At 37.5% G+C, this 144,179-nt stretch overlaps 1 protein-coding gene across 33 annotated transcripts; it reads left to right on the top strand.

The window, feature by feature from the left end:
* The first annotated feature begins 64,361 nt into the window (after positions 1 to 64,361).
* On the top strand, positions 64,362 to 135,798 carry NRCAM (neuronal cell adhesion molecule). 33 transcript variants are annotated; one of them, XM_074165449.1, is made up of 30 exons: positions 64,362 to 64,467; positions 66,777 to 66,794; positions 68,773 to 68,878; positions 73,475 to 73,671; positions 74,585 to 74,707; positions 75,085 to 75,255; positions 75,694 to 75,750; positions 77,860 to 77,971; positions 79,949 to 80,133; positions 81,500 to 81,631; positions 91,134 to 91,277; positions 92,268 to 92,379; positions 92,711 to 92,877; positions 92,961 to 93,108; positions 93,642 to 93,766; positions 94,649 to 94,678; positions 96,080 to 96,181; positions 99,156 to 99,353; positions 99,467 to 99,537; positions 100,421 to 100,646; positions 100,924 to 101,039; positions 104,884 to 105,088; positions 105,291 to 105,413; positions 106,433 to 106,609; positions 107,719 to 107,754; positions 116,257 to 116,382; positions 117,458 to 117,619; positions 121,874 to 122,005; positions 125,816 to 125,894; positions 135,561 to 135,798. In XM_074165449.1, the coding sequence occupies exons 1-30, from the start codon at positions 64,362 to 64,364 to the stop codon at positions 135,796 to 135,798; spliced, it is 3,924 nt and encodes a 1,307-aa protein (XP_074021550.1). The 33 variants fall into 33 exon arrangements, with proteins under 33 accessions (XP_074021550.1, XP_074021541.1, XP_074021575.1 ...); XM_074165440.1 differs by having other exon boundaries at positions 106,433 to 106,618; XM_074165474.1 differs by lacking the exon at positions 75,694 to 75,750.
* The last annotated feature ends 8,381 nt before the right edge of the window (positions 135,799 to 144,179 follow it).

Here is a 144,179-nt window from a genome sequence, read left to right as displayed (position 1 = left end):
CCTGTCTTCATTGGTTTCTGTGGCCTGGACTATTAGTTTTTAGTTAAAGTGAGCTTTTTAGACCAAGCACTTTTATGGTAGTGCCTAGTTAGTACTAATTAACTTCAGTGTAGTTGTGAAGAATATGGTGGTAAACCTCTCTGCCAAAGGTTTTCTCCACTAGTGCAGATACCTACACCCAGAATTTCGTCCTGCTTCTATTGATAGGGTAGGAGCTAGCATACTGGATCAGACCAAAGGTCTCACTGCTGTGATGTCCAGGGTCTGATGGTGGATGTCTGAGAGAACATAAGTGAGAGCCAGCAAGAATATGTAATACACTGTTTTTCATCTTGGTAGCTTTCTGAATTAGAGTGGTGTTGGTTGGTTGGTTGTTGGTTTGGTGTGTGGTAGTTGGTTTTTTGGTTTGGGGTTTTTTGTGTGTGTTTGGTTTTTTTGTTTGGTTGGTTTTTTAATATCCTTCAGTACCTTTCTTCACTGAATTTGTATTATTACTTTGTGAACCCATGCAGGCTTCTGTTGTTCACAGCATCCCGTGTTCTGGCTGGCTTATACTTTGTGTGATAAGACACTATTAATCTACAAAAAAAACCCAAAACAAAACAGTTTGGCTGGAATAAACATAACTGACAATTATATGGCCTGAGATCCATACCTGCCTATGATCCACTGGATTCTGAAACTCTGAGAACTTGCTCTTAGACTTATGGATGCATGTGTGTTAGATTTCATACCATTATCCATACTGAGTTGGAATTTACTATTTACTTCACCAGAAAATGTATTGATGTACTGAAAACATTTGATTATCAGGATATACTCTACCAATATTGATTTTGCTTGGCATTTCACTCAGAAGTCTATGATCCCCCCAATGGTGGTGATTTGGGAATGAGAAAGTAGTTTAGTGACTTATGAACACACTACCATAAGCTTCTGTGGCTTATTAAATGAGGCTTAATTTTAGTGAGACTCGGGTTTGCTTTTTTAATGCTGTGTTTTGAAATAAAATGAAATGGTTATTTTTAAGCTTTTTGTTTAATCATTAGTCTAGGAAAAAAAGTAAAACTTTATCTAGGAAAGTGCTAATCACTGGGGAAATAATTCTACTGCTCCTCATGTTCCACTGGGAAAACCTGCTCTCTGTCATTCATGATGTAAAACTAAATTATCTGTTTGGTTTTGCATGGTGAAATCTTAATACCCCATAATGACCAGAGTTTGCTACTGCCTGAAAACCTTTCACACCTTGGCATTTCTTGTTTGTAACATCACAGCAAACTGCTCTTGGAGTGGACAAGTATTTTCCTTGTCTGTATGTGCCCAGCAAGTTGACCACGTGCACGTAACCACTTGTGTGTTTTGAAATCTGTCCCAGTTACAGTGAAGTCTTCCAGCCACAAAATACTTTTTACACTAGGTCCAAGATATTGAAAGCAATACTTTCAGGTATTAAAAATACTTCAGTTTGAAGGATAGTTGGCACAGATCCTGTGGTTTGTTCAACCCTGTCTCCCTCTCTGTGCCCCAAGAAGATAGCAGCATGCTCTGGCTCCTCACAGGCCGTCCCTTCTGGATGTGCCAGCCTCTGTGCCATTGATTTAATCTACTCTCACTACTACTGTGTGCCGGTGCAATCACTCTTCCTTAGTCCGGGCAGCGGAGAGGCTGAAATGCCTGTCCGAGGTGGAAAGCTGCATGAGGTAGGTCAGAGAGGCTGGGATGGCACAAGGGGTTCCCATTCAGGCCTAGCGTTGGGCCTGCATGGATTCAAGCTGTGTCCTGCTGTCTCCAAATGGGATGTTTCTGCTCTGCGGTCCTCAGCAGGTGCCAGGAGGAGCTTGGCTTAGGTTCACTACTAGATCCAAGCCAGTCTTATGCATTCATGCATTAAATGTGCAAGCTAACAAGCTCTCTTGGAGTTCGGGGTGCTGGGTGCATCTAAACTCTTTCCAGTAAGCAGCCTGAGAACACAACGTGAGGTTCAGAGACCTAGTCTGACTGCTCACAGCTTCCCCAGGCCTGGTGGGATTCACTAGCCCAAGGCCAGCTCAGAGAACCTGAGTAGGTGTTCTATTCCTCACGGCGTATCTGAAAGGCTGATTATACACAAATTTTCATACAGAGCTGCTTTACATGACTGTAATGATGTTGAGCACACCTGTTCCACACTGCCTCTAATACTGGGAGCAGCAGCACAGACCTCAAAAGTGGCCGGTTTATGTCTGGTTGATGTGGGAGTCAATGCCTGGTCCCACACTGCCCTGGAGATGGAGGTTTCTAACACCCAAGCTTCTTCAGATGTAGCTATGCTGTGCCATGCTGTCTGTGGAGCCACATGGTCAGAAATAAAGTAGCTATTTGAGGCACTCTGAGGCTGAACGCTGCCTCAGTTTTAATATTAAGAGCAAAAGTGAGTATAGAAAGCTTGTAATGAATGGGGGTAGGGGATAAGGAATAAGAGATAACAAAGAATCATGTCAGAAGTGCGTCTTTGCTCATGGGAGAGAAGTTTCTGTAGAGAAGGAGGAGAGGATGGGAGTAGGGAGGCTTCTTCCCAGCTGTGAACACTGGACTGTTTCTCTGTCTTTCCTGTTGATAGTAGTTTGATAGAAGTGACTCAGGTGCTAAACTGTGTGGTCTGTCCTCAAAGATAAATATCTTAGCACAGCTCAATGTCCTAGGCAGGAATAAATAACACCTTCTGGACCTGCTGAATGCCCTAAGGAGGAGTATCTGACACCTTCTGTACTAATGAATGTTTGAGTAGTAAAGCATGCAATGACCCAGCTGCAAGAGCAATTTAAAGTACTGTCACAGAGTAGTGGCTTCCTATGGCTTAGACCAGTGCCCTGTGTGTGGGAACAGGAATGTGGTGGTGTTAATATGCATAAGATAATTGCAGTTCTCCACCATGTTTGGATCCCAAATGGCTATCTGCCATCCCATTGTCCAACAGCAACTCAAAACTCAAATGATAACCTCACTAGGCATGCAAAATAGGAAGACTCTTCCCCTCTTAGGGAGGTAGTTACCTGAAATCTAGGACAGAAGCTTTTTCTCTGGACTGCTTTTCAGAATCTAGGGTCTTAAATTTCGGTCAGATCAGAAGTCCTGGTTAAATGCTTGGTTAAATGCTTACCTAGATGAAATAGAGAGAGAGGAAAAAATGAAGTTGCTTTTTGTAGTTCAAAGCAAAGAATAAGGTTGTCTAGATTTACCCATTCTACTTAGCTTAAAGAGCAGTAGTTTCAATGTAATGTTTTTTTGTTCAAGCTACCAGGTCTAAGAAACTAAAGGCTCTAAGAAGGAAAGTTTTTTGCTTTAGATGGAGAAAAGCGGTTGGAACGTGTAGTAGAAAACTTCAAAATGCACGCTTGTAGTTGAAGGTTGAAGAGTGGAATACTTTTAAACTAGAGGAAAAAAGTGTGGTTTTCAGGGTGGGTGTTTTTGCCTTACAGAAATGTAAAACTTTCATGTTTATTGAAGTATCAAAACACATGGAAAGCAGAACTCGGTTTTCAGGCTCAGCAGGGATTCTAATGAATTTAATGTTTCAGTTTTACTTAATCTCTCCTCAATCAAGGGAAAAAACTTGTTATGCTTCGATATAGTGTTAGCAGTTTTGGCCATGATTAGCGTGCTTGATAGGTATCCTAATTTCTTCAGTAAATAATCATGAGCGACTAAAAATATCCTTTTTTTCTCTGCCGCTTTTCATATGTGACTTGTTAGGGAAAGCTGAATAACTGTCGCTTTCAGCCTGCTGCAATAAGTTGTCATTATTGTCCCGTATTGAATTCTACAACGTTGTATTGTCATTGTTTCAGATTCTTCCTCTTCTCTGTGCAAGACAGCCAAAGATGCACATGGATCTGAACTACCTTTGTTAAAATAATCAATGAGGTTCAAGATGATTTATAGAAAACAGTGGGTGATCCCTCTTTGTTGGAGCATCCTTTGTAATCCTAAGGATGGCGTGTCAGTGTGGTAGGGCAGTGAGTGGGCTGTAAAGAGCAAGGGTGCAGATGGGGTGATTCATAAAGTATTGAAACTGGTTGATTTCAAGTGAGGCTTTTCCAAGTTTAATTTCAGAATGCAGAGAAACAAACACTGCTGTGAGAATACATGAAATATTTGTTATTGTAAGTTTCATTTAAAGTGTTAAACCAGCATGAGACGGTTCTTGAGTTTGTCTCTGCTTTCCCTTCTCTTGGAAAGTGCATTGCCTCATTTAACTTCCTATCCCTAACAATAAAGACCTTGGAAAGACTTTTGTGTATCACCAGACAGATGATGCAAGGCATAAATACAGCCTTGGGAACATCTTTAGTATCTTTTAGTGAAACCCGAACATAAAGGTTGATATTTTTAACTGGCAGAATTTCAATAGGCTTGCATCACTGTTAGAGCCTAAGTATATTTTTTTCTTGCTGTACTCTAAGTGATGTAATATGAAATGCTGCAAATTTCTACCTTTTTTTTTTTTTTCCTTCCCTCCTGAGGCAGGGAAGAAAAGCACCCATCTGAGAGATGGCTTCAGCATTTTTTAGTGTGAAGGACAATGATGACAATAACCTCCAGTTCAGATAATGATTCCCAGTTAATCATTATTTGTGAGAATGTGCTGTATTAAAAATTCTGTGCTTTTGTGACATAATTTTCTATTGATTTAACAGTTGTCAAATTTGACTTGATATCTCTATGCCCTGCTAGCATGTCTTGCTTTGAAAGGCCTCTTTTTCCTCATTAGTTGACTGTATCTTCAATTACTATTTTTTTCTGCCTGCACAGGACTGTAATTCAGTTTATGACACTTTAGCAATCGGTGATAATCTAATCAATTATTAGATGCTGTTTGACAAACTTAAGTGAATTTCCCCAAATGACCTCTCAGGGAGCTTTGAAGCTGTGTTGCCTTCTAGCAACTGGATCCATAAATTATTTTTTGAGCAGAGTGAAAAGAAGAATTCAGTGAAGGTGTAAGGAGAAGCGTACTCAATTTCTTTGTTACATGGAATACTTGCAGAGTTCTTACTGGAGGAAATATTTTGCTTTGTCACATTTTTCTTAGGATGAATTTACACTGAGGGGTAACAGTATTTTTCAGATGTTACAAGAAAATGATAAGGCAGAAAAGTGAAAAATGCAAAAGTGATGTAGTGAGAATTTTTTTTTTACTTAAAGGTCATCTGCTTGTTCAAACCACTAATGCTTGACTAAGAAGCTTTTGCTCAAATAAGCGTTATGTGAAAAACAATAGTTACACTTCTAAAGCGCAGATTCTAAAGGAAAGCAGATCACTGTTGTCTGTTCTCAGCATTTCTATATTGCTTTTCAGTTTGGTTGTTTAAATGTCAATAAATTGTTTTGCAGTTTCTAATTGTTTAAAATTCTTAAAGGAAATAGCCTTACGTCAGCAGATAATTTGGAAACTGGATAGGACGGTGGCTAATTTGACACATGTTCGTCTACCATTAGTTTCTAAATAGGCCATAACAACCTCAAAACCTTGACTAGTTTCAGTATTTAATAAATATATTAAGAGACTTCTTCAGAGTATCTGTCTAATGATTGGATTTGAAACTTGTATGGCTTTTTTCTGTTAATGCCACTGATTTTGAGGGACCTTTTCCTTATTTTTGAGCTGTCAACAGTGTGACTTTCATCACCACAAACTAATCAAAAAGAGTTTAATTCTTTTAATGCACTAGAAGTCTTCATAATATCTCTTTAAGGAGTGGAAAAAGACAATTATTGCCAGCTATTTCAGATATAAATTATCAAATGCTTATTTTGATGTATTATTTGTTCATTTATAGGTTAGCATCTGTCAGTATTTGAGAGCTAGAAAAATTGACTTAAAAAACCCAACTCTATACTTGCTGAAAATGGTGTATATATAGGCCTTTTAAAAGGATTACCATTAAGAGTATTTTAATCCTGTGTGCTTATTAAACTGATTAAATTATAAGAGTGCATTATGTGGAATGTGTTTGCACATGCAGCAATTCACTTCGTAATGAATTACTCAAACTCTTGTCCTAGTCTCAGTTTGGGTGTGTAATCTGCAGGTGACTGACAGAGGAAAGTGTCCACACAAAATCCCTGAAAGACCTTCTTTCCCCAGTCACTTCGTTTGAAACCAACCCTTTGCGGAAGGAGTTGGTGACAGCATGGTCCATGAAGAGGTACGGAAAGGTATCTCTGCAGAGGAGGTAAGCTGGCCAGGAGGATTAGAAGGCAAAACAAACCAAGAAAATGGGAGGATCTGTGCAGGGTTGGACCTGTGACTTTTAGAACTCTTGTGCATCTAAACAAGACAACTTGAATCAGCAGTCAGTGTGTCTTGTCTTCACACTGAATGCTTTTTTAATTTTAGTTTTTTAGTTTCTTAATGTGAAAAACCTTCTGTATGCTCTATAGGAAAGCTGAAAAAAGCACCTGGTCACTTGGTGTTGTCTTTTAGGGGCTTAATGTTTTAAAGTGGAAAATAGTTATTTTTTTGGATTGAGATTTTTTTTTTTATCTAGAGTGGGTTCTTAGCCCCCACATTGGGAATTTCCTAGTGGTTTTAATTTCTTTAACTATAAACTGCTTCAGCTGGGTTAAAAAGTTTATGTAGATTTTTCTCAAAATGTAATCAAAACCAGAAATTGAGCTGGGGGTGGTGGTGGTGTGGAATTTAGCAACATATATTCAAAATGCAAATCTCAACCCACCATGCTTAAACCGCCAAATATTGAAGTGCCTTTTTTCAAGGCTTACTGCATTATTGAAAGAATCATATACTTGGGTTTCAAAGTGTCGATCTATTTCATTTAATGTGAACTGAGCGCACACAGCATGTGCACAACAGTCTGATATGTGAGGTTGTGCTGAACAGTGTGTATTGCAGAGTTCCTTATCCTTAAAAATATCATGCTGTAGGTATACAGTGGAGGTTTGCTTTTGTTAAGGTCAGCCGCTTGGGAGTTCTCAATTTGGTGAATCGTGTAGGATGGTGCAGTGATTAGATGCCAAGTCACGATCCAGCGCTTTGAGCTAATTTTACTTCCACTGTGCTGCTTTTGAATTCAGAGCTCTTGTTACTGGCACTGTTATGTTGCAGACAGGAAAGGAGATCTCCTTTAGCTGCTCAGAGTTGCCCCATGGTGCCGGGCTTCTCAGGAGGGTCTGTGCCTTGCAGTGCAGCCTGCCCAGACCTGGGGGTGCAGCTAGCGGCTTCTAAGTTCAGGCTCCAAGGATCCCAGCTGCTTCCCCAGTCGTTTAAGTGGATGACATGTATGTATATAGTAAAGGATAATCTCCTGCTTCGTGCTTATGCTTGCTGCAGTCCTGAATCAAAAGTAGGCTCCTAAGGATGTGGGAACACTGAGCTAAAAGTCAAGTATTACTCTGAGCAGAGCAGATGCTGCTGAGCCGTCTGAGTAAGTGCTCCACTGGTTCGGGATGCAGCCTTTCCTCCAGTGGGTTTTGAAACTAGTTGAGAACAACTTTTATACTTTGATACTTAAACACTTTGAAGAAAATTATACCTGAAGAAACTGTTACACAATGCTGAGCTAAAATTAGAACTCTATTCAAACCTAGAGATTAGTTTTTGTTATGAGTTCGTTCCTATTTTGAGTTATTTTAATTCATACAGGCACAGTGGTATCAAATTGCTTGAAATAAATATAACTTGTAACAGTTGATCATCTCACCCTTTTTTATTGACGGAGGGATTGTTAGTGCTATCTAGTTTTAAAGCTGACACTAGTATTTGCTGCAAGCTAAATTTATTTGAAAAACTTGAGCTAAAGTAATTCAGTCACTTCTGAAGATGATGACAGAGTAGAAGTTATTTTAAAAAAAAAGACATCTTTTTTTTTTTTTATTTAGATTGCCATATCTGTGAACATTTGCCTATTACTGGCTGAGTTAAAGAACCTTCAATAAATTTCAGCTTGTCCATTTTCAGTAGCAATGCATAAGCTGTAACAAATCCTGTGTCTACACTGAGTGTATTCCAGATCATACCTGCATGTGTCTGAGAAGGCCTTCTTTATAATTAGAGTAATAAGCTGTTGAAGCCTGGCCAGGTCTGGGTCTTGGCAGAAAAACTGGTGCTTTTTGGGGATAAGGAAGTTTTTCCTTTGGTTAATAATGTTGCTTGTCAGTAATTTAGAGAGATGAATAGCTGGTAATGTGGACGAGCAAGGAGATCTGGCAAGAAGGTAAATGGAGGCGCCCAGAGTCCAAGGAGCTGTGGAGCTGATGAAACTGGGACTGGGAATTGCTGGGCAAGAAGGAGATCCTTGGCTGGTCAGCAATCGGGGGAAAGTGCCTGACTCAGCACTGCAAAGGCTGCCTCCTCTTGTAGCCTGGCCACTTCTGCGATGTGTGGTATTTGGTGCTGCATCTCCTCCAAGTCCTTGATGGTAATCTTGTGCCTTAAATCAATTAACGGTTTTGGAGGATTAATTTCAGTGTCTGGTATAATATCAGGTCTCTGCTGCAGCTCAGCAGGATGTTCTTTTTTTTATAGTATGAACTTGCCGTTATGTATGTTGTGTGTCCTGGGGAACATACATAAGAGCATATGTATGACAGGAGCTTCCTGGGATGGTGCTGGAGAGGATAGTGTTGGAGCACTCTTGAATGAAATAAAGTAATGCTGTCTTATGGATGCTGTCCACTGCCAACAGTCCTCAAGTGAGGTATTATTTTAGAAAGCTAGCTGAGGGGACCACACAGTATAGATGGTTGAGCAGCTCAGTGCTTAAGCTCCTGCATATTCCTTTCTTGTGAGCAGTACACATCTGATGTGACAGAGACTAGGCCTGAGAAAGGCCTAGAGAAAGAGACTAGGCCTGTGAAGTTGGGGGATAGGGAGAAAAGCCTGTTCATGCACATGGATTTGGAGGATGGAAAGGATGAGTGGAAAGAGAGGAGGTGCCAAGAGAAACTCTAAGGAGCTGGAAAAGCTGAAGCCCGATAAGCGGAGAGCATGAGACAAGGTTAAGGAGTAGCAATATAAGAAGAGACGGGACAAAGATGTACAAAAAGTTCATCTAGTCTGAAATGTACTTCTGAACAGTATCCATTACACAGCTTCAAAGATTGATTCCAAGATTTTGGGGTCATCTTTCTGCTGCTGTGTAATCCACTGCAAAAGCGTAAGTTTTCTCTCCCACTGGTGGTGTTTTGCAGAAAGAAGTTCATTTTTTGATGTTTCTTCTCTTTAGATCACTTGTGCACAGGTAAGGTCAGTGTTTAGATCACTTTTAACAGACCTGAAGTTCCCAACTCTGCTTTTAAGCTGTGTCATTATTTATAATGATTTCATCTGATAGAATTTCTATCTCCAAAAACTTCTCTGAAAGTCTGGTATGAAGGTATAAAAGAAATCAGAAAACCTAAATAGAAACATTAGAATAATTTTGCAAGAGCTTTGGTCTCATAATACATGTGCATTATAATCATTACATGATAAGGCATGCTGAAGTTGATGTAATAAATCATCTGCTTATATAAGGAGCAGGGTTGAAACCACTGCTGGAAAATTTGATTTAATTATTGATATGGGTATAGAGATCAGCTTAAAGATAACAGTTCATCCTGCCATATGCTGTATGTGGAATTGGATGGTGGGGGAAGTGTGTGTAGAAGGAAGTGACAGGCACTCCCAGAGTGTTAAATATCAAAATCTTCTGGAGAAACACTTTGCAGAAACTCCTCCATTCCCTAGGACTGAATTCTCTATTGCTTCTAGCATGGATGACTCTCTGATTTTTCAGGTACCTACTTACTGATAGTCTTACGGGTCTCTTTCTCACTCCTGTCTCCCGGAGTTAGTGCTTGCAGCTTCGCTGATCCCCCAGCTTCCAGGCTTAGTGACAGCACTGTCATTGTGGTGCTGGTGGATGCTCTGTCAGCTCTTTTCCTGCCAGTCAGTAGGGGTTTGCAACACACAAAACCCCAGTTTGCGCTGCCCTTTGGGAGAGCACAGAGCTTGGCAGCCTTAATCACCTGCCAGCTCAAAAAACATGTTGCGTTTTCCAACCTTGTAGCCAAGATCGAAATAATCTCTAGTGAAAGTTTGTTTTTGTTAGTGTTCCTCGCCCCTCCTTTTGGTGAAAGCAATCCCTAGGCATTGTGAGGGGAAAAAATACGGGGTTAATTTTCTTCACTACCTTAAGTTTTGCTGCTTATTAGAGAAGCCAGGTGGTTTCTGTGGATTGCTCACCTTCTCCACAGGTGGTGAAAATTAATTTGATGCCCTGTAGCTTTGACAGGTGTTATCAATATATGTACTTGATGCAAAATGAAAATGTCTTACTGTCACTTTGTACAGACAGTGCTACAGACTGTGTTGTTATCAGTTAGTCAGTCTATCTCTCTTTCCAGTGTTTCAATACCGAAGTGCCTGGAGTAGCTGCATAAAATCCAGACGCATTTGTCGCTTTTCTCTGATATGTAAAAAGGGGAAGGGTATACTCTGCAGTGATTTCAGTGAATGCAGCAGAATTTATTTGAATGGGAGACTGATTTAGACTGTCAGATATGTTGAACAGAAAGCACTCCTAACACAGGTACGTTGCAGTGTTTGCTTAAAGAGGAGCATGACTTGCCAGCAGTGGCCAGAATCTCCATGTATATTTAAAAATAACTGCTCAGTTTGAGAAGTGGATTGAGAACTGGGGTCAGAAGAATTGGGCTGGGGAAAGAGTGTGGAGTCCTGGTCGATGCAGAGTGAGGGGGAGACAGAAAGCAGAACCAGATAAGCCTGGCAGGACCATGCAGAACAGAGTGATGAACTAGTATCTGTTATCGTGATCTTGTCATCACCCAAGTTATTTGTCTTCTGAAGCTTGTATAATTGTCATACTGGAATATATCATCTACAGCTACTCTGTAGCCCAAAGTCATTTTTTCAGCTCTGATAGGTTGTGTAAAATAAGAGCTGCTGTTTGACTGTGTCATGTTAAGTGGTGGTTTGAAGCTTGTAGAATACTCTGTAAAATAGTCTTATACTTAAATTTTCATTTTTTCAAATAAATGAAGGTGCTTGGACTTCACTTTATGTGCACATATCTGAATTTTATTAACTTGCATATTGATGCATGAGGGATGAGGGAACATACGCTTTCTTCAACTGACAGATACTGTTACTCTACTGTTTGATGTCACCTAAATTAACCCAATCAGCATCATTTATCTGGTTACACTTAGGAGGTCAGGTCTTCCTAAGGCTAGCAGAAAATAGCATGAGCTGTTTTAACCAAACTGCCCTCAGTGGTAGGTTTCAGTGTGTTAGTTCTCTTTCAGTTTAAACAGAAAACCAGAACGACATTCTGAAATTATCAAAAGCCGACGTTATTTTCTCAAGATTGATTTTGACTTATACATTTCATAAAAACAAAACCATATGTTTTCTTAATGCAGATACCTTCATTGAGTTGGTAGTGCTGTAACTGCTGTGAAGACACAATTCGTGAAACACCCTCAGGAACTGGAAGCTGAAAGTTTTCTACTGCATGCTTTAAACTTGAATCTCTATGTCAAAAAAAAGTCCAGCTATACTTTAATGGATTTTTTTTTTTATTTTGATCAGGTAGACATCTTGTCAGTGTTTAAAGTCAAAATAACATTAAACATTAATAATGCCACAGCTCTAACTTGTTGTGTGTTTTAAAATCTCTGTACTTCAAAGCGAGTTGGTAGTGCTCAGTGTTAACATCAATTGATATATGCCTATAAATCCTTTTAGGGAACTTGTGGTGGCTATTTTTTTTCTCTTACACTGTTGGTTTTTTTTTTTTCTTCCTTTAAGCTGTTCAAATGCCAGTTTCCATATTGGCTTTGTCAATGGTATACACTTCATCTCTTGCTGTTTATAGCATTTTGAGAGTAAAAGTTATTTTTAAAAATTGTTTAATACGTGTCATCCTTGCCTGGGTATTATTATTTTTATAAGGGAGAACTGTGCACGCATACCAGCACTGTGCTGATAGATTATCCTAGATAGACTACAACACTGTGGTAACGGTTGAAAAAAATACATCTAATTTGCACTTGAAAAACAGTTCCACAGCAACATTGGAATTAAATATACTTTTGACTTTATTTACTGGATTACTATAGTATGTCTTCAAGTCCCCAGAATCTGCTTTTACATAATCATCCTTTAGGTATTTATTGCTTTTGTGTTCTTCATAATAAACTTTGCTGTTCTTTAAAGAAAAATGAAATAGTAGCTAAAATAATTAATATTTAAACTGGTTAGTTTTAGATTTGTCTCTTTTTTTCAAACAACCCCCCCTAAAGCTTAGCAGAGTAAAACCAGATCTTTATCTCTGTATTTGTAGAAAAGAATTACTGAAAGCTTATTTACCAAGTCAAGAGGTGGCCTGCCTGAATAATGTCTTATTTGAGATAAAAAAAAAATGTTTTCAATTTTTTGAGGCTAACTTATTATTTGTAATAGGCTCTATTTGCTAAGGTAGTTTCCAAATAGGTTTTGCAGAATTCCAGTAAGACTTGGGATTGTCATGGCTTGGCACTTCACCCATCACAGCTCCTGAACTATCCTGAATATTCCTGCTCTGATAATAGGGTAGTTTGTCTATCTGGGTATGCTTTCAGGAAAGATGAATTATATATATTGATATCCACAGACCACAATAGTATAACTAATATAAATAGCTTTGATTAAACTTCCAAGACTGACTTTTCCAGTAAATAATGAAGTTAGAGAAAGACATGAAGGTTGTTGGGAAGAAGGGCAAGTGTAACTCATTGGAACTGGGGGCTTTATTAGTATGCTCATTAGAGATGGAAAAGTAAGTTAGGTGACCATGTGATGACATATTAAAGCTTTAACAGTGTATTCACAGATCCCTTCTGTATCATGATTTTGTGTGTCAAAATAGTGACTGATACTAGTATATTGAATAAAACAAACATCAGTTTTAGTCATGTCATTAGAAGTCCCTCAAACACAAACGCCTCACTTTCTAAGATCACATTCAATTACTATATATGTTTTAAGCTCATCAAATTTTGAGCCTTGAGGCTGCGTTTGTTAAGTGCATGTTATCTGCACTTTTGGAGGGGAACATAGCACATTTCTGTTACCTCAGCCACCTGCTGGAAATGCATTGGGTTCCTGGCCATAGCCATTTGGAATCCAGCACTGCGGGCTCTTGTACAAGCAAAACCTGTCCTAAGGTTGGAGATCTCCACCGAGTTTGTAAAACAGGTAGCTGTTTTACAATTTTATATATGGCATACAATTTGGTAAGCAAAAAGTGCTTAAAATGGATTACATTTAAATATAGAAATGATATGTAAACGATATTCCTCCTCCTCCAATTGAAAAGTAAAATAATTTGAGTCCCCCACGATAATAGCCTTGGAGTCATGTCATACAGTCTCCTCCTTTCATTAGAAGTGTTACTGCAGAGGTATTACCTGGCCTCGGGAGTTAATCCAGCAAGCTGTACTTGTTAGTGTCAGAGTTACGGCTGCACCATTTTTCCAGCTGCTCAAGCTCTGTCTCTGCAGCAGTTCTAGCTGAGGCTGATCCAAACCAGATTTGCTGTACAGAAGGCAAATAGTAAGTAACTGAACTGGACAGTTGGTAACTCCAGTCTCCTAGGTGGAGAAATGATTCCAAACCTTTTTCTTCTGAGGCAGCTAGGAAAGAAGAGAGGTGCATCTGCTGCTCATCAGCTGTTAGATACCTTTAGGTCAGGTTCTTCTAGGCCACTTTTGTTTTGGTGATGGGTTTTTTTTGTGTGTGTGATTTTGGGTTTTGTTTTGGGTGTGTGTGTGTGGTTTTTTTTTTTTTTTGTTTGTTCTTTTTTAAGCTTGTAGGAAGTCATTTGACAAACATGTGAAGTATGGAAAAAAACCACACTATAAAGGGTACAACTTCTCTGGAGGTTTTTAAGCAGCAGTAAAGCCCATTTTTGTATGTGTGTGAATATTTCATCTCTTACTGTCCGCCACACAAAATTGTGCAGTGTGTGCAAATAAAAATCTGAGCCTGCTGTGAGTTTGGATGTGTGGGAATTTGGCTATAATGAATCTGATGTTAATTAATAAAAATTCCATATTAAAATATTTTAATAATGACTTTATATGAATCACACCCTCACTTTTTCTGTCTTTTTTGTATACCTTGTATATCCTACTACTTTGTTTCTCCACCACTAGTATTTGCATACTGTATTTTCTTGCTGAAACTATTTTTTGAGTGTGTAACTTTTGTTGTTGAGTTCAGCTCTATTGCCATATAGCTTACTGTCTTTAAAGAAAATACAAATAGTTTCATGTTCTGGTTTTGAAGGGATGAAGAAGCCATTATGCTTGTGTGGCTACTACTTAACACTCAGTGGCTAAGCTAAAAATGAAATATGTATTCTATTCATGCAACACAAGTTCAGAGAAGGTATCTGCTACACTAAGTCATTCGACAACTTTCAAAATACTGATACCATGTAGCCTTTCTGCAGATGTGATGGCACATTGAGAGACAATACTTTGAAATCGGAGTGAAATCACAAAGAAAAGTACTAAATGTCCACTTTCCATAAGTAATAACAAATTATTCAAATGTATTTAAAATCACATGCAGTTCTGACTAGACTTCAGGAAGGAAGCTTTTGAATTATTTTTTTTTTTATCTCCAGATTAACAGTTGAAATTCCTTCCAGATCAGTAGTCACCAAAATTAATTTATTTATTGGATGATTGACAAAAAGACTTTTTAAAATTGAGACCTTAAAGTCCTAATCATACAGTATGGAAGGCTCTGCCATAGTGGAAAACTTGCGATTTTTTAAGAACCTAAACCTGAAGGCAGTTTCGTATGTGATGAGCATAGATGTTCATGGTTTAGCCTCAGAAATAGGAACCAGGTTTGAAGTGAAAGTTCAGGGAAGATGATGCCCAGAAATGCATTTATATGCAATGTGTAACTTTTCCCTTTAAAATCATAAAACAGTTTGGGTTGGAAGGGACCTCAAAGATTGAGTTCCAAACCCCAAAATGGGCAAATGCATCAAAATAGCAAAATGAGGGCTTTCTACGTGACAGCAACTCTGCCAAGTCTGGGTGTGTATGTGTGCACACAGGTATCATGCAGATCTGCTCAGTTTATAACACTGCCCTTTCCCACTCTGTTCTGCACCAGTTGCTAATGTAGGTGGTGCCTTGAGGGCCCTACTCTGAGGCCAGCGGTGTGTAGCTACGAAGAGCTGGGCCAGAGGAAGACCGAGACAGAATCAGGAGGTGTCTCCATCTGTTTTTCTGTTCAGACTCTGCTTTACTGCTGGATGCTGCTCTTCTGAGTGGAGCTGTTAAGTTTGAAACTTACTGCAAGAACTATTACAGATTTTTGCCTTTTCTGACAAACAGCCATGACATAGCAATACTGGAGGAGAGACTTGAGATAAAATATCCTTTTTCAAAGTAGATTCAATCACACATCTTTTATTTCTGAGGAAAATCCCTATTCATCATGTTTAAGGATCTTTGGACAGCAAGGACAAAGGGGCAGAAAAGAGAATCTTTTTTTATTTGAATATGTTCCTCAGATGTGATCTGCAGGGGGAAGAGAGTATCTTCTCTGGCTCTCTAGAGAAGCTGTGCTACTGAGGGCAAAATGCTGGGGTAAGCCATAGCCAGTCCTGCTCTGTGTAAAGGAGAAAACACTGCCATGTAGCGCTTTGCCTGTCATGTCAAAGAAAATCACAGCTCTGCCAGAGCTTTGGGGAGCCCTGTCTTGTGTGCTAGGCATGCTCTGTGTGTACCTACTGAAAACAGCCCTTCAGGAGTTTCAGGTGGGTTAAATTAGTTTCAAGTTGTCAGTCAAGATGCTGGCAAGTCTCAAGCAGAGCTGTTAAACTATTTCAAACTGTTACAGAGAAAGAATGGTAGATAGCTAGAGAGCCTGCAAGTAAAGTCTAAGATACTGATGAATTTGGGTGCTTTTAGGTGTGATGGCAGGTAAGGTTGGACAGAGGAACATTAGGAGTGAAATGAGGCCCTGGTTCCAGTCAGATCCTCTTTGGGTGGTGCAGCCTCAGGTATAGTGCATGTATCACAGGCAGAAGTTCAATCAATACATGTCATACCAAGAAGAAGAAAATTCTGGGACAGCTGAAGCATCCCAAAAGATTCTGCTAACAAAGAAGACTCACTGTATTGTATTTTCTTTTCCTCCCCTTGAGCATGAATTGAAAACTGCATATGCCAGAATCTTAATTCTGGTTTTTGTTTGCTTGTTTGGATGGTTGGGTGTTCTGGTTTTGTTTTCCTGTTTAGTTGGTTTTGGTTTTTTACCAGGATCAAGATTCTCACCCCCCTTTGTAGCTGTCATCTTCTTCCTTTTATCCTTTTCCCTTTCTCCCTCAGGCTTAATTCTGTTCAATCTCTTTTTGTGTTGTTGGTGTAAATTCATTTAGACTATTCACTAGATGTGTTTAAGTAGGTATTTAGTTTTTTCTGCAGTTATCTACAGGCAGTGCAGCATCAGCAAATCTATTTTGTTCCTGAAGCTGCAATTGGTTTTTGAGTTGATAAATCTCCTGATCCTGGGGTTAGGAAGTGTACATTTGTGTACACTTACACTGCTTCTCTTTGCCCCGTGTATTTAAACTGCTTTAGGCGTCCAGCAGTCAAGGACACTCATTGTGCACAAAGAGGGAGGGCAAAGCATTTGTTCCTTTTTGAAGAAGGCTGGAGAATAGTACTAGAGAAAACCTTAGTATAATTAAAGTTAATGCTGTGAATCTTATTATGGAACATCCTCATCAAAAAGTAACGTGAGCAGAAAGAAAGCCCATGTACTTGAATCTCTGGCAATACTAAGCTGTGCGTGCTATAGCTGGTAAAAAGTGAATGAACCTTGAGTTATTTGAAGAGAACTCTTCTCAGTCTGCCGTGCTGGAGTCACTTCTAGGAAACCTCGCTCTCCTTGACAACTTCTCTGTGTGATAAACAGCTTATACTCCTCGTGTGGGAACAAAGTCTCTCCCTGTAAGAGATTCAGAGAAATTGAATCAGTATGAGCCTGCATCCCCAAAGTGTTCAAGAAGTTATTTTCTGTAGCTGGCAGATAGCCAGCTCTGGCTGGTACAATGGACATCAAGGAAATGTAGAAAGGAGACAGAGAAGTTGAAGAATGATGATCAGGACATACATGCTACAATGATTTTAGAACAATAATAATAGACTGTTCAAGTCTAGTTTAAGATTACTTAACCTGCTTTGCCTATCATAAATGGTTGGTGACTGTAGTAAGGAATAACAGGCTATGTTCTGGTTTAGAACGTTCTTACACAAGTGTTTAGGGAAAAAAACAAAAGGAATAAATTATTACTGAGGAAGCAACAGCAATGAATTTAATTCAAGTAAGTCCATTAAATTTCAGTGCTAATGCCTAAAACTGGTAGGAGTAGTTATGCGGATGTTTTAAAGTAAATAAATCTTAAAATCCTCAGAGAATCCTGATCTCAATTTTCACTTCATAATAGCACTTACCTTATTAGCTACTCTTTAAAATTCACCTCCCAACTAAAATATTTGGAATGACTTTTTGGGAGGAGGATACACAGGTGACAGTGAACAGTCATCTCCTATATCTTGATGTATCTGTGAAGCTGTGTTTTTGAGTGTTATCTGCACTTTGAAGTCTTTTCAGAATCCTTAATCCTGAAGACGTTTTTCATAAAGAAACTGGAAACTATATGGATCTAACTTGAACACAAAATTATAATCCCAGAAAACTTTACTGTTAAAGGAAATTGAAGCTGGAAAATTAAAAAGAAAAAATTCAGTTTGCCTATGCAAAAATGCGAAAAATAATGATAGATGATTCTATCAAAACAGGTACAGGGAACAAAGCTAAATCAAGGCTATGCATTCCCTAAATTGCCATATGTATGGAAATGGAAGTATTTTCCCTCCTGCTTTTCAAACAAAGAAACAGTAGTAGTAGTAATAATAAAAAACCTCTCCAGCTGCCTAGTTAGTAGACCTACTCTTGGTCCTTGTGTGACCAAGACAAATACTGTCTCAGTCAGGTGGACATGCCAGAAGACTTAATGGAGGTAATGATATATCCAGTCGTACCTTTCAATACATAGGTCTTTACTCTAAAAATAATATTTATGTGACTTCAGTTGTAGTTGTTAGGCGTATAGAAACTTTTAAAACATTCAGTGTCCAAAATAACAGGTGAAACAACCAGCTCATTTTATTATAGTACTATGATAGTAAGTCTTCTGTCCTCTTCACTGCCCTGACCTAACTGCACAAACACCTTTCATCTTGAGTTTGTGTCTTCCTGTGCCCCGTCCCTGGGTACTTGTGAACCACGCTGTCTTGCTCAAGTTACAGATCCCATACCTGTTTGCCCAGACTGACCTACCATAGTCAGAGGCCAGCGTCTGGGGTTAAACTCTACGACGAGGTTAGCTGTTGAGCTGCTTGAAGATCTCAGCTGAGTATTACATTTGCTAAATTTTGCTGGGAGTATGACTTTGACCTTAGAAAGCATAAATGATTTGTGGCTTTTCCTGAGTATTGTTGTATGTCTGGAAGGAGTTGAGGATATTTGGAAAGGAAAGCCAGAAAACATGTGAAAAGAGATGGATGAATAATCAGTATTACCAGGCAATTGCTAGATATTTTTCAGAATCTGTTTTTCATCTTTTCTAACAAGCAGATCTCAAAGTAAGGAATTGTGTGCTACACGTGCACATCACAGTTATTTTCTGCTTAAACAGTTCAATAGGTTAAAAAGTAGTTTTGTTAATATGTAAATTGTGCAGTAAGACATTACTAATGGTTATATTAGTTTAAAGGCTTCCTGAGGCTAAAATGGTAATAAGATGTAAAACAAGATGCCACGGGTAATATTATGATTACAAAAAAATGTGCGTATCTCAGTGAACATTTTCAGAGGCAGACATGATTATTTCTGTTGAGGAAAAAATAGCTGCTATGACTGAAAACCTTCTAATAAAAATGTATTGAGAGGTAAGAGAACCAGTTCAAAGGCTTCTTTTTAAGGCTCAATCTCAAAGAGTCTGTTTCATTGTGATAGCTGCCATCCTGACAGTCAAGTGACAGATTTTGCTATGGGTTTTGAGCTGTCCATTAAATATAGCACCTCCATTTTTTGAATGTTTTGAGTAGCCCACTGAGTAGCTACCGGCTGAAAAGTAGGAGTCACAGTGGGAAGCTGAAGGGAAACAGGCCTCTGGAGCATTTAGTGCTTAATGGATCTACAGCTGTAGTGAAGCAGTGTGCAGAAATAATTCTAATTAGGCTTGGTCAATCAGATGACAAAATGAGCCCTGCCCCTCTGTCATTCAGCTACAAAATTCAGAAAACAATTCTGCTCAAACCCAGTTAAAAAACCAAACCTCATTTCAATTGGTTATATTTTAGCTAATTTTTTGATACAGCGTGCTGCCAAAGGCAGAGGGGGGCAAAAAGCTAAGCCACTGTACAAAATTGCCTTTTTCATCTGGGACTTCATTTTGGAAGGACTCATCAAACCCATGAAAATAGCGATTTTGAGAGTTGAGCTTTTAGAAGAATTAGATGTTACTAAATAAAAATAATAGATTAATATTGTGCCACGTTTGTGGCATGGTAAGTAGCTTATTTACACTTTCATGTCAGCTGTTGTCATTAGAATATACAGTTGTAAATGTGCAATTAAAGAGCAATAGCTTTGAATGGCAGAGGTTTTTCCTAATCAACGCTATTATTTGATGATAAATCTTCACATCAAAAATAAATTGTCTGTAATTGTAGCTGAGAAGGCTAAAAATCTTAAAGAAATAGAAATTAAGTCCTTTGCAGCTCGAAAAGCATGGTACATGTGTGAAGTGGGAGCTCAGTTAAGATACTCTTGTTCTGGTTTGGCAAGTTTAAGAGTTCAGGTGGATGCAGTCATTACTGAACCTTACTAGGAATCTGCTTTGAAGTAGATTCTTATGTAGAGATTGTGCTTTTGTGAAGAAAAGCATTGTTCTAATAAGCCCGGAGAACAGAACAGGTTTCAAAGGAGCAGATGAGGTTATTGTTCTGAACCAATACTGGTGCTAACAAATGCTGACAGAATTCTTACTGCTACCTATAAAAAGATGCAAGCCCCCTAAAGTTAGAAGCGTTTCAACTGGACTTCAAAAAAAAAAAAAAAAAAAAAAAGTCCAAACGTGTGGTAGAACAGAAATGAAAAGTTTACAATAGGGTTGCTTTCTTTTAGGAGTTGAAAAAAAAACTACTGTGCTGTACCAGTGTTGCTTCGAGGTAGTTTCTTGGAAACCCAGGTGGTCCAGATGTTCACGTGCCGTGTGTGAAATCAGTGGCTTTAATGCTGTGGGCAAGCACGTTCATCTCTTCTAAAATGTTTTCATTTATTTCTCGGTATGTTTAAATTTTCTTTCTTGTACTGGAATGTCACCACTCAGCACAAATAGTAGCTTTTGCAGTGATTTGCCTCTTAGACACTATGTCAGTGGAGACCAGAGGATTGCCCCACTGGCAAGTCATCAAGTAGAATGAATATAAAGGAAAAATGAAACTAGACCTCCAAGAGTCACAGGTAGTTGCTTAGGGAGAAATTGTGGATAAGGCAAGATCTGGATAAAAATCTTTGATTTTGCTGCTGCTGTTTGTGCAATGTGTGTAATAAAAAGGAACTATGTATTTTTCTTTCCTTTTGTTGATAGAAACCAATTACTCTTAAACAAACAAACAAATGGAAAAATACCCTAATACAATGAGCATCATTTTACTAAAAGGTTCGTGCAGCTAAGCAGATTTAGCTCTGCTTTTAAATAAATACAGGGAAATGTTTAACCCCTATTGTATGGCCACAAAGCCTATGCTGACCACACAGAAGCTTGGGAGGGCAGAAGACAAAGCAATGGGCTTCTGGAAACGGCTCCTCTTGTACGTGCTTCTCCATACAGTCCAACAGCAGGGCTTAACAGCAAAGTTTTGTCAAGATTACAACATGAAGGGGAGCATGTTACAAATTCTTACCTCTCACTAACAAAAGGAAATGAGGGGAAAAAAAACCACAACAAAACCAAAACAAAAAACAACACCAAACCAAAAAGGGAAGAGGACTGTATAGCTATATGTACAAGGTAATGGCTGATTTCCCTTTTCTATTCTGATTCTTCTCAATCCCTTGCATAATTGATCTTTGTGTACCTTAGTATTAGTTAGTTTGATTTACTGGAATGAAGTAACATGAGGAAATGTAGTTTATACCTCTGAAGAGGAGAATAAACCTATTCTATGTAACTTCCTGAAATATTTGACTTTGCTTAACAGTCTAGGAATTGAAATCAATGCAGTTATAATTTATATCCATGAAGGAAGGGCATGACTTTGCAACATGTTAAAGATCAGATGAAATGTATATTCTGTTTTGATTATTATAATATGTGTAAAATTAAGCTATTGTTCTTACAGATATTAATATAATCTAGGCTGGACTACTTGTCTTAGGAGATGCCTTCATGAGGATGTGTATAAGAGAAGTGAAAAAATGAAGAGTTATTCTTGGTATATTTCCAGGATATTTTTTTCCATTATTACTTTGTCAGAATCATCTGGGGTTGAGCACCACCAGAAATAAGATAGATATGACAGAAAGATGGATCACTGCACTCACCATCCAACAGGGTAGTTTCTCTTTTTCCAAGGGCTCATCACTCCTTCGTTCTGAAAGAAGAAATGACATGAGGGTGAATAATGGAGCTCTGCAGTACTTGATTGCATAAAACTGCACTTAAATACTCTAAATAAATTCTATATGTCACAAAGCAAATATTTTTCCAGGTACCGTGAAAATATTTTGCATTAATTAACTTTCTGCAGTATTGTAAAGTAAAAGAAAACTGAATTATATATATGTATGTATATAGTTATATTATTAGTTTTAGGAGAAAGCTGCATATTGTCTCATTCTACTGCTTTTTAAGGTTACATTAAGATTATTAAAGTGTCTTAACTTTTTAATGAATATTTTGAGTACATATTATATGAAACCATTTGGCCAATCAGATTCTAAAATAAAAATGGAAATTTTGTATTTTGAATTTTTTACATATTTATGTATTATAATCTATGTATTTTTCATTCAAAATTTTTCTTCTCTGAAGTCTGTCAATGATATTAGTAGAAAAGCTTCTAAAACAAAAGTACTATGTAAATTCTAGTTCTTTCACAAATTTTTAAATTATTAAGTACATAGTAAGCATAATGCCAGGTGCGGAAAAGTAAAAAGTGTGCTTTACGTTTCCAAGACATGCTAGCAGCCAAACTCATGTACAGAAAATCAGAAATTCCATAACCTAAATACATCTAATAGATTAAATGAAACATGGCTTAAAATTTATAATAGACTTTTTTAAACCATCTTTTTCCATCTTTTTTTGCCCTCCCCCTTGATTTTTTTTTTTTTAATAAATTTATGCTGTCTCACTCACAATTTTCCTGTAAAGGTAAAAATGCTCCTCTTGCTTTGGAAACCAGACATCTGGTTATTAATTTACATTTTTGCACATGATGGTTTCCTGGCTAGAATGAAATATATGGAGCTTTACCAGTTGACTCTTATAAGGTCATGCTGCCAAGCTATTCAAAGGATCCTCTTCATGCACTTAACATCGTGAATAAGTATGCAAACTTAAAAAAACCCTGAGATTGCTTCTTTACTTCTTTGTTGGATCTAAGTTGATTTTTGGATGTACAGGTGCTCTTCTGTATACGATTTACAGCTCTCCTCATTATGATTTCCTTGGAGTTTTGAGCTTTTGTTAAGCTCCTTTCTAAGAGACTATCGGAGAAAATAAATAACATCACAGCAAAAGAATCTGATCATGAATTTAACAGGTTAAAGCCACAGATGTCAAGAAGAACTATGGCAAATATTTATTTTTGGAGCAGCATGTGTGTAGCCCAGGCATCCAAAGAGATTGATATTCTGACCATTTCTTACCCAGCAATTGAAAACAGTTTGACTGTAGTACAGACTCTCTTTTCCCAATAAAACACTGAAAATTGTAATTCGTTATAGTATATCCCAAACCATATATATAATTACATAACCATGTTTACTTCAAAAAAGTAAGAGGAGTCAAGTGGTGAGGTATTTTTTTCCCCTTTTTAATGAGTTTTAGAAGCCTGGGAAGGATCATCCTCAGTGTCAAAAGAGCTATGGTTTGTCTGCTGTATGTGAGGTCTTACACGAGCCATCTCTGGGTTTAAGATCACACCTAACTTTTAGACATAGCCCTTGAGGCTACAGCTGTTGTTACTGGTAATAACAGCAATACAGGGACAAATGCCTGTCATCAAGGAAGGCTAACTGATAAGGTTTGGTCTGCCTCTACATCTTAATGCTGAGAGTGTTGGGATTTTTCAGCCTGGAGAAGAGAAGGCTCCAGGGAGACCTTTATAGCGGCCTTCCAGTACCTAAAAGTGGCCTACAGGAAAGATGGGGAAGGGACTCTTTTCACGGAGTGTAGCGATAGGACGAGGGGTTTTAAACTGAAAGAGGGTAGGTTTAGATAGATGTTAGGAAAAAATTCCTTACTGTGAGAGTGATGAGGTGCTAGAACAGATTGCCCAGGGAAGTTGTGGAGGCCCCGTCCCTGGAAGTGTTCAAGGCCAGGCTGGATGAGGCTTTGAGCAATCTGATCTAGTGGCAGGTGCCCCTTCCAACCCCCAGGGGGGTGGGAACTCGATGATCTTTAAGGTCCCTTCCAACCCAAACCGTCCTATGATCTCAGGTGTGCCCTGGTTTTGTCTTGGAGACAGTGAGTTGGTGGACTGAAGCAGTGTGAATAGCAGGGTAGGTGTAGCCACTACCTTTATATAAAAGAATACATGTGATGATTGTTATTCTCAAGTGATTTGATCAATTAGGAGTTGCATTCAGAACTGCTACATGCATGCAAGTTCTATGTTGACTTTGGCTCATCAAGGTCTTGTTGGTTTGCAGGCAGCTGTTCCAGCTGAATTTAGAGACGGGTATTAGGAAGGGATTTGAGTGCCTGAATAAAGATGAAGGCAATGAAGTGAATTACCAAAGTGGATTTCACCCCAGTGAAATAAATTATATGTACGACACTCCCAAAGTTATAAAGATAATGTATTCTTTCTGGTGCTTTATTATGTAAGGCCAACAAGTTGATTTGAAAGTGCATGAAAAAGAGCAATTTATGAGAATTGCTGTTTGTTACTGGAAGAAACAGCTACAAGAGAGTTCTGATCAACAGTTAGGGTTTTGCCAATTAGCAGACCAGTTGAACAATAATAAAAAGGCATTTTAAAGTATACTGAAAGAAATTGTATGGTTGTGTTATTGGTGGGAAATTAAACCAATCTTACCGTATCACTGTTGTAAGTTGAGATTTTGCAGTCTCACCTGTTTTACCTTACAAAATAGTGCTAATTTGCAGTTATAAGTAAGTGGTGAACTTCAATTACTTTTCTACAGATGAAATATATACTTTTATGTACAGTATATAAAATAACAGGTGCTGCAGTGATGTGAATTTGTTGCAATTAGCTTCACTTCATCACAAGTTCACTGAAATAAGGACTACATATAGCGGCAAGCATAGCTGAGCTTGTAGATGAGCAACATGTACTGTAAAATTAAAAGACTGTAAGGGAAATCCTTAGAAATTTTTTGAAGCTGACTTGGCATGATCCTACTTGAACCTGGCTTGCTTGAAAGTAAACTCTACACATGCATTACCATGGAAAAAAAACATCAAATATGTTTAAAATGGGATAAAAGAAGAGGGGAACTGGGTGCATAGTTCTTGTGAATGAATGAAGAAGGTAGTAGCTGAATTCAAAACAAAACCTCTCCTGTTTCCTCTTTCTTTGTATTGTGCTTTCAATTTGGGGGCATTGTGTGAGGGAGGGGGGTTGTCTGTCCCATCCATCAACTAGAATTTAGGATATTCTCCTAGAAAGTGAGAGATCAGGCAGTTTACAAATTGACTATGAACCCAGTTCTCTCTCTTTCTGGGCAAGTGCGGTGACCAAAGGCTTTACCTGCACTAGGGGCTTGCTGTCAGCAGCTGTGACTTCTTCCAGCAGATGTCTGTTTAGAAGCATGGACATCAGTATCCCAAAGAGCACTGGAGTGTTCGGTCCTGAGGAGAGAGATATACCTGGTGGGTCTTAAGTTACTGAACGTTAGAAATATGTGGTTAGGCTTTCCTGTTGGCTTGTTCAAGCTTTGCAAAGCACCGACTGTTTTTCACCGACGATACAGCAAACCTGAGTAATATTATGGGTGGTCTGGTCTGATATGATGTGACCAGCTATATTATTTTGGAGACCTAAATGCAAAACCTGATTTTGAAACCTAGGGAACTTCTTTTTTTCATAATGCTTCTTATTTTTTCTTCAGCCTAACACATATAAATTAGTTCCTATTAAAATGCTATTTCACTTGACAACTGGATTTAGTATTGCAGCTATATCAAGACATATCTGATGTATTTGTTGTAGTTTAACAGTGAATGGAATTATTAGCCTCTATAAATATTTCAGGTTGTATATTATTTTTCCAGGCAAGGCAGTAAGACAAAGACCTGTGATACAGAGGATAAGAAAAAAGGAAAATTAAAGAGATAGACCATCTTGCTCTGAAGCTATTTGTACAAAGGTAAGATAATTTGTTTTCCTTTAAATTTTAATTTCCCATGCTTACTGGGGAAAAAAGCTACTGGCATTAAGTTTCTATCTGTTAAGTTTCCCCTTTTCTATTCAGTTTCTATTGAGTTCTATCAAAGTAGTCATATAACATGTTCTGTGTTTACCTGCATTTCCATGTTTGTTTGAGTTAACAGTTTGTGAATAATATAATATTTAAAGTGTCAGCTCAGCTTTTAACTGAAGGGCTCATATCAAATATGTTAACTATAAAAGCAGCTAAAAGTATCTCATAGCTTCATATAATTGAAGGTAGGCTTAATCATTTCTGATGTTCCTTACTGGAGAGAACAGGAGGACAAGTCAACTAGTAAAAAAGTGAGTCTGGAAAAACAGACTTAGAAGGAACTTGAGATATTTTTGCAGCAAAAAACTGGATTTTTTTTTTTTTTTATCCTGGTGTAGATCACAGATTTAGTGATGGGGACATTCTGAATTATTCATTCTCATGGTTTAGGTCCTAAGGTTAAAATGCCTGTTTTGGAAATTTTGAAGCAAGCTTTGATTTTTTTCTTTTTTCAATCCTTCTTCAACCCCTCCCTATTCTTGTATTTGAACTGCATAAATCTTTCAGCATAAGAATAGAGATAGCCTTACTTGAAGTCAGTAGTAGCTGCTGAATAGTTATCTGTGTTTTAATGCCTGATTTTGTTTTGTTTTTTTTTTTTTTGGAATGAAAAATCTGATTTGGGGGTCTTGAATACAGTATTGTGCACAGTCTACTAGAACAGACCTTATCTATCTTTTATAGTGTGTAGGCGTGTATAACTGCACAGTGTTTTATCCCTTATTTACGTATTTAAGCAAACAGAGCATCTGAAAGCACCAATAATATGTTTTAAATAGAAGGGACAAGATGCAAGATGGACACTGAAACATTATGAACGATATGCTGGTGGTGTTACTAAAAGTAACATTTAGTGCATCCTTTCCCTGCAAAGAAGATTATTTTTTTTTTTTAATTTTTCCAGGATCTCTTCTGAAATGGTTCCAATGTTAGTCACTCAAGAGTTAAATGTAGCTTTGGATAAAGAGAACTGTTACTGTAAGGTTTTTAAACTAGACTGCTCTGAAAAAAAGATAACCATTGAAGACTCTGAAAGACTTCTTGGATGGTAACCAAGTTAAGGAAGCTCTGAAGTTCTTTGGCTCTGCTGCTGGCTGCTCTCGCTCACCAGGATTCTGGCACCCTATCACTGTGCCCTCATTGCCTCCGTAGCTCCAGTTCTCCTGTCAGGGAATGCCACCATACAATAGGTCCCCTGGGGCTACTTGGATGAGTGACAACCAACCAGCTCTAAAGTGACAAGTGTTTGAATGTCTAATTGGGTCAGTGCACAGGTGCCTGCTCCTCATGAGTGAGATGTTCTAGCTTTTCTCTGTGACGTTCTCTTGGTTCCTCTCATTTTTCCTGCAGTTGTAAAACAAAACTGTCAATATGTTGATGTGAGAGAACAGGCATTATGAAAGAAGGAGAAAGTTTTCCCATTAGCCCGTTTTGGTTAAACTAGCTGTACTGCTTGAGTACTGACTGGAGGGGAGGCAAAGAAGTGGGGATGCAATTAAAGTGATGGATGTTTGCAGATACAAATGGACATTGTAATAGACAATAAAGTGTTTTATTTGACTGGTGAAAACAAATACATTGTCTTAATCTCTGTTAGGTGGTTCTCATACTGGTTAGGCCTAGAGTCTTGGGCATCAGGAAACGTATGGGAGAGAAAATGAACTTGTTTTCTTGTATCTGTACCATGAGGCTTTTCCTAAGTCTAATAAACAACTTGCCTTCATAGAATGCAATCAAATATAGGCAATTGATGTGCAAAGGAGCTGTTTCATCTTATTTAAGCCTTGGTCTGTGCAGAGAAAACAACTGACATTAAGTCCATAGCCCATGTTACTCAGACGTAGTTGCTCTCCTTTTGCCTCTTCCTGAAAGAACCATGGAATACCTGGGATTGGAAAGAAAGAAGTCTGGAGTTCATCTAGTCCCAACACCCTCCCCTCCTTAAAGCAGAGTCAGCTAGTGCAGCTGGTGTTTGGACAAGTGATTCAATTGCTTGGCCACCCTTAGAGTAGAAAAGTGCTTTCTTTTGTTCAGATGGAATTTATTCTGTTTTGATTTGTGCCTGTTGCCTCTTGCGTTGTTGTGGGGCACCACTGAGAAGTGTTGTTTACTCCTACCCCCATCAGGTATTTATACACATTGATAAGATCTCCCTGAGCCTTCTCTTCTCCAGGCTAGAGTCCCAGCTCTTTCAGTCTCACCACATATGTCAGATGCTCCAATCCCTTAATCATCTTTGCAGTCCTTCACTGGCTCACTCCAGGATGCTTATATTTTGCTTGTACTGGGGAGCCCACAAGTGCACACAGCACTCCAGACATGTCTCATCAGTGCTGAGTAGAGGAGAAGTATCATCTCCCTTGACCCACTGGCAACATTTTTCCTAATGCAGCCCAAGATGCTGTAGGCCTTCCTTGCTGCACGGGTGCACTCCTGGCTCATGGTCTACTTGGAATCCACCAGGACCCCCAGGTGCCTCTTTGCAGAGCTGCTTTCCAGCTGTCATTCCCCATCTGTACTGGTGCCTAGGGTTGTTCCTCCCCAGGTGAAGGACTTTGCATTTCCTTTTGTTAAACTTCACGAGATTCCTGTTGGCTTATTACTAAGCTTTTCGAGGTCCCTCTGACTGCCAGTGCAACCAGCTGGTATATCAGCCACTCCTCACACTTTGTGTCATCAGCAAAGTTGCTGAGGTTGTATTCTGTACCATAATCCAGGTCATTAATGAAGTGGTTAAGCGGTACTGGCCTCAGTATTGATCCCTGGGATATACTAGCAGTGACTTTCCTCCTCCAGCTGGACTTCATGCTGGTCACAACCCTTTGAGCCTTGCAGCTCAGCCAGATTCCAGCCCATCTCTCTGTCCATTTGTCTAGTCTGTACTTCATCAGTTTGTCTATGGGGATTTTATAGGAGACAGTGTCAGAAGTCTTGCAACAGTCAAGATAAACAACATCTGCTGCTCTCCTGTCATCCACTGATCCAGCCATCAGCTGGTCTGTTCTGCTCAGAGTGTCTCAGTCCCAGCAGGTGCTGCTGGCAGGGTGCTCCATGAAATCAGTTTCTCTCCAGTTCAAGGTTTGTTTAAAACAATATTGTCAGTTTTGCTTTGGCGGACTTGCACGTGTGCTTCTAAAGTAATGCTTTTTTCAGTGGTGTATATTTAAAAGTGTGAAGAGTAGTCATTTAAACATTATCAGATTTGAAAGTGTTCTAAGTGGTGTGAAATCAACAACATAGCTATTGTCAGCATTATTTATATAGCAACTGTTTATGTTTCTACCTTGCTGTCCTTACTAACAAGAAGACCTGCTGACAGAGGTGAAAAATAAAGACTAAAAGGTTTGACACAGTGTTGTACGGCTGTTTGCTATAAGGTAAACAGACTGAAGAGAGGAAACTTTTAATGGATAGGAATCAGAGGAATTATTTGTAGTAATAATAGTAACAGAAGTACAATTTTTCAAATTTTCATTATTCCTTGAAAAATTTCGACTGTGAAAAATGTCCTCATTCTAACAGGACTAGCATATCATCTAGTTAAATTTAGGAAACTTGACAGGAGAAATCATCTGGAAAAGAGAAGCATATTTTAGTAATGTATAGTTTCTTAATATCAGCAAAGAGAGAATGAAAAGGGTTTCTTATTCAAGAGAGTAAATGTAAGTATTTTTAGGTGACAGAAATTCCCTCTAGAAATCAGAGACCTTTTTAATGGATTGGAAAATGAAAGGGGGAACACTGCTAGTTTCTTTTCTGGAAAACCATGAATTTATTTGCGTTAAAAATATCTCCCAAAGCTTTTATTTAGTGATAATAAAATTATGTGTTTCATAAATTAATTTACAGCTGAATAGTCTTAAACAGAAGTGGTTGTAATTTACTTAGGGATCATAACCACTCTAGTTCTACTAAAGCCTGCCCAAATGTAGTGAGTATATGGTTTCTAGGATAATTGTTGTGTTTATATGAAATGTTAGGGTTTGCCCAGCTTTTTTTCTCACTTTACAATCTCTGATTTCCTCATATGTAAATTGGTTAATTAAGTGGACCTCTTCAGATACTCTTTTTTTAGCTCTCTTGCAATGTGTTTTTTTGATATGCTAAAAACAAGGACAGCATGGAAGGAAAATATATAATCTGCAGTTGCTCGGTTACTGATGCATAGAGTCTTTTCACAAGAACTTTTGGTGGTGATTTAGGAGTATCACTTTTATGCCATGTGCATTATTGCAAATTTGAGTTAGTTCCTGTAGTAATCATGAATACAACCAAAGGTGCTAAAAATAAAAATCTTATAACTTTTTAAACATAATATTACAAGAGATGGGGAGGTAAGGAAGGAAAGGAAAAGAAACATTAAACCAGTCTATTCTATTTTTTTTCTGTCTTTGAAAGCTTTCTGAGCTTTCAACCTCCTGAAAGAGAAGCAATTTGATCTGAGAATTCAAGAGAAGCAATGTGAAAGATCTTGGGGAAATATTTGAGTGCCATATTTTTATTCCTTGCTGCTTATGCGTGCCCTAATCTCAACTGACTCTGAAACACAGAAGGCAGCAACTACAAATATTAAGACATGGATTTATTCCACTTCATTATAGGTGCTTGGATACCTCAGTTAAACTAAAAGCATAGTTGTTTAATAAATGGGAATTGATCCCGTTAAAGAGGAACACAGTTTTTGACAGACTATTTTAATTCTTTTTTAACTTACCTCATCTACTTACCTGTATGTCCACTCAAATATGTGCAAGCACAGAAAATAGTTGGTGCCTAAGTGTCAACAAGGAGCAGGGAAGGCCATAGCAAGTAGAAATAAGGGAAAATAGGAGGTCAGGAAGCTGCTGCAGAAGCATGTTTGTGGAACTTCATCCTATGAATTTTACTGCTTCTTTCAGCTGTTCTTTTTCTCCAGTTCTCTTAATCAAGTTAGAATTATTATTCCTCCTTTGAAAATGTTGTTGCATGCATTTTCATGTTGTCCATTTTTAAATATACTGTTGCTAGCATAAAGTGGACTGAATTAGGAGAAATATTTTGTTTATGTTGCCTCTTGAGATTGAAACTCTTGAGAAAAGCTAAAACTCTTTGAAAATGGGGTTAACATACCTTGGTGTTACCATACAGGATTCTTATATCAGAATAAAGTATTTATATGCACTGTTAAAATAGCTTTTTGGTTAGCTATGGTTATTTCCAAATGTTTTGACTCTTGTAACAAAATGCATGGTTACAGGATCATAGAATGGTTGAGGTTGGAAGGCACCTCTAGAGGTCATCTCGTCCAGTCCCCCAGCTCAAGTAGGACTACCCTTGCTGGTTGGTTGCCCAGGACCATGTCCAGATGGCTTTTGAATTTCTCCAAGGATGGAGACTCTACAACCTCCCTGGACAACCTGTGCCAGTGCTTGGTCGCCCTCACATTAAACAAGTGTCTCCTGGCATTCAGAGGGAACCGCCTGTGGTTCAGTTTGTTTGTGCCTGACTGACCTCAGTATGTCCAAATGATTTCAAAGCTTTGCTTTCCAGAGATCAATGACTGCACCTTTTTTTATCTTTCAAATCTAACTTCTAGGAATGTTTGTAGTCCAAGCATTTTATTTAAAAGTATTATACTGTTGAGTGTACAAACTGGGAAAGAAAACCACATACCAGATGTTCTTCTTAAGTACATGTGCCGGGTCCAATAGTAAGAAAGCCTTCCAGACACTTCACCACTCAAAATTTATTTATCGGAAACTTGGGAAGTATTCTTTTACGGGATCAGTAAGAGGAGCAATTTAAAGCATTTTAAATGGTGAAGTCAGCTGCATACTTTCAAATTGGTACAATCAAGCATCATCTCTTACGAGTATGTCACTAGATAGAAACAGAAACAAAAGCCAAGATAAGGCACTCTCTTTAACACAAATGCTATTTCCTTTTTTTAGTTGAAAGTTCCCAGTGGTTGACTGAAGTTGACCCTGCTTTAATTACAGAACAACTACTAGATTCCATCTAGTTTTCTCTCAATTAATACATTAGCACCAGCTTGTGCATATCTTTGTTTTATAAAGAAACATGGAGGGTGCAATAGGGGAGAGGTAATGAAACAGTAAATGTCACCATAAACTATTTTTTATGAATCTGACAGAATAAAGCAAATGCCTAAGTTAATCAATATTAAACAGAACTTTTAAGCTCCAACTGAGGAACTTTTTTCACTTTTTCAGTTGTGACTTAGGTCCTCCTGAAATTTGGAAGATGGTGAGGTTTATATAGTTTTGTTAATAACTTTTCTCCCCATAAAATAATGATTCCTCAGTGGAAGGTTAGATGAAATTAATACACATGCTTTTACTTATGGTGGCTACTCTCTATGGCAAATACATATAATTTGGTCTTTAAAAATTCTTCAATTTATGCAGTTAGTAAAATAATAAAATCATTTAGTTTTTGAGGTCTTCGGGGCCTGGAAGTCATCCAGTACAACCTCGTGTTAAAAACAAGGCAAACTTTAGAGTCAGAGTAGATTGTTCAGGGCTTTGTCCCATTCAGTTTTAAAAATCTCCAAGGATGGAGATTCTACAGCCTACTCAGGCGACTTAGTATTGTACTTAACAGCTCTCCTTGGAAAACTTTTTAATTTAAGTCTGACTGAACTTTTCCTTGCTATAACTTTTGACTACCGCCTCTTGGCTTTTTGTAGTGTACCGTGAAGGAGCAGCCTGGCTGTGTGTTTTCTGCAAATCCCCCTTCCACTGTGACTTTAGGGATTGGTATTGGGAATGTATAAAAGCCTTGGCACCACCCTGACTCAATACTTCGTAAATTACTGTTGGGAAGCATTACACTTGTGCTTGTTTTAAATCTAATTTTACTAAATACGTTATGCAGCGTATTAACATCAGAAATGGGCAAATAAACGTAGTACTGAAAAAGACAACAGCATTGTACCAAGACCTTTTGTAACGAAGTCGCAGAATACATCTTTTTTTCCTGGTTCTGTCATGGGGAAGGCTTGGAAAGGCTGAATTTCTTACTGAATGGTTTACTAGCATGTAAGCTGATGCTCACATTTTCAGGAGTGTGTGGTAATAAACAAAGAAGCTGAAATAAAGGACATAATCGAGATTTCGGAAAAACTTGTGATACTGTATGACACAAAAGATGAGCTTACAAAATCAGTTAGGAAATGACCACTGGAATGGATTACGGCAGGGTATAAAGGACAAAGGATAACAGTTCATCATGGAGAGGGACAAATTGGGTCACTAAATATTGGGTCACAAAAAATGGGGTCACTACTTTTTATTACTGTCTATAATAATAGAAGAAAAGAAGATGCGGTTTCTTGGTTTTATTGTAAATTTATAAAAGGGTTAGTAAATATAATGAATAGACATAATATTACTGGATGATCTGGACAGATTTATGCATCAATAAAATATAATGGATGTAATAAAGATTGCAAATGTGGTGCATTTTAATGTCTGGAGGGCTTCAGCCTTTGTTGAAGGCCAGTGTCCTTTTGCAGAGGAATATAGATAACCCTTAATTATCTGAATATTTTTCTAGTGTTTTGCAACAGGATTGTATTAAGTCTAAATGCTTATGATTATTCAAGTGACTGATACAATGTAAAACTTCATTTTAATTTTGTGCTATTTATTTCAAGGAAATCATATTCTAAAAGCTTTAAGACTTCAGAGTCATTTTTGCCTTATTGATTGAGCTACATGTTCATCTTTGAAACAAGATGTTCATGTTATCAGTGTTACAAATTGGTAGTACATGAAGAGGTATCTATAAAGTAAAGATTTATTTCTAAGACACCGGGGATGTAATGGGCTAACAAATTTAGATCTGTGCTTAAGATAGAAAGAATAAAGGCATGTAGTGGGTTGTAAGTAACTTCCCTCTTCTCCTTTACTCCTCAGAAATACCTATGTCAGTTAGTTCCCATGTATCAGAATCATATAGTAACACCAGACGAAGGCACAGAATGGATATAAGGTCATTTACTGCTGAAAATGATAGTAATTGCTCCTTTGAATTGGCTTTAATCATGACTTTGCTGCAGTCTTTAAATCTTGAGCAATATTTTGTTACGCTCTCTCTAGGAAAAAATCTTAGTCCATTTACTAGGGTCTGAATTGCTTATGTTATCTGAGCCTGATATGCTCCTGAGTAAACTGAAGATAACCTTCTGAAGCTTACACAAGTGTTAAGAGTAAAAAAAGGTGGAAGTTGTATTTATTCCTCATGCCTTGTACTGCTCCCAACATGATGCTTTATCTCCATCACCCAGAATTAATTACTCACCCTATCCCTATTGTCTTCAGAGGAGGATGAGGCTGGTGCCTGATCTCAAGACAGTTGTCCATGTGGCTCTTCTCTTCAGTAACAAATCTGGCCTGTTTGCAATTAAGAGGCTCAGTGGAGAGACAGGAGAAGCAGCTTTAGAATGTCTTGCTCCTTTTTGTGATCAGAGGGAGCGCTATTGGTGTACACCAGCTCCTTTTCAGCTGCCTGTGTCACAGGTGCCTCTAGAAGCAGGTCAGATCAAACTTTAACTTAATAATTTAGCTTCACTAGGGTTCTCATAACTTAATCTACTTTCTGAAATATGATCTGCAAAACAAAATGAGAATTTTAGTTCCACCAACACAGATACTGCCTGTGGGTGGAAGGATGGATAGATAACTAATGTTCAGCTTTTTGCTGCAAGCATGTATAGGAGCTGTTCAGGCATTGTTTTGTGTGACCAGTAATCCAAAGCCTTTCCTTGGCCTCTTCTGGTAGAAAGCTGACTTTTCTATTTCCAGATTTTTACTTCATTTTTTTCTAGCAAGAGTTCCTTTCTGAAGCACCCTTCCTTTCTGCTCAAGGGTGGAGCACCTCTCCTATGAAAGTAGGCTGGGAGAGTTTCTCCTTATATTTAAATCACAGAATTCTCAGAGTTGGAAGGGACCTCTAGAGATCATCTAGTCCAACTCCCCTGCTGAAGCAGGATTGCCTAGAGCATATTACTCAGGACTGCATCCAGGCGGGTCTTGAAAATCTCCAGAGTAGGGGACTCCACGACCTCCCTGGGCAGCCTGTTCCAGTGCTCTGTCACCCTCACCGTCAAGAAGTTTCTCCTCATAGTTGAATGGAACTTCCTGTGTTGCAGCTTGTGCCTGTTGCCCCTTGTCCTGTTACTGGAAACCACTGAAAAAAGTCTGGCTCCCTCCTCCTTCAACCCACCCTTTAGGTACTTGTAAACATAGATAAGGTCTCCCCTCAGCCTTCTCTTCTCCAGGCTAAAGAGCCCCAACTCTTTGAGCCTTTCTTCATAAGGGAGATGCTCCAATCCCTTAATCATCTTAGTTGCCCTACGTTGGACTCTCTCCAGTAGTTCCCTGTCTCTCTTGAACTGGGGAGCCCAGAGCTGGACACAGTATTCCAGTTGTGGTCTCACCAGTGCAGAGTAGAGGGGGAGAATGACCTCCCTCGACCTACTGGCCACGCTCTTCCCTATGCAGCCCAGGATCCCATTTGGCCCTCTTGGCAACAAGGGCACATTGCAGGCTCATGGAAAGTTTGATATCCACCAGGACTCCCAGATCCTTCTCCTCAGTAGTGCTTTCCAGAAGATCCATCCCTAACCTATATTGATGCCTGGGGTTCTTCCTCCCCAGGTGCAGGACCCTACATTTGCCCTTGTTGAACCGTTCAAGACAAATCTAATACAGGAATTCTTCTTATGCTGCAAGGGAGGGATAGATGCCAAAGGTTTTTCCAGCAAGAAAAGTTGCAGATTATTAAATCTCTTTGCTGTGAACAGCACACATTTCACTGTGCGTGTGTGTGTGTGAAAGAGCAAGAGATGTAATCTTGAAACCACAGGATTTCTGTGAATATGAAATAGTTTCTCCCTTCTTGATACCAGTGGAGGATTGAAAACCCAATCAGTAATGGATCAGAGGACCTCCCTGACTTTCACGTTCTTTCTGTGTATCTCTTCCTGTCTTTTTTCCTTCCGACTGTCTTTATCAGACACAAGAGGTGCTTCTTGCTTTTGCAGGCCTACAAAGTGCCCTTTGGGTCAATGCGTGCTGTACGCGTTTGATAATTCTCAGCATATACCAGTCTGTCCTGTTCCTGAAATGAGCTATCTTTTAATCCTGTTTGACCTTGGATGTGTACCTCCCAATCGCATTGATTTCTCATCATCAAACATAATAAAAAGCTTACCGAAGCTTTCACCCTCTCACCCTTAATATTCAGTAACTGTTTTACTCAAGTGTTTCTTTCAGGCTGGTTCAACAGGACACAAGAGACCTCACCAGCTTTGTAGGCGATACTGTGACTCTGGCATTAAGGTACTTATGGTGACCAGAAAAAATCTTGGTAGTGCCTTAAAAAAAGAAAAAGTACGTGCTATGTTAGGAAATTGTGAGAGAAGTACAGAATAAATTGAGAGAAGACAAGAAATGCCAGAGATGGTAATGAAGAAAGGGTCTATGTTTTCTTGCACAAAGAATGGGTTTCTATTTTTTCAGAGATGTTAACTGAGGTTAAAATATAGAAACTCAATAAGAAAAACAGTTCTTTAAATTAACACTTCTCAGAGGATAATTTAAAAACATGACTTCCAAACTTAAGTTGCAATGCTTAGTTTTACTCTCAAGAAACCCAAGCAGACACTCCACAGACTCCCAGGATTAAAAGCGCATGTGTCCTAATGGGCCATCAGGTCTTGTAACTATGACATTAGAGTGAGTCCACTTGTGGGTGGAAGACTAAGTGAGAATTTGGTAACAATTTGAACTTTTATATTAAGTTAAAATACAATTTAATTTGGGTTGTCTTTTCTTTTTTTTTTTTTTAGAAATGCAGTTTTCAATATTGTCATAACTTTTAAGGTAAATAATACTGGTTTTCCATCTGTGATGTAGGAGACCCCTTCTTGATCTCTGTTCTCCTTGTTTATTCTACAAGCGTATATATATTTCAGTATTTTAGAACATGATAGAGAATTGAAATCCAAAGCTCTTGGGAATATAGAGGTACACAGGTTGGAGCTTCCAAAATATTTTTCATTTCCATTGTTTTCCTAAATAATTTACACTCATTATAAATCTTTTAATGTTTGCTGCTCATCTGCCGCTCTATTTTTTCTGTGCTTTTCTAGCTGCTGTGTTGCTAGGACATACTCAAGTAGATGAAAAGATTATGAAGCACTGAAGGAGAAGCTTCTCAATGAAGCGGGAAAAGCAGTAGAAAATAAATTGTATGAAGATCCTGAAATAAAATATAAGAATTAATAGTTGACCTATTGAAGTAATCTCTTTAGTATGAATTTGCATGCGAAAAACTCATCTTTAATTAAAAATGAAATAATGCAGTTAAGGTTAGCCCTTTGTGATAATGTATTCCAACACTCTTAACAGGCCTGAGTATCTAGTGTTTACAAATCTTGATTTTTCTGAATTGACAACTTAAAAAGTATTCACTAAAATATTCACAATAAAATGTGTCATGAGTGATTAACAGCCTGTATTCTAGTTTAAGTATTTTTTTTAAACAGTTGTTTCCAAACAACAAAAAATAAATAGATTATTCATACCACACTAGACATTACTGCAATTCAGTGTTACCTCAATTTACATTTTCTAGACAGATAACAGATTTTCCAGAGCTACATGAGGTACATAGTTTACAGTATTGTGAAATGATGTCAGCATTTCTAGGTTTTTTACCAGTTACTTGGAATTTTCTTTAAAAAGAAATTACCCTGTTTTAATCTTCATATTTCCTATCTTGCAAGAATTTTGAGTCTTTTTGCTTTATTATGGAAAATTATTTAAGAAGGTTTGATACTGAGAATCTGAAATTGTTTCAATTACTAAAAAGATATTTTAGTAACGTAAGGCTCCTCTCCAATGCATTTTTTATGTTGTGTCATCATTCAGACCTTGCCAACTTGAAATATATGGTAAGTAGTCAATTTGGAAGACCTGCCAGAAATCAAAGGACTGTGTAAGACATTTAAACTTCTACAGTTATTTAGCCTAAGAAACGCATTTTCAAATATGAAACATTTTTGAGTTGTAGTGCTTATGTAGCTAGATCCACTAATATGAAAAAATATCCCAGTTCTCAAAAATGTTGCTTCAACATAACTTCTGATTGTGTTTGGTGGCAAACACAGAATTACCTCCTGTATGTGGCTCTGTTTAGCTCAGTGAACTTCGTCCAGTCAAAAACTGATTTTTATGGCTGGAGGCTTGTAGAGTAACTGCCCTCCTCACTGGCTGGGAAAGATGAATTAAGTATTACAGGCTGTTCGCTCTGGAGTCTGTCAGGGCTGGTCTACAACTTGAAAGTTTTGTTGGCAATTTACTGTGCAATTAAATTCGCAGGAAGTACTTCAAAGGAAAATGGATGTTTGGCTGGCAGGAATGGATGTTTTCCAGCCAGAGAAAAGCAAAAAATGTTGCAAGGAAGATTTAAGCCCTGTAGGTATTTTTTAAATGACCTACCACTGACTGTCATATCTTCTTACTAGTTTAAGTTTGCTCAGACAAGTTTCTCCAGTCCTCTCTGTGGAATGGTAGCTCTCAGGCCACACAGGCTTTGAAGGTATCAAAGCTCCTTCAGATCTAGAACAGCAGACTGCAGAAGGACTGCATGCTTCCACCCGTTAATGTCTTTCAAGCAGTTCTAAGACTCATGAGATAGAGCTGTATCTTGAAAGGTGATATGGAGTAACATACAGCAGCCATTCTTCCAAGTTGGTCGCATACTTAAAGGACAGTATTAGTTACCTTAGACTGTTTGCAGAACCCTGGAGAATGAGAGACCACTTCATGCAAAGTAAGTGGATTAAGTTTCTTACAGTATATTTTAACATTTTTTCCACTGTACTTCTCCAGGTCTCATTGATTCAGGCAGCAGAGTATTTGCTGTTGAAAGAGTAAAGATAGTATTTTATTCTTTTGGGGACTTTAGGATATTTACCAGAACAATGAGGTGGTTGAGGAATGTGGAGAAGTATAAGCATTTTAGATGCAGCACTTCGGATCTTTGGTTAGTGAAATGTTGATGAATTCAATTAGTTGATATAAAACGCTGGAAAGACACAAAATATTCCTGCAGATGTTAAAAGTGGTTGTGGGATTTAATGGGAACCACAAAAGAGTTATTTTTCTACTTGAACAATTGAATCTTGTTTCTTTCTTTACACAGTTCACCCAAAACAGTATCTGGTGTGAAATACAATTGTGATTCTCAATGTTTGCATATGTATGCTGCTATCAGTTTTTAACTTACTTTATAAATAAGCTTTTTAAGCTGAAGCTTTTCTAAAATCACTTTGCTCACTACAAAAATATGCTTTCCTTAGTCAGTTGAAAATTAACACAAGTTTAGAAAAGCTGATGGGCATTTTGTTTGACTCATTTTTTGGCACTGGTGTAGAAATGTGATTAGTAAGTCATGCTTAAATTGTAAGGAAACTGGATCCACACCTGTTCTTTTTAAAACCAAAGTAGTCCTTTCAAGGTGTTTGATGCTTGTTCACTGCTGTCCCAAAAGTAAGTAATGAAAAGGATTTTTGAGAGCTTGATTCTTCATAATGCTTTCACAAAAATCATGCGAGTAGCCTGTGTGAAGTTGCAGGAGTACTGATAAGTAGGAAGTAAAACTGGGATGGGTGTTTGGCCCATATATTCTATTGAAACAATCATATTATTACCACAAATGTATTATAGTGTCTGAAACAGCCATCACCATCCTCATGTTTTCCCAGCATTACTGCAACACTTAAATAATGCATTTTCAAACTGAAATAAGGTCCAGTTATTAATTTAAAGCCATATCTTTGGAGGGGCTGGGAGAAATGGTGACGTTGGAGAGGATTTAAGTTATTACTTAAATACAACATCATTTTGATATGAAGAACTTTACTTTAGTACTTCAAAGGGGAAGAGCAAGAAAAAAAGCTTCCTTAAACCTCTGAATGTTTATTGTGCCATGTCAAGCTGATTAAAGATACTTTTCATTGATTTAACTGCTTGTTATACTTAAAGGTCCAAGGAGAATGCTTCGTTTTATTCTTCTCACAAACACACTATAGCAGGGTCTAGTCTTTACCAAGTGGGTCTGTGCACTCCTAAGGATCAGAAATAACTTCCACAAAACAGCAACCAGTTGTTACCAAATGCAGGCCTCTGCTTTGGTTATAACCATATCCTAACTGAAATGAGTTAATTACTGAGCTTCTTACTGTGTGGGAAAATAGTTGGTCACCGAGCTGATAGTGATAAGGATGGGATAACAAGAAGTAGTTCATCACTTCAGGGTTCTCTCATATGTCAAAATATGTACTCCTATGCCAATTAGGACAGACCTGTGGCTACTTCAAAGAACATCCTTATCCTCAAGAAGCTGGCAAACTTAGAGTAAACTTTTACTGTCCTGAGATAACTCCATACCTTAGAAGGATAATGTGAGGAAGGGTATCCCTACCCAAATGACCACCAAGGAACTCACACCTGCGCAGAAGTGTTTTGCAGATGCTGCAAAACTTAATACGCATGTGCAGAAGGGCTGTTTGGTCATCCTCATGAATTTGTAAGCCTAGGTGGAGTTATGTATTAGGTAGGCAGAATAATGAGAATCTTTTGTGTATAAATAATGGGTGAATGTTCCCAGTAAGGGGTGCTAGAATTGTGGATTTCCACCTAGCAACCGACGTCAGATAAAGTAGTATCTCTAACTGCTTCTGGTTTCAAGAGCTTTTGTTTCAGGTAACAGAGTGTATCAGAGTATGGAGTTCCTATTAGAGGGCACCCTACACAAGAACATACCTCGATTTTGGAAGACAGCATACTGCTATTACTTCTTTGCTGTATGTACCCCACAGAAGCAGTCACTTACGTTTTCTTGATTGCACAATGGCCCGGCTTTGGGAGAAATTTAAACCTTTTGGGAGAAATTTATAACCTTTTATGACATTTATGACTGAATATGATCTTCTGGTAGCTTAGACCTGAACTGGAAAAAGCCTAGCTTACAGGGTTCCTCCTATGCCATAGCTGCATTACCACACTACTGTGCAAAGCGTTGCTGCATCCTTCTTCCGTACTCAAAGTCATGGCATAATCTCACGACTGCACAACAGGTTTTCAGCTCTGATTTTTGGATTCATGCTGAGAAATAGTACTTTGAGCTCTCAGGAGAAAGACAGAATTTAACATTTTTCAGTAGTTTCTGATGGCTGTGATAGGCATTTCCTCACTGAGATTGGTAGTTGTTGTGAATGCTGTGCACGCACATCTCTTTTCTGTGTTCAGTGTAATAGGGAATGTAGTTGCCTAAACCAACGATGTGAGCTCTTCTCTGGAGCTAGGTGTTTATGTCCTTACAGTGTTCAGTGCTGGGAAGCTAGTGTCTGTTGTTTCTGGTTTTGATCCAAGATGTTCAAGTAGGATCTTGTGGCTTGCGTGTACAGTATTTGATACTCTCAGGTTGTTCATCATGGAGCTATTGAATATCCCCAAGTTGCATAGCATCCAGCGATGAATGACCTAACTAGTCAAGAACAAGGTTTTTTCTTCCCTGGGAAAATACAAATAAGCAAAGACTACAAACACTGAGTTGCAGATTGTAACAACAAACGTTCCTGCACCCATGATTCTTTGTGCAGCGGCAACACGTTATCTCCTCTTCTTACAAAGCTTCAGCTCTCCTACACCTGTTGTTCAGTGGAGGTCTCTGCTGTAGGCTATAGATCTTGCCTTCAGGGCTGCAGGGAACCTTCAAGAAGAGATGTTGCACAGCCAAGTGACCATATGAGAGAAAGGTTACAGAGCGAACACGGGCTTAGGACGCAGACAGACTGTAAGGGCAATATATGGTATGTGCATTTTATACCCTGACAGATGTCAGCATTTATCTCCGTTATGCATGCAGTGGCCTTCCTTGTCTGTTTGGGACAATAACTGCCTGTGACATGTTGTGTCTGACAGTAGCTTGTGGAGCCTGTGAGATGTGGTTTGCGCAGCACCTTTGCTCTCGGGCACTCTGTTGCACCCTGCTCTCGTCTCACAGACCTCATGAAAGCAGATTACTTGACCTGTTCTCCCCTCCTGAATTTCAAGCACATTAGTTAAGTGTAACCTTCGTTTTGTTTCCAGGAGGTACCTGCTTTGTGGAGCTCCTTTGGTACTCGTACTCAGCCAGTTAGTAACTTTATTTGATTTGAGGAACATGTTTGGGTGCACTTGTGTCTAATTGAACTTAGCAGCAGAATCCCTATTGACATTACTAAGTTAGGATGTGATTCATTTTCATTAGGTATGTGTGATGAGATTGCATTCATAGTGGTATATGAAAACTGATGGAATTAGGTTCAGGTTATTTAATTTACTTTTCCAGTTGATTTTTATCAAGATCTTTTCATCTGTACTAGTTTACACAGGGAGGGAAGATCCATACAAAGATGTATATGCTTTTTTCAACATAATTAATTTGAAAGGAGAGTGGCCATGACAGGATATGAAAAGCTTTCTGTGACATTTCGTACAGCAAATGCACTTGGCCACTATTTGGACGTTATCACTAAACATCAGTTATGAAGCCATTGCTTTTCATGGTACCATAATTCTTCACCACTCATTCACAATAGGAAATGGCTGAAGGAGCACACCATCCCATGTCAACATAATTTGCTTTCTAACATGGTGTCTTCTCAACTTAGCATGTAGACAGATGGGTGTTCTTCAAACAGCTGAACCAGCAAAAGATCTTACAACCAATCAGCCTGCATACTTTCTCCCTGCTGATGGGTATTGCCTTCCTACGAGAACCAGCTAAATCACTCATTTGGTTTTTTACCTGTTTAAATCCATTTAATTCCTTTGTTAATTGAGCCAGCTGAAAGAAGACATTTGTCTGTAACCTTACAGATCCCACAGTTCGCTAGTGATGAAATTAAATTGGGCAAGGACATGTATTCATGGACCGGAAGCTAGTATAATTTTATGAAGAGTTAGGGATAGTGGCTAGTCCAGCATGTATAAGCCTAAGGATAGAGAACTAAAAGTTTTGGCCCTAAACTTATTAGGTGGAGGCAGGAAGAATAATCTCAGTTTTGAACAGACCTGAGCTAAAATCTCACTGACCCTGTAACATGATCAGTAATTTACTAGATTGGGCTGTGTGCACACTGTCATCAGAGGGGAAAAATGCTTACAGTATCACTTTGCATTCAGTTGAGATCAGAAAAATCTAGCAGGTGATTTTAGACTTCTAATTAAATACTAGGGATTGCATTCATTCTGTTCCAAAACATGAAATCGAAAATTCGTGACATGAAAATTTTCCATTTATGCCTTTTTTGCAACTATGGAGCATTCATATTTTCAAGCTTTTATTAAAAGATTAATCTATATAGGATTTGTGGAATCCAAAGAAGAAACGTTGTTAAATAACACGTGACGAAGAATATGTAATCTCATATTTATTCCACAGAGGCTTTTGGTTTTATTTTGGGATTTGTGAACTCTCATGGGTCTTCTAAAAATTAGCAGATGTGAGTACTGTAATAGCTCAATAATGTCTGGCATCCGTCTGGCATCAGGAGCCCTCTTTTGCAGTAGCTAAGTGTCTTTTGATATGTGATGTGGTCCGGTAATGTTGTAAAGCTTTCTGGCTTCACTAAAGAGTAAATGACTGAGTATCAGCAGTTTGTAAAGCCTTTTAATACTGCTGAAAGAACAGATAATGACAGTGTACAGTGCTAGAACAAAACAACAAAGACTGGATATACAAATGTTGATGGCCACTTAGTTTCTAAAATATTACAGTTCATGTGGGTTTGGCTTTTACAACTTTGGAGTGTAAATCCTTTTTGTTGAATTTCTATAAAGTGTTATTTGGGAAAAACATTTCTGCAAGAAAACTGTCAAATGTTTAGCCACAGAAAGTAAAAACGTTTCTTTGAAACCTGTCATCCAGTCATCTGTCAGTATATTCATTAGTTTTTGAAATACCACCAGAGCAGACATGAATTAAAAAGGAAAAAAATGTTTTGAAAGAGGATATATCCTTCTCGTGTTAAAATTTATACTCGAGTTTTGTAAGTAAATCACTGACCTAATTTAGTAGCAAAATCACAGAAGAAATTAAATATTGTGCCTGGCAAAATACAATAAAAATTGAATCTGTGGATTATTCACAAAATGCGTTTATCTCTGCCTTGTTTTGTAATTCCTTTCAAGCAAGTCATGACAGCGAGGCAAAAGGATAGTCAGGCTCTCTGGGAACAGTAGAAAGTCCCTTTTGTGTCTCCCTGCTGCGGCACTCGATCTCAGTCAAGTGGCAAAAGGAGAGGCTCTACCTACTCTCACTGCCAGAGCAGTGCATTCGCCTCTGTTCAAAAAGTATACTTTCTTTCATCAAGAAAGGTTAATGTGTTTTTCATTGCATTCTGTATTCAGTAAGATTGCGTCTGATTTAATTATGAAATTCTGAGTTGAACATCTTTAAAACTACAACTAGTTTAGTAGAAAACTTCCTGTGAAAGTTCTTGTGCCTATCAACATCCTTCCACGATTGTTAGTACCTCAGTTGGTACTTTTGTGTTTAAAGTACCTGCCTACCTTTAGAGTACAAAATAAATGGTCATTTATTGCCATCAGATAAAGCTTCTTGGGACTGATAGACTTAGTTACTGCCATTTGTCATGACAAAGCTAAACAGAGCTAAATGCCTTCCCGCTCAAAACTATCTTTCCACTCAGAAAACTCCAAACAAATACAGGATTCCTACAGATTTGAAAAAAGGATAGTTTGCACATGTGTGCTCACTCACACTGGTAAGAGTGCAATCTGTTGAAGACAACAGGATGCTGAAAGGGAGGGAGAAGCTTCAACACAGCCTAAAAAGTGTTGGTACGTGGCCTGGGCACAAGCAGAGGCAGTGAGCTGCTCAGTCAGGGTGCTGCCTGAAAAGGCCGTGAAGCTTTGAGAAAAAAACAGCATCTGATTTACTTTTGAAAAAAATGTCATGTTAGACTCTCATAGATGAATGAAATGAGTTTTTAAAATCTCCTTTTTGGAATAACCTACGCACCGAGATGCCTCTTGGCCAGTATTCCTGTCAAAAGCGGTATTTCTCATATTTTACTGTATTGACAGTGCTTTGAGAATTTTTTTTTCTTCCTAAAAGTATACCAACAGTTGAAATGAAGTTAGTAACCAGAAACTCTCACAAATCTTTATTCCATAAGATCTTTTCTTTAACATGGCGCACGGTTTAACTGATTATTTAGCAAAAAAAAGATTTAAAATTCTGATATAACTTGGTGAGTTTTGATGGTGAATCTTGGGTTAATTCTCCCTCTGTGTCATATTCCAGAGTATTACATTAACCTAACAAACGTTCTGTCAAGTACCTGTCTTTGTCTGCACCCCTTTTCCTTAAATACCTTAAAAAGACTTTTCAGTTTCCTTTTTAATAGTGTTTGACTTTTAGATAATTTAATAATTTCTGTATCATTTGCAAACTGGTGTGCAAAGGGAAAAGCTCTGTTGTGCCAGACATGTATTTGAGATGCAAGTGAGCACAGGAATTGTGCGGTCAGGGTGCTTTTTTAGAGGAGAGCACTCATCAAAGCAACAGGTTCTGATTAAGTTGAGAAATACAGTTCTAATTTATCACAGGGCAGCCTAAAGGATGTTTTCATATTTGTGTGTGTATATATATACACACATGTATATTGCTAATTATATAACTATCTAATTTAAGTAATTATATAACTTATTTATACAACTAATTTTCCCATCTTTAGAAATAAAAGCCTCCAAATCTAGAACCTACACTATATATAAAATGCATCCTGGTAACTGCATGTGAAGGATGGTACTGTGCTAGAACTGATTTGCAGGAGACTGTATACATTTATGTATGGTACTTGCCTACACTTTTTTAAACTATTCTATTCCTGATAAATCAAATAAATGTTATTTGAATAAATTACTGTAAAAGGTTGGTGGATATAAAACTCAGTCAGCAAAATCCAATAAAGGTTTGACATTCCTTTTTACATGACAAGGAGTTTGCAGAATATAGCGCTTCAGAATTAAAGATTCACATATCTAACAGATTATGTGAGGAACAATGCTACAACTCATTAGGAAGAAATACAAGGACATGTTTTGAATCATAAAGATAGTAAAAATGAAATGTCAGTGCCAGTTTTTTTACTGGAAATGTGCAGTGAAATTTATGAATGCATCTGCCATCTTGTGAAATGTGTCTGGGACATGGTGAAAAAGCAGTTTATATGGGCTTTATAGGCTGCTGTGTTCTTGCAATACAGATGTGTCACAGGAAAGTGTAGGAGGGCAAGAGACACAGTTCTGTTCTCTTCTTCCCCGTATGCATCAGGAGTGATTCCGCTGAGGTTAGTGGAGTTCTATGCAGGTAAAGTGATGGAAGTAAAGTAGAACTTAGTTCAAGTTAGTGTTCTTGTTAGCCAGATCATTACATCTGGAATCATTTTTCTATGAGGTAGAAATTTTAGTGCAGGATTTTCAATGGTAGGGGGACCAATAGGATTGCGTTCTTATTGCATCCTGCAGTTGAGTGTACTTAAACCTGAAAGTGTTACCATCTAGAAGGATAAGAGTTATGTCCAAAGAGCTTCCCTTTATGAAGGAAAGGAGTGAACTGCCCCAAAGCCTTTGAATGTTGAGGCCACGTCTCCATTGCTGTTCATGAAAGAAGGCAAGAGGAATTCGAAGATGAGATGAGGTTTAAGATTAAGTAGACAATTCTGAATTTTTACTTACATGAGCTGAAGGTATTAAAGCCTATTCTGGACCTAATTAAACGTCTAGTAGGTAGGGAGTTTAACATCCCTTCCCATTGTTAAGTTCATCTGTTGGTAGACTGCTGCTTACAGTCTATCCCTATGTCATGTTTCATCCAACATCTTGTCCTGAACACGTGAAAAAATGTTAAAGACTGTTTGTGCTCTGTGTGTATTTTAAAGTTGCTGAACGAGACAAGAATTCCAACCAGCTACCTAAAAATAAAATGCATCTCTTGTTTTTCCACAACTATAAGCATTAAATGATTGAATGGTACAAGATTCTGTTAAAGTGAGTAAGTGGGATGCTAAAGTGAAAAGTAGTTGAAAAAGGAAGTATGGATGTGAATCACGAGGACATGAAGAAACTGGGTCCTCGCTGAAGGCCATGCCAAAGAATGGTCATATTAAGTAAATGACTACTCTGAATGAAAGAACAAAATAGAAATTGAATTTGAAGTCTGTGTCAGCAGCAGGACAGAATTCCTTGGGAAATGCAGTAATTCTGTGATTCTGAGAAGGTAATACTTTCCCACAGCAAAGAAGGTGAAGATAAAGCCTGTTTGGGAGGCTGTCTTTGAATAACATGTATTTTAACTTTTATGGACTTCGCAGAGATTTGAAAAATCATGTTGTTGGATGTTGTTGCCTTTTTGTTTATTGAGCCAAATGGAGTAAGTCAGTAAGTCAGAGATAATAGGATCTTTCTTGATTTTTTAAAAAAATCACTTTTGGAAGAAAAACAACTGAGCATAAATACATGTTTCCAGATGTTTGATTCTGCTCTGAACTAATTTTTTTTGGCTTTGCAGAGTCTTCCTCACCAGTGCTTTAGTAGGGAAGAAGAGAGTCAACTTAGAGAGAAGGGAGTAATTCAGCATAGCATTGACCCAGCTCAGATCCATGAAGACTCAGGCTGGGGGTGTAGTTTCACATGTTGCTTCACTGTTTTTGATTTCAGGCTGTCATCCAAAAGAGATAGTTCCTTTTGGGAAATCTCTGTCATGTCAGAGCCTAATCCTTTGTTGCATAGGATTGTTTTCTCTTGGATCAATGAACTGTTGTAGCTCACTGGGGATTCTACGATTCTTAAGGGCAAGGTGAGAGGGCAGGAACTTGCAGTGAGGAACAGAAGAGCTTAGGACCTCTCCATATCTCCTTGACAGCTACTTGACATTAGATCAGAGCAAGCCTAATATGAAAATCCACCCCTAAATAAAGTAACTTTTTCACTCAAGTGAAAGGCAATGTTGGAGAGAACCGTAACGACCGGTCTTGAAAAAAAGGGAATATGGCCAGTGAATGGATAGCCTTAATTCCAGCCTTCCACCCCACCTCGGCCAGGTTCTATTTTAATTTGTGAAAATTAGTTAGCTGCATCTGTATTAGTTAGCTGCATTCTGTGACTAACCAGCAAACCAAAGAAGAAAAGGGGTTGTTCCAGTCTCCATGAACCTCCTTTTCAATCCCTGCAGTTGTTTAGGATATATGGAAGATTAAGTACTGAAGTGTACCTTCTTATAAAGTACTTTGATGATCAAGAGACTACAATGATTGCTGGCAAAAATGAGGAAACTCCGTTTCTTACCTAGCCCTTAATGCTTTTATAGTAGCAAAGGCAATTGTACAGCAAACTTCATTTTTCCTCAGCAGTCAAGTTAGTTCAGGTTTAGTTGTATTTGTTTTCTCAACTCAGATTTCACTGTGGTTTTTTTTTGGTGCAGATGCCTTGACCCAAATACATTGGAAGTAGTCTGTTTTGTTTAAAATGGCATTTTAACTATCCTTCTGTCCATTTTAAATTTTTGAGTCTTTGCTTCCTCTTTCTGTTTTCCCCATGTCATTCAGTATCTCTGCAAAACCAGTGCAGTGACTTAGGTAAGCTTTCTCTGATTAAACATGTGAGAAACCATATGTGAAGTTCAGAACATCACAGTTGTGCCAACTGTTGGCTTTATGTCTGGAAATTCTGGGGTTTGATATTAAGCAAAAGGAAAGTCACACTTTTCCCAGTGTATACTGATGTGAATGCATCTTGCTCTGTTAAAAATAGCCAAGATCATCAGCCGTTGTGGAAGAAAGGAATGTGGTTTAATTAAGCAGAAATTTTATTATCTTACCTGGCAACTACCCAGCAGCAAGCATTGTATGTCGAAATGCATGTAATTTGTTGGACCCAGCCTAATGCTGGGAACCCACTATCAAGATTAAAGACTGAGAAAAGGTCTTACTTCATCTTTACCTCCTCCGCAGTTTCATGGAGGATGCTTCCAGGCAACTCCTTTTTACAGCAGCCAGCTCTTGTTACAGAATGAATTATGAAGTTAAAAACCAGACATGAGTGTGAATGCAGAGATCCCTATGATGCACTGTGAAAACCAGTAACATTTTAAGATAAATAATAAAGGGTGCAAACAGGTCAGTTGCCTTTGTGTTGTACTCTTGGTTCAAATATAGAAGACAAAACACCTTAACATGTGAAACTTCAATGAGAGACAGGCTCTTTCTCTTTTCTGTATTCAGGGTTATAAGAAAAGTATCCCTATGTCCTACTGACAAGCCCTAAATATGTTGATTCCAGTTTTCTGCTTTTCTTCTGGAAGAGGAAGTTTGCAGGGGTTTGCTTGGTCATTGTTGGCTGGTGACTGCTGCACAGGCAACCAACGTGACGTAACCCCTTTCATGAACTTGATCCAATTACATCTGAAAGAAAATAGTGCAAAAAGTTTGCTCCAGGATCTCAAATGACCAAAAAAAACCCAAAACAAACCAACAGAAACTAAAAAAATAAAAAACCAAACAAAAACAAAAAATCCATTCTTGAGACTTTCAACATCTGTCTTGATATGAAAAACATTGTCTTTGTGCACTTAGAGATGAAAGTTGATTTGCTACTTTAAATTTTATTCTGACAGAGTGAAGCTATTAGTTTCAGTTTAAAAGTTGTCTGGAAAAATTGAACCTAACTTAATTGTGGAATATAGTTAGGAATTTAATTTGTAGTTTAGGTTAGAAAATGGTGAGCTAAGCTACTTACCAAATCTTCTCAGTGAAACAGCTTGGGTAAAGTTCCTGCTAAGGAAGGAAGGAATCAGAGCTGGGAGAGGGCTGCTCTAATTTTGCTGGCTGGTATTATCAGCCACTCTCAGCACTTGTAACTGCCCTCTGTGAGAAGGTATTATTAATTTAGTATTTTATTGTTTTGACAGTAAGGAAAGCTGTATCTCAAACCCTCTACTTCAATATGAGGTAGATTGATGTTTTCTTTCCTTGGTGGACTTTATTTCCCCCTCTTTCTTCATAGATAGCTAATCTCAGCAGTATGGAGAACAGCTCTTCCACCAGTCTTTAGGGTGGAAGAGAAGGCAGCATCTGTCTGTCTTCAAGAGGGAAGGATGCTTAGGGGACATCAGGGTAGGGGAGGGAGAGATGTAGTACATTCACAACTGGTTGTCTAAGGTCCTGCCTTGGTTTCTTACTCCTTTTTGTAAGGAGGCACTCTTACTTCTGTAGTGTATACACACAGTGCCAACCCTCATAGACATCATGAAACTACATGGTGGGTAGCGTTGCCTTTTCCTTTTGTTCTGTCCATGTGCGCGGTGAAGCGTTTCCCGGGAGCCCTACTTTAGGCTTCAACTTCTTCCATGGACCATATGGAAAATTTGGTAAGACATCCCTTTTCCACAAGTGTTGCTTTCCAGAAGTACTGCTTTGAGATACATTATTTGTCTGAGCAAATATGAATTGGGAATTGAAGCTGCAGAACCCTAGGGAATAACGCCTGAAGGGAAGTTAAAGGTGAGACTGAAAACCAGGCTGGTTTCGGAGATGTAAGAACAGGAGATCAAAAATTAGTTTCTTCCCAGTGGTGCAGTAGTTTCTGCATGTCCTTACAGACCCAATTAAAATAACATTTGATTAAAATGAATACAACAAAGCACAGTTTTAAGTGGTACTAAGTCTCTGGATAAATTGAAAAACCAGCAAAATTTAATTTTATATTAAAGATTAAAGAGTACTTTCTGGTCTTAGTTATGTTATGGTTTCTCTGGTGTATAAGTAGTAAGGCAATTTAATGTAAAATTAAAAATCCTTGGACAACGGCATCTCTCAATTCAAATTAGCATGGCTGAGAAAATGGTTTTAGCCTTTAATGTTGATTTATAGCAATTTTGCATTCTTTACATGTTGAAATCCAGAACAGTATTACGCTAATAAGGCTGCATCACCTGCAGGTGTTGCTTGAGAGTCAAGTGAGCAGTTCTTTGTATTGTCTTTGAAGGATCAATATTTCAAGATGTGCAAAGGAGAGGGGTCTGACTGACAAGCTGCCTTGATACACTGTTATTGTAACTAGGACTGGATTGACTGAAGATTGCCTCAAAGAGTAAGATAATTTATAAAAACTACAAAGCATAGCCGAGTGTTTGAAGTAATCAAAGCTAATTAGGAATATTATTTATTTTCACTTTTTAAATGTCTTGCTTTCCTTTTTATAGTTTCTTGAAGTTTTTCCTTCTGAAATGTTTGTATTTTATACTGCATTTGCATGAAAAATAGGCATTAGATATTAAAACTGTGCAAAAATTAGAACTGGCAGAATTTACTGAAATAATTTCTAGTAATTGTGCTGCAAGAAATTACTGTTGAGTGTACCCATAATTGGAGAGAAATTTGTTTTTCATTTTTTGTGCATGCCTAGAAATTTAGCAAATAACCTGACTTAAGAAAAAAAATGGTGGTTTGGAAATAAGATAAATGCATAATTATAAAACAGTGTCCTTTAATGAGAATAGGAATTCAGTTGTGGGGTGAAATCATGCTGCCTTGTTTCTGTGCCTAAATGTATTGTCTTAAAAAGTAGATGTTTCTTTGGATGCCTCATAGCGTGATACAAATATTATATATGTATATATTTCAATAAGCTATTTTAATTTTTGAATGATTAAATGTTGTCATTCTCTAGTGTGGATAAAATAATAACATTTATCAGTCTGCTAGTACCAACATACAGTTTGGATTACAATTTATGTAGTAAAGTGCTTTTGCAGTATTATCAGCAGAATTTCAGAAAGTGAAATTCTGCTGAAATTGGAATTATTTTGGGATTTTGTAATATGTTGTCCTCTTACAAAGATATTTTTTTCCCTTACCTTGAAGAATCATTCTTTAATTCAGAATTTATTATTAATTATGTGGCAAGATATAATACGTGCTTAGAATAGTATTCATATAATGAGAAAACAGACTATTTGAAAGAGTATATTGAATGGAAAAAAGTTTTCCTCATCCGTTTGTGCAACTATGCAGAACTGCACTGAGCTTAATTTAAAAAGCAAAAAAAAATTACTATTCCTGCAGTGTCTGCTGTTTGCATTTGAGATCTTGAGTTAGAGGATAAATTAGTTGTAACAAGCCAAAGAAAACAGTAGTAAACATGGCAGTATGAAAGAAATTTCTTTTATCTCCTCGGTGGTAATGTGAAATTCAAATGAAGCTGTGAACAATGTAAATTTTTACATCAAAGTGTAATGTTTACTTACATAATAGATATGAAATCCTGGGTAAGATTTTTTTTTGTTTGTTTCATTAATGAATAGCATACACAGACAAAAAAAAAAAAGCAGGGAAAGCTACTTCCCATTTAGGGAACAAACTGGATTAACTTCTTGATGAATAAATGAGCTCTTTTTACCCTAAAGGTTTGAATTAATGATTTGTATAAAAAAGCTCACTCAAGCTCTAGTTACTGGCTTTGTCCTATTGTTACTTGCTTAAATTGCAACTAAGACTATGTTATTTTAGTGGTGTTAAGTGCCTTCTCTGATTCTTTTAAAAGGAAAATTGAAAATATTTTTAATGTATAAAATATATTTCAAATGCAAGGGCAACAGCATAGGAATGCTGGTTTGCACATCTCATTTAGAAGGTTTCAGTTTGATAATGGTGTTTTAAAACTCTATTAGAAGTACAAGATTTATTGTGAAAATTAAGCTGCAGGGTTTTATTTTTGATACATTAAAAAGTACATTCAATTAAAAAGCCATATTAATCCTTTAACATCGTAACAGTGGAGAAATTTTCCACACTTACATAAATATGAAATGCATAAAAATAAGCCCTTCATTTATATTTTTGAATTACTTTTTTTTTTTGGTCTTTGATAATGCAGATACAAGGAAATGGCTGGGGAACAGAGAAACAGATTTAACTGAATCAGCTGCAATAAAGCTTATAGAACAAATCTTAAGTGTTTTAATCAAGCCAAGTTCAGATGAAGCCAGGGGCAGATTTGGTTGAATAACACCAGCAAAATGAGGGATTAATCCTAAAAATATGAATTTTAGTACACTGTATCTGTTATTTGAAGTTGTCCCACTAAAGTAACATAACAACATTGGGTGTATCCATTTGTGTATTTAGACAGTTGAGGTTTCATTGTCTATGGCTGTAAAACTGGCTAAAATTGCATAGTTTATTTAAACTAAGAAGGAAAATATAGTAATAAATGGAGTGAACATGGTAGTAGTGGATAACAATGGACTCCAGGGAGAAGTAATAACAGGCGAAATGCTGGTTCATCCCAAGGGTCATCTTTGCTTCCGGCAGTTTCATCCAAGGCACTTTTTCTGCTCTGAAACTAAAAATTTTCATTTTTATGTCCACCTGGCAATGGAATTGACTAAAACAAGAGCTGTTTGAGGAGGAGGATACCATGATTTGTGCTTCAGAGTGAGAGGCCGGGGTGGTGACATAGCCACAGTGGTCTGTGCTGTGACCTGTCTCTGTGCTTCAGACTTTCTGGAGTTTGCCTTACGATGGATCTGCAGTGGATCCACAATCTGTCTGAAGCCTTCAGGCCTTAGTGCTTTCAAATATTCTCTAATTACTGCAACCTTGTTTGTTCACCTTTCCCTTGTTTTTTCTTGTGAAATACCTGAAATGCTCTTGTAGCCCTTGTTTAAAGGTGAAATCTATGCTGAAATAATCGGTCACTGTGAATTCACTGAAGAGGGCAGAGCTATAGCAAATATTGATGTGCAAACCACTAGGCTGTTACAGGATCTGTTTTTCTGGTTTTTTCCCCATCATCTTCCAGAGTGTGGCTTTCAACGCTGCTGGGAAATTATTTTTCTGTTTTCATGTTAATATTATAGAATCATAGAATCATAGAATTGACTAGGTTGGAAGGGACCTTTAAGATCATCTAGTCCAACCGTAAACCTAACTCTGACAAAAACAAAAAAACCACATCACTAAACCAAGTCACTAAGCACTATGTCAACCCGTCTTTTGAATACGTCCAGGGATGGTGCCTCAACCACTTCCCTGGCAGCCCATTCCAATGGTTAATAACCCTTTCAGTGTAAAAATTTTTCCTAATATCCAGTCTGAACCTTCCCTGGTGCAACTTGAGGGCATTTCCTCTTGTCCTATCGCCTGTGACTTGGGAGAAGAGACCATTATTTTGAATCCTTTCAATTCCTTTACATCTGACTTTATGTATATAAAACTTTAACATGTAATTCCAACATTAATGCTTTAAAATAAGTGCACAGTTTCTTTCCTTCTTGCCTTTCCCCTCCGTCTAGCAGAACCTGGAAGGTACTCTTTATCTGGTATCTTCTCATTCCCATTGGAGTGTTTTGCTCCAACAGCTCCACATCTTCACTTTCTTCTCCCCCCAACTCCAAGCTAAGAGAAGGTTCTTCCCTATCCTCTCCCTGGGTTCATCTGCCACCTAATGGAGGAGTGACATTATTGTTGATAGTTGGAGGCAGAAGACAGCACATCCAGACCACTCTGTGCCCTACCTGTTGACAGGCGGAGAAACCCTGGCAGAATTTACTGGTGGTACTGGTGGTGAGAGGCAGATACCAGGTCTTCTTTGCTTTCTCAAGTGCCAACCAAGTAAGTCAGCTCTTACTGGACAGCCTGACTGGGGCAGGCATTGGGGTTGTGTCACTGTTCACTATTGTGTGCCATGTTGTGCAGGCGTAGTGCATGTTCTGTCAGGCCTTGCCCTGTTGTGTGCTCCCACTTAACAGCTTCCACAATGTCCACAGGAGTCTATGTATCCGGGGAGCTGGAAGCTCTACAAGTTAATATTAAAAAAAAAAGCACATGCAGCAGAAAAAAAAAGGAAACTTGAATGCCAACCTTCCCTGCTTTACTTTATCGATAGAACTGAGTGGCCAGCTGCAGCAGGCAGGTTTTATGAAGGTGAGAAAGTACTTTGTATTTTGTTATGAATTATTTGAGAGTGAGGGTGAACAAGAGATGCTCATGTAGAGAAGTGATAAAGTCAGAAAATCTTAAAATTGGCAAGTTCTTCCTGACCATTGTCAGGGCGCTAGTCATCCCTGCACATATGATCCCCCATAGCATATCTGAGCATGGTGACCTGGTTGAGAAATGTAGCACAACACTGGTGATACCTGCAAACAAATTTTAAGGAGTTGGTTCATTTGCTGAAGTCTCACATCATTCCGTTGCAAGCAGCGGCAGCATGAGTTAGTGTTATTTAAAGGAGGAACAGACCTGATTTGCACAGCTGTAGCCATCGTGAACATTGTCAGCTGTTTTAGAGAGAAAGGCAGGGGTATATCTTAAGTGTGGAAATGTTTGTATCCGAGCTCCTGGTGCATTTCAAATTTTAATGGTGGGCAGAGATTCCAAGCTAACAGATGTAATTCTAACTCCTTTAACAGAATTAATTAAAATTAAACCAGCAAACATGCTAACTTTTGTCTGTTAAATAAATGTTACACATAGGTGGCCAGCCCCAACCCCCATCTCCAGAAAATCTCTCCAAGGCAGCTAGCTGGAGTTTGTACAGTTTGTTCCCTTGGCAGTGTTTATCCTCCTTTGTTCATGTACTTGTTAGGGTTTTATATCTGACAGAATGCCTTAGTCCTCAGCTTCTGGCACTGTCCCTATTCTGAGCGACCTCCTCCCTAGCATAACTATTCTGGCATTTCATGCTAATATTAGTGGTTTCTGCTCTACTTCCCAAAAGGAGGAGTTTCCCTGCCTTTGAATCAGATTCTGCTCTTTTGCACAGTATGTTTTTCCAAAGAATATCTCCAGGATTGCAGGAATACTTCTGGGCAGATAGTGCTTTTGGGGTTAGCTGTAGGGATGTAAAGAAGGTAATTAACCAGAGTAATACAGAATGTATTACCTTCTACAGGAGCTCTCTGAAGCCCTTGCTCTGAATTCTGGTGGGTTAAACAAAATAAAAATAAGGGGGAGGGGAAAGGGAAAAAATCCCTTCATCATATCGCCTGGGTAAAGAAATTAACATTTCAGGAAGCATTTCAGCTGAGCATCCTTTTTGCATATTTACAAGGAACTAACTGTAGTCATTGAATTGGGAGTCTTCACTCAGGATGATGGTGCATTTTTCTTCTGCCCACTCTGCAGTTTGCCTTCTGGTTCTGTCTGCACAGTACGGTATGGCTGTAATAGCAGTCTGGTGATTCATAGATATTTTTCTCAGAAGTACTTTTTTTCTCTATTGCAAAACCTTTCAGAGGGAAAGAGATGGGCTACCTGAAAATCTTTGTCTTGTTGAAGTTCAGTCTGAATTAGATCTTCTGAACATGGACTTAATGAGCAACTACATCATTTGCATGCTTCTCAAAATGTCAAAGCATAGCCTGAAGAGCTATCCTAACGATACCATCATTTGGGTACCTGTTTTTAACATGCGGGTGCTGTAAAAATGTGTTTTCTTAATTTGTTTTCTCTCAGTCACTCTGAATGATTTCTATATCACTGAGAAATTTAATAATCAAGCTGAATTCTTTCCTCTCCTTGATCGCCATATTTTGTGATGTGTTTCAAGTCAAGCTATACCTCTCCAAACCTATGCAAGTTATGTTTTTACTTCCTCCTGTGTAAACCCATAGTGTTCAGCCAATTTGCAAAGTTGCGCTCAATTCAAGCATTTCAACTAAGTCTTTGAAAGACAGCAAAGTATGCATACATGCATAAGAGATGAAGCATATTTGCTCAGGCTGTAATGACTCTAAAGGACTACTGAAATAAATTGTGCTAAGCCATTATTTTTATGCCGCATTCCATCTTCTGTTTTAAGTGAGGAGGTAAAAAAGGTGAAAAAGACTGAATCCAGTCAGGAATTTAGCACACAAAGCACTCAAGCAAGATTGAGACATCTTGAGTTTAAATTTGCAATCCAAAAGTGCTGTTCAACTGCTGATTTGACGCTGGAAGCATCTGAACTTGCCAGGCTTACCTCCCTGTTTGAGGGCTGTCCACAGCTTTGCTGTGCCATGTGTGTAATCGCCCCAGCCAAAGCAGCTTATGATTTAATCTGAGCAGGATCTAGAAAGTAAGTGCTCCTCTGTTTAAATCCTCAGAAGGGCCAAATCCAGTATAGGTCCTCAGGGAACATGCAAGACAGCTGTAAAAGGACAGATGAGCCCTGCTCCAGTCTTTTAAAAATTAACTCTAAGTGGCTTCTCTCAAGAGAAGATTCAAGCCAGTGGATCATGACTGAATTTACAGGTTTACCTGCAGCCCTTAATTCGACATTTGAACTCTGCTTAGTTGGCTTTTTAACCCTGCAGTTTTGGGCGCTCCTAGGATGTGGCACTTGTAGTTCTAGAGCAGGCAGCTGAAATAAGACTTTGCTGAGTGGAATTGTTAAGGACCTATATCCTTGCTATCGCTGGGACCTGCATCCCAGTGCTCATAGTGATTTACCAACGAGCTGTATTTAGTAGCTGTAAAATTTTGTAGTGTTCAGAGAAGAACAGCACTAAAGGCTCCCAAAAGAAAAAAGGAAAATACTTGGAGAGAAAATTTTTTGTAAAAAAACCCACAAAAACCCAGAAACAAACAAACGAGACAAGATCCAGATTGCCTATGCCTTATCAATGTGAAAAAGATCAAAGCTAACCTGGAACCCAGGGGTTTCCTCCTATCTCCTATTCAATGGGTGAGTGTCTGCTGGAGGGAGGATGTCTTACAGAATTACCCGAAGAGGCATATTTTCATTTATACCCCCACCTGCCCTAATAGAACACTGTTAAAGGACCGATCTGGTGTTGACTGCGCTTAGGTAGACCATGAGCATTCATGCCCTTGTAAGACCCTGCTCAGTCCTGGCTGGGCCAGAGGAGTCAACCTGGTGCAAGGCTGCATCAGCTGGGTGGGTGTCAGATGGCCTGGTACAAGTGCAGTTCATTAGCGATGCAGAAAGGGTGGATAATGAAACTGTTATACAGTGCAAGGTCAGTACTTGATATTGAAGTTACACTAAAAGCGATTGACTCTCGTTGTGCCGGGGCTGTGCAGATGCGCAGCCAGTACTGATACTTGTGTGAATGAGCTTCTATTCTCGTTGCAGATGTGTTGGCTATTGCCAGGGAGGAGACAAGCAGAGAAATATTTAGTTTATTTTTATAGGACCAAGTCTTAAGAACAGAAACAGGATTAGCACTGTTTCGTGACCTACTTCACAACCATTCTCTTGCTGTTGATTTATTATTGCAAGTAACGTGATGAATTGGAAGAAAAAGTATGATGCATCGTGTTAAGCTGGAGAGCTTTTTTAGTCATAGTAACCATAAATAGATATTAAATAGTATGTGTTGAAGATACATATTTTTAGTCAGCGGGTCTAGGTGCGATGGGTCTACCTGTGAGTTCTAGGAGAGCAGGTGGGAGAGATTTCTGCTTCATGGGTTTTCATTTTTAATACATTCCTTAAGACTGGGAGAAAGCTGGTGTTCTGCCCAGGTTCACAGCAGACAAGCAGATTGAGCAGGGTAAATATAGCCTGATATAAATCACAGCGAACATATGGAAAAAGCTGATTGGGGATTCAGCTGATAGGGAATTAAAGGCCATGAGTAAAATTAATTCTACTCAACATAGTTTTATGGAAAGTAGGGCTTGTAAAACAAATGATTGACAAAAAGTTGGTTTTAATCTTTTAATATTTGATAAAATTACAAGTTTGATAATATGATGCAGTCGATGTAGTAGACTTTGAAAAGCATTTGACTTACTGCCATGTGAAACCAATTAATAAAAACATAGGTTGAACTATATAATGAAACAGACCAGACTTGAATGAATAACAAACCAGCTAGCAGGTCTTAATATAGGATTGTCAATAAAGGAGCTTCAAGGACTAAGTGGTTTTCTCATAGATTTCTCATAAAAAGCAATTTAAAGGCCAATGATATTTAACATTTTCTTTGCTGACTTTATCAGCTCTAATTTTACACTTTGAAATTAGCAGGTGCTCTGCAGATTGACGGGACAGCAATAACCCTAGAGACAAGGCAATCGTTAAGAGAGGTTGAAATGACTGAGCAAGCCAAATCTTTATTTTTTAATATGGAAAGATGCAAATAATCCATCTAGGAAGAAGGGAGCTAGCAGGCCATGCTTGGAAAATAGAGGATGAGAGTTGAGAGACTGGAAATTGTGTCTGGGTGGTGGGAAGGGATGAGACCAGTGTGAGTGCTGAAGTACGGTGTTGGAGCCAAAAGAGTAATGCTATGTGTAGGGGGAGTCCAGGAGCTGATGATTTTATGCTGTATATAGAACTGCTAAGAACATTCAGAGTGCGGCGCACAGCTTTGCCGTCTGCCTTCATCAAAAAGCTTAAAAATGGCTAAAGTACATATAACCATCTAACACTAATAAGTACCTGCAGCATCTGAATTAGTGCTGAGGAGTTCTTTGTTGAATTCACGAATTCTGTCTGCATAGTTTATTCTTGATCCAGTCTTCTTTACATGGATGTCCCCGTAGCACGTACAAAGTAGCCAAAACCAAAGCAATAGGCTTAAGCTTCATAAACAGGAGGTCAGAGAAGACGACTTAGTATTTCCTGATGACTTTAAATGTCATATCTATAGTGGACTGTGACAAATGAATAATTTGGAGCAAAGCAGTGCGGTGTGTTCCAGAGTTCTAGAGGATTAGAAATCATTCTAATTTGGTATATTTTGGAAAGTTTTAAAAATAATTTCTTTTTATGTTCACCTGTATTGAGCCACCCCAGAGCTATGTGTCATGTGGCAATTAGATTAAGATCACCTACCTGTAAACAGACCAATAGCTAAAAAAGAAGTATGAAATTTGAAACCAGTTGTTAAAAAATATTTTAAGTCATCATATTGATACTTGCATAGTTAGCATAGTTGTATAAAATACATAAACCCTGTAAAGATCTGTCATTAAGTGGTAAGAGTATTGCAGATGGCCTCAGATGCAAACATTTTGTGCTTTTTATCTGTTAAAAATACACACATTTTATTTTATATTATCAGCACTTTTTTATGTACAAGTCACTAAGACCATTTACCTAATTTGAAATTGCCTTTCATGTTTCTGTGGAGCTCTATATAAGGTTGCTTTGAAACAAATTTCCTTGAAAACTGTTTATTTTTCCTATATTTTAATTACATCTGTCTTTTACTGTGAGAAAAAAATACAGGTATTAGACAAATGAAGCAGAGGAAGTTTTTTGCTCAGTAGTAATTTTCTTCTCGTTTGCAGTGTCAAAGTTGTTCCCCATTAATTTAATCATGACTATATATGAGAATGCTGTTTTTTCCTAATGTGCATGAAATATCCCAGTTGTTCTTTCTTGCAGTTTTATGACCCTTTCACATTTCTAACATTCACCTTGATTTGAATTCACATTCACAGAGACCTTTTTGTCTTAAAATAATATGATTCAGTAGAAATGCATAATCAGTTGATGCACCTAAACTCTGTGGAACAATATTACGCTTAGAAAATACATTCTTCTACTTTGCACTAGACTGAATTTCAGTAAATACACTCCCTTGCACCTCTTACATCCTATTAGAGAAATATTGCAGCTGCACTTACAAGAAAATCAGAGATGCCAGGTGCTTATGTTGAAGACAGCTAGAGGAAAAGTGTCTTCCCTTTGTCAACTGGAGCCTTAATTAAACTTGGAAATGTTCATTGAGAGTGTATCTGTCTGTATTAATACCTCAATTAGGAATTGGTGATACTCAGTATTACTATAGTAAAATATACCATACTGTGTGTTCCACAGTCTTGTATACTGTTCAGTTGTTAACACTCTCCCTGGCTGTTTTTGACCTGAGCCAACCATAATTCTCCCAGACGGTGCCTGGACATAATGCAGGGAGTAGCACAGTGCATAGGTAGCATGGAGACTTCCTTCAGAAGGAAAGGATATAAGCCATGATCTGTCGGTGTCTTCTCCCAAGCAGCAAGTGACAGGGCAAGAGGAAATGGCCTCAAGTTGTGACAGGGGAGGTTTAGATTGGATATTAGGAAAAAATTCTTTACCGAAAGGGTTATCAGGCATTGTAACAGGCTGCCCAGGGAAGTGGTTGAGTCGCCATCCTTGGATGTATTTAAAAGATGTGTATATGTGATACTTAGGAACACAGTTTAGTGGTGGACTTGGCACTGTTAGATTTACAGTTGGACTCAATGATCTCAAAGGTCTTTTCCAACCTTAATGATTCTATGGTTCATTTGCTCCTAAGCTCCTAAAATCAAGGAAAAGGTCTTTGTCCCATTTGATTTATAGTATGAAAAGGAGTCTTGGATTCTGCCTCCCAACTGATTCCTTCCATATGCATGGTGTTTTTCCTACCTCCTTCAGTGTTTTCAAATGATCTGGTTTTGTTGTTTGTGGCCAAAAGCATCCAGACACGTGAGTCACAGCGAAGAGATCACTGGCACCAAACTGTGTTTTGTGCTGCTGCCACACATTCTACCTGAGGCTCACTGGTGCTTTCATTCTTCCAGTTGTGTCTTTCTGTAACTCACCTGCAAAAAGTAATAATATCTTTTAAAATAAAAAAGAAGTGGATGTCTCTTACTTCATCCTTGTTCTTTTGTCATACATAAGTCCTCCCTTTGAATTCTGATTATACTATGTGGTAAATATTATTATACTTTGCTTATGCATTCATATTTACCTTGACTCTTGTTTGCTACACCATACCTTTGGCCTTTAGTCTATGTTTTTACTCACAATCGGCACCTCAGCAAGAAGCACAGAAGATATAACAAGTGACATTTATGTACATAAGAAATGTAGGTATAGAGAATTTTATTTTATACAAATCAGTGAACAGACTTCTGGAATGAGCTGTCAAAATAAATGTGTTTTTCTATGAAATGGGTAGGACAAAGTGTCTTAGTTACAAGAGATTAAATAAATTATCTGGAGGAAAAGGCAATCTGCTGTATAAATATTTGAAGTTTTGAAACTGAAGCCTTTACATTGATCTGCACTTAGAGGCCTGGCCTTATTTTGTAGCAGATAATATTATGTCAAAGCAATGTTTAGTTCTACTCAACAGCTGTTGTAGTCATAATAAATTGTGTCAGATTTAATCTTGAATATATTCAACAAGAGCACCCAGTTGTGCTGACAAACCTAAAATCATTTTCAGTTAAATATGTTCTATCACAAATCATTTGGGCACATTGCCTCTCTGAAGAATCACAAAGTCAGTGTGCAAGCTCAGATTTATAATTCCCGTTGCCTGTTGAATTCCTGTATAATATCCAAACATGCCAGCAGTAGGCTCAATAGGTTTCCTACTGGAACGTTGCAGTAGCAGAGGTAGGCAATTTGAAACATTTTCTCAAGGGTATTACTTTCACAATCATTTTAATTGCTCATGCCTGATCCACTGCTTGCGTATTCATTTGTATTTGTTCAAAAGGAATGCAATTTAATTTTTAAATACCCTCAAATCACTGCAGTACTCATTTTACACGGTGAAAGAACAGGACAATAAAGTGAATAATCAAGTTCTTGGAGTTTCGTAAGGAAAACTGAAATTTTGCTTGGAGAAGAAACAATAAAAGTAAAGGTTCAGTTGTAGAATACTTCAAAGAGTGTCCTATAAATCCCAGGTCAAACACAATGTACAGAAAGGCCACTGTGTTAATTGCAGTAATGCTGTAATGAGTAGATGACATAAAGATCGGGAGAGCAGGGTGTGAGAACCTAGTTTAACTGGAGAAGAGTAGACAGCTGTAGTCAGTGCAACAAAATCAGCTCTTCTGGAGAGCACTTAATCACAGGAAACACGCTGGAATGCTCTCAGGTACTCTCAAGAGAAGCCTTTCTCCTTCCCCTTACTCATAGGAAGCTATATGTGCCAAAAAGTGGGATGGAAGAAACACTTCTCCCTTTTTCCAACTAAACCCCTAGCGCTTAAGGTGCTCATTTAAAATGTAGGAAAGTTCAGTTTATTTTTCTAAGAAAGTCTGAGTACTTGTCATGCTTCCCTGCTATATGCCTTAACCACTTTCTGGGTAGTTTGGAGTTAGTTTGTATAAATAATTATGCAAAAGCAATTCTTCTGTAACCTGATGATTGAGGAAAATTCTTAGCATAGACTGGTTTAAGTAACTTCAAGAAGCATTTGTAAGGCAGCTGCTGCTTTACAGCCTTAACTCCTTGTGGACTTGATAACATTGTGTTTCACATGGGTAGGCATAGCTGAGGAAGTGCTCTTTTCAAGGTAATTTAATGCTGATCACTGTGAACTTTTTGATCAGTCTGGCATCTGGGAAGTACTTTCTCAGCTGATGTCCATTTACTGAGATGCTTTGTGTAAGCACCATTTGGATTTCTAAGGCTGTATTCTTACAGCTCTTTGTAGGTCACTGGTGATGACAATGGGGCTTGCAGGCAGCTAGTTTTTACTCCTTCAAGATTCTTCTCAGTTAGAGCCTGGTCCTGAATGCGGTAAAAATAAGGAGGGAGCCAGAATCATTCTGCTGTGGTTAATATGATCTCTCATGTTTGCTTGAGGGGGACAATCTAGCACATTTCAAGGAACAGATTTTCCTTAAGTTTCATTTCTGCCACCTCTTCACAAAGGAAAGGAGAAGAGAGTTTGATAGCGTGCTGCCAGTTAATTAAATTTTGGGCATTCAGGCTAGAAATGACACAGTACTTTGTTACGTATTTTGAGTGAAATCAGAAATCCAGGAGTAGGAGCCTCGGTTCCTATACAGTACATAAACTCAGCATGGCAATCCATGAAGTCTTCTGTATGCAGTCTACAGCTGTCTATTAGAAAGAGTTCCAAAGCAGGGAGAAGCTAAGATATCGAACTCAAAGCTACAGGAAGATCCCACAGGTTACTTAGCAAATTTGTGGCCAGGTATGTTCTCGTTGGGTTAGATGCCTAGCATAACTCTTTCCAAGAATTGTACAGGGTATTTGAGAGAAACTAGGTGAGCATTCAGAGCTTTCATCTCCTAAATCTGCTTCAAAGGACTATTATGTTTATTATAAACTGTTTTTTAACTAGTTGGACTGATGCTTTAGCCTTCTTAGGAGAGGCATTTGTATTTCCATTCAACAAGGTTATCGGAATGGTTCACTAGCTTCCTTAGGAAAGTGCTATGTTTAAGTGTCCTAAGAAGTTCAGCATCTCTGGATTTCATAAGAGCACATGGTGTAACTATTATCCGGGTGTAGACTACTGGTATTTCATAATAAATTATTAAGGTGTCATCACTCAACTCTACATAGTACCCATATTGTTATTCTCTTGTTTTTATTTACCAGGTTTCTTGTCTATATCTACATAACTATTCCAAGCTACCTAATCTGATGAAGTTGAACTTCATTCTTCAAGTGTGATTTACTCAATGCAGCCTAAAGTCATGATGAAAAAGAAGAACATATCTGCAAGCAAAGCTTCCTTGATCCTCTTTCTGTGCCAAATAGTTTCTGCATTGGATGTACCTCTTGACTGTAAGTATTAATATGCTAAATAAGTGCAGAATGACAGAAGATTAGTTAAATAATATCTGTATAGGAAGATGAAGATAACTCCAACATGGAGTGTGTTTAATCGCTTAAATCAGGACATTGTGATTATGAATATTTACACTAATTTAGTGAAGATTTTCAAAAACTGTGCATATAAAATGACTTGCATTTTTCACTAGAGAAGGGTTAGCATAGGATTCTCACAAATATTCACACTTCAGTGTGCCTTTATTAAACACTTGATGAAAATGAAGAAGGGCAGAGAAGCCCCAGTTTAATGCTAATTAAGAACATATTGACAATATGCTGAAAACCCTAGTTCAATTCCTAGTTGCTGTAAACAGTCACCCTTATCTTCATAATAGAAGTTTCCAGGAGCTGATATGAGGTCTAGTAAAAGATTCATATATCTAAAATTCAGACACTGGAAGCATCTTACTTTTTGATCTAGAAGAGTAAGTTAGGCTCTTAGATTTCCTAAGCAGTGCCTAAAAACAGTTAAGTGCCTAACTTTAAGTTAAAAGCATGTGTGCTGAGCCGGGAACTCTAGCATTAACCAGTGAGGAAACATCTAGAAGAGGGGAAACCCCAAGACTGTGTTAGTGAGGAACCTTGAAGGTAACGCTCCATGCTGAAAGGGAAGCAGTGGTAGCTGCTGCATTTTATAGCCTTAATAGTTAGTTATGAATTTATTCATGCTTCAGGTTGTTATTTTCTTAAGATAAGCATGATCACATTTTCAGAATTCAGTGAACTGTGTTGCACTCACAGTGACTATTCATTTGTTAAACTAATTGCCAGAGAAGAGAACATTAGGGCTGGTGTTAAATTGATGGATTAGTACATGAGTAAATTTGCCTATGATTCTAATCTGCATGGCTTTCTTAACCCGCATGTTTTTGTTACCTTCCTACCTTCCGTAAATGCATGTTTTTCTTTAAAAACTATTGACATAAATTGCAACTGCTTTGATGGTTTTTACCCCGTGCATATTTACAAGCCTCTCAAACCAATGACCTGTATTTCTGTAACAAGATCAATATATCTGAATCACATCAGGCGTTTTGTGCTGTGAGTGCCTTTAGAGCAATAAACTGTGGCTTAAACAGCACTTTAAAAATTTGATGAATGAATGTCTTATCTTCTAAACTTGATTTTTCTTCCTAAATATTCTTGCAGGCTAGAAATAGTGTTTTAAACCCATCTTGTAGTTTAGAAACTAATGTAAATTGTGCATCACTTTAATATTTTTCGTGTAGAGCAACACTTTAGGTTAAGTTAACCAAAAACACATCAATAGACAAAAATTAATAGCTCTTTTAGACGTATCATGTTAACTCTTCATTATCATATTCCCTATTACATAATGTTTAATAACATTGTTAGGTCTGATAAAGTAACATACTTGAATTTTTAGCCAAAAATCGTATTAACCAAAATTACGTATAATGATGTTATTGCTTTCATAAATAATGGTTAGAGTGGGCTCTGGGAGAGCACCACAAGGGAAGGACTTACATTTTCTGTGGGTCTTCCCTACATACCCACCACAGAGACCTGATGGTGAGAACGTACTTGGTTAATTGAACCTTGAAATTTCATGCAGATTAGCAATTCTATGCTCGTCAGTGTCTCAAAGTAGGTAAGGGATGACTGACAGCGTAGCTGACCAAAAGTAGCTGACTTTCTCTAAAACATTATTGATGAGGAGACATGTATGCAAAATACTTGAAGCAAGTAATGAAGATGTGACAACGAAGGTGATTTTTTTTGTTTAGTTATTTTTCAAACCAAAAGCGATTGCAAATCTGTTGAGTAGAATTAGGTGCTTTCGTCTTTGTAAGAGTAATTTTAGCCTGAAGCATTCTCTTTGTTCTTCCATATGATCGTATGGGTGGATTGATTTTGACTGCAGCATGAGGGGAATGCACTCCATTAATTCTGATTTGCTGTCTCCTCAGTATTAGTGTTTTGCGTCCTTGCAAGGCCAAAATCATGTACCACGGTTGCCCTTAAAAAGTCAACACTTCAGAAAAGTTTTTTGTACCATTAACTTTCAGATAAATGTAGTTATATCTGACACAGTGGAAATCACGGCTGGAATTTCAGGCGTCGCTGCATGGGTTACAGTGCTACGTGTTTTAAATATTTTCTTTTTAATGGTGACCAATGTCCTTGTCAGAGATACTTATCTTCCCTCTCAAAAAGTCTAATTTTCTTTTAACTAACAAATGTTTCTCTTTAATCTTCATTTGTCCATTCCACTGCTGATTCTGATGGGGGAATAAAAGCAAAACTTCTAGAAGAATGTAAGTTCCTGTCCACAAAAATTAGGCTGTGTGCTGCTGAAAATTAATACTGATTGTGTTGCTAATGGAATTTGCAGTCCAAAAATGTGTGATTCTGACATTTTGTTGATAATTTGTTTTGCTGTAGCTAGTTGTTTTGTGCATGCAGTGTTCAAGAAAATACTACTATATGTAAATCAGTGTTCTGAAACTTTGAACAAATTAATTGTTTGATTTTTGATTGTGTGCTATCTGAACATTAAAATCGTTACTCAATATCAGCATGAGCAATATTTCACTACTACTTTCAGGAGTAAATATATTTGATTAAAAAAAAAAATCATTGGTATATATGTACTTAGGTACTATTTTACACATCCAAGTTGGAGATAACTTTTGTATCCTTAAAAACCAGTAGATACAGTTATTTAAGTAGACCTAATTTTTTATGGGATCTCGTAAGTCAGCTGTAATGTTAAGTGCAGTGCATAGCAGAGGACTGGAGACTTCAGGTCTTTGATGTGCATCAGATGGAATATCCTGTATGTTGGGCAGTGTCCCTTTTCAGAGCATGCTTGCTTTTCCCAAGTATGCATCTGACATGTACTGACCCCAAAGAGCTGCCTCTGAGATGGAGGGCTCTATTCAACGCACCTTCCTAAAGAAATACGCAAAAAGTCATCATCATGTAAAAGTGTCACCTTCCTCTTTTAAGCACTCTACTCTCTGCAGTGAGGAAGAGGACCAAAACCTAGCTCTACATGGCCTATTCTGTTCTGCTTAGCTGCTATATTTCATTATGATTCCATGATCTGATTTTTTTTCCGATTTCTTGTGGGTACGGCTTTACAGATGGCTACCTCTTTCTGTGCAAGAGAACTTCGTGTATAATGGTAGGGAAGACTTAAAATAAAAATCCCAGTTTTACAATTTTAACTGTCTGGAGTGAGGCATGAGAACACAGCTAACTCTAATGATTGAAGTATTTTGCTTAAGTGGCTAGAAATGACCCCAAAGTACAAGCAAAGTGTATTGCTGGACAGACAATTTACAGCATTTAGGTAAGGATGTTCATGGGCATGTTATTAAACTGGTTCCTTTAGGTGACACTAAATTACAAACAGATGAACAGTGTTGAGGAAGACACCTTTCTCGCTATCTTAATACCATAAACAGGATTTTTTAAATGCAAAAATGGGGATAGGTAATGGTAACAGAATATAAATTACTTTAAATAGGTAGGCATCAACTACTTAAATTCTGGTTTGTGCTACTCGTTCTAGAGTACTTGATAAATCATGAATGTTAAGTGTTTGTTTCTCCTGGGGCTATTCACAAGATTAACTGTATTTTTGTTGGGTTTTTAAAGGAGAATCAGTACTAGACTTTTCCTACATGTTTACTCTATTTGGAAATGAATTACTTTTTTGGTCATTTTTTACAGTGTTTTACATCCAACGCATTTTTTACTCCTGAAAAGTAGCTCTTAAAAGCATGCTTTATAGATTAATTCAATATTGTGAGCACAATAAATGTGTGATAAGTTTACACCCATAGAGAAACTGGAAATACATAGAATGTTTAAAAATACAAAACAATGTATTTTTTTTTTTCCTTCTGTGTGGTGAAAAACATGTTGTGTGGGTCTGTGTCTCGCAATTCTTCATTCAGGATATGTTGGACTTAGAATTCAAGTGTCCTTTGGTTTTGTGAAAATGTGTTGAAATCTGATGTATAGAAACTATGTCCATTAAACTTTTTGGCCAAGATCTTAATCTGCTGTAAATCGGCATAGCTCAGTTGGAAGTTAGTATAGCTGCACTGATTTACAAGAATAGAGGGCTTCAGCCTCCTAATACAAAGAATACTTTAATCTCACTCTTCTCACAGTTATTTGATTGCTAATTGCAATTCTGCTTTCTCTGCTTACAAAACAGTTTCACTGATGATTTGAAAATATTGTTAAATTCCTCTCTGTTTCTTATATTCCATAATGAAGTATTGCAACCTCCTACAATAACTCAGCAATCTCCAAAAGATTACATTGTTGACCCTCGAGAGAATATTGTAATACAGTGTGAAGCAAAAGGAAAACCACCTCCTAGGTTAGTAGCATTTTGTTTTGCTTTTGTTGGCCTAACAACATAAGAAAACTATGAGAAAAAAAATGTAACTTTTGTAAATTAATGATTTATATGCATATGTTTGTGGTTCCACACGCAGAAACATGCACGCACTCCTGCCTTTGTAGTTTAAATAGCTACCAGATAGTGGCATAAATTTGACTCTTCTTATCCTTGACACTTAAAATTCTCTATAGTCATCAAGTAACTATATTCTTTTTTCTCCTCGGAGCTCTAACAATAAAATAATACTCAATTATTACAGGAGCAGATAGGCAGATGCCAATGGAAAGCATTTAATGCACGCCATAATATGAACTGGATCACATTCCAGATTTAGGCCTAGGGTCTAAGAAGAACAGATATTGAATAATTCAGAGTACACTAATAAATTCAAATTTAATGTTTTGTAAATCATTCCATTTTATAAGGCTCATCCTGAAGCATTTTGTTGGAAGTTCTATAATGTGTATCAGTTTTAACAATCAGTAGCCTTGATTTACCAAGCGTAGTTAATAGCCTTAAGTTTTGGTTTTGGCAGAAATATATATATATCGCTGTGTATATAGATCAGATTCCTGATCATCTTCCATTTTACGGCTCTGTTTCAGTACCTTGAAATATTTGAAAACAAACTCATTTCAAGATACTGAGTTACCTGCACTGGAAACAGCAGTAGCCATGATGCATTCTGGCATTACAGTAACTGCTTCTGATTTCAGAGACTATAAAGAGAAACGTGTATGTTTCTCTTCTCAGTAGTGTTATGCTATAGCTTACTGCAAGATCAGTATATAATTGCTCATTCAGACACACACAGAGCTCATTAAATGTACTTCTTCCGAGTAATTAGAGTTTTTTCTACATTATTCCTTCTGGTTGCCTTGGGATCATGGTCATTATCATGCCAGGCAGCAGAATGGAGAAGATGGAGATTATCTGTGATACTGTCACCCTTTCATAGAATCATAGAATCATTCAGATTGGAAAAGACCCTTCGGATCATCGAGTCCAACCATCAACCCTACTCTACAAAGTTCTCCCCTACACCATATCCCCCAGCACCATGTCTAAATGACTCTTAAACACATTCAGGGACGGTGACTCAACCACCTCCCTGGACAGCCTATTCCAGTGTCTGACCACTCTTACTGTGAAGAATTTCTTCCTAATGTCTAGTCTAAACCTACCCTGTTGCAGCTTGAAGCCATTCCCTCTTGTTCTATTGCTTCAGTCACAACAACCCCAGGCAACGCTACAGGCTTGGGGCAGAGTGGCTGGAAAGCTGCCCAGCAGAAAAGGACCTGGGAGTGTTGGTGGACAGCCGGCTTAACATGAGCCAGCAGTGTGCCCAGGTGGCCAAGAAGGCCAATGGCATCCTGGCTTGTATAAGCAATAGCGTGGCCAGCAGGAGTAGGGAAGTCATCGTGCCTCTGTACTCAGCACTGGTGAGGCCTCACCTCGAGTACTGTGTTCAGTTCTGGGCCCCTCACTACAGGAAGGACACTGAGCTGCTGGAGCATGTCCAGAGGAGAGCCACCAAGCTGGTGAGGGGTCTAGAGAGCAAGTCATATGAGGAGAGGCTGAGGGAACTGGGCATGATTAGTTTGGAGAAGAGGAGGCTGAGGGGGGACCTCATTGCCCTCTACAACTACCTGAAAGGAGGTTGTAGAGAGGTGGGTGTTGGACTCTTCTCCCAAGGGAATAATGACAGGACCAGAGGACATGGTCTGAAGTTGCGGCAGGGGAGGTTTAGATTAGGTATTAGGAAGAATTACTTTACTGAGAGAGTGGTCAGGCACTGGAACAGTGTGCCCAGGGAGGTGGTGGAGTCGCCATCCCTGGAGGTATTTAAGAAACGTGTAGACATGGCACTTCAGGGCATGCTCTAGTGCCCGAGATTGTTGGTTTGTGTCTGTTTGTGGATGGGTGTGGTGTGTGGTGTGTTGTGGTGGGTTTTTTTTTTGTTGTTTTTTTTTTTTGTGGTTGGCCTCGATGATCTCAAAGGTCCCTTCCAACCAAGAAGATTCTGTGATTCTGTAATTACCTGTGAGAAGAGACCAGCACCAACCTCTCTACAACGTCCTTTGAAGCAGTTGTAGAGAGTGATGAGGTCTCCCCTCAGTCTCTTCTTCCTCAAACTAAACAGCCCCAGCTCCCTCAATTGCTCTTCATAAGATCTATTCTCCAGGCCCTTCACCAGCTTCATTGCCCTTCTCTGCACTTGCTCCAGCACCTCGATATCTCTCTTGAATTGAGGTGCCCAAAACTGGACACAATACTCGAGGTGTGGCCTCACCAGTGCTGAGTACAGGGGCACAATCACCTCCCTACTTCTGCTGGTCACGCTATTTCTAATACAAGCCAGGATGCTGTTTGCTTTCTTGGCCACCTGGGCACACTGCCGGCTCATATTCAGCCACTTGTCAATTAGAACCCGCAGGTCCTTTTCTGCCAGGCAGCTTTCCAGCCACACTTCCCCAAGCCTGTAGTGATGCATGGGGTTGTTGTGGCCCAAGTGCAGGACCTGGCACTTGACCTTGTTGAACCTCATACCATTAACGTTGGCCCATCGATCCAATCTATCTAAGTCTCTCTGTAGAGCCTCGCTATCCTCATGCAGATCAACACTGTGTTCTGTTAATGGTAGGAGTGCTGTAAAGCTGCTGTGTTTACCAACATTTTAATTTAGGAGGCACAATGCCGTTCTCAAGAGTCTGGGTGTTGACCCAGAGGATCAGATGATTACTGTGGACTTTGGGACAACTATGCTGCTTCTGCAAATGTTTCTCTTGAAAACCTTTTTTGGGCTGGATAGACCTGAGAGACTTAAGAGCACTGTCTGTGAGACTGACGTATCTGAGTCATGTGTCAGGGCTTTGCTGTATGGCCTCACCTTTCCCATCAAACCATTGTCTCACTTTGTTCCCCTGCTACAGAAAAAGTGACAGGATTTAAGTGCAGAATTTTCTAATGAATTTTATAAGCTTGTGTTTAGTTTTGCTTATTTTTAAAGATACGATGTCCAAATAATTTATTTCAATAATTAGTCTGGTCCATCAGTTTTGATGACCTGCAAATGCATATTGGAGCTTGAGCTGCTTCACAGCTCTGAAATTGAAGATGAACTTTGTCAGCCTGGCATGTGAATTGTTGTTAAAACAGGGTAACTTCTTATTGGTGAGAGCAGGTAGCATAAAGTTTTATGGATGTGCTGCTACCTATAGCTTGAGTAGCAAAGATTGTGACTATAACGTATGTCAAATTCAGGGTGTTGTACCACATTTGTCACCTCTCATTTGAAGCTACGTTACAGTTCCCTGCATCCTTCAATGTTACTGGTAGCAGAGGACTACAGGGACCCCGTATTCTCCAGGTTCACCTGCAGGGTCATAAGAAAGATGTTCAGTATTGGTTCACTATGCACACTAGTCCTCCCAAAACCACTGCAGTGTGGTGGAGTGCTGCTGGTCAAGTCCACTTCTGCTGTGCCCCACCACAAAGTGCAAATAGCGTGTCCAGTCTTTCCTGCAGAAGGTCAGCACACGATTGACACCTACTCGACTGCAGAAGGTCGTCACACAATTTTGAGTCACTTAAAATTTGAGCTTTTCTAGTAGCATATATGTTTATATTTTGAGGAAGCATTCTAAACAGTAAGTATATATAGTGTTTGTGTTTAATATTAGGAAGCTGAAATGTAACGGTTAGGGAAACTGCTGTTCACAGCATTTGAACCTGTGAGTGCTCAGCACTTCACAGGCATTGGTCTAGCTCTCTGTAACTATATTTTGGCCATTAACAAAGCATAAGTAAGAAACTGGTGTTTATGGCAGTATAAGTGGCAGACTGTGAATCTCTGCTTTTTTACCTTATTTCGCATGAGTGCTAATAGTCTTAGTTTTTAGCAACTGCTTTTCAAAACATCTATTGCTTTGACCAACACCAGTATAAATTTACTAATTATGGGCTATCAGACTGCAAAATTTCATTTAAAGGATCATGGTTGTTTGCGTTAAAGTAGTGAAAAGAAATCAAACTCACCACATGGTCTTTAATTCACTTGCACAACTTTAAAATGGCCAAACCAATTAAAAGAAATAGTCTCCTACTGGGACCTGAGATGACACATTTCAGCCCAGAGCAAGTTTTTAAAGGCAGGTTTATAAACCCTTTCAACAATAGGTTTTGTAATGGAAATGCTAATGCAGCTTTAGCAATATCAGTTCTTGCAGATGTTACTGTATCATTTTAAGTAAAAAGAAAATAATTTCTTTTCCATATAAGATTAACTTCAGAATCTTTTAATGGTTTTCTTTTTTTTACAATATTGACTTTGAAATGGCTCCTGTTAACAATTTCAGCCAAGCTTTTTATCTTAAAGTATTGCCAGATTTCTTACATTAAAAAGTGCTCTATTACTTTATTAGTTAATTTACTTTGGGAACAAGTCTTACTTATCTGCTAAAGAAAAAATGCCACGTATTATTGAAAATTACTTTTTAATTTTTTTTTCTCCATACAATCTACAAAAGGCAACTGAAGAAGAAACTATTTTTTTTGGTTTTATTATTTTAGCTTCTCCTGGACACGCAATGGAACTCATTTTGATATAGATAAAGATGCACTGGTAACAATGAAACCAAATTCAGGGACCCTTGTTATAAATATTATGAATGGTGGGAAGGCAGAAGCATATGAAGGCGTATACCAGTGTACAGCAAGGAATGAACGAGGAGCAGCCATTTCCAACAATATTGTTATAAGGCCTTCTAGTAAGTGAAGCTCTTAATGTTCATAAAATGTGAAACACTTCAGTTCGTTTATTATTTTATGAATGTTTAGCTTTTTTTTTTTTTCCTGTCTTAAAAATGTAATCATCAAAGCGATCATGTTAGAAGGTATTATATAGTTTCTGATCTTCAGATTTAATAATGTAACTTTTGTTCTCTCCAATATTCCTTAGAAAATTTATCAACCAAAATGCTTTCCTGATATTTTTTGGTACCTCTGGATAACGTGTTTAAAATTGGGTTGTATATATGACACTACAATTAGAACAAAATGTTCAAATCCTTAATTCACATCATTGTTGAGGACAATTTTTACTCTCTTTCTGATGCATGTGTTCCATAGTTTTTATAATATCTTCAATACAGAGCAGACTGGGACCAAAAAGAAGGTAACAGTAAAAAATTTTGATTAATAGCTGGCTGTTTCTATGGCTTTTTATGTGGTATTTGTCTCAGATCAGTTTTTCAGGCTTCTCACCTTAAATGTTCTGTTCTCACATGTTGTAATAAAACCATGTGTGTTTAATACTATTTCAGGAAGGTCTACCTTTTTTCTAATTTAGTGCATCACTTTCTCTTTTTTTGCATTATCTTAGTTAAAACCTTCCAAGACACTGTTATAGAACCTTTAGTGAGTAGCCACAATAATTTGAATCACTTGATTATACTTTCAGTAAATCATTGCTATAAAAAAAGATTTAAAGAAAACCTACTTTTCTCCTAAGAAAACATAAAAAGAAGAGCAAAAATTAACATGTAGTAAACATGTTAGAACTTAACATTCTGAGGCATGTATTTCTTCTGGTTTTCTGGAATGTTATGGACATTTCTTCCTTAAATTCTGGAATTTTTGTCAATCCATAATTTGTGTGTGCGTTAAAATTGCTTTCTGTAGGATCCCCTTTGTGGACGAAAGAAAAACTAGAACCAAATCAGGTTCGAGAAGGTGATTCACTAGTACTACACTGCAGACCTCCTGTTGGCTTACCACCACCTATAATATTTTGGATGGATAATGGTGAGTTTGGTGTTTATGCAGAATTAGTTTTCTTTTTGCAGTTTTTCTACATAGTTGATCATTGCTTACCAAGATCACAGATGGTGGTTTCCCTCTGTGTTAAAATTCAAAGAATTTCCATTTCTGTAGGAACAAACAAAAAGCAGACATGCAGTACGAAAGCATGAAGCCAAAAGCAGCTGGAGATCTTAATGTAAGTTGTAGATTAACACACTGGGAAAGAATGGGAAGGTGAGGGAGCTCAAGAGGAAACTTAGAAAAGTCTATTTATTTACAAATCTGCGAACAGTGTAATAGAATGAATGGGGAGGCTGCAGATCATAATAATGGAGTGTGTATTATAACTGCGATATAAATGTTTTCTTGTTTTCCCTTAGCTTTCCAAAGGCTGCCTCAAAGTGAAAGAGTTTCCCAAGGTCTAAATGGAGACCTTTATTTTTCTAATGTACAACCAGAAGATACCCGGGAGGACTATATCTGCTATGCAAGATTTAATCATACGCAAACTATACAGCAGAAACAACCCATTTCTGTAAAGGTCTTTTCAAGTAGGTATTGCATTACCTAATTACATACTTACGTAGTATTTATCCAGAATTCTCAAGTTATTTGCCAAAGTTAAGTAGTGTTACGCTAGGGAATTTTGTCATTTTAATTCTGAGTAAGAAATGGCAGTACTGTATAAACTTAAACTGTAATCCTCAGTATTCCTGACATACAATTCATCTTAAAAGCTCTCATTTTTTCCCTTTATCAGGCTTTGTCTTTTGAAAAAATGTTGTGAAGCTTTGAAATATTGAAAAAATAACAGTTTTCAAATGGTTTTCATGACCAAGAATATCAAGTTATTATGATTACTGTAACTATTGAAACAAATTAATCAATCATTTGATTAACTCACCGCGGCCATATCATCACCTTTTGATTCCCAGTACTTTGATTTATCCCTCTTGTATGCATTCTTCATGATATTCTGTTTATTTCAGTGGATTCATTGAATGACACTATAGCTGCTAATTTGAGTGACACTGATATTTATGGTGGTGAGTTACACTGGTTCCCACTGATACTCCCTGTTGCACAGTAGCATTTAGTTAACTAACTTCACCTCCATGGCTACTTAACCTTTTGCTTCCTTTTCAGTTTCTAATAAAGGTATCTACTAGTGCTGGTGATAATACATGCTTTAGAGAGGACTGCACAGTGTGATCTTTTCAAATATTTAATGTTTCAATGTTATTGTAACATATGGCTCATAAAAAATACAAACTCTTAGAATAAATGAGTCCTTTCACACTGGGACAGATTTTAAAAATTGTCTATTTGATTTCTTCTATACTGTATTGCTTGTTTATATTTTTCCTCCAATTTAACTAGTAGTTTGATATTTTCATTATCACTAGGACTATTCAGTATCACATGCTGCGTAATAAGTAACAACAATTAAGCATTTAACAGCGGCACTTCACATTTAATAGTTTCCTCAATGTACCATGCATTTTTAACATATTTAATATAAAACTGGAATTACTTAAAAACTAAACACTTTAATACTATCTGTTTAAATAACTTTGTAGGGGAAAGATGAGTTTTGTTTGTCGGTGTTTAAGCTGATCTTTACATTAATCTGTGTTGAATGGTCTTTTGTATATTGTGAATTAATACTCCCGTACAGGTATATGTGTGTTTAGCGAGGCTGACTTTGGAGCAACACTGATACCATAACACTTGAAGTTCTAGACTCTCCACACTTCAGGTTCTAGACTCTCCACTTGATGTTGTATGAGATAGAAAATATATGATATTTCTTCTAGTTTTGTCTTTTTCCTTGTCAAATGAGGCTTTGTACATACTAAACTGTAACTTATGGGAAGATAAAATAACAAAAGAGCACAGAATATTTTAATTCTCTGCATAAAAATAAGATGCCATTCAGAAGCAAACAAGAAATATGTACCTGAACACAGAATGATATATTAGCTACAGTTAGTGAGGAAAACTCCATTTGGTTGGCTCACAACTCAGAAATACCAGAGGTAATTTTTCTGAATTTTCATAGTCTAGGAAAATGAGTCGGCAGTCCTTAGCAGCACCTAAACTGGGTAGATTGGTTATTGCCTGTGACTATCAGCTGCGTTGTTGACTCTAGACCACCCTTTTCTCCCACCTTTAGTGGTTTTTAGGGAATTCATAGCACATACTGTAGTAAAATGAAGTGTTCTGTTTATGTTAATCTATCAGTAAATCCTGTACCCTAATAAACAAGAGTTCATTATGTTTCTGCTCACATTTTTAAAAAATACTGTAATTTACTGGTTCAGACTGCTACTGCACTTTAGAGCAATTCAATCCTATATTTTAAAATTGCTAGAAAACAACATTAGAGTATTTACAGAAAGCACTCTATTATTACAGAAAGCACTCTTATTCTGACTTCCATGAAGGCACATGAAATACCATAATACTTCAAAAGCCAACAGAATATAATGTCAGAAATGGGTCTTACATTTATAGCTGTCTGTTTACTGTTGTTATTTCTTGTGGGTTAATCAATGGTTCTTTATTACCAGACTGGGAAACAGCTTGAATTAAAGTTAAATATATAGTAAGAAGAGAATGCAAGGCTTCTAGACGTCTCACATTGTCTAGAAAATATTGAACAAAGCATATTGCAAAGTGGAGTGTACCTTTTATCCCCTTGGTTTATAATTCTGAATACAATAACTTTGCTTTATTTGTGTTTTGATGGAAGCCCAGAAATTTTTGCTAACTTTCAGTCTTGCACTATGACTCACATCAGTGACTTCTGACTCCCCATAATAGTTCTGCTGAAGTAAGTAGGATTAAGGCTTAACAAACATCTATCAGGCTGCATCGTTGCCTATGTTAAAACTATGTATCGATTGCTCCCATCTTTAATAATAACACTTTTCATGTATGTGTTTAAAATTACAGCATTTAACAAGTTGAGATATGTTATGTCTGTCCAAAACCTAATTTGTTGAGCTGTGTAGTTGTGTAACGCAATGATTTTTAATTAGATGGCCAATGTGGAGCAAAATCTCTGTCCAGACTGTGAGAATGGATGTATGTATTTGATCAGTATTAAAGTAAAACTTAGAAATGAATTATTTTATTTTTTCTTGTTCCAGCAAAGCCAGTTACAGAGAGGCAGCCAGTTCTTCTAACACCAACAGGTAGCACAAGTACCAAAGTGGAACTCAGAGGAAATGTGCTTTTGTTGGAGTGCATTGCAGCAGGATTGTGAGTTACTTTTTAGACAGTGTTTTTCTAAATAAAAATACAGAAACAGAGAGAAACATTTCAAGATGCTTAAAATGTTGCCACTGTATAAGCTTAGGTATTTCAAAGAAACAGAAATGTAAAACAAAAAGAGCTCTTTTACAGAAGTCAGCCATTTCCTTGGGCATCAGCAGATTTTAAAACTGACTATGAACATAAATATGGCCTCTGCCTTCTCATGTCCCCAAACCCTACACAAAGGATTTGTGTTGTACCATTGGGTTTTTTTAAAGGACAGAAGGAAGAAGTGCCATAGGGTAATCTCGGACACACATCTGCGGAATTGCACTCAGGAATCAAGCCTCTGTTTTTTCCTAAATTTACAATCAGGTTTTCAAGTTATATAAAAATAGATAAGAATCTGCTGGTCTAATCTCAAAAAGCTGCTTGCATATGCTAATACTTAGTAAATCAGCTAGGTGGGAGTTGTTAGAACATACCTTCAGCTCCTTACATCCAATTTCTCATTGTAATTGAGTTTAATTGGTACTTGTTTCTTGGATGTAATGCACGTTTGCTTCTGCTGGTTATTGTGCAAGTGGAAAATGACTAAAGAGCAATTTAACTTCATTAACTAGTTTGATCTTAAATCAATTTCATTATCAGGAAGAAATCTGAGAATAGATTGGTTAATGCAGGAGTGGAAAATCTTTAGTACCTGTTTCAGGAACTGTAAACATGTTTACAGTGCACGAAAGTGTATAATGCAGAGTGCTCTGAGGTAGCTGTGAGGAAAGCCAATAACTGCAAATGATGCAGCACAGCATCATGCATATGTATTCACTTGCATAAGCTCTATAGGGCACGCTCATGCTCAGCTTGACGCAGCTTGAGACAAGCCTTAGTGCTGTGTTTCTGTCTCAGCTGTGGTCTGCTCCGGTCTTCGCATCAGCACCACCAGCAAAACCACACCTCTGAGTGGGAGTAGCATCAGCTCCAGGAATCTTCATCTGCAATATAGTTACATGCTTTTATGATAACCCTGCAACAGAAGTATTCAGCGATCCAAACTCCAGTAAAATGGCTGGATAAAAATGAGCAAAAAATTAGAATATTATACATTATCTGACTTTGTGTCTTTAGCCTTTTTAAAGGCTAACTTTTTAAAAAAATAATTCAATGAGGGAAGCTATGTAATTGTCCACAAAGGGCCAGATTCAGATTTTCTTTAAAACAACTATTCCTAATTATTAATACCATAAATAAAGTCAACTTTGCTAAGTGTCGCTGTTATAAAATAAGTTATATTAGACTGCTAAGGGAATATTTGCCTTGAGTCATTACTATTTGAGAGAGGACATTCTACTCAGTAAGCAACACCTTGTAATATCTTGTAATTTTAAAAATATATCTCCCTGTGTTTGGACAACTTTCAACTTCAGTGGACAACATGTGACATAGCCAAGATTTAGACATGGTGCAGTGACAAGTAGCTATACTTGACTCAGCACTGACAGTTTTTTCTTGATTTCTCACAGGAAATGTTTCTGTCTCCTTACAGCTCTGCTGTAAAATCTATGACGTTCATGAAGCATTAGGATATTGCTCATGTGAAAGACAATTATAAACCTGGCATTATATAGAAGCTACCTTTTAAAGCACCATGAGCATCAATTTAATAGTATAAGTGCAATAAGATTTGAAATACACTTGTATTCGTTTATTAACCATGAGGGGTTTTAGATTAATCAGCAGACAAATGTATTCCATAATTATTAAGCCTACGAACAGATGGCCGTTGACAGTGTTAGTGAGGCTTGTCATTTCCTAGAAACAAGTGCTGGCATATTTTGCACGTTTGCTGGATGTGCCCCAGAATCTGGGTAATGGCTCTTAAAATAATTAGTTGTAAAATATATGTTCAAAAAATTAGTGTACTGAACTCTTGTCTTCCTTTTCTCCAGTCCGTAAATCCGATCTCTCCTTTTGCTTCTCCAGACCCACACCAGTAATCCGCTGGATTAAAGAGGGTGGGGAACTGCCAGCCAACAGAACATTTTTTGAAAACTTTAAGAAAACTCTCAAGATTATAGATGTTTCTGAAGCTGACTCTGGGAACTACAAATGCATAGCAAGAAATACATTAGGTTCTGCTCATCATGTCATTTCAGTAACTGTAAAAGGTAATACTAAAATAATCCCTAATGTAATATTGTCAGTGTTCAGAATGAAGATTGAAGTAAACTTTCTAGGGTAAAATACAGCTGAAAGGATAATGGTAAAAAAAAAATCCCCGAGGAAATTATTCTACCACTGGTAGGACTTAACTATCTCTAATCTCTTTTTATTTTTTTAATATGTTATTTTGTAAAGCATTGGGCTAAATTGAGATAGTACTTTAACAGTAAAATAATTTCTTAGTTTGTACCAGTGCTACATTTATTTTAGATCCTTTGATTATCTGTCATTAGACTGCTTCTTTCCCTTGTTTCTGTATTTTTCTCCCTATCTCTCTTCTTCATCTCTTCCTTATTTTCTCCATTTTTTCTTCTATCCATTCATGTAGCCCAAATTCTGTCTTCTCTGTTTTATTGTTGTCTTACAGTCTTATACTCTCCTTCCTTTTTCTCTCTTAATTGACATTTCTAGTTTTCTATCTTCTTCATGTGCTTTACCCAAGATGATGTCTTACTAATTCTAAAAACGCTTACAGTCTGTTTGTCCAAATAGGAATTGTAAGTATGTTTTGAATACCGTGAAACAAAAAAACTGGAATGACAGCTCATTAGTCATTGAAATAATCAACTGCAGTGCTTATTTTGCATGCTAAATAGCTATTTATTTTATTGTAGACCAGCATCATTTTATGATCACATTCAACCTCCTTTTTAACAGCAGCAGTTTAATTTTCTGTTTGCATCTGTTCATCAATCCAAAATCAGAAATTTAATTGCAATATGTGATAGCATGTGCTATTTGTGGTTATTTAATGTAAAAGAGATGGAGACACAGATGAATATCTTTAAGTAAGGACAGTGTTCCATCCATTTTGATCTCTCTGTGTTTTCAGCTGTCTCAGGTAAAGATCTGGCCCCATTGCAATCCCCATTGAATTCAGCAAGACCGAGGATTTTGCCATTTCTAAATTTCAATGAAATATTTTTATGTAATCAAACCTAAATTAATTTCTAACAGCCTAACTATTGTGAACATGGATATCTCTGAAATTAATCAAAAAGATCACTCTAGTCTCTCCAGATGCCATCCTCAGATAAATTTTGCTTTCTTTAGGAAAGGAAATAGAGATTCAAAGCAGGCAACCCTAAATGAAACAAAGAACCTCATGTTGCTTATCTCAGAATTTTAATGCAGTGGGTAGCCAGTAGCTCAGTTTAGTCAAAGTATAATCTGCCAGTTTATCATTGAGTATGAGATATATATATATATCATACCTTGTTTGAATTATCTTTTGGTTACCATGACTGTGCTTTATGATTTTCTGTACGTAATTTTGGAAAACAATTCCTGTGTTTCTGTTCCTAACCCCAGCTGCCCCATACTGGATAACAGCACCCAGAAACTTGGTCTTATCTCCTGGAGAAGATGGGATGTTGATCTGCAGAGCTAACGGCAACCCAAAGCCTGATATAAGCTGGTTAGCAAATGGTGTTCCCATAGCAAGTAAGATTCTTAGTTACCTTATGGGAGGATAAGTAAGAATATGAGGAATATTAGGGTCGATTTTTTCAAATATAAATGAAAAGTGTGTATTTGAATAGTTTTTCCCTGACAGGTAAAAGTAAGTTATAAATGAGGTGATAAAAATTATGTTTCATAAAAGTGAAACAAAAAAATATTCCTCTAATGTGCTTGAGAGCAGTAAAATTTGTGACTGTGCTCCTGGTTATTCTGTCTGGTGTTCTGCTGAATTCACTGAATTTCACTGAATTTTTTTAGAGTTGGAAGGGACCATATAGATCATCTAGTCCAACTCCCCTGCTGAAGCAGGATTGCTTAGAGAATGCTACTCAGGACTGCATCCAGGCGGGTCTTGAAAATCTCCAAAGAAGGGGACTCCACGACCTCCCTGGGCAGCCTGTTCCAGGGCTCTGTCACCCTCACCGTGAAGAAATTCTTTCTCATATTCGAGTGGAACCTCCTATGTTCCAACTTGTGCCCATTGCCCCTCGTCCTGTCACTGGGAACCACTGAAAAGAGTCTGGCTCCCTCCTCCTTCAACCCACCCTTGAGATACTTATAGGCATTAATAAGGTCTCCCCTCAACCTTCTCTTCTCCATGCTGGTAGTATCTTTTTGGAGATGGGGCCATAGCAACAAAGCTGTGCCATACTTGCCTCTTTGACAGGGATAATGCTGGGGTGTAACTTTTACCATTGTGTTGCCATGACAGTCATGTTTGCTAGTTTTCTCCTTTGCCGCTCCACTGCAACACTAATTTTGTCTAGGAATCGTAAAGATGACATAAAAAGTCAAGTCCTCATGTCTGTGGATGTACAGAGCGCTGCTGCAGGATTTGCAGCTATGAGTATGTTTGAGCCTTCCGGGCTTCAGTGCTAAAAAGCAGCAGCAGCAAAAGTGACTGAATGCGTCAGCAAGTGCCTGGCAAACAGCTTGTGCCAAGTAGGTGTCAAAGAAAAGGAACCCCTAAGGCAAGGAAACAGCTGTTTCTGTGTGCATTGGTAAGAAAAGCAACCCTGAATTGGTGATTGAGTCACTTAATTGTTGCAGTGTTATGACTGGCAATGCTGTGTGACAGACACAAGATAGCTGCTATATATAGCACAACTTTACTTGGGAAGAACTTGCTGGAGGACACTCAGTGTGTTTTCAGTTGGGTGTGTACTCGGCATAGCCTGTACTGTAAAATCACGCTCGGTTCTTCTACCTTTATCCTTCCTCTTTCACAAATCAGTGTTACAAAAACAGTCTACGCTGTTGACTCATGAGAGATAATGTGCTCTAAAATATTGTGCTGACCTATTGAAAGTGTGACAGTGTAACTTTCAGGAGTTTCAGGAGATGTTTAAGCCTGTTGATTAAGTAAATGTCACAGAGTTTGGGACATAGAGGAGGATTCTCTATGGTGAGAATCTAGGAAAGAGCAACAGGTAAATGAGAACTCTCATTAGATATATTCAAAATATTTGGGATACAAGAGAGATCAAACTGAACTGGAGGGAAAGATATGCAACTTTGGGAGGAAAAGTAATGGTGTATGTTGAAACAAATAAGAAATATTTAACAAATAACCTGTTTCAGGAATCCTAATTAGATGTAAGTTGAGCTCTCTAGCCTGGGATTTAGAATGAGAAGTTTCCGTTGGTTAAATAAGTTATTGTGAGAACCCAACAGAACCAGGTACAGAACTGTTAGGACTGGGACCTAACAGTTATGTAAGCTGACATTAACCACCTCATCAAAGAATAGTATGACAGGAAAACATGAAAATTTCAATGTAATTTTGTTGTATATATTGTAGGTAAATATATCATAGTGCATGCCTTATAATCAAATTTAGGTACCTGTCCTGCTTTTTTCTTTCTGTGTTTAGGGTGGTCTCATCTTCCATACTATTTTCTATATAGTTACCATTAACTTTTTTGTTGTTTGTTTCAAGGAGACTTTTATCCTGCTGTCCTGATAATTTAACTCTTCCTTTCAGGCCTCCTGACTAGTAAAATGTTTTTTTGCCTGGTGACAAGATTCGCCTTTGCCTCGCACTGCTTCCTTCTCAAAGCTGTAGGACATGCTGTTCAAATGACAGACAAGTACATTTTCCAGAGAAGCAATGATGTGTTCTGCGTTCTTGCAGGAGAGTAGTAAATCATTAAGAAACAGAGAGTTTTCAGAAGCAGTTGCAGGATGCCACTGAATCTCCCAAATAAGAGGGCATCATATATTGGCTGGCTGGCCTTGAGGAATCAGTACACAGAGTCTTATTGAAAGGAACTCAATAAAAAATAAGAGAATTTAATTAAATTACCCACTCAACCTCAGTAGGAAAAAAAAAAAGAAAAAGAAAAGAACATAGGAAATAAGTAAATGGGTAGCCCAGCCTGAGTTTAAAGGTCACTTTCACTGCTGAGAAAAGCTGAAGTTTTATCCAACTTAAATATTTAAGTGCAAGTTGATTGGATGCTCCAGTACACTGGGTCGGTCAGGACATCTAAGAAAGAGAGTCATCGCCATCCCAGAAAGTGCAGTTCTTAAGGTTCTTATGATTTTGTATTATTCTGAGTCATCAAAAGCTGGTCTGGAAACTATCAAGTACAGTGTGCCTTTTTGTTCACTTGTTACTAAATTATAGAATTGAGCCCCTCTTCTTCCAACTGACTGATTAGTGAATCACTGTAAAAGGAAACGAAAGCAGCTGTTTCAGCTTCAGGGCAGTGCTGAGAGAGATACACCCATGGCAGGATTTCAAAGAAAAAGAGCTACATTTGAATTTCAAAACCCTGCTGTCATCATATATCCCACAATGTGCCTCCTGTGGCCCAGTAATCTGTTTGCAATACTTTAATTTTCTATTGGAAAGCACAACTGGGAGATGCTTAATTCTTCCGGTTTTGTTTTTCCATAATAGAGTCAGACAAGGAAGGGGGAATGTTGAAGAAAGAACCGTTCGTCCATATCTCAGTCAAAGGGTGAGGCTTAAAAACCAAAAGGGAGAAGGGAAGAATAAAGCAAAATATACTGTGTTCTTAAGCACCTATGAAAAAAAAAAAATTGCGATGGTGTAAATTTTGTTCCAGATTATAGTAATCAGAGTAAAAAGATATTTTTAAAGGAAGATGTTAGGTTTCTTTGAAATATTTTAATTCATTTTCTTCAACAATAACGCTTAAAAGAAAAAACCCAGCATGTCTGAAAAGAAAGCTGCTTCAGACGTGCTGGAGTGATAAGGACCTAACCTCCTAATATTTACTCACAGGAGTAATTTGAACTCACACGCACAGTCCCGTTGAGGTCAATTAGAATTAGTTTGGCAAGTAGCAATTGAAAGTTCAGGCCATGACTCTGCTTCGCCTTGTGCTTCAATTAACACTCAAGATCTGCATTATTTATACCACTGCATAATCCGTTGTGTTTTACTGCTTAGATATTCAGTGTGGTTTTACAAAAGGGAAACCATGCATAAAGTATCTCAACTTTTAAGAAAGTAACAACCCAGATTAATTGGGAAGGGGAAGCACCTTCATAATTGGACTTCAGAAAGGCATTGCAAATACTGCACAAAAGACTAATTTGTTGGTTCAGTGGTTTATAGTTCATGATGAGCTATTAAATATTAAATACACACACTTGGACTTATACAAAGTAGTGCACTGAAAGGCGCTGTTTATCTTCTTTCAACATGTTCTTCACTTGTTTATATCACATTTCACATTGAACCTTAGGTTTTAGTTAGTCTCCATCAGTAATTACATTGAATTTAAGGGAGAAACATTAGCCCTTAGGTTTCCTTCATGAAAGGCCTTGATAATCCTTGGCTCAGAGATCTGTCATCCATCATGTTCTCTGTGAGTAGACACATAAGCTGTTCACCACAGCCATGGGAGGGCAGGGAGAAATCTGCTGGACTCGGATGCCCTGAGGTGTTCAGTCTTGGAGAGGAGAGGACTACCAGGGCAGACATTTATCCACTGCTTCTGCTGTCATTGTGTTGGAATTGTGCATCTGGCTTAGGAACTGCAGCAGATATGAAAACCTTTGATAATCAGGTTTCTTTATTATGCAGAAGATAGTCAAAGGGTAGTCATGGCTAGTGCAGGTAATAACCTTTGGAGTCCTTTGGAGGTGATAGTACTATCAGAATCAGAAACTTGGAAACAAGGATTTCAGTGATCACAAGAAAATATTTTCTGAGGAGCAAGTGAGATTAATAAGAAAAGGAAAAGGGCATCTTCTTCCATGTCCCATCTCTTCCAGAATTAAGTCTTTGTCAGTTCAATGTAAGGGGTAGAGTAAGGCAAAACTGGATTAGTTAAGTTTCTTGGTTTTCTTGCTTAGGTTCACTCTTGGTTTGGCGCTGTAGGTTCCCAAGTGACTGATGAACTATACTGCTCAGCCTTGCTATTTCACTACCAGTTTTGTGTTCGACCATATGGTTTATGATCGTAGACCGTATGGTTTATGGTCTACAGAAAACCAGGAGGTCTCTCCATAAGGAACATACCTTCTTATGAAACCAACTCAATGACTATGCATTGGATGTTCCTCCCAATTTTTTTGGCTGGTTGGTTGATAATGTTAAGTCCTGGTTCTGTCACATTCTCTTGTTGTCATAGCTGATCTATCTGAAAACAAATGTCCAAAATTATACAAATAATTCTTTTAAAATCTCATTTCAGTCATTCAATTGTAGTTAGTTTTACCCACAGAAAGATTTTTCTATTTTTGAAAATGGTTACTATATACATAAATTACTCATGAATGTGAGTTTCTGGAAGAAGATGCAGGTCAAGAAGAATGATAGGATACTTCTAGCAAAAGTTATTATAGTACAAATGGTCCTGTGATACTGTAAGAACTTGAAAAGCATACATGAGCATCACTATACAAGGACCATATGTTTCTATATTCATATCGTAAAAAAGCACCTAACCTTTGCTTTCTTTGTATTTTTCCACAATAACAGGGTCTTCAAAGCTACCTCTGAAGTTAGAATTGTTGAAAAATTGTGTCTTAAGAGCCAGTACTGATGTGCTCCCATTTACATTCACTATTATTTGTGCATAAACTTAAGGACAGAATTATAGTAATAGTAGAACTACAACAACCAATATTCAGTATAAAAATCTAAGTCAAATAATTGTCTCAGCTTCTCTGAGAAACTAATATTCTGCAAAATGATAGCTCAGCTTTACTAAGGAAATTAGTTACTAAGCCCTATAACACTTAAATAACAGACTTTGTGTTATTACATTCATTATCCAACAGTCATATATAATGACTGTGAATGCATAGCAGGACTGATTACTTTTGATTCATAACTTTGATTTGCTAAAGAAGAATCAAGCATCTTAAAACAGTAATGAATATTTCTGTTCTTTTCTAAAGAGAAATTGTTCTCTGCTTTTACGGTGTTTTTCTGTGATATTTTACTGATCTAGGTAAGACTAGCTCTTACACATGCCAAAGAAGTATGTGTTCTCATCAGTACAGGGAAAAGGAGTCAAGTAATTTTGTCCTTTCCTTTTCCATCTTGTTTTCAGCTAGAGGGAATCTCTAGTACAACATCTGAGGATGACATCGGCATTTTCAGTATAGAATAGAAACAGTTAGTACTCACATATCCTACAAACTATGATTGTAATCCACAACATGCTTCTGGAAAAAAAAATATGCTACCTTAGGTTACATCATACTTCTTCAGCAACAAAAAACACCCTATTTCAGCACCCTTTGGGACCTGGAGTCTTAAGTTATCAGAGCTGTGAACTTCTGATGTCAGCTGGATCTCATACTCACTTTGTTGTATTTCAGAATGTGATAACAATATAAGGAATTATTTTTATATAAGGAATATAATATTGTATATAATAATATTTCCTTCCAGTCCTAAGCATAATAATGGGTTTTTAACTGCTTCTGTTCAGAAAGCACATCTCGTTCTGCCTTTTTTTCCAGGAAAAAAGGAAGAATGGTGCCACAGTGGTTATTTAAACATACTAAAAAAAGTAATTGCTTGGGCTATCTAAAGTTTATGAAACAGATGGAAGTGTGTATTTAGATAAACAGAAGGTATTCAGGGTGCTGATGACTAGCTATGGCAAAATTATCTGATGGAGGCTATACCTTCTCTTTACGGGAATATGCTGCACATAGCTGTAGAGTCAAGAAGGTGTCTTATTATACAAAGTGATGGAAAAAACAGGTGAAACCAGGCAATCAGGTGTCTTAGTCCAGAAAGGACATAACCATGTTCATAAGCTGAGGCTCTGTGTTATTTGGAATAAATGTTGGCTGTTGCAGAGCACACATTCAACTACCTGTAACAGCAGCAGAACTCTTAAAACAAATACTCATTACTCATTGTCCCAATTGTATAAAAACATTTTAAGTATTATGTAATTCTATGCTACCTTGCCCGTTGGTTCCAAATTCCAATTTGTTAAATATGTCAAAAGCATTTTCCCCTTTTTGTGCAGCGATCCTGTAATGTGACCAGTATCCTGGTAAAGGCAAACAGGCGGTGCTTGAGTGGCCCTGCCATCTCTCTCTTTCCCCAGAAAAAGAAAAAAAGGGATATGGCAAGGGCTGAAGTACTGCGAGCCTTCAGTCTTTATTAGGAAGACCAGCTTTCAGGAATCCTGGGTCCCAGAGGGGATCAGCAGGAAAGGCTGGAATAAGGTGCACCCTTGGTGGAAGAGGATCAGGTCAAGGAATACATAAGCAAATTTGGACATACGTAAGTCCGGGTGCACCCACAAGTGAGGGAGCTGGCAGATGACGTTGCAAGGCCACTCTCGATAATCTTTGATCGATCATGGTAGTGAAGTGCCCAAAGACTGGAGAAAAGCAAATGTTACTCCTATCTTCAAGAAGAGCAAGAAGGAGAACCCAAGAAACTACAAGCTGGTCAGCCTCACCTTGATCCCTGGGAAGGTAGTGGAGCAGCTGATCCTGGAAACTATTTTCAGGGCACATTAAGGACAAAAAACTACCAGGAGGAGTTAGCGTGGCTTCACCAAGGGAAAGTCATGCTTGACCACCTTGATAAATTTCTATGATTAAATTACTAGCCTGGTAGATGAGGGAACAGTAGTGGATGTTGTCTGCCTGGACTTCAGTGAGGGCTTTTACACTGTCTCCCCTAAGATCCTTGTAGACAAGCGGTTGAGGTATGGGCTGGATAAGCAGACAGTGAGGTGGATAGAAAAATAGCTGAACAGCCAGGCCCAGAGAGTGGTCATCAGTGACACAGTCTAGTTGACGGCCAGTAGCTTGCAGTGTACCCCAGGGTTCAGTCCTGTTCAATATCTTCGCTAATTATCTGGATGATGGGGCAGAGTGTACCCTCAAAAAGTTTGCTGATGACGCAAAACTGGGAGGAGTGGCTGATGTGCATGATGGTCATGCTACCATCCAGAGGGATCTCGACAGGCTAGAGAAGAGCAAAGTCTGCACCTGGGGAGGAACAACCCCAGGCAGCAGGACATGCCGGCGGGCCACCCAGCTGAAAAGCAGCTTAGCAGAAAAGGACTTGGGTGTCCTGGTGCTCTCTTCTCTGAGAACAGGCACCTGCCTCCTTTCCTTCAGTTAACTGAAGAAGGATGTATTCCTTAAATACATCAGCAGGAAGCAAAGATTCCTTTTTTTTTTTTATATGGTAATTTAATGGTTAGATCATTCTTTTAAAATCTAGTTCCTTCTTCAGATAGAGAGTATTGAACTAATGGCTTCCATTTCTCTGAAGGTTCCCTGCCATCAGTCTGTAAGATATTATGTATGGGAGTGTGTGTGAAGGAGGGAAGTCTGTGCACCCATTAAAGATCTGTCTGTGTGCAGGATTCAGAGGGCATGAGTGGAGGGAAGCCCAGAGCCTGCGGCAGGGAGTAGCTGTGATTGGAACAGCCGTGGGCAGATCTCCTACCTCCTGGGAGGGTGGGTGTGCTTATTTTCCATTTAGCGGTGATTTGTATGCAGAAACAGACCACTTCTCACAGCTGACTGGCCTGCCTGCTGGGCTACTCACCTGCTCCGTCTATTTTCAGCCCATGAATCTTTTAATGAAAATGACATTTACATAGAACAGGAGGCAATGGGGAGCATGGAATACAATAGGAAGCAAAGCAAATGAGGAGAAAAATAAGTGCCAGCAATCCAGATGCATAGAGAATAAGCATTTAAAATTCCAGTAGTACCTTTTCATTCCTTTCTGAAATTTTTGAATTTGTGTTACTGATTTGAACTCAGAGTGATGGAAGATACAAGTTAAAAATGGAGTCATAAACCATCCTTGAGGCATCTGTTTGGAAATTGGTGTAATGCAAAATAGCCTGAAGAGTTGACCTGAGATGGAAATACCCTTAAGCAGGAGCACAGAACTGTGGTCGCCTTCATCTGTCCGCTTTCATTCTTGTCTCTTAGAGAATTCAGTAGTGGAATCTTTTCTATGAATCCAAAGAAATAAGAAATTATTTTATATTAAAATGTCTTCCACAAATATACTTATTTTCTCAGGTTCCAATAATATATACAGGTGTCAATGATACAACCAAACTACAATGCATTTATTCATGTGTATGTGCATTTATTTTTAATATTAAATAATTCATCATTAAATTTAAATATTAATAACACAATGGTGTGTTTTCATTTAATATTTACTTAAAATATTAAGCTATAGTTTGTGCATTTTTATGTAGTGCGCTGTTACAAGTTTTTTCTCTGTTGTACCTCTCTAAATCCATCCAGTTGTGTCATAACTGGCAGCTATTATTATTCAATAATATTTCAGAATTTTGTTTTCAGTTAAATTCTCGATTCTTCTGGGATGCAGAAGCTGTTTTGACAGCTCAAGCTGCTACAGAACGGTAGAGGAAACGGCATTGTATATTTCTTATAAAAGGGAAAGAGTGCCACCTACTGAATTACTATCACTGCTCTTGTGAAGACTTGATTTTGTGTGAAAGAATTACTTACGTTTTACTTTGAGATGCTTTTCAACTGAATAAGGCTATTTTTATGTTTGGATAGTTATTTATGGTATAACAACTGATTTGAAAAGCTGAAACCTTTTAAGTTACAGAGGGCTGTAAAGTTCCAATGACACTCTAACATAATTTTCTTTAGACGCTCAGAAATATTTCCTTATTTTTTGTAGATATTGACTATATTTGCCTGAACATTGTCATATCAGTATTTTTCGCCTGTAATCCATGCAAAATGTGATATCAGCTTCACTTCCTTGAAATACGAACAACAACAAAAAAACCTCAAAAAATGGGAAATCTACCATCCTGAGTTAAATATTTGTAGAATTGGAGTAACTTCCTTAGTAGTATTGAAATTCACATCTAACCAGTGAACAGTCACCCAGGAAAATAGAAGAAAGGGCATATTGGTCTTTCAAATTGTTTCTTCTTTTCAGCAGTATGAAACATATCATCCAACAGCAGTTTAAGAAAAACTTTTTTTTTTTTCTTTACACCAACAGTTGCCCCAGAAGATCCTAGCAGAAAGGTAGATGGCGATACCATTATTTTCTCACATGTGCAAGAAAGGTCAAGTGCTGTCTATCAGTGCAATGCTTCTAATGAATATGGATACTTGCTCGCAAATGCATTTGTGAATGTTCTGGGTAAGAAACAGATTTTATATTTTTCGGGCTTTTTATGTATTCAGTTGTCTCCTGCTGCTACACGAATTGCATGCTCGAGCCTTGCTTGAGGTCTTCAGTGGGAATGGATGTATTTCCTGAGTCCTGTAAAAGGCAAGGATGTACATGCTATATTTTTTGGTAGGATATTCCTGACTTTCACTTTCATTATTCTTAAGTAAGAGGATAGTTGTGAAAGCTGGGGAAGACTTGGAAGAAATTTTATCTTTTTGTTTGTTTGTTTACACAAACCAAGCAAACGGAAGCATAAGAAAAAAGGCAGGAATTAATATTCCTTACGTTAGTATGTTTCAGTACTCTGTTATTGATTGTGGGTGTTTTGGATCAGTTAAATAGATGATCTCTAAATTGCTATTGCAAGGGCACATGATTATGCATTTGTCTTGAAGGCTTCCCAAGAATGTGTTTCTAGTTAGGAGATACTGTGCTCTCTCTAATTCTTCTAGCTGAATTTAACAAAGCTAGAAGCAAAATCCTAGGCCTCTAAGGATCCTCCTGAAGGAACTGACAGATCTTTTGATTGAGAGACACCATCTTTTAAATGAAAGAACTCACTTTGGTTCCATAGTTCCTTTAAAAAATGTAGGTGTTTCACCAAAAATACATCTTAGCTTCTTTCTGCCTGCAGGTTTGTTCAGAATTATGTAGTTCAGTCTGTTCCCAGGAGTTTCTCTTCTTGAAGTATATTCTGATTTAAATTTTCCAAATGAAATCATTGCCTTTGTGCCAATCCCTATTACTTGTAAACAAAGAAGATGCATTTGTTTTTCACAAGATAATTCTCCTACATTTCCTCAGGGTACTGGCAGTAGAACGTATTTGTACCTAGACTGAGGCCAGAAATAACTTCAGAGAAGGATGTTAATGTATAATTCTTTCGGCCATTCTTAATATCTTAGTATTTTGTACTCGCATCTTCATATCTATATCCAGATATCTTTATCTTTTCAGCTGAGCCACCAAGAATTCTAACTCCTGCTAATAAACTGTATCAAGTCATCGCAGATAGTCCTGCATTGCTAGACTGTGCTTATTTTGGTTCACCTAAGCCTGAAATCGAATGGTAAGCTATAGTTTTTGTGCTTAAGTTATGCAAAAAGAGCCAGTTATATCTATGGAAACAAGCGTTTAAATCTTTAAAACTATTTTTACTCTATTTACAATTTTAAAATAGTGTATTTTTAAATATATGCTGATTACAATACACAAACACAATATTAGAGATACTTAACGTAGTAACATTTAAGTTATCCCTACTGAGTCAAGTTTAAATTTCACTTTTAATGTCTGTCTGTATTTTCTAATGTAGCAGTCCCAAGTTTGCATTTTCTGATAATAAAATGCAACCGGATTTAACTATGACGTTGGATAATGATATTGCTTTTTATATAAAGGTTTAAGGGAGTGAAAGGTAGCATCTTGCGTGGAAATGAATACGTTTTCCATGATAACGGAACCTTGGAAATTCCAGTGGCTCAAAAGGATAGTACTGGTACATACACATGTGTAGCAAGGAATGAATTAGGAAAGATACAAAATGAGGTGCAACTGGAAGTTAAAGGTAAGAAATTAATCACTCTCTCATCACAGGTTAGTATAGAATTGGAGAATTTCTAAATATCTAATAATAACTTTAAATTTCAGATCCAACAATGATAATTAAACAGCCAGAATACAAAGTGATTCAGAGATATGGCCAAGTTTCATTTGAGTGTATAATAAAACATGATTCTACCTTATTACCAACAGTTATATGGTTGAAGGACAATGATGAACTGCCAGATGATGAAAGGTATGGACAACATAGTTTCCCTTTATTTTTAATTTTCTGTTTTCTTTTGTCTATTCCTTTTCCTGATCTTTGAAAGGAACATACTGACTTATTGACTTTCCAAAGAAGACTGATAAATATCATCACCATATTTGGTGACTAAAGGACTCGCCTAGTGTGAAAATATTAAGACAGAAATCAAATTTAAGAGAGATGTAAAAATTTTTAATTGTGCACATTGACCATGTGTATCACTTGTAAGAAGATAATTGGCATAGGAAGCCAAAGGGATAACAGAAGACTATTCTGCTCTAGGTCACAGTTAATTAAAAGTTGTTTGAGTATATTCGGAAATAAAAGCACATTAGGATAGTTACTGTGGGAAGATGGTCAACAGCAATGTAGAAAAGGCTGGCATTGTCCCATAGTTTACCTTGCAGTCTAAGTATTTGCTGAAATACACAAGTATATGGGATTTGATAATGTCTTTTGCAAGTTTCTTATAACAGTAGCAATTATTGAAAAAATGGTGGCTGAATCTATTGTATTTGCAGGTTTCTAGTTGGTAAAGACAACTTGACCATTATGAATGTAACTGATAAAGATGATGGAACATACACTTGCATAGTTAATACTACTCTGGACAGTGTTTCAGCAAGTGCTGTGCTTACTGTTGTTGGTAAGAATACTCTCAAACTTTATGATAGCAGAATTGTGTTTAATTACTGTTAAGTATGAAAACAGCATTAGATTTAAAATGAAAAGCACAAATGTAGTTTTGATTTCAAGAACAGGACAAAGGAAATGTCCCCTATCTGTAAATGTGTTGCAGTTTTTTAAAAATAATCTTACCCTGAAGTTTGCCTTTGAATCAGCTACTTACAAAAGGGTCCCATAGCTACAGGACACATTCAGTTTCATGCTGTATAGGTTTTTATTTGGATCACGTATGAGCTAACACAGTAGATTACATGCTGCACAGTATTTGAACATAAACATGTTATCTCAGGAATCTATTTCACAGCTAAATTATGCTTCAGAAAGACTGAATATGCTTGGTTAGATAGGTTTTCAAGGATTTTCTTTTTAAATTAGTTCTCTCTTTTAAGTTTCCATGATTGCAGATTGTTGTAAAATATGTTACTTTGCTCCTTCTCCCGATTTATAAGAAAGTTTTAAGTAAATGTCCTGAATGATTCTTACCTGAGTTCAAGCTGAGATTCAAAATCAAGTATGCTTGTGTTTTAAAATTGTGTTGTAATTTTACGCCTATCTAGGAATGACATACACTGAAGTCTCGTACTTATTTGAGAATTTTAATAAGATTTCTCACTTTATTTATTTTCTTGATCTATCCTTATTGAAATAATTGATAAAATATTCAAGAATACTTTTATAACTTTTCAGTGAAAAATTATCAATGTATTATTTGAAATCAACCATTTACACTAAATAAGTTAACTTTTCTTTGTCTCTAATAATTATAGTCTTTAACTACCTACAGTATTCCCTTTCTTTGGCTACTAACTGATTAAATCCTTTATATTAATGTTCTTTTCAGCTGCTCCCCCAACTCCAGCTATCATATACGGTAAACTAATGTGAAGTTCTCTTACTACATCATCTGCCAGATACATTTCTCATTTGCCTTTTGCAAAGTGCAGCATCTTTTCTTTTTCCCCCTTTTTCCTCTGGTTTTTTTTTTTATTTGTGTGTATGTGTGTGTGTGTGGTTTCATCCCATTTTACCAACTGCTTCATTACTCGAGTACGGGGCTTTAGAATTTTACAGTGTGGGCTGCTTTGTATTTTAGTGAATAAATGATTTTCAGAGAAATTATCTTTACATAAGGTTGGTTACAGTGTGATAGTGTTTTACTCATAGAGAGCACTGTAATGCAAGTTAGTTGTATAGTAAATGAAAGATCTAAAAAATAAATCCAACTGTTTGTTGAAAGCTAATTCACTATCAAAGAACTTGCACCAACCAAATCATGGTATGTTTTTACATTGCTTTGGGTAACAGCTTTGTAGGCCTGGTGTACTTTATTTCATTGTTTGTCTTCATTTTACTTCAGTCATAAAATGGATAGGACCATATTGACCAGTTTGGTTTATGATTGATGAAATTGCTAATAAGGATTTTAAAATTAAAGCTGAAATTCCCCCAAAAAATCTGTCAGGCAGGTACAGTCTTAAATTTGACGGTATACAGCCTTTAATTTGGTAGCAATTTTTTCTGAATTTAGGTTTTAAAATGCAATATAATATGCCTAAAACCACTTCTAAGTACGAGCATCTTATGCACTTTTATGTAAATCCTATCACATTCAGTGAAAATGCTTATGTATTCTTAAATGAACCTACTCATTAGTCTTGATTTTTGTGTAACAAATCATATAATGAATTATTTTCAGCAATTTGGAATGAACAATTAAATCTTTATGCATTACAAGGATGTATATTAACAGCTTGCATGGTATTTCAGGATTTTTTAAAAGTACAGCAAAAACAAATGACTTAGTAACTTGCAATTAGTTTCCATTTGAACTATACTTGTTTTGAATTCACATGCAAAATATTTGTAGTGATTCTAGAAAAGCTTTTTTGATGTGAATGCTTCTCTCCATGTTGTATTACATATTTCTAGTTACATTAGATAACCACCCATGATCATTCAAAGATAAACTGAACATAGATTTCATAATTCATTGCATCTCATTACATTTTTTTGTACCACAGTGCAATCAGACTTAGATAAAATCAAATACAGATTCTTGTTAGTGTATAGAAGTTTCCAGATACATCAGTTTTCCATTTTATCTGTTTTGTAACAATCGCATGCTCATGGTCATTAAGTCATGCTTACGTAAGTGAGTAGATCTGCCCTGCTGTATTTGTGGAATTCTTTTGATTGTAATGTAAGGATTTTTTTCGATGGTGAAACTACATATTCTGGTGTGATATTTACTTTGTGTTCATTTGATTTACAGCTCGGCCAAATCCACCTTTTGACTTGGAATTGACAGGTCAGCTAGAAAGAAGCGTTGAACTCTCGTGGGTACCAGGAGACGAAAACAACAGCCCCATTACAAGTATGTTTGTATCTATTGCATTACTTCAATAGCGTTACATTTACTGTTCTCAGATTCCAAAGAGTTCTGAGCTAAATTTTGTGTGGGGCATGGAAGAATGGTAAATTGATTGGCTACAGTTGCCATTTATTTACATAACAAAAACTCATGAATGTCCTCTACTGTACAGCCAAGCAGAAGGACTTATTTACTGCCCTAAAGAGCTCAGCTTTTGATCCAAAAACCTGTGCTAGTTAACATAGAAGTTGATACTGATGTGAGCTCTGTCTCACATGGTCCAGTCTTCTGAATACATTGGGAGCAGACTTGTTCATTACTTGTATGCTTCTGAAGGAGAGAGCCACTAACATCTTGGATTAACTCTTTTGTAATTCCCATAAATTTGAAATAGCATCAGTACCAATATCTTTAGGAACATCCATCACTACTGATAAAGAAGCTTATTCTTTGTAAAAATATAAGGCAGATAGTTTTTTCTGGTTTTTTCTAGTCCAGACAGTTGAAAGAATAAAGCAGGTCCCTAAGACAGAGAAAATTAACATCTAAAAACTTTTGAGACATGACGTTACATGGTATTACTCTTCCCAGTAGAACATGATGAAGGATACTCTTGCTTATATTGAATAGAAAGGATGGAGGGGAAAATTAAGAGGAAGGAAGAAGGATCTTACTTGTTTTCCAAAAAATAGTAAGAACAGAAAGATTTTTCGTTATGAGCAACTTAATGTAATTATTTAATTATTTATGGAGTGTATTTTTAGTTAATAACTACTACAAGTTACCACAGCCAGTGTACATCTTATATTGGGAGTGAATGAGTTAGACTAATTTATTGAGTGTTGTTCTCCAGGGTGTGATGCTGGTCTGAAGACTGAACAGAAACCATAAGGATCAGGTGTCTGGAAAGGAAGTTTTGTAAAAACAGAATTTCAGACATTTCAGAACACATCAAAGATTTTGATTGCATTTTAATGAAACACCAAGGGATTTTGCTGAAGTTTTACACTTTCAGACTTGTCTAATATATATCAACTAGTAATAGGTTTTAAAAAATATAATATATAGAAATTCAATGTAAAGAGTTGAATTGTATTTAAGGAGTGAAGATCACACTCTTTTGAAAGAGATGATAGTAGGTGATGTTGGCTTATGTCAGAGTTTTTCTAGAAGCGAGATACTACATGCGCTCTGATTTTGGAAATTGAACCCTTCTGACTAAATAATGCTGGTTTTAATTATGATACAATTTATATTGCTGTGTGGTCCCGAGAGCCTTCAAAATAAGGCATTTGCTTTGTAAGTGAGCCTATTACTGCTGGAAGCTGCTATCACTTCAAAGTGCAGATCAGACTCAAAGATAGTACTTCATTATGAGTGATCCCTTTACACAGGTAATACGACTGACATACTAGAATCTGTCTGAAAGCTCAAACAGATTTTTTTTTCCTTGAAGTGTTCTATAAATTGTTCTACTAGAGTTGCAGGCAGAATGCTAGTTACGAGGGAAGCAAAATGCAGTAGTGAAAACTTTGTTGGTGCTTTTCTTTTTAGCGTGTAATGTTCTCACCTTTTAAATAAAGACTTTGGTCCAGAAAACATCCATCCTAAAACCTTTATCTCTGAGTACAGAACTCCAGCTATAACTCAGGCAGTAATTTGGGGCCAGTTCTCCCTCTTTCTTACTGCTCAGGTCAGGATGAACTCTGCGAGCCTTAAGTCCAGAAGGCTATGATTAGTACTACTTACCTATTTTACTTCTTGAACATCATGGCTCCTCAAACTCTTGTGGATCATTTCAATGTAGTACTGTAAGTATTCTTCTCAAAGCATTTTCTAGGTGCCTCTCAGAATTTCTTTAGTAGTGTAAACAGGATGTATTCTGAGGCATATTCTGGCTTCTTGTCCACACCTATACATGAAATAGGGGAAAATATTTTTCACGCAACACACAAACACACACACATCCTGAGTAACATGCTCTGACATGCTCTGGACAATCCTGCTTCAGCAGGGGAGTTGGACTAGATGATCTTTATGGTCCCTTCCAACTCTAAAAATTCAGTGAAATTCAGTGAAATTTGATGCTCATGTAAATTTCATATATCTTAAGATTCCATGGAATATACTCAGACTATGCATTCTTTTTCCATTTATATACTTTATCCTAACGATTCCTCATAAGTATTTCAGAATTTATATCTCCTACCTAAGAGCAGGAAGCTTTTTTCCTGTTCACAGCTGTTTCACAGCTGGAAAAAAAATGTCCTTTTGACTTTTGATAATCAATATGAGTTTCTTTTTGGAGTTCTACAAACGTATTTATCCCTGAGGTTATATACTCTGTAGGGTCTCTAACAGTAATCATCGTAATGTTAACATAGAAAACTCTCAAGAAATTTAGCTTCTGAACATACATTCCTTGCCTTAATTTGAAGGTACTGGGAAGTGCTCTCAAAAACCTTCCTCAAGTACTGCTTCTTGACTTTAGGTAGTTCTTCAATAAACCAGTCTCATTGGGGAAAATGGAATACTCAGGGAGTTTTAGTATTGTACAGGTACTACTTACTGTCAGCTTGATACAACTAACACCAATATATTTGTCAGCCAAATATTACTTTTACATCAAAATTCCAGTCTTGTCTCACTTTCTTGCTGTTAGTTCAAGGGCTCCTGTTACATTAAAATCCATTACTTGAGACTGAGCTCTTATGATAACATGTTACCTGACAGGTATCTGCATTAGTGAGTATACCAAATAATAAAAGTCAGAGTGTTTCTATTATATTTCTACCTAGGCAGTATTTTTGAGATCCACATTATAGATCTGTGTTCTGGTTTATGTACTTACATTGCAATTTTTTAGAAACGTTGATTGGATCACTCCTTTCTGATTAGCTCATTCAGAAATGCCTACACTGATCAAGGAAGGTGTTGCAAGTTTTGACATAAAGTTGGATTCAATTTCTGTTTACAGATTTTGTGATTGAATTTGAAGATGGGCTGCATGAACCAGGGGTATGGCATTACCAGACGGAAGTTCCTGGAACTCAGACAACAGTACAGTTGAAGTTGTCTCCGTACGTCAGCTACTCATTCCGTGTGATAGCTGTCAATGAGATTGGCAGAAGTCAGCCAAGTGAACCATCTGAGCAGTACCTGACAAAATCTGCAAGTAAATAACCATTCCCGCTTGCCAGTGATTGATTTATACTATGAATGGTGTTCAATTTGCTTGGAATGCAAACAGCAGTCATTCTTGTTCACGTGTAAATATTTTATTTTTAGACCCTGATGAAAATCCTTCTAATGTACAAGGGATAGGCTCAGAACCTGATAATTTGGTAATAACGTGGGAGGTAAGTTTGGTTTTTTGAGCTTTCATTTGTTTTCAGGTCTCTGAGTAGCATTTTTTTAAAGAAATGATGATTGAACTATGAACACGCTATGAGAATACCCAATGTGTTGCTTGTTTCCAACATGCTTGAAAAAGAGTAAAATCCAGATATTTCCTGTCTTCATTTTCAGGGAAAAGCTGCATGCATTATGAAAAAAATATTAATAGTTTAAGGTGCTGTATTTTGCTTGAGTGATTTCTCAAGATAAGCCATTAATTTGGTAATACAGGATGTTTTGCTGCCAATTTAGGAGAACTTGAATATGTAAATTGTGGTTTATCTCAAGTAGAGTCTTATTTTTAGAATTAATTCTAATGTGTATCCTAGTTCTACCCTCAACTTTTGTGATAAACTAAATTACTGTGCACTCTTCCCCTAAAAAGCTTTTGTGGAAAAGTTTTCTCTCTCATGCCCTTACCATCGTGACAGGGATTCAAGGAGAGCCATGTAAAACCAATTTCCCATCCCGGGCAAGAAACATTGTCTAGGGAACACTGTTTATAGGGAGCTGGTGTAAGTCTGCTTTTTCCTCTTTCACTTTTTAAGAAATACTTGAAAACAAAAGATGTATGCAGAAATCACAGTGTGTGGTTGTATAAGAATTAACCAAGAAGCGGTATTCAATGTGATTTTTACTAATGAATGAAAAGCAACTGAACTGGCCTCCTGTAAAAGCTAAATTGCACAGCTTGGAAATTTCAGCATTGCTTCTCTGTCACAGAACACAATGGTAGATTTTCAGTAAAATTCTAAAGAGGAATCAGTACATTTCCATTGTGACTTTGGATTTTTTAGATTCTTCAGAATATTTTTAAAACATTTTCATTTACTCTTTTAATTTCAGTCTTTAAGAGGTTTTCAGTCTAATGGACCAGGGCTTCAATACAAAGTCAGCTGGCGTCAGAAAGATGTTGATGATGAATGGACATCTGTTATAGTTGCAAATGTATCCAAATATATTGTGTCTGGTACACCAACCTTTGTTCCCTATGAAATAAAAGTACAAGCTTTAAATGACCTGGGATACGCACCAGAGCCATTAGAGGTGATTGGACATTCCGGGGAAGACTGTAAGTTTTGTAGTTTGACTCAATTGTACTAATTAAAAGCAACTAAATGTGTAACCTAAATGGGTATTTAAAATATTAAGATATTGAAAAAGGAGGATAGTAGTTATTTTTTTAATTAAAATGAAGTAATTTGGTGATAATAAGGTTTCATAATACTCTTTAGTAATAATCCTGAGGTCAGATTTTCAACATAGGAAAATTTTAACCTCCTTCTTGAATGCAATATTCGTGTAGTGTCTCATTCTCACACGGTACTTGTTGCATCCTTTCCACACAGTGCCAATGGTTGCTCCAGGCAACGTGCAGGTTCATGTTATTAACAGCACATTAGCAAAGGTGCATTGGGACCCAGTTCCACTAAAAACTGTCCGAGGACACCTTCAAGGGTACAAAGTAAGTATAGTCAAAAGCTTTCTGTTCCTCTTTTATTAAAATAGATCACTCTTCCTCTATGAGACTGTATCCACATTGAAGTAACTGACATATAAGGACTCTTGCTTTTCAGTAAGCTCACAAATTTTGCTGACAACAGCATTGATACAATTCATTTAGAGTTCAGCAACGTTCCAGCCTTGTAGTATTAGCCTCCTGTGACATTGTCCTTGAAGAAAAATGGAGTGTTTGCTCTTACATTTTCAGACATTATATAGATTTTAAAAATTATAATAGTTTTACGAATCTTAGTCCAAAAGGATATTTAGAGGATGAGGAGAATTAGTTTCTGTAGGAGTCTCTTCTAGGTCCGATGTGTAGATTACTCATCTTCTGCCATAATATGATTAATCACATCTTTAATTCTGAGTAACTGGACACTTGCTAGCTTATGCTGGGTGCTGTGTCTTTTTGGAAGCCAGGAAAAAGCTCAGTTTAAAAACTCAGTTTAAGAAGATAGGAAATGGCAGAAGATTTGGAGTGTACATGTAATTGAAGGAAGCTCAGTGTAAGATGATGTGCTGGCTTTGATGATAACTGAGAATACTGTGTTGGAGACAAAAGACTGCAATTAATAGAGAATGTTAGACAGAAGGACTTCAAGGTTAGAAACTGGGGGAACTGGTGTTCCTAGAGGACAGGGAAAATCTGATGGCAAAAGATGCTTCAGAGGTTGCACTAGAAGCCCGTCAGAAGAACATCAGGAGCGGAAACTGCAGAAGTATGGCAGACTGGTTGTGGAGTGAAGAGTGGAATGAGAGGATATACTGACTTCCTACACAACAGTAGAAGAAAATAAAAGACCTCTTTGCTCCTCTGCAAGTATACTAATAAATATGTTCTAACAAAACAGACCAGTTACACAGCCCGGAATAGGTTACTTTGTAAGAAAAATTTGAACTGTTTCTGTTTACATGAAAGGAAGAAAAATAAATACTTGAAAAATGAAAAGACTAAAGAATATTTGGAGCAGAATCATCATTTATAAGTACATCATACTTATAAAATGGAGGACCAGCACTCAAGAGCATTGAAACTGAACTTGAGTTACTACATGTATATGAATTCCTTATATATGGATGTCACTTACCTGACACAAAATACCACCATCCAGAGAGACTTAAGCTAGTTCTGTATGAGCTAGAAGTACTTGTAATTACTGTGGTGCTTTGCCCTAGATAATGAACTTGGCTGAGAAACGAGACTTACCATTCTGTTAGATGTTTATCTGTTAGATGACAGTCTCATATCAACCTGGTATTTCACAGACAAATGAGCAACCAAAAGAAAACGTCCATTATGTGAGGATTAAAGTTAGAATTTAGTAAAATTAATACTTATTATTAATCCAGTTATAGCAACGGTAATGGTCATAATCCAAATTTCTGTTAAAGGACATTAATAATACAAAAAAATCCATAGGCGCAAACATCTGACCATACATCAGGTGTTAAGTTCTCACCCATCAAAGGCATGGTTACAGTGAGTAGTCATCATCCCAGGTTTAGATGGAGATTTCTTCTTCCTCAGACTTGGAGTCTCCGAGGGTTATTTTCTATCCTGTATTTGCTATTGGGCTGCACACTTTCCTCTCCACTTGGTCTAAGGATTTAGTCATGCCATGATTACTTCTGTTTAGTGTGTTAGTCCTTCTCTCGATACAGTATGATTTTTTTTCTGTGGGAAGGACACCAAGCAATTGCTCAAAGCTAAGCAAAACTGAAGCTAAAATAAGCTAGTCTATAATCATAAGTAAAACAAGCTTGAGATGACAGGGTTAACAACAGGCATGACCACTGAGTAGGTTTGCTGTTATGGCTGGGACAAACGAGACAATGGTATATCCTTGAATAAGTTGCAGATGCAGCAAAATTTGTTAAATAACTTTTGCAGATACAGCTAAATCAAGCTAAAATAGGTTAAATACTAGACAAGGTGTGACAAGTCCTAAGACTTAGTGGATAGTTATTGTAATAAAGCTTTCTCTGAATACAAGCTGAAAACTTTTCAAGTATGCAAAGTACGCTTTAAGCATCTTAGTTATTGACATAGTTTACAAATCACATGACTGTCTCTTTTTAAAACAATCAGCAAAATGCTACTAGCAAACTCAGGCTTTTCTAATGAATAAAGTTATTTCAGACAGTAGACCAATACGCAGTGTTGCATTAGGGACTCATTTCTTAATAAAGAGGGGGTATTCCTCTGAAGAGTTATGTCATGAAGACAAATCTATGAACAAAGCAGGAAGACATCTAATTAGCAGCAGTCTACAGAACATCACTCATATTTTGCTCTTGTATTAATCCAGCTATTAGTTTATATGCTGTGGTACTATAAAGCATTTCAAACCTAAGAAGAAATTTTGTAAATAATTCTTTTCACTGTTACTGCTGCCATTTTTTCCTGTTATTCTTACAGATTCCGTGATTATTCAATACAGCACATGAAAAATGTGATTTGGTCTTTTTTACTGTCATATTCTTCTTCCAAATCACTGCTTATCAAACCCAGCTTATTATAGCTCTCTTTTAATTTCAGTCTGGCTAGTGAAAAGTGATGACCCAACTATAATTATGTGCTTTGTGAAAAGTTACTGCCTAACAATTCTTAAACCATCATGAACCATACCTGATGAGTTTCAATACTAATAGTACCAGCACTTCACATTTTGAATAGCTTGTAAATGGCTTTCTACACTAGTTGATAGGATAAGAGCTACAGGATGACAGCTGGTAGTGTTGAAAACATTAACTCAAGCCATGTAAAACACAGTGGCACTTAACAGTGATTAGAGTGAAATGATACGTTGTTAGCAATAGAAAGCTGGTGTTAGTGTAAAATTGCTTTATAAGCTACCTAGTTGGGCTTTGTAAGTCTTAACAGTTCCCGTTTTTGCATTCATATGTGAAATCCCAGCTTCCTTAATTAAAGAGGTGTTTTGCAGTTGGCTTAAATGGAACCAGAATTTTACCTATTTACGTTGCTTTATCAGTTTTAGTGTGTTATCCATTTTACATGCATGAAAATTACACTGTGAAAAATGAACAATGATGTATTTGAAGGTGACAATCCTAGGAGTAACACAAGTCTTTGTTAATATCTTTTAAGATATAATGATAGAGAGACTATAGTAAAGAAAGTGCAGTCAAGGTAATTACCTCTGAGGCTCATCTGTAGTTTCTTAAAAATTTAATCAGCAAATTGGACACCAGAATCAGCTTTGTGATCTGATCTAGTTGTCACATAAACGGAGGAATAGTCTTCCGGTCCCTTGGTGGAGATCATTCCATGACTGTAACCTCAGAGTCCTTTCAGAACTTGTGTATTTTTCCAGCCCAGACAAATGTTTTTGTTTCTTTCCCATTTAAAAATATCTACTTGGCTTCCACATCACAGGGAATAGCATGGTCAGGTGTGTGACATAACTAGGTGGTAAAGTGCAGGTCTGCTTTGGAAGCTGTGTAGACATCTTAACTGCAAGAATGGATGGTATGAATGAGTCCTGCCTCTCAGATGACTTGCTAACATGAGAACAATCACATACCAATACAGTTCCAAACCAGAACCTGTGTCAAACTGGCATTGAGCGTTAGCAGAACTGGCAGGTGTTAGTCTTCACCCAGTTGTGTTGACATGACTGTTTCTGGACAAGGTCTGTTTCTGGAGCAGAAAAGCTCTATTGTTTCTCACCTGAACTTATTAAAGTTGCAGTTATTCATATTCATGGGTACTCATGGAAAAGCTTAGAGTTTGTAAAATCAGAACACCTAAACACTCACTGTAGATTTTCTTTTGTCTTTAGGTTTACTACTGGAAAGTGCAGAGTCTATCCAGAAGGAGTAGGCGGCACGTAGAAAAAAAGATCTTGACTTTCAGGGGAAACAAGACTTTTGGAATGTTGCCAGGGCTGGAGCCCTATAGTTCTTACAAGCTGAATGTTAGAGTTGTTAATGGTAAAGGAGAAGGACCAGCAAGCCCAGACAAAGTATTTAAGACCCCTGAAGGAGGTATGAAATGAGAAAGGTAGAGCATAAAATTAAATGTGTTTTATTCAGAAATAGAACGCTAAGAGTGTAGTTGCTGAATTTGCATCTTGGACATTAGAAAATAATAATCTGGGTCAATGCAGTAATAATCTTAAGGATTTAATAATTCATGAGCTGTTTTAAGTTAATCTACTTTGTATTTACTGTATGTTCTTCTTAAAAGTTCCTAGCTCACCCTCCTTTTTGAAGATTACTAACCCAACATTGGATTCTCTGACTCTGGAGTGGGGTTCACCTACCCATCCAAATGGTGTTTTGACATCATATATACTGAAGTTTCAGCCAAGTAAGTTAATTAAGACTATGTAATTCTAACTTAGACAACACGTCTACCAAATAGCAATCCATTTATTAAGAAAAAATTATATTAAGATTATAATGTACAAAAGCTATGATTGCATTGTAGATGTCAAGTTTGAAAAAGATTAATGCATTTGTGACAATATAGATCACTGTTTTGAAAACTTCACTTGCTCAAGTACAAGGTTAGCATTTTTCCATTACTTTTATTTCTTCAAACCATGCTTCACAGAAAAATGGAGGTGAAGTCCTGCATACAATTGACAGCCAAGTTAGAATCAAAATACTACCACTTAAAAATCTTATATTCTAACTGCAGAGAAAATATACTTAGAAGTAGATCATAATACATCCAATTATATTGTTGTCTGCTTCTTCAATTTTTATGGTATTTTAATTTTAAAATTAAAAGTCATAAATATACCATTTACTCATATCAGAGCTATAAATCATTTCCGTAGGATCCCCTTGCCTCTGCTTACTTGCCCAGAAATTTGTCAGCAGTGACACTGGAAATTAAGAGATTCATGTGCATGGAACAGGCTAAGGAAGTTTGTTTTCTTCCACTTACCAACTTCCACTGTTCCTTGGCATTAGATACAAGTCACCTCATTATTTTTTTTTTCCTAAGCATACTGAACTTATTATGAGGTAGCTAGTTTAGAGTTTCAGAATTTTGTAATGATTAGTGTTTCAAATATGTGTAAGTTCAGATGACTCAATGTGGACTCAGTTGTCTTGGATTCAGATATTTACAAGAATGGAACTTGAACTTAAAAAACTTGAGGGTGTTTCCTATCTTCCTGTTGAATTTTGACGCCTCGCAAAATGTGACTCCTCACAAATGTGACTTTATTTTGAAACTATAGATTATCTTTCATATAACCTGAAATGATCAATGCAGCAGACAAACAAAACAAATAAATACAAACAAAAAAGCCTTTTTTAACACAATGATAATGTAGGCAATTTTGCTAACTAACTTTTTTTTTCTTTTAACAACAGTTAACAACACCCATGAATTAGGTCCCTTGGTAGAGATAAGAATACCTGCCAACGAGAGCAGCTTGATATTAAAAAATTTAAATTACAGCACACGATACAAGTTTTACTTTAATGCACAAACTTCAGTTGGATCAGGAAGTCAAATAACTGAGGAAGCAGTAACAATTATGGATGAAGGTAAGATGGGTATGTATAAAGAAAACCCATTGAGTTTAAAAACCACTACAAATTTTATTCAAAATATTACTACTACTTCCTTCCATTAAGAAAATAGCCCCTAGTAAAATCTTCTCTAGAGCTCTCTTAGCTGTATTATATACTAATAAAAGATTTTAAATCATTTATAAGAAAAGATGTACAAAGGGTTTCTACTGTAGCAGGAGCCCCAAAAGAGATGTAAAGCCCCTCCTTTTGATATAAACTTACAAGAGCTAAGACTTTGGCTTTTCAGGCTCCAAAGGTTCATGTAACTTTACATTTTAAGTGGTCCCCATTCACTTATTCACTTCATTGACCTGCTCTGGTCACAGAGAACAATACTGAAACAATGCAGCTTTATGGCTAGAGAAAATTATTTCTTTTTTGATGTAGCTTCTGTGAGGTCCAAACTTTTTTCAAAAGCTGGCAAAAACTGTAACTTCAAAAAAGCTGCAGAAATTAATTTGTCATCTATTCCCCCAAGTAGCTGGTGACATTGCATAATATTTAAATACTCTTAGGTTTATTGTTCAATTCTTTCACTATCAATTTTTACATTTATAGCCATTCTTCATCTCTGATTTTGGCAGTTCTTTTGTTGAAGATGTTGTTTATTTAAATGTGAAAGTTTAATAAAATAAGAGTAATTTAAAACAAAGGGGAAATTTGGGGGGAAAACCTTTTATGCTTTCACACATTTTAATATTAAAAGTCCATTTTGATGCCATCTTTTAATGTATTTTTGTGCTTGGTAAAATTATAGTTTGTTGAAATTGCTGTAGATGAGTTTGTATGCAATGCAATTTCTCTAATGGTGTATTAAGGTTGCATATAAACGACATTTATTTTAAATCATGAATCTTAACAAGCATGAGAAATAAAATTTTGTAAGTGCATGTATATTAATTTTTGTCTTGTAATAGTCTGTCAGTGTTCAGCATAAGTGGATGGTTTCTAATTTATTTGAATTAATACATTTTATCTAGTCTGCATGCTTTTCTGGTTTATAATGAAATTATATACGTATGTTGCCTTTGGTGTTGTATCTAATTATATAGTGTTCCTGTTCTTGTTTTCCTCTATTAAAGCTGGTATTCTCCGTCCTGCTGTAGGTGCAGGCAAAGGTAAAATGAAACTGCATGATTTGTTAATGTGTGGATTTTGCAGTGTTGCAAATGGGGAAATTGCAGTGGTAAGGACAGAAAATCTTGGAGCACACGTTACTATACAAAGTATTAATCAGTGCTGGAAGAAAACATTTGTGGGTTTTGTTTTGTTTTGTTTTTTTAAAAAGGAATCCGGAATGCTTATTAATACCTTTAATCTATTTATTCTGCCACAGAGTTCCAGGGGAATTCATTAGCTTTTCTTCAGCAAAGTCTAATTATTTCTGAACATTTAACAGATGTGTGTCACTGTCATAAATATTCAGGACCCAGGTGCACTAGCACTGATTAGCTGGAGTAGAAAAAACAGCACTTTTTGCAAAGGAGATTTCTTTACTGCCTGTGCCATGTGCTTTTCTTATTTTTAAAAAAAGTAGGTGCATTCTTGTTCCCACTGCTGATTAATGCTACCCATTTGATCGCATTTATTTCATTTGCAAGCCAGCTGTGTATAGGAGACAGATGACTGACAATACCCTCTGTATACTTCTCAGTTCCAGTATCAGGTTGAATATAGAGACAAATGGCTTCCTGCTGTCTTGGGTTCACAGATCTTGTGAGTGAGCACTTGAGGATATTTCAGTGAGGGGAACATATTGTCTTCCTTATTCTTGAATTCAATAATATTTAGTTCTTTATGATGCAGTTCTTCTGTCAAACAAGGCGTTCTTGACATTTTTGCACACATTTTTTACAGATTTTGATACCTTTTCTGTCAGAAGCAAAGATTGTCCTGAGGACTGTTAGGTAGCTGTAAGTCAGAAAGGTGACTCTATATGTATGTGTCATTTTATCACAGAGGTGTCATTACCACTAATGAACATCTATGCTTCAGATTCCCGGACCATAAATGTCCCAAATCAAACTCTGTACGTGAAATGCCCAACATTTTTTACAAGAAGCATAAATTGTTTTACATATACTTCTTTCCATTTGATGATCAGGTGTTTTGAATGACAACAGCCAAAAAAAAGAACTTTATTCAGTCAGTCTGGTGTAAATCAGACTATATATATGTATATAGAGATGCATTTGTGCATATATTGCATATATTTATATATAAGTATATTCTAACATCAGTTACATTTCTGGTAAGTGTGTACAGCTGTAGATTTATTTTAATGACAAGTCTTTCTTACTGTTTGTTAGAGTAGTTCTAGCTGAGAAGTCAGCACAGATTGGAACAATCAAACTGGTTTGTAGTCCTGGACATTAACAGCAGAAATGTAAATCAAGTTCTCATTATTTTGTAGCCAACTATAAAACTCATGCAAGGAAAAATGGATTCTCTGTGTGAAACTGAGATCTAATTATATCTGTATCACAGTCTGTGGCCAGCAGAAAGCATCTTATTTGTAAGATCAGCTGGAGCAGCTCACGTTTCAGAGCTGTCATCCCAGATTCTCTGAGAACTAAGCAGATGTCTTCGTTGGTTCCATGCCTTTTATGGTTTCAAAGTTTTCCCATATTCCTTTAGCATCTAGCTCTTAAAATTGCAAAGGAAACTTTGGAACTGCAAACAGGATGGAACTAAAGCCATGACATCTGTTAGGACATCCGAGTTGCTGCAGGTCTGAGATGAATGTTCTCAGTGGTTACTTACATTAACATGATTAACTGTTTTGCTACTGATGAGGAAGGAAAAGGAGGATCGTATTATCAAGATCGAGTGCCAAATTATTTGGTCTCATGAGTGGGTGGATTTGGAAGGCAGAAATACCCAGCCCACTCAAGGAGAACCTGTACTCAGCAGTGAATTTTTACTCCGTTAAGTGCCAGAGGGCCTATACGTATATAGAGTTCTTATTAATGTGGACCCAAAGCCAAACCAAGGAGAAGTTGAAATTTAATCTCAACTTTTTTGTAATCTATCAAAAATGTCTCCATTTTTCATTTTGAAGGGCAGAACTTACCAGAAAAATATAATTATGCTTTCTCTTTCAATTTGAGCACATTTATCTCGGAATTTAAGACAATAGGTCCCAGATTCAGTCAGCCAAAATTGCACTGAAATTTCTGTACTTGGTGTTTTCTGCTGGCTGGCTGCCCATGAAGACCTGCAGCTTGGCCAGTCAGAAACATCAGACACAAGGTCCTGGAGGAATTCAAATTATCTAAACCTGGGCAAGTTGTGCAACTTGGGACATATTTCTCTTCTCAGACTACAACTATATATTACAGTGAAAGGGAAATATTGCTACGGTAAATCTAAGGATCTTAGAGTGTCTCAAGATTTTTATTGTAGTTCCGTAATACATTTCCTGTCTCTTGACACCATGTGTCTTTTGCTGTCTTTTTAGACAGGTGTGGGCCCTGCATTGTCTTTTATTACTTTAAAAACAATGACAGTAACCAGTCTGCTTACTGCTACACTTGACACTTTTAATACTTGTCCCAACTGAGTTTGTCTGATTATAATGGCTGTCCTGGTGCTAAGTAAAGATGCCTGGTATATTCTAGACCAATAAGTAGAGAAGCATGTTATATGCATTTTTCCCATAAGGTAAAATAACAATTTTAGATGAAAACATGAAATAGAGGTCAAGTCTAAGGGATTTAGATAAAGGAATCATTTTTTCTGTAGCTTGAATAAAACTTAGAATCTCTATTCAAATGGGGCTGGAGACTAATAGAAGGAGTAAATTATTGTCTCTCTGTAATATGGGCACCATCCTAGTAAAAAAGTTCTTTGGACAAATAGCAGAAAAGCAGTGGATCTTGGCACTTTACAAGAACAGAGGTTTTTTTTCCTTCTCTAAGTAAACCTTAACAGAGGAGATCTATGTCATTCTCTCACAAGCCCACATGAGTAAATCATGAGGCATGTTATTTTACTACATGGGCAAACTGTCGTGTTGGAGTTGATACTCCTATTTGACTTGCACTGTCTCTTTTCCTTTCTAATACTGTGATGTTATAAATGACTTAAATTTCATCAAATTGTGGCACTACAAAGAAAACATAATTGTTTTTCTTCTTAGCAACCTGTATTCTAAATGTGTCTGAAAACTGCATGTGTAAAACATAACGTAGCATACCCAGTATTAGATAAGCAGTATGTATTGATATCTAACCAAAGGCATGAGGTAACAGCTGTAAGAAAAATTGGGGAATAAGAACATGATTACATATAAAATAATTATAGTAGCAGCTGGAAAGTGACTCAGACAATCGTTGGAGTCAAGTCTTTCCTACCCTTTTCCATTCATTAGAAGTTTTAAATACTTGGACTATAGAGGAAGGTAGAGAATACAAATTTGACCAGTGGTAGAGATGAAAGTTGCTCATTAAATTAAATCGTCACAGAGTCTTGTTATTGTGTTTGTTATAAGCTGAAGTGTAGGGAGTCATGGCATGATGTGTCAGTCTCTACATTTCACAAGCCGCCTTGTTCCACTTTTCAGTTTCTTTTTGATTTAGTCAACATTTTTATTTGAAAGCAATGTCTTGTAGTCTGCTTGCACGCGGACACTGGTAACTGGCAGTCCTGAACTGCAATTAAAATAAGGTTGTGACATCACAGTTACCTTTAATTGATTCTGACGCTTCTTGTCAGTGCAGTACTCAGTCTGCCTGCTTCTTCATGTGAACTTCACATTTCAAGTATTACTGACAGAAATACTTTTGTTGCAAGGGAGAAAAACAAGTAGTCTGGCCTCTGGGTTTGAAACTATTCTTTTTTTCTGACTAAATCTCCAGTATGTAGCTCTTCACTGCAGGCTAGAAATCATTCTCAGATGAGTTTGTATCTCTGATCTCTTCATAGAAAATAGGATCATCTCAATTTGCTTTGTTCCTTACAAAATGCTGTTCTTTAAATCATTTTCCCTGCCCACCATCTGTTTTCCCTCCCTCTTTGAATCATTTCACAAAATATCTCCATATTTTTGCTAACAAGTTCAAGCTGCTTTTTCTTTTCAAGTTGATTGTAGTATTTTTGTACTGCTTCTTCAGCTTCTTTCTCCCTGTGGACTTCTCCATGATATAATTATGTGATTTCTTCAGTACAGCCTGCTACGCAGAACCACTGTTTTTTCCTCTTTTAAGTGCACTGGGAACAATGATGATGCTTTGCATGCTAGACTAGAGAAAATTATGATTATTGCAATGCAAAAATTTCTGCAAATACCTTTCGCTTTGTAGACGTCACACAAAATCCATGCCATGCTAAGTGCTTATCAGTGAAATGATTTCTTGCATTTCTTCTTTGTCTTCTGCATTTCTTGCACTACAGGAATGCTCTTGCAGTGGCCTAAATAATCTTAGAAGTGACTAATGCCAATCCTTCCCTGCCAGAAATGGAATTCACTCTTACTGTTACATCAAGGCTTGAATTTCATACTGTACAAGTTGTAGATTAAAAAGCAAATAAAGGCAAACCCTTCTCTGTGTCTTACAGGTTCTGGCAGATTCTATCACCTTTTTCCTTCATCTTTTCCTGTGTGGGGGTGTGGGCTTTTTTCCTTTGAAATTATTTTTCTCTTTATATATGCATTTTAACTAAATTTCTGTGATATATTGCTCTGTGGGCTTTTTTCCGTTTGACGCCAATCTTCAATTGTGTGCTTGTCACTTACCTGCTCTTTTTTCCTGGAGATCACATGAATCCCATGAAAATTCCAAAAGTTTAGTCACTTTGAGGATTATTTCATTTATTGTTTTACTGAAGCAAATCTTGAGAAAGAGTACCTATTCTGTTTTTAAAATCCATTCATTTCTCATGTCGCGTCTTATTAAATTCTTTTGAATCTGCAGCCCAAGTGTAACTGTGTTATTTGGAGGAACTGTGCTCCTGAAAGGCTGGAAGATTAAATGCAACTCTACAAAAAACTCCACTTAAAAAGCACAGGAATTAATTTGAAAAGAAAGGAAAATTTTACTTTTAGCCTAGGCCTCTTTCTCAGCATTTGGCAAATGCTTGTATGCCATATCTCACTACAGGAACGGAACCATACTCAGAGCTGCCAGCTAAATTTTGCATTGTATCGTAGCGTGGTTAAAAGGGCTTAATTTACTGGAGGTAGCTGAATAAGACTCGGTCTGTATAAAAACTGTAACTTATTAACAAGCCATCCCCATCAGTTTTAGAGCCGCGCTTTTGTCAACGCTGCTGCACAGCATCATGCATGGTTACAGATCAAGAGAGCACCGTGCTCCGCTACTGCAAAAGCTCCGCTCCCCGAGACAAAGCTTTCTGCCCCCCCACTTTTTACCAACTGGCGCTTGCACACGCTGAGAGTTTCTGCCAACTGACAATTCTGACAATTACAAGTTTTGCATTTGTGAACAGTGCTGGGAAACATATTGAAGAACTAAGAGGTTAATTATAATTAGAGGTGTGCTGATTGAGAAGACAAGAGTCTGGGTAGATTGGAGACAAGCTTTGAATGTAACTACTTCGACTCTAGGCTTTCATCACCTTGGGATCCATCAGCCATCTTTTTTCTTCTTATGTGTATATTCATGTTGCAAATATGGCACATTTAACAGACCTAAGTAAAATTTTCCAGGCCTTCTGGAAAATTAGATCAAGCAGTAGTGAAAGAGAGGAAGAGTTACAAAAATAATGATTTTGAAAAAATAAGTGTGCTACTGAACAAATTTCTTGGTGCGCTGTATTCAATAGGAAAAAACCAGAACTTACCTCTGACCAAATACTACACATGGATAAATCTATACAAACAGCTATTGGTAAGAATCAGATAAGAGTACATCTGATAAATGTAAGCATAAATAGGTCACTTAGGAGGATTTAGAAACTAAGAGGGTAATTTTCAGAGCTAACGTAATAGTTATATACAATCATAGGAACAAAAAGACATTTACCAGATACCAGGTCTTTAATCTAGCAGGCAGCTCTTAGTCAGAGCAGAAACGGGAAATTGGAGGCGGAAAAAAAAACGCAAAACATAAGATAAGATGGACATTTTACAGGGAAGGTAATTATCAAATTTGCTTAATGGTACAGAAGCTGTCTGTCATCTGGAGTCTCACACAAGATGAGACGTTGTCCTTCATCCCTAAGTGCTCGGGCATGAGGATGGAGAAGTTAGGTGTAATTCTGTGGCATCTCTTTGTAAGAGTTTCTTCTGTCTTTAACATTGATGACAAATATCAGTCATACAGTTGTGCTGTGAATTAGACATCTTCTGTGGAAGTGCAAAATCCAGGAAAATACAGGTTGGAGAAAATATGATTTAATGAAGCAAAACAGAGTCGTATTTAGAATACAAACCAGTTGTTTTCTTGGCACAGAACAAATGCTTAGATGCTGATTGTAACAGACACCTGTTCCTGTGTGCAAATGAAGAAGGAAGTTTATATATCCTGTCTGCAATCTCTAAATTTAGAGCCTGCTATTCTTTCCTCTTGCTACCTTCAAGTGACACAGAGAAGCAGAATCTAATCCCCTTGCATTACCGTACTGTATATGGTTACATGCTAGATTTCCCATAGACAACTCCAGCTCTGGTATTTCTTAGGGGTTTTGTTGTAGGCTTATTAACCTAGATGGCTTTTTTTAAAACCTATTTGATTTTGTTAAGGTAGTTTTAGCCAAGAAATAAATAGATTCTTTATTATTTAAATATGTTCCTTATTGGTTTTGGTTGGTGAAAGAAATCGTATAAAATATATAAGCATAACTTACCTACAAAGACATCAAATGTGGGAGTAATTAGTTTAACAGATTAAAGAGTTGAATGAGTACTACTGGGATAGAGTTAAGAGAAATTTGATGCAACTGTGGGGATAAAAAGTCTGATATTGTGAAAATTTGTGATCATGAGAACACATTTTCAGGAGAATTAATGGAATATGCATAATTTAGGTATTTTTTAAAAAGACTCAGGAAGGTAGTTTTCTAGATATGGTACTCATTTCGTCTGTGCTAGGGGCTCATATACAGATTTTATTTTACTCTGCCAAAGTAAGCCATTTTCTCTTTGAATCTAATTTGGAACTACTTCCAGTCAGCCATATGGAGAAAGCCATGCTGTTTTGAGGAGAAAATAATTTAAGTGCATTTAAGCGCCCATTTTATTTTTTGGTGTAGGTGAAGCCATTGGAATCCTGCCATTTGTCTTTACTGAGACTAGGTTTTTACCTCTGGTGTTTCATGGTGCTTTGGGAAGTACTTTTGATGTTGTTTCTAAAAAAGAAGATATTTTTAGCAGGATACAAAAAGTCAGTGGCAAACCGAGTGAGGCATTTTCATTTTAAAAACTAATCTCATGCCTTTGAGGAGCATCCACTTTGTCTGCACTATTCAAACTATTAAAATCTATTTTTCATTAGTACTAGGCAAACAAACATGCTGAATTATGTGTCCATTTATAACAAGTATAATTGGAGAACAAAGAATTAAGGTATGAGTAAAGAAGTGGCTAAGTATGGGATGCTGAAGAGAGAAGTACTTTTTTTCATAGGTGTGGGCATTAGGCATATCTGTGAAAAGTCCTGTTGTCTAAGGAGAATGTCAACAGTAAGACACAGTACAATAAAATGAACAGCTTCTTGCATCCCGGTGATTTGTGTCCTTCACACCAGAGCATTTTGATATTGGCTTTCCAATATCTGATGTCTTACGTTCCAGTGTCTGAAGATGCTGTGAATTCATAACATTAATGAAGCTGATTTCAGAAATGTTCTGTGAAAGTAAAGGTGTCAGTACACACATACTTCCGTTTGTTTTCAAATACATGTGTATCACTTAGCTGTTTCTTATTTTAACGAGTAAAACTAATTGAACCCTGCATGAACTTAGAGTGTGCATGTGTTAGTCATTTAGCAGGTAAGGTTTTACTGTATTATTTAAATGTTATTTTTTGATGCAAAGTGGTTTTACTCTTTATTTTTTCTTTCCTACTATCTCTGATGGTGAAGGATATTCAGAAACCCTTTTTGCAACCTCCCCAGTCATGCACATTGTCCGTCCAACATTCTATAAGGGTATTGTCTTCCTTTTTTATCATTATCAATGAAATAGAGACAAAATCCTATTAGGGCTTGCAGTTGAGGCATTTGCAGTGACACATGGCGTAAAGGGAGGTGTGTAGTGTACCACCTTCATAACTCCGTTCTTTCCTACCATTTTGCCATTACCCTGACAATGTTCTCACTTTCCAGCTGTCTGCATTTTAATTCTAGATGAATAGAAAGAATGTTTTCCAGAATTTTGGCAATTAGGTATTTTTAAGTATTTGGCAGGTTTTGTGAGACAGGGCGTGCTCAGTAGTGTACCTAGATTTTACTTTATAGTTTCATAGTGTAGTAACTGCCTAGGATTCAATTACCAAATATGCTACTTTAGTCACTAATTTCCAGTAATGGAAATAATGACAAATGCACTATACTTTCCCTGTATATGGTCTAAATTAACATAGTAACTTCTTAAAATATTTTTTTAATGTATGAAGTCACAATTTCATATTCTGCTTTGTTTTTCTATTGTGTATTCAGTGCAACCACTTTATCCAAGGATCAGAAATGTTACAACAGCAGCTGCAGAGACCTATGCCAATATCAGTTGGGAGTATGAGGGACCAGATCATGTGAACTTTTATGTTGAATATGGTGTAGCAGGCAGTAAGAAGTCATTTCATTAAATTTTGCTAAAGTGTTTAGATGTATTTTCAAAGATTTTTATAGTAAATGTGGTCTTAAATTGCCCTAGTGTTAATGATAGCTCTTAAATGTCTAGAAGAATTATTCTTTACTTTGATCGGGAAGATCAAATATTTTCATTTTAATGAACACCAGTGTGTAGCAGATATTTGATGCTTAGATAAAATATCAGCCTTTGTTCCTTTGTATTATTTTATGAATTCTTCTGAACCTGAACTTCTAAAATTGTGGTTTGCATGAAGTTGTTTATCATGCAGTGATTATGTGTGTAAAAATATGATCACTTGCATTAAAATAGTATATAACAATTTTCCTAAATTTCGACCAATTCAGGAAAAAAAAAAGGATTAAATAAGTGAGACAATCAAAATGATATTCTTTGTCAAATTAAACCTTAAAATAAGGTGTCAACCAACTTAAGTACTTTAATTGGCATAAAAACAGGTTTTAATTTTTGATAATACCAGTAATAATTAAAACACAGATAACAAAACCAAGATACTTCTTTTCAAATACTCTATCCTTCTAAAGTTAGGACTAAAGATGACCCATCTGAAAATTGCAATATAAATGCATTTTTCTAAATATTGGTCAAATAAGCAGCTGAGACTCTATTAGATATAAGAGAATGATCAGGAAATATGATTGGTTCAGATTTCAAAGCAGAACTTCTTGACTAAAGTAAATATTGACTGAAACTGTAGAAAAGTAAATTATTAAAATCTTAACATGTATTTTATAATTATAAGTAATAAACCTTTTAAAAATAAATGAAAATAGTATTTCTCTAGTACAATGGAACAAATGTTTAAAATACTTTCATAATTCATGTACAATGTCTTCAATATATTGCATGCAATATATTATTTGAAGTCATAATTTTATGTGATTTTATTATTTTTTTGAGAGCATAGTTATTTTTATCAGCCAATCCATAGCTTAGTCAAGTAACTGTTGATAGTATTCTGTCTAGAAACTTTCAGTAATACAGAGAAAATTAAAATTGCAATATGTTGTTTTCCTAAAATTTTTGTAGGCAAAGAAGATTGGAAAAAAGAGATTGTAAATGGTTCTCGAAGCTTCTTTGTGTTAAAGGGTTTAACACCAGGAACAGCATATAAAGTCCGGGTTGGTGCTGAGGGCCTGTCTCAGGGTCCTGGTGTTAGGAGTTCAGAGGATGTGTTTGAGACAGGTCCAGGTGAGGCACACCATAACAATTCTGTGTCCTAGTCAGAGTTGTGGTAGACCAAGTGCTGAAATGCTGCTGAACTGCTTCTAGCTAAGAGATGTTGTAGCCAGCATCTTTGCATGTTCTTTTTTTTTTTTTTTTTTTAGAGCAATGTTGAATTATTTTATAAACTCCTAAATAATGCCAGCACATGTATTACGTAGACTATGAATGTTTTCATCCCTTCACTTCACTCTACTTGTCTGTTGTTTATATTAGGGGCAGGATACTCACTGTTCACACTCCATCTGTTTGCTGTACGCTGAAGATGACCACTTTCATTTATTTACAATTAATGTCATTAGATGGCTATATTCAAATAGCGTGTGCTTTAATAGAGCCAAGTATACATTTTTAAATGTAATGATCTGCATATGATCAGTTTTAATACAAAGAATCTGAGCTAAAATTTTTTCCATAATCAGAAGTGCAGATTCAATTTGATGTCTTATGTGATCTGTTTATACCAGTGTTAAGAGATTCCTACTTTTAAATGTTTCTTCTCCTGTCATATACCTGTTTTACATAGATCTTGATGTCACAACTATATGCTGTGAATCAGAAAGGCTGTTTAAGTTCCTTATGTACATATTTCAGTCATATTTCTTCATAAGCAAATCAGTAATGCTTGTTCATTTAACTTAGAGAAAGGGTTTTATTGGAAGCTTTGATGTTATGCTGAATATGTCGTTGCCATCACAGCATGTTCTTGGTCAGCTGTTATTACTTGTGTGTATTTGCTAGCCACTTTTGCTCATTCCAAGCATTTTGATCGGTGCATAATTATTTAGCAGTAGCCTCACCAACTCCAGAATGTTATGATTTAAGAAAGTAGTGTAAATATGAAAATATGCTTAAAAAATACGTAGTCATCATCAGACAACAAAGTAAATAATGAACATGCCAGTTTGAAAGCGAGTACTTTCTAAAATCATAATTTTTTGTTTTGTTTTGTTCCATTTCTGTTCACAGTTTATCGTGTTGCAGGAAAGCTTTGAAAACATGGTGCTGAATAACAGTGCCAAGCAAATATGCAGAGGCTAAACACAGAGGTTATATATGCCAGAGACATCTAGTAGTATAAAAGCAGATACGTGAAGTTTTATGCAAATATACATCCAAAGCCTAAAGCAGCAGTAAAGCAAGGATCAAGACTACAGTATAGTTCAAAACAACCTGAGTGGAAACCTTCCCAAAAGCATCTTTCTGCACAAAAAATACTGAACCAGTAGATAAGGAATCCTGTAGATACTCAGTCACCTTGGCTCATGTCCTTGAGCAGTTGAGGAAGAACGGAATTTAAATACAGTCTTTTCTGCCTCTCGATCATGGAAACGTTCAGTGTCCAGCATTAAATTGTAAACATAGTATATTTCATACAGAAAAATATGTCACACCGTCTTCAGCCTAGATCAAAGCTTTTAAAGGCTGCAAAAAATGAAGTGGACAAAGAGGAAAATATTGGAATATGGAACATGTCCTTAATTAGGAATGAAAGTAGAATATTTCATATATGAGGCCTTTGCCACATTTTTTTCTTTGATGAGCATTCCTGTAGAGCATCTTCATAGTGTGCTGGTTTATCTTTTTGAGCATCCCAGTACAGTGTATTGCATTCACTCCTGCATTAGCAGTTCACCAAGAGTAAATATCTTTCTGCCTGAGGCAGATAATTTGCTTAGCGTAAGCAGGAAATGTTGTGCCATTTTTAAAGTTGCACTGAGATCTAGAAACCCTTTCCTTTCCTTATATGCAATAAGTTAACAAATACAGGAAGCTGCATAAGTACGTTTTCATCTTTACTCTCTCCCATCTATCTTGCATATTTTTATGCATGAGTTGTTTTGCTTGATGCTATTTTTTACTACATTTGAATGTTAAGTGTGCTTTTGCATTTTATCACAGTGTGTATTATACAACCTTTAATGCCTTATTATAAATGCGTATTTGCAAAACTCAATTGTAACTGTAATGTGGAAACAAAAATTTCTTTTAATTTGATTTATAATTCAGATGAAGATTACCTTTGTGATTTTGTGTTGAGTGCCACATATATATTTATATTTATATATGGTATATAAAGTATAAATATATATGTTATGTATATCTATAATGTATAGACATTTTTATGCAAAAGAATTTTAAATTGGTGTGCATATGAGAAACAGTTTCTAAAATATCAGAAAGCATAATCTTAAACAGTAGCTAAGAAGTTTCCTAATCGGAACTACACAATAACGAGGGATGTTCATTGATTAATCTACTTAAATAAAGATCAAGTCATAACTTTGCCCAGTAAGACCAAAACCAGGCATCAAAATAAAGAGTTAATTTTAGCCTAGTAATTGTAAAGTGCAATACACATTGGTCTTCCCTGTGAAATGGAGGGTAGATACTGTCTCCAGAAATCAGAGGTGCTTTTGACCATTGAGAGCTGATGCTTCCAAGCTGTCTCAGCCTTTGTCTTAACTGATAAATAACATTGAGATATGGGCTTGAATTCTGGCCTATAACTGTATTGTTACATTTTATTGTTAGTGTGCTTACCAGCCCAGTGCAGTCCCTCGACAGCTAGCAATAGTCTCTTGCCCAGCAAGATGCAGGTACTGTTCAGGGGACAGCACCAGCACAGGATGGTTGTCACCCAGCATGTTTTGTAAAGGGAAGAGTTTATGCTGTATCACCTGGAATCATGGCTGGAAAAGTCAATGCTCCATTGAAAACGGGTTGTTTCTCATGTGCTTTTATGAGCCTTCCTGTATAGACATATGCTCTCTAAAGAGGGTTGGAAGTCTTTATGGGGCTCTGGGACATTCATATTTCTGTGTGTAAAGCTATAAATGCATTGTGTCCTCCGCTTCAGTGGAAGTAAGTCTCCAGACCTTCCCTGGGCGAAGCATGTTGTGCCACGAGAGCTGAGGTATTCACAGCATCCAAAGAGACTGACTGAAGGTCTCAAGTGTAATCTGGTCCTAGTGTGAAGTATCTACTAAGCTGAGATCTGAAGTACTATTGATCCTTACTAAAATAATTTACTGGCTGTGAATAATCCAATACCTTATCTCATAAAGCCAGAAAAGAACAACAAATGCTGAACCAAAATGCCATGTGAGTTACACGTAGGAAGTGTTTTGCATTCCTTGTTCATGTGGGAGGATGATCTTTGTCTCTATTTCCCAAATAGAGAGTGGTCTGTTGGGCAACTCTATGAAGAGTTTCAAACTCTTTGGTTTTGGGGCTGGAGGAGAAAGTGAAGAATGAACACGATAGGTTTAGATGGATGTCCAGCTTTTCCACTTCATCTCTTCTTCTGTCTGTAGCGTGCATCCCTGACTTCTCTCACCCTTCTAACTTTCTCCCAGCAGCAAATCCTAAGGCTGGTTGCCTGTAGTATATTTCCAAACAGGGGAGTAGAAAATAAACTTCACCAGGAAAATCCTCCCACTGTGTTGGAGACCAGCAGGAGGGATCCAGCCCCCTGACTGCACAGATAATTCCTGTCCGTATTAGGGACTGTAGCGTTTCCTGTGTAGTTTGTTTATCATTTATGTCTTACAGCGAGAGTCAGCATTTGGAGAGAAATAGTGCCAAGGAAAGGCTTCCCAATTGCATTGTGTTAAGTCCTCACTAATGCTAAATCATGGCAATCATAATAAACTGTAGGATGAGGTATGGATTTGAGGAGAGGAAGAAAACATGATGCTTAATAAGGCTTTAAAGGATGCTTCGTTGTTGATTTTTAGTTGAAATTGAACGTTAGGGTCTTGAATAGCCCATCTGTTTTCCCATTTCAGAATAATGGGAGTGCATTAGCTAAAGAGTATTGCCTTTTTATTCATTTTGAGAATGCAGTCGACATGTTTGTGTGAATTATAATTTGCAATTTCATTTCAGTAGTTTAATTAATGTAAAATGGTTGAGAATAGTTTTGAGGTTTGTGGAAAGCAATGTAGACTGTGCACAGGTTTTGCAAAGTAGTTGCTAACCTTAAATGTTGCAAGAATTCTTATATACTCAAAAGTAAGTTCTATGCACATGTACTTGGAAACATTTTAAATAATCAAAATATTCCCAAAACACAGTATTACTGTTTTTTCAATACTAATTTTCACAGTGAATGTTGTTCCTTAATTAATGAACAGTGTATACAGGCTATTAATTATTTGAATTAGCATAGCATTTAAATGCAGCAAAACATCTTATTTTTCTTCTTTTATTCTCTAGCAATGGCAAGTCGGCAGGTAGACATCGCTACTCAAGGATGGTTCATTGGTCTTATGTGTGCTGTTGCTCTTCTGATCTTGATTTTACTGATTGTTTGCTTCATAAGGAGGAATAAGGGTGGAAAATATCCAGGTATGATGTACAACAACGAGAGTAAAAATCATCTACTGGTAATCGATTAAGACAGATCACAGGTTTGCTGGAAAATTTATATTTGCTGCTGATTTAAATTTACATTATGTATATGGTAAATCGGTCTTATCATTTGGTAGGCAGGAGCAATCTGCCTAGAAAAACTCAATCCATTCAAGCATAAGAAAAGTATCTCCTTCATTCTTGGAGGGTCGTATTAGTACATTACCTCTCCAGAAAGGTTGGAGCTTTGATTGAGATACTTGGTCCTCCTCCCCCCACTTTCTGAAGTGTAATCCAGATGGCTTTAACCCACTAAAATGAGCTGAGTTAGAATTTAATTGATTAGGAAGTGCGGAACATTATATCAAATCATAGCTGCCGTGTAACTTTAATGTATTGGGAATACATTTCATGGGACAAATCCCTTCATGCATTATTTTGCTTCAAATACGTTACTCTCCTCAGAAACTGTGTCATCTTCAGCCACTGCATTTTTGCAGCCAAATTTTAAGTTACCATCCTTCAGTTAGGCTGGTTTTTCTTCTATAAGTTTTTCTTTATAAGGTTTTTTTCTTTTTAGGGTATTTTTTACTATTAGGTCTAGGAATGGCCAAGCATAACTGGTAATTAAAATTGGAACTGTACAACCTACGTCTTCTATCAAAACTGATTCCTCTGGGGGTACATATTATAAAAGCTATATATTTAGAATCACAGAATCATAGAATGGTTAGAGTTGGAAGGGACCTTAAAGATCATCAAGTTCCAACCCCCCTGCCATGGGCAGGGACACCTCCCACTAGACCAGGATGCTCAAAGCCCCATCCAGCCTGGCCTTAAACACTTCCAGGGATGGGGTATTCACAACTTCCCTGGGCAACCTGTTCCAGTGCCTCACAACCCCCACAGTAGAGAATTTCTTTCTAGTATCTAATCTAAATCTCTCCTCTTCCAATTTAAAACCATTACCCCTTGTCCTGTCACTACATTTCCTGACAAAGGGTCCCTCTCCAGCTCTCCTGTAGGCTCCCTTCAGATATTGGAAGGCTGCTATGAGGTCTCCCTGGAGCCTTCTCTTCTCCAGGCTGAACAACCTCAGCTCTCTCAGCCTGTCTTCATAGGAGAGGTGCTCCAGCCCTCTGATCATCTGTGTGGCCCTCCACTGGACCCGTTCCAACAGGTCCGTGTCCTTTCTATGTTGAGGCCTCCAGAGCTGGACACAGTATTCCAGATGGGGTCTCATGAGCGCAGAGTAGAGGGGTAGAATCACCTCTCGTGACCTGCTGGTCACACTTCTTTTGATGCAGCCCAGGATGTGGTTGGCTTTCTGGGCTGCCAGTGCGCACTGCATATACACATTTGTGTGTGTATATATGTATGCATGCATATATGTGTCTTATATACCTTTCCCCAGTCTTATATTTGTGTTTATGGAGTAGATCCATAGACTAAAGCTCCCTTGCAAAGGATCATGACAACCAGTTTGCGTAGAATAGTTGTACTGCCTGACAGGATCTCAGAGCAGCTGTGAAGTATGAGTGGATATGAATGGACTTCAACTGAGCATCAAAGAATAATTTGATTTTTCTTTTTCCTTTCCTATCTGCAATAGAAAGTACAATTGCGAAGTTTCAAGTAAAATTTTGATTTCAGGAAAAAAAATCTGGTCTGTATCACAGACTTCAAAGGTTTGGAAATGATATAAATATCCAGTCTCTGGGATGCTTATTTAAAGTCAGCTCAAACTTCTTGAAGTTCATATTGTTAATTTGGACATGAAAAAGATGGCTGCACTTAAAAAACATACAAAAAAAACCCCAGCAACCCATACTCTGTTTTACTTTCTTCTGCTTGTTTTGACCAGTGCAATTCTGAAAACTAGTGTCAGTAAACACTTAAAGCTTTTATTCTTCACAGGCAAATCTTTTATACCTAAACTTAGCATAGCAGATACCTTATTGAGTACAAGAATCCTACTCCGCTCAATCCAATGGTTTAATGGTTTTATGGAGAGAGTAAAGATTTATCGTGACTGCAAAAATTAAGTAACAGAAGCTTCTGTCCCAACCGCCTATGCCCATGGAGAAAAGACAGATGATTAAGGAACACAGTGTTATATACGAGTTGAATGATAGGCTGAAGACATCACCTTAGATTTTTCCTAATATTTGGATTTTTTAAAGAGAAAATGAGATTATAGAGGGTATAGAAAAGTGACTCTTAGTGGAGACAATTGCAAAAAGAGAAGGAAAATTGGGCAGATGGAACAAGTAAAGTGGTGAAGCTGAAAAGACCAGGGAGCACTTGGGGTGAGCAATCATCTAGAAGAGGGTAAAACACAGTTTGAGTAAAAGCCCAGAAGGCAGCTGGTTGCTAAGGTTGTCGTTACTTTGTGGAGATCCCTGCTATGCCCCTCTTTTTTCTGCTTCTGCAGAATTACTAGATATACATAATTAATTTTTTTTGTGCACACATACATATGCATATACATAGACATACATAAAGGTAGACCTTGACTGTTTTATAAGATTTCTAGATTCAGTATGTACTCTTGATTATAGCAGTTACTCCAGAGCTAATTGTATTTCTTGTGTCATTGCAAATGTACTGTTTCACAGGGAGTGACGAATGCAAAGCACAAAGTTATTAACTGTTTCATCATAATTTTAACATGTCGTCTTGAGATTGCCTATGGTTTGAAAAAATTAATAAATTATTTCAATATAAAATTATAGTAGCCAGATACATTTCAAGGTGTTATGCATTATTGTAATTATAGACTTAGAAAGTATGGTCATATCATTTTAAATAACAGCATATAAACTAATGATGTACAAATTAAATGTGGAAATTACTAGAGTAAAAGATAAGAGATTGAATGTTGGATTATATAACTATATCTGCTAAACATGGGAAAGATTTGAGCAATAGCCAGAAAAACAGAAATTGAAAGGCAAAGGGCAGAACCATAAAGATAATTCTTGAAGTCAGTATATTATTTTACTCTGTCAACAACCTTAAAGGAATATATGTCTTCTATAAACATCTGTCATTTTAGGTACTAGCGGGTTTCTGTGTCAAAGGACACAGTGCTATATAGGTTTTTATAGGGACAAGTTGCATGCATGGATTTATTCCCACTAGTGAAGGGTGACTAAATCTATAACAAGGATGTGCAAGAGATACAATTGTGTTAAATTTAGATTCCAGTGTAGGCGGTTTTGCTTTGCTTTTGATCATGTTATAGAAAAGAAGAAAGTAACAGGCCATGCCTATTTTTTCCAGTATTAATAATTCTTAAAATACTATTTTAAGTTCCCTGGAGTCTTAGTTCATGAAATGAAAGCACAAAGTGTACAAACTGACAGCGAACACAAGTGAATCTGATTTCAGTTTTATCAATCAGTATGAGATGAGTATCAAGAGAGAATATGGAGCATGGATAAGTAAAACTAAATTACTCAGATTTCAATAAACAATAGCTCTATTAATAACATAAGTAAAGAAAGTATTTTAGTACGATTTTTAACAAAACCTTCTCTTTAGTTCTCGAAATGAAAGGAAGAAAAATTTTTGCTAATGCAGAATGACACATAGTATTTTGCACTTGAATGGAAATAAAATTCAATAACTAATTAATAGAATTTTCCTTCAAAAGCAAAAATGTAACAGCCTAAGGCACTAGTTCAAAAAATTCTTTTTATTCAAACCACGTTCCTGCCAAATGTGATCAGTTTGAGAAATCAAGGTCTTGAAGTTTCTCCTCTTGCAGTTTCATGATAAAAATTACTATTTCAAATATTTTAGTGAAGGAAAAGGAGGACGCACATGCTGATCCAGAAATACAACCTATGAAGGAAGATGATGGAACATTTGGTGAATACAGGTGAGCAACTGATGTGGTTTGTCGTGTTCACCGTTCATATCACACATGTACTGTATATAATATCACACTTATTAATTCAAAACTAACTTTTTTTCCATGTTGACAAAGATTCTGTATCCAGTGCTGTATAGAACTATAGATAGCATTTCAACCACACCATTAGAAAAAAAAAAATAAATCCAAGCTTAAAGTAAGCCATTCACTAAGGCAAGATGAAATCCAGATTCAAACACAGTTGTCTCAAAGCGAGGAATCTGTATTTACAAACCTGATTTTCAGGTAGATAAATACCAGATACAGTGTCCTTTCAGTTAGGGCACATTTAGCATTTTGGGTTTTGAAAATGCATTGTAATTGAAGCCTAATAAAGGCAATCTTCTATTAAATTGATAGGAAAACAAATGCATTTAAAATATCTGCCGGTACTAACACCTAATACAATAACAAGGAAGTGATGTTATACACAGAGGAGAAGGAATGTCCTACAAGAAAAAATAGATCTCCCTTTCATGTATTTCAGTACAAGATACATAGCAAGCAGCTTCAAGGCATGCAACACAGCTCTTATTCCTGACTCTTTCCTTTGTTGTAAATGCAGTCTTGCTGAATCTCCAGGCATCATAAAAAGCATGCCGTGGCAAGTCTGTTCATACAAACATTATGAGTATAGCATATTCAATAAGCAGCATTTTATTTGTTGTTTTTTGATTAGTACAGGAAATAATGTCATTATTTTCTAAATATGTCAATACCATTCTATTTTACATGGGTGTTATATTAGATTTTGTAGTGCATTCCTGGGTCAAAAGCATTGTAAAAACCCTTTATTATTTTGAAGATGTGACATTTACAAATGTACATAGGAAAATCAGTTTTTTCAAGAATGATCCACTCTGTTGCCATAGCTTCTTCATATAAGAGAAATGTGCATCTTGACCTGACTGGACTAGATTTACAGTTCTGAATGCCAAAGAGCAGCTTCTGTTTATTCTTCCTTGATTTAAAAAAAATATGATACTCTTTCCTTAGGTTAATGAGTTCAGAATAGTATTTTATTACAGTATTAAGTGCATATGGATTAATTAAATTCAGCTGATAAAAAGGGAAGTGTGAAGCAATGTTTGGAAGCAGAGATAAATAAGTACTGTGTAAGTTTTCCTAGGCAGTCCAGTTTGCATTCTCCTTTACTGCTCCTCTATTTTTCAATACTTAGAACTTTCAGCAGCAGAAACTGACCTTCGTACAGAATTGTACAAATTATATGACCTCACTACATGTTTTCTCAGGCCTAGCATAAGACTGTTCAAGTCTACTTTCATGTGTGAACTGTAGGAAGATTTGAATTTATGTCTCCATATTGAAGTGACTTGAGTTAATCTATAGAATCATCTAGTGTTTTATTAAATTACTTTATAATGCATTTATCCACCTCATGTCTGGTGAATATAGACAGATGCACATCAAGCTTTCAGACTTGTTCACATGAAAGAGCTCATCCTATTTACCATGCAAAAACTCCTTTCTAAAATGTATTTCTGTGTAATTAGTCTATATTGGGCTTTCCTCTTTTTTCCTTAGAGACAGGGCAGCAGCAGCAACCAGTCAGATTACAGAAGATATCTTGGCACCCTCTCTGCAGCCCAGCATCACTGCAGTCACTCAGTTCCCAGTTTGTCTGCCTCACGTGGCAGTGGTCATGATGCAGTGCTCCTTTGAGGAAAAAGGGTATAGGGTTTCCCTTGAAAAAAAAAGTAATTTTTGAAAGATGTAGGAATTCGAGTATTTTGAACTTTTTTCATCACTTCAGGTCCATATCTGCTTGGACAGGAAAGAAACTGGACAAGGAAAAGAACAGAAAAGGTAGCTGTGCCAATTCTTCTGAAGCAGACCCTGTCTTTACCAAAGCAAAGTCTGTGAGATCTGACAGATCCAACTTCTTCAGAAGGTCAGGGGATCAATGCTCCAGCACCAGATCAGAGACCTCCTACACCAGGAGGAGGGCTAGGCAGTCTTCAGAGCTTACAAGGGTTAGTTCTGTCTCTGCTTCCCTCTGCCGAGAGGAAAAGAGGTCAGACGAATGGAAGTGCAGGCATGGCTCTAGACATCATGCTTCTGAGCAACAGATAATGGGGTCGGAGGAGGGCTCAGATTCTCAGGCAGGACAGCCGTCCCCTTTCCAGCAACCCCTCAGCTCCAACTCAATTCATGGCTCACTGGCAAGGCAGCGTTCTTCTCTCCAGCACTGGTTCAGCCAGACCCCAGACTACAGCTCAGATTCAGAAGACACTCAGAGCTCCTATCACGGGAAGGTAAGACCTTCTACTACTACTCACTTCTCTGAATCTGAAAAGAATTCATTAATGAAATCTGTAATTTTGCCTGAGCTAGCTACAGTCTTAAAGGATGCTTTGACAGCAGCCAGACAAAGTATAACTTCCGTGGCACAGGCTAGGACCCATTTAGTAAAGCATCCCAGGGTACCAATTACAGAAGTTCCAGTGGTTCCTCTGGAAGCAACTGGGAGCGGTTCCCAAAATTTTAAGTCTGACCATATGGACGGTTTAAAAGATCCAACAGCTCCTGGGAAGGAGAAATCCAAAGTTGACAAGGCCTTGGAGGTTGAGTCATCGCCTGAAGATGGGGAGATGTCATCTGAGTCCCCTACAGAAGACCAAGAAGGATCAGATCCTCTGCGTAAGTTTGACATGGAGAATCAGAATTATCTGTTCAAGCACATAAAAAGAGTGTTAATGCTAAAATCTTCAAAATCTGAATGTGCTTCAGAAGAACTGCTTATCCCATCTGAAGAAGGCAAGGTAGATGCACTTCCTGTCCATTCAGCAGTGGAAGAACTTGTCTATAGGATTTGGGGTAATCCTGAGGCAAAGCATGAAGCCCCAGCAGTCCTACATAAGCTCTATCCTCTTCCAGTGGATAAAGCTGCTTTGTGGGGGACCTTGCCTCAGGTAGACAGGGCATTGGTTAGTGGTGATTCTGTACTGTCAGTGCCTGCTAATATGGATGCTCTCCCTAAAGATCCTACTGATAGAAAGGTTGAGGAAGCAATCAAAAGATCTTTCAAGCTAGTTGCAGCCCAGCTTGGAGTATCTATCTACTGCACTTACGCTTGTAGAGCATTACTAATATGGTTGGAGAAGGAACAAGCCAGATTCAAAAAGCAATGGGTCCCATCTGGTGCTGTGCAGAGGAAACGCAGGCTGTGTAAAATTGCGGCTAATTTTATCCATGATGCAGCTGAGGATTCTCTGAGACTCACAGTTAAAAATATGGCATGCCTCACTGTAGCCTGGAGAGCTATATGGCTACGTCCTTGGACCTCTTCGCTAGATCTAACATGTAAACTGCTGTCCTTACCATACACAGGCGGGAAGCTATTTGGTGAATCCTTGGTCCAGATCATGAAGGATTTCTCAGAACACAAACACTCCTTACGTCAGCTAAAGAAAAAGAGCTCTGTTGGAAGCTCTTCATTTTCTTATCCTCACAAGTGTCTGAGCTCCTTTCGTTCTCCTCCAAAGTTTAAAGGAGGGAAGGGAAAGTATAAGGTCTCACACTCATTTCATGCCAAGTACGAAAGGACATCTCACTTTCAGAGAGACACCAGACCACCAAGAGGAACTTTCTAAGAACATAGACTTGCTTCATCCTTTTTCAGGAACTGGGAAGAGTGAAAGACTTGGAAATTTATACTGAATAGACTTCAGTATTTCTGGACAAGTAAGCCCAACGCTTAGAAAATTAGTTGTTTAAAAATAAGATTTAAATTATTAAATTACTTAAATCTTAATGACTAATTTAGATCTCCTAGAGAAGTCATAGCTCTCAATTTTAGGAGAGATTTTTGTCACATTCATTTTATAGGCTTCCCAGTATTCTTGGGATGGCTTGGACTTGTTCGAAGTTTTGCACTCTTCAGCTTTATCTAAGAGCATACCTTCTGCAGAACCTGCCAACATCGCATTTTCCTGCCGTATCTATCTAACAAAGGAAGTAATGCCTTAGGAAACACTGGTGTTTCAGGAACCACAGAATGACTGGGTGCTCTGTGTTCCCGTGACCGGGGGCACACCTGCACCTTTACGTAATAAGGGAAAACAGTGCCTCTGTAGCAAACTGATCTCACTACAATCGCAGTGGTTTCCTGAGTCATAGAAGACTAAGACAGCAAATTGTGGACAGTCAATGCTTACACCAAGAAACTGCAAGAAATACAAGAAGTACCACAAATGTATGTCTGTTTAAATTAAAATTCAAGACTATCTAGAACTCCTGTTCAGGTCAGTCTATATGTATAAATCAGACTAAATTTCCATCCTAGGCCCTAAATCAAGAGAAATGAAGAAGTTATGGCATCTACAGACCTGTGAATTCATGGGTAGGGAGAGACTGCAGGCATGCATTTCTTAGTCAACTTCACAGGAAGATTGACAGTCTAGTGTCTCATGGCAGTCTGCAAGATGTTCTTAGGAAGGTCAAACAGGACAAGGCAACTACAATAGCAGGACCACTAGTGTGGTAACACAGGATGTTTGCACATTTTGTTGAACTATTTTGCCTCTTTTCTTCAACATTTTTGACACACACGATATTTTTCCTAGAAATTCTTGGATATGCTAAGAGATACTTTCTGGAAATGATTGGTGGAGAGTTCTGAGATTGCTAGATAATATGTTACTCCTCCTTCTTCTTCTGGGTTGATTAACAATGAGAATATAGTTTGTAAATACAATAGTATTTTTTTTCTCTTCTAGTTATTCAAGTTCAATAGCTGCTTAGGGTGTTTCCAGGGGGACCTAGCAATGATTTGTGCCTCAGCACCATAATTCTAAGCTTGGTCCCTTCTAGCGCGAGAGATGATGTCAATGGACTGCCGACAGAATTCTTGTCTCTGAATAGTCCGGTTGGATTTGGCAGTGGTCTTACTGCGTCCACATTTACATACATGTGCTTTCTTTGACGGTTCTTAATTTTATTCTTGAATATCTGTGTTGCTACTTTTTAAATCAGTGCTTTGATTTCCCTTTGTATAATTTTCCACCAGAAATAGCAAAGGTGGAAAGTTGGTTGAATTTCATGCAAGCTGATTTTTCTTTAAAATTTTCACGAGAGTCAGGTTCTCTGACTAACAATTTTTTCAACCCATTGCCATTTAAAGCCAGAGCTTAATCTCCCCGTTTTTCCAGCTTCTGCCAGGATTGAAGATTGAGTATTACAGAGATGTTAAAGAAAAACAACTCAGAAAACTAATATAGATGTGCTTATGTCTTAGCTAGATCAGGAATAATAAAACGTGTTGAGGTCTGGATTGACACAGGTGTGTAAGTGCTTAGGGAAAGCATTTTTCATCTGCATAGTCCTGTCAGTTCAGGAGCATGAGCAGAAACCTGTTAGGTATTGGGGCAGAGGTTTTCCTGGAGCGTGCAGGGAAGCTGTAGTGTAAGATATTTCTGTGGCTTTATGTGACTGCTTATACTTAAACATTTCTAGGCTGTTGACCTGAGGGCACAGAAAAAGGAATTTACTGCCAACAGTTTTCATCTTCTGCATCCTCTTTCTGCGTCCAGTAGGCCAGACTGCTTTACCCATTTTGTTTGTTTTATGTTGCCTTTCCTCTCACAGTTGTGTTATAAGGAAAAGTAGTATATTGCTAACCATATATTGAGTCTTTTTGCATGTCCATGAATGTGGCAAAGTTTAGTGGGAACTAGTTGCCTGCTGGACTGCAGAGGCATCGTAAAACTGTCTTCCTCATTCTGACTGGTTGCTGCATGTACCCATATCTAAGGAAGAAAAATTGAAAAGTTGAAAGAAGAAAGGAGATTTCAAGGTACCTATTTCTTTCAATAACTGATGAGCTTGTGAAATGGAAGTAATTCTTTTAAAAATATAAGTTTGTACTTTGCACTTACACGTTATTGTCACGTGCATACTTCTTCGTATCTCTTAATTATTAACTGCAAGTTTGCTATGTGTTTCATGAAACTAAGAAGAAAAAGAAGCATGTATTCACATATTAGCAATCATTTATGAAAAAATATTTAAATCATGCTTTTAGGGTATGCTTTAACATTAAACACTGTTCTTACTAAAGGGCAAGAAATGTGTGTGGTACATACCAGTACTTAACAAAAGGACTGGTACATATCACTCTTCACTGAGCAACATTCATTCCTAAAAAGTAGCAGTATAGAATTCATTTGTAAGACAACAAATAGTAAATGTACCCCTAGACTTAACTTTCATGGCTGTCTGATCTAAATATAAAATTCATATGTAAACCCTCTTTGTTTTGTTCCCTCCCAGTACTTACTGTCTTGCTATTAATTGTATACGTGGCACATTTCAAAAACTTCTTCATTTTTCCACTGTAATTTGTCAGCCTAATTAGTACTTTATTTCAAGACAATAGTTCAAGATTTATTTCTTGAATTTTCTAAATTCAAGATTAGTACTTATCATTTCAAGATACTACAATAGGTTAGTATAAAAGATAGCAAGCAAAATCACAAACAAAAACTAAAACGAATTATGATCTATCCTGGTTGCATTTTTGAATAGTTTTATGAACAACTCCAAGCAAGATTAGTGAATCTTGCAATTACTGTATCAAATTTATGGCTTTAACATGTTTTTGCAGTATAATATTATATATCCTACTGCCTAAAGTGTTCTGTAGCTCTTTGGGCATCCATATTCACTGTGCAATTCAGTGGCTTTTGTGGTTTGCTTCTTGGAAGCAAAGAGAAAATACATTCATTTCCCAAAAGCACCAGGGTCCCTTCTCTGTTTTGCCCCCCCAGGGTCACAGAAGTGCTGTCCAAAACATTGATGTCTTCACTTTTTTGCTTTCTCTCCTGCTTGTTGTTTTGCGTTTTATTCCTCAGTTTCTTTCCCTTCCACCCAAAACATTCTGTTCATCTAATAGAAGAGTCATAATCCAGTTTCATAAAGAATAAATGGTACCACGGCATATATTTCCTTTTCCTGAACAAGGAGTGGGAAACACCCTGGATAATCCCGCATCTTTTTCTGCTGCCAGAATCGTGGCAGAACTTCTTTCATATAGTGCAATAAGGGAGGAAATTCCCAGATCCAGGTTTGATTTTTGCATCTGCTGTAACCGTGCCCTTACCCCAGTGCCTACCTCTGTGCAGGTGTTTACCTCTAGGTAAATCTGCAGTTTCGTTTGGTTTTAATTATACAGACAGTAGAATCTACATCCTTACTAAAATATAGAAAAGTCACAGGCAAATGAAACCAAACTGTGTAAGTATTTCTTAGTTGTTTGGCTTATAAATAATCTTTGTTTTCAATAATGCAAGCATGAAAACCCTAAGAGCAGAACTTCCCATAGGCAGATTTATCTAGGTTATAAATGAAAATAGAGTTTTATATTGGATTAAACACAAAAACGTGGGTATTTTTAATACAGTGATGGTGTATCATTTATTTAGTGTATATTCCAGCCTAGTGAATTACACTGGATAGGGTCACACTTTAGAATATTTGCGCAGAGTTTCTGGACCAGTTGGAATATGGTACAAATGCAGTTTTAATTTCTTTTCATTCCTACATATTACAGTGTAAGCAATTACAGAGCTGCTCATCTAAAATTAAACAGCAAACCATATGTGTAGTGTTCTTTACTAAATGCTGTTACCCAGAAAGCATTAAACACTGCAGTCATTCTTCTTTGGGAAGAGGACCTGGTCCTACTTCAAAATGAGGGTCTGGTCTTCGTTTGATTTGTATGGCCTGTTACAGTGACTCTGATGCCCTCTGATGAGGGCAATGGAGAAACTGCCTGTGATTTCTAATTACTCGAATCTATCTTCAACCTTTTAAATACAGGGTCACTCCAGAACAAACTCTCTCCAGTAATATCTCTGTAAGCTGCTTGTGTTTGCAGTGCTATAAACATTTGCACTTTGCTGCTGGATGCTTGACATTTTGGAGTAGCTTTCTTTTAGATGTTACTACTCTATATGTTTGCAGTATCAGTGAGCACAGGAGATCAACAATACGATGTTTATCCTCATGCCATGTACACAGCACTAACTAAAAACAAAGTCAAGACTGATACAGTCAAGTTTAGAGTTTTTGTCTTTGGGTATTTTAAACATGAAGGTTTTCTTATATGTTAATAAGATAGAAATTCCTACCACTTCTTTCTTGTGTATGCATAGAAGAATAAAATTTCTGGTATACTTTTTCTATCATTATTAGAGGTGTACTTTTAGAATGTGATAACTTGGAGTCTTCCAAAAAAGGTGATGAGATGAGGAGAAGCAGCTTGATGGAAAACTGGTATAATGGTTTTCTACAATAGTGAAATATTTCTCAACAGGGCATTTGTTAGCTAACAATATAATCTGTGTGACCTTGTATGTGCTATATCTATATATATATATATATATAGGGTTTATCTGGATGTTCAAAGATATTCATTAGAAAAAAAAAAAGAATATACATTTATTGGAAGAACTAAGGTATTTGTTTTTTAGGAATTACACAGTTAAAATAATTTGCTGAATATATATTCAGTTTTTAATTGAAAATGCTTTAGACCTGCTGCCAAAATCTTCATTTTGAAACTGAATTGCCGCGTAAAGGATTCTGAAAAGAGCCCAACTACATTTCATGAAATACAAGTTTACCACGGCTGCAAATTTATTTGGGGATTCTGATGGTGATGCAGCTTTTCCACTGACAAGGGAAAGACAACAGTATTCTGCTACAGGGATCTCCTGCATTTCTTTCCTTTCCTTTTTCTGTTGTCCTTCAACTCACCATCATCATGTTATCAGTTATGGATTAGGATAAGGAGGTTGATCTGATAAGTAATGAAAAAAACTAAGCATGCTCTTACCTGTAGCTACTGTAAGATTAATTGTTGCTTTACCTGTATGCAGTAAATGTTTTAGCAATTTTAAGAGCAAATTATTACTGATAAAATACTGATCACTATCAGGATATGGACTTTGCTTTTCTTCTTAGGCTGTTTTCATTTGTTTCTTCTGCACCCTTTTAATGGAATATGTAGGTCTCTTGAAAGGTAAGGTTGAAAATTGCAAGTCTGGCCTGCATTATGTAACAAATTATTTGAAATGCAGTACTTTTATTTTCTTTATACTAGTAAAGAAAATTGGTATATTTCATTTAACCAAATTCATTCTTCATTCATGATCAAGGAGTCAAAGAAATTAAGAAGTTTAACAGACTAACTTCACGACACATCATAAGCTTGTTACTTTGGAGAACAAATAAATTATTTTTTTTATAACTTTACAACCCACTTTTTAATGCTTGCAGTTGCATCTAAATTGCTTCCAAGCAAAGGGCACAAGTCTTATCATTGAAAAGTCATGCACGATGAGGGAAAAAAAGAAAAAAAAAGAAACAAAAAAAAAGAAACCACAACCCCCCCCTCCCTCCACTGAAGACATTCTCTGTTTAAACCATTCCTACACCATGTATTCATGTCAACTGCATCATATTGATCTGTCTGTACAATGTGATGTGGGTTTACTAAAGGATTCTAGGGCTGCACACATGCTTTTTATAAACTCTGCATGCATGGCTGACTTTTGTCTTAATATATAATGCATCGGTTAATTCCTTTTGTTTGTTTGTTTGTGTCTCCAGCGATGCAGAGGACCATAAACCTCTAAAAAAAGGAAGCCGGACACCTTCAGACAGAACTGTGAAAAAAGAAGACAGTGATGATAGTTTAGTTGACTATGGAGAAGGTGTAAATGGTCAGTTCAATGAGGATGGCTCCTTTATTGGACAATACAGTGGTAAAAAAGAGAAAGAACCTGCTGAAGGAAACGAAAGCTCTGAGGCTCCTTCTCCTGTAAATGCCATGAATTCATTTGTGTAACCACAGAACTTGGTCCCCTTATATCTTCAGTTTGTTTAAAGCACTCGTACATCCTCCTTCTCATACTATGAACATGCAGGTAACGGAGCTCCTCACCATGAGATGTTTATGCTATGAGACTATGCAGGTCGATACAATTACACAGCATAATGACACATTAAGTGGTATGTTAGTATGACTCAAAAAAGTCAAATTTTGTTCAAAACTTGGGTATTTTTACTTTTTTAGAAGGAACTGACACAAACAGTAACATCAACTTCTAATTTTGTTTCCTGTTGAAAATACAGTGTAATGCATGAAAAAAAAAAAAGCTCCACGATTCACAGATAATCTCGTGTACACTCTAAAAACATGGTTTGACAATTTGTTATGCAGTCCTCAGCTGAATCCCTGGGTATGAATTCCGTTTTCATTGTCAGAGTGTTATAGTAGTATTATATAGAACTTCAATGTCTTTGTGGACATTGTTGTGAAATTGGTGACTTAATGTCTAGCTATCATATGTCTTTTTGCAAGACAGTTAGGAACAGTATGTACAGTATATAATTGCTAAATGATTTAAGTATGACACTTGCATTTGCTGATGCTTAATGAGACCCTATTATCTGCTCTTTGCTCCTATTACTTCATAGCCTTTTTAATCTATCGAGTATTACAGCAGTACAGTGTTCTATTTTTACATCAAAACACATTGGATTGATTTTAGGGCATAAAAGATACGCATTGCAATGCATTTTGGAATTTGTACAGTCACTGAAAGAAAAACTTTAAAATAAGAGAAAATATTCCAGAAAACACAGGGCAAAATACATTCAGTGCCTTTATACAATATGCATTCCATAATGCGCTGTACTACTAAATCAGTTGGTGCAGTAAACTGTGATTAGCGGACTACTGTCATTGCCAAATAAAATGAAAATGTGAAGAAAAAAAAAGTGTTATGAAACTGTTGTGCGAAAAACGAAAGGTTTTAAATTACACAAAGAAGAGTATGATTTTTTTCCCTTTAAAAATAAAATAAATGCTTTCTAGACAGTTCCAGCACAACATGTTTTCATGGCCTTAGGAGATTTAAAAAAAAAAAAACCACAACAAAACACAACCAGAATTAAATTATTTACTAAGCAGAAAGGTATAAGCTCTTGTAAAATAAATGGATTGTTAAAAAACCAAACCAGCCAACTCCAGCAGCGCGAACGCATTTCCCTCTGTGTCCCGGCCTGATCGGTGTGGCGGCGGCTTTGTAATTCTCGGCATCCCGAGGCAGTGGGGGGGTTACCGCTCGCGACCACAGGATTCAATCTGACAAGTGCTAATACGGTTTTAGTGGTAAAGGATTACCATTATCGGTTACGAAATTATTTTCTCGCATACTATATCAATCAAATGTTTACCTCCAAATATAAATTTTTATAACAACCTATGGTTGAAGGAATGCTCAGTTTCATTTGCCAATAAATTGGTTTTTCATAACTTGCATCAAGTTTAATTTTAAGTAAGCTTTTTATATGTAGATATTTTGTTGAATTTGTAAATACACTTAAAGCGTAGATGCTATATGCTTCTAGGTGTTACACACAAATAAAACAAGAAAGCTTATGTTGTACTGTGTAAGAAGTACTATAGCCAATGGTATGCATGGTATTTTAAAGCATCTACTTAAATTTCTGGAATTTTTTTTTTTTTTCTTGCTGTGAAGATGAAATAGTGAACTGTTCTGCTTATTTACTGCAGATTCCTAATTGAACCATTCAGAGCTGTTGCCAGTGCATTACATTAGTCCATAGTACACCTCGCAGCTTTCATGTATATATTTTAGGTAAAGCACAACTGAAGTAATCACAGCTGTAAGCTTGCTGTAAGAAGCTTCTTTTGCACCTTTGAGCTTTCCGTTCATCAGTTTTCTTAATGGGAACCGAAATAAGAAATGAATTCTACAAACATTGACTACCAAGCACAAAGAGAACTTTTCTTAATAAGATTTGCCAATGATTTTGGTAAAAGAGAAATATAATTTTACTCTTATTTAATTGTAGATGCTGAATTATCTGTGCATGTGGGGGTAAACATACAGGCTCACTTCTGTAATAGTGCAACAGATTTTGTATTAAAAATAAATGTGGTTTTAAAATTTCACTGTTTGTTCTGTTTACACTAAAAATCGCATCTGATTCACCATGTAATTAAGGATTCAAAGCAGAAAAAAGCCTGAAACAACTCTGGCAGAAGTTCCCATGGTGTTACGGGACTTTATGTACTGCAACCAAGTCGGTGACAGAACGTTGCATATCTTTTCGTGCTACCATTTGAAAAAATGTGCACTTGTCTGACTATTTCCTTTTGAAATCTCCTGCTATTTACATGTTGCTTCCATAGATGCTTTATTTAGTCGTATTTCTACAAAGAAAAAAACCGAAACAGTCGTGTTCCATACCCGCAAGAGTGAATAAGAGAAAATAAGCATGTTTATTCCAAGTTAAGACCCTTCAGGTAGGATCCCAAATCAGGATTTTGTGTCGTGAATGAATTATCTGACATACAAAATTCTGGGCGCTTGTTTTAAACACTACATGAAGTGAGGGAATTTTAAATAACGTCTTTTACAGTACGCAAAATCCATTGCAATGCTCTTTTCATATCTTGTCTATTCTGTCTATGAACGGAAACAGACTGGGCAGGAGGGGCAGCTGCTCTGCAGAGAAGACTGCAGGAGAGCCGTGGCTTCCAAGAGATCCAGATGCTTCAGGAGATACCTCAGAAAGTTGGTGTTTGGCCTTGATGCTCCAAAGAGGGATTTTATCGCTGAATCAGAAGCCATTCTGTCAGCCCTCCGAGCCACTGGTGTGCGACTGGGAACCCCTGGCTATTCCAGCTTCTCTCACCTCCAGAGTCTCAGTTCTGGCACCTTCAGATACTGGGCTGCCTTTTTTTTCTGTACAGGTACCTGTTGATTTTTCCAGCAATATGCGTTGACTGGGAGATATGAAATACAGCTGTTTCTGTTTTGACTAAAGAATATAATTCCTGGAAAGAGGAGTCTGAGTTCCCTGGGCTTTGTTGGGACAAAAGATGGCAGACGATAACCATTTTTGGAGACACACGTACGTTCTTTGTGCATGTTCCCCAAAGTGTACTGATACGTATAGTTGCTAAATTTTCCTTTGAGTGGTATACCTTTGCTTTTGGTTTTATTCTCACTGAAGTGATTGTATAAACCCGGAGGGAATTAAAGAGGATACCCCAACAGTAATTTTTCTTGTAATCTTATGTTCTTGCATTGTTCCTAGGAAAATGCGGTTTCCTTGTGGCTCCACGTAGCAGAGGCAAAGTGGCAGAAGATTTGGGAACCAGATTCTCTTCATACACTGTCTGGCCCATTTTAAGACAGAACCTATAGAAATAATATACGAAGAAATAGACACTGTGGAAGCATTTTCTTCTCTGAAAGAAGAATTAGGGAGAAAGGCAGGAAGAGGAGGAGATTTTGGTAATTCCTGAAAAGTAATAGTCCTTTGTTGTGCTCTGTCCCCCTCCCTCTCTCAGTCTTCCCCCTCCACTCCCTTAGGAAAGACCATTTCAGAGAGCTGGCAGATGCAGCGACTGTTATCACGGGAAGATGGAAATAACTAAATGTACTACTTGTAGGAATCTGCTCCCAATGATGCCCCCTGGGGTGCAAATAAATCCAACAGGCCATAATTTTTTAATTCTGGAGGGATCTCTTGCTGCTCTTTGTGAAAATGTTGTGACCAAACTGTCAGGAGAGATACGTGTCAGCAGGACTTTGACAGACAGTAGATGGGATCCATCGTGACTGTAAGCAAGGAGGAACAGTGTGATCCCTGTGATCTCACGACTTTTGGTGATAAAAATATACACAAAAGTCATTACTGTGCTCTCATGTGGGTGAGCAGGTAAAAAATTCAGATCATTTTTAAATGCTCTGAAGTGAAAGATGGATCCTTCAATTGGGGTTGGAGAAGTTTGCCCCACTGTGAATTTGGCAGCACTGGCTTTGTCCCCCCCAGGGAAGCCCCGCGGGATGAAATTGAAGGCAGCTGGCGAGTGACGGGTTTGCATATGGTAGGAGTTGGAGGGTGAGGCAGGGCAGGGGACGGCTCCTGTCACCGGGACCCAGCAGCCTTTCGTCCCATTTTCCCTTACCCTGAGGCGCTCGGGTAAAATAAAGAAGTTTAGAAAATAGCATGTTTCCCCTGCCAGCTGAAAAAAAGCACACGGCGTCATGTCAAAATCTAAGCTGTTGCTGTAAATTGGATTTAATTACGCCTGGTTTTTTATTCCTTTTTGGATATAAGTGGAGGAAAAATGCCCCAGTCCCCAGCCTGTCGTGTTGTACAGTTTAGACAGTCTAATTCTGATGCCTGATTTCTTAAAAAGTGCTAAGTCTCGTGCTACATTAAGGAATGAACTACATTTACCTCTGATAATAAACTAGACTTGATACGTAGCTCCTGGAGGGTGCTGCCCTAATTCCCAGTCCACGGGCCTCTGAAGAGGGATACTCTGGTCCTGAAACCCAGCATCTTCTCTGACAATGACAGCAGCCCACTCCATACCTTGCTCTGCCTTGTGTTTGCAAAGATCTCGAGGGCTTCAAGACTTCATAGGACCAAGGGCGCAAATTAAGTTTTGTAACGGCAGGATCCAGAATATATTCTGAGAAGATGGTCTGCGGGATCTGTGCTGCAGCGAGGGAGGCCCTAGGGGCACCCCGGCATGGAAAGTAAGCCTGTCCGGCACGGGTAGAAGAAGAGGAAGCAAAAATGAAACTGTTGGGACAGAGAAGTGAAAGAAAAAAGGTATGATATTTGAGGTTTCCTTTGAAGAAGCAGCTATGAAGGAGGCTGGCCTCGAGGGGAAAGGCAGGGAGCAGCCAAAGGCTGCTTTACCCAGGGGAGAGGCAGCAGGAGCCCTTGCCAGTCCAGAGCAGAACAACCCACTGGGGCGGACCAGGCTACCTGTTGTTGACGAACAGCATAGAATGGAGCGATGGTACGTCATTCCCCTTCCAGGGAATTTTGTGTTTGCGTTTTTTGTATTTATCCAGCTAAAACTTGCTCTCTGTAAGTACAAGGCAAGGCCAGATGAAGAGACCCTTTCCCCTTTGCATGGGAGTTTGACCAGGGTTGTTCCAATAATTGGAAGAAAGTGGGCATCTTCCAAGCTGTTGCGATAAGGAAGATACAAGGGAGCCACACAAACCGTTTAGTAAATCAAGAACCTACAGGATGGGGACTCCAAACCTGGATACCGAAATCAATGCATTTGAAGAGCTTCTTCAAAAAAAAAAAAATAATTGAGGGGGTTAAAAAAAAAAAGGCAGCTAATTGAAACAGTTTCTGGCCATGTCAGAGGACAGATGAATGGAAGAAAAGCTGGCAAGGACTGGAATAGTCCATGATTTGATTTCCAGTAAGGAGAGGAAAAGTTGCCTTTTCTTGGCCATCAGATGGTCTCTAGACAAGAACACTGCATAAGGAAGCACTAGAAAACTGATTATGCTGCCTGCCAGTGAATACTGTAGCTTTAAGTTTTCAGTTGTCCACAAGCCACAGTTTTTAGGTGTAATTATATAACTTGAACAATTAGTGAGCCAATTAGCCAGCAAGAACTTTTATTTAGCTGAGATTATTTTTTCTTCCTGGCTTTTACTCAACCCATGCTTCGTTCCAAATTTTTGCTTGAATAAGAAACCAGCCTCTACTCTTCTGTTGGAACGAGGCATTGACCATAAACTTGATCAAAACAGAAGGTCGTTTACAGTTTTCTAAAACAAACTGATTTTTTTTTTTTTTTTTTTTAATGTGAGAGGCAGCCCAGTCTTTAAATCATTAGCATTTAAAAATAACAATTGACCACTAGGGGGAAGTCGCAGTTGTTGGTTAGCAGAAGCCCAGGGAAACTGGTACCCAAAGCAAGGCATCTCAGTTCACATCCCATGTAAATGCATATATATATACACACACAAAAAACCTATATGAATTTCTATATAAAATTATATATAAAATAGTGGCTAATAAGAATAAGACACAAGTTCATAACGATTTGCTTGTTTCGCAAAAAGCAATGATGTTATTTGTGTAAGCAATAATATTAACGACCTTATTCTAATTCGCCCTTTTGTCACCATGATCATAAATTACAGGGTCATTTTGGGCAGAATTGCCGTTTGAAAAGTAAATTGGTTGGGACTGTGGGACAGGGACGCTCGGTCCAAAATCCAGCAGCCAGCCCTGTCCCAAAGGCGTACGGAAATAGCGCTTCTTGGAGGCAGGATCAGAAACCAGTCCAATTCTCTGCTGGGTTGTCACTTCCCAGATCGGTGGTTGTAGGTACCTGTGCTTGGCAGCTATAAAAAATATTAAATGGTTTTAAAAAAATGGTGTTGATTTGGTTGGTTTGCAGCCAATTAGCTCAGCTTTCGCCTCTGAAGGCCCAGAATGGGCTCAGAAAAGGGTGACGTGGTGCCCGCGGCTGAAGCTGCTGAACCGGAGGGGACGGGGTTCCCCGGAGAAGCCCTGGAGTCCAGCCTGTGCCGGGTGATTTGCCGGCCGGCGATTCATCCCGCCCGAGTACCTCCACTTGATCTGGTTTTGAATTTGTCAGGATTGCCCTTAATCTCTGTGTCAAAGAAGAAAGGCTTAATGTCTTGACGCATGAAGTCGGGAGTAGCTGTCGCAGAGCAGATTGCGCTCCGGCGGGGCGGGTGTCACGGCTCAGCCCAGCGCCTGCTCTGCCTGTCCCCTGCTCGGGCACTCTTTGACTCCCTCCTTTTAAAGGGTGCCCAGGACGGTGACCACTATTAACCCCTTTGATCAGGACAGGCAACGCGCAGCACATTTTCAGATTCGCACCCACCAGAAGTCCCGTTGGTCTGAAATGAGATGAAGAAACCCTGAATTTATTCACGTTGTCAGAGAGCATCATCTTCAGAGGGACTCTGCCCGCAGGAACCATCTCAGCACGTCAGGGCCCGTTCACGTGAGGAGGACGGAGGCTCTGCCCTTCGGGATTAGCATCACATCATCCCTCCTGCAGCAAAAAAGAGGTGGAAGGGAAAGACTTCTGCAGGGTGCACATGGCTTTGTGGAAGACCTGTTGCATGGACTGAGGCATAAAATAAGAGAGCCTAAGGTTTTAAGGAAATAGTAAGTTTTCAAAACACCACTATAGAAAAATCATCATGTATCAGCATCATAGAAAATCCTCAGCACAAGAAGGGTGTCGACCTGTTGGAGCAGATCCAGAGGTGGGCCACAAAGATGATCAGAGGGCTGGAGCACCTCTCCTGTGAAGACAGGCTGAGAGAGTTGGGGTTGTTCAGCCTGGAGAAGGCTCCAGGGAGACCTTATAGCAGCCTTCCAGTATCTGAAGGGGGCTACAGCAGAGATGGGGAGGGACTTTTTACAGGGGCGTGTAGTGATAGGACAAGGGGGAATGACTTCAAACAAATCTAAATCAAAGAGTAAATTTAGATTAGGTATCAGGAAGAAATTCTTTACTGTGGGGGTGGTGAGACACTGGAACAGGTTGCCCAGAGAAGTTGTGGATGCCCCATCCCTGAAGTGTTCAAGGCCAGGCTGGATGGGGCTTTGAGCAACCTGCTCTAGTGGGAGGTGTCCCTGCCCATGGCAGGGGGGTTGGAACTAGATGATCATCTTAAAATGATCCAACCCACACCATTCTATGATTCCATGGTTCTATGGCATAGGTACAAGATGTTTAAGGTTAGAGGTGGGAATGCAGCCACAGGTTAATGATTAACAAGGAAGAAAATTTGGCAAATAGTTTCTTTTTGCTGGTGGTGAGAGCAGAAATGCTGAAACCTGGAACCCAGGACAGATGTTTCAGATGGAGCAGGCAGCCACCGCCCTACCAAAGGCATTGAAGCTGCTTCATTTACAGCAGCTGAGACTTCTGCTTGTGGCATTTTAGGCAGGTCTTCAGGCAGAGGTTTGCATAATGAATATTATTTTAGTGAATAACTGTCTAACAGGGTGTCAGGGTTTCTCCGCTAATGACAGTAGCCTCCAGCGGGGACATCACAGCCTCAGCCAGTTTATGTGCTGGAGACAGCCACATGGCAGAGCCGCAATCTCTTCTTTCCAAATCCTGTATTTCAGACTGCAACTGAAAAACGTTCCACTACAAATATTGAAAAAGCAAAACACTTTAATTATGTAGCAAATTTCAGTGAGATTATTGCTCATCAGTTGTTCACTAAAGATCGGTAATAATAAAAATAATGTGAAAGGGCCATTGCAGAGGCACAGTCCATGTATTTGAGAGGCTCTCTCTCAGAGCATAAATTTTAATTCCACACACAAAAGCTTGGGGAGAATCATTGCAACATCCTTCTT

This window comes from Numenius arquata, chromosome 2 (genome assembly GCF_964106895.1).
Source record: "Numenius arquata chromosome 2, bNumArq3.hap1.1, whole genome shotgun sequence".
Classification (NCBI taxonomy): Eukaryota; Metazoa; Chordata; class Aves; order Charadriiformes; family Scolopacidae; genus Numenius; species Numenius arquata.
The sequence above is the reverse complement of the archived record's forward strand: the minus strand, read 5'-3'. Positions and strand labels throughout refer to the sequence as shown.

Excerpts from the sequence above, each read along its gene's own strand:
- NRCAM (XM_074165440.1), top strand. The coding sequence starts at position 64,362 with ATGCAGCCTAAAGTCATGATGAAAAAGAAGAACATATCTGCAAGCAAA. Across the intron at positions 80,134-81,499 it reads CATTTCAGTAACTGTAAAAG|CTGCCCCATACTGGATAACA; the intron begins GTAATACTAAAA and ends TCCTAACCCCAG. Across the intron at positions 92,878-92,960 it reads GGTGCAACTGGAAGTTAAAG|ATCCAACAATGATAATTAAA; the intron begins GTAAGAAATTAA and ends TTTAAATTTCAG.